The sequence below is a fragment of the Haematobia irritans genome, chromosome 2 (genome assembly GCF_050003625.1).
Source record: "Haematobia irritans isolate KBUSLIRL chromosome 2, ASM5000362v1, whole genome shotgun sequence".
In the NCBI taxonomy this organism is placed as follows: Eukaryota; Metazoa; Arthropoda; class Insecta; order Diptera; family Muscidae; genus Haematobia; species Haematobia irritans.
In genome coordinates, this window is record NC_134398.1 from 179,259,446 (window position 1) to 179,403,624 (window position 144,179).

The window sequence follows — 144,179 nt, forward strand, 5'->3', positions numbered from 1 at the left end:
CAAACTTCGCGTTCGAAATTTAAATACATGAACTCTTTGGCCTCACGACAATATTTTTTTCAGTGTAAATAATACGTAAAATATAGAAAAAAATCCTCTTGAATTTGGCACAAGGACTAATTTTTCGTCCGTCTAAAAACTTGGACATGAAAACAATTTCTTCGACTAACTATAAATAAATATGATTTGCTCTTTAACGAGAAAAATATTGACTTATGACTGGGTTGTTCTTTAAATTAAATTCTTTCCCAACAACACATATCCTTCGTTTAATGCGAACACCAACATCATTAAAATTAAGGAGAAATCAGTTGCTTTTAGTCTATACTGTTCAAAATGAGAACACTTGATATTCTTTAAAATAAACCCTCTCTACGAGATGATAAAATATTTATTTTAAGCCTTTTGGAGTCAGTCATTGAACCAAAATCATCAATACGATATCGACGACGTAGAAACTGTGTTAACAAGGTACTCGAATGTAAGCAAACAACAACAACAAGAAAAAATGCGCTTTAACATATCGAAGAATTTTAAAGAGCTCTTTCTCTTTGTCCCATACAAAAAGCAATTCGTATGGGTGTCTGTTTGTGCGGGTATGTGTTTGGTTGTATGCGCTTCCGTTTTGAACGAAATACATGTCGCAATTTCATTCGATGGAATGTATATTGGTCTCGTTATTCACATGGAGTCGAAGGACACTTACATTCTCAACACACATCCCCCCATACGCATACTTTCAATCGCTTTCGATTTTATGAATGTGTCAGAATGTTACCAAAGGAATCGAAACCATTACATGTGTAGACACACACACGCGCGAGCGTACAGACATACATTATCACACATGTGTGCTTGTTGTTTATTCTTTGGATATTTAACTCCAATGGGGGTAATTCCAATGTCATTCATGCCATATTTATTTTAGTTTGCTCTAAGGGTTGCATAGCTTTTGGAGGTCATGGGGTGATAAAAACAATAATAATGCGATATTTCCAATAAATCAAGTGCTTAACTAAACATAATTTCGACATGGCCATTGTGAGTTTGAGTTAGCCTCCCCAGCAAACCCTTGTCATACTCTCGTATATGCCAGATTTATATAGGCAACGATATCATGCCTTCTTTGGTATAGTATGTATTTCAGAGTAGAGAACAGTGGGCGAAGAAATAGACAAAAGATGAAATGTATCTTCCAATATTCAAAATACAGAGAAAAAAAAATGTCCATCATTAAAATGATTTAGGATATTACTGCACAACAACTTTATGAGAAGTATGTGTCAAAAATTAATTTATAAAAGAAACGATCACTTACCTTGCAAATAAATTCAATGTAAACTAAACATAAACAAGTATATACGGCCGTAAGTTCGGCCAGGCCGAATATTATGTACCCTACACCATGGATTGCGTAGAAACTTCTACGAAAGACTGTCATCCACAATCGAATTATTTGGGTTGTGGTATCTTAAAACTTCTTAACATCGTTTTCTAAATTATGAGTTAGTCCATACGGTATAACAGGTTGGCTGATAAGTCCCCGGTCTGACACATAGATGGCGTCGCTAGTATTAAATGCATATTATTTTTATATAGTACCAACCTTCAAATGATTCGTGTCAAAATTTGACGTCTGTAAGTCAATTAGTTTGTGAGATACACTGAAAAAAATATTGCCGTGAGATCAAAGATTTCATGTCTTTAAAATACGAATACAAATTTTGCTTATCATAGAAGACGCATTTCTCTGAAATAAAGTTATTTTCCTTGTCCAAAAGTTGATAAACTTTTCAATGAAGTCGTATTGCCCTTATAATTAAGTGATCTGACCTAAAAATGGGTACCTTAACATGAAAGAAAAAATTTATAGGCTAAGGTCAACTTGACTTTAATAATTCAGAAAAATTCTTTCAATTTAATGAAATTGTCTTTAAATTTGTTGTCTTTTTGCATCTTGACTACAAAGCAAACAAGTATAAACGGTCGTAAGTTCGGCCAGGCCGAATCTTATGTACCCTCCACCATGGATTGTGTAGAAACTTCTACGAAAGACTGTTATACACAATCGAATTACTTGGGTTATGGTATCTTAAATCGTTTTCTAAATTGTGAGTAAGTCCACACGTGGGATATATTAGACAAAAAGGTATGCAAGTCTACAAATAATTACGAATCGTATGGACTTTTGCACGGTACGTAGGGAGCCAGAATTGAAATATGGGGGTCGCTTATATGGGGGCTATATACAATTATGAACTTGATATGGACCAATTTTTGTGTGATTGGGGATCGATTTATCTGAGGGCTATATATAACTATAGACCGATATGGACCTATTTAGGCATGATTGTTAAGGGCCATATACTAGCACAATGTACCAAATTTCAACTGACTCGGAGGAAATTTACTCCTCCAAGAGGATCCAAAACAAAATCTCGGGATCGGTTTATATGGGGGATATATATGATTATGGACTGATATGGACCACTTGTGGCATGGTTGTTGGATACCATATACTAACATCACGTACCAAATTTCAACCAGATCGGATGAATTTTGCTTCTCCACAAGGCACCGGAGGTCAAATCTGGGGATCGGTTTATATGGGGGCTATATATAATTATGGACTGATATGAACCAATTCATGCATGGTTGTTGGATACCATATACTAACATCACGTACCAAATTTCAACCGAATCCGATGAATTTTGCTCTTCCAAGGGGCTCCGGAGGTCGAATCTGGGGATCGGTTTATATGGGGGCTATACATAATTATCGACCGATTTCGACCAATGTTTGCATGGGTGTTTGAGGCCATATATTAACACCACGTACCAAATATCATCTGAATCAGATGAATTTTGGTCTTCCAAGAGGCTCCGGAGGTCAAATCTGGCGATCGGTTTATGTGGAGCTATATATAATTATGCACCGATGTGCATAATTTTTGCATGGTCATTAGAGACCATATACTAACACAATATACCAAATTTCAGCCGGATCGGATGAAATTTGCTTCTCTTAGAGGCTCCGAAAGCCAAATCGGGGGATCGGTTTATATGGGGGCTATATATAATTATGGACCGATGTGGACCAATTTTTGCATGGTTGTTAGAGACCATATACTAACACCATGTACCAAATTTCAGCCGGATCGGATGAAATTTGCTTCTCTTAGAGGCTTAGCAAGCAAAATCGGGGGATCGGTTTATATGGGGGCTATATATAATTATTGACCGATGTAGACCAATTTTTGCATAGTTGTTAGAGACCATATGCTAACACCATGTACCAAATTTCAGCCGGATCGGATGAAATTTTCTTCTCTTACAGGCTCCGCATGCCAAATCTGAGGATCGGTTTATATGGTGGCTATATATAATTATGGACCGATGTAGACCAATTTGTGCATGGTTGTTAGAGACCATATACTAACACAATATACCAAATTTCAGCCGGATCGGATGAAATTTGCTTCTCTTAGAGGCTCCGAAAGCCAAATCGGGGGATCGGTTTATATGGGGGCTATATATAATTATGGACCGATATGAACCAATTTTTGCATGGTTGTTAGATACCATATACCAACACCATGTACCAAATTTCAGCCGGATGGGATGAAATTTGCTTCTTTTAGAGGGTCTGCAAGCCAAATTTGGGGTCCGTTTATATGGGGGCTATACGTAAAAGTGGACCGATATGGCCCATTTGCAATACCATCCGACCTACATCAATAACAACTGCTTGTGCCAAGTTTCAAGTCGATAGCTTGTTTCGTTCGGAAGTTAGCGTGAATTCAACAGACGGACGGACGGACGGACGGACGGACATGCTCAGATCGACTCAGAATTTCACCACGACCCAGAATATATATACATTATGGGGTGTTAAAGCAATATTTCGATGTGTTACAAACGGAATGACAAAGTTAATATACCCCCCATCCTATGGTGGAGGGTATAAAAATCGTTCAAATATAGGACATGTTTTTTAAAACTTTATTTTAAAGAAGTTTTTTATTTCAAACATAGCATAATTTCTATTGGAAGTCGAGTCTTAATTTGGAAAATAAAGTAGCCGTTAACTCGTTTTTAAAGGACTTTTATAGCATATGAAGAAAAACAAGTATATACGGCCGCAAGTTCGGCCAGGCCGAATCTTATGTACCCACCACCATGGATTGCGTAGAAACTTCTACGAAAGACTATCATCCACAATCGAATTACTTGGGTTGTGGTATCTTAAAACTTCTTAACATCGTTTTCGAAATTGTGATTTAGTCCATACATGGTATATATTAGACAAAAAAGTTATGTATAGTTAAGTCTACAAATAATTACGAATCGATATGGACTTTTTGTACGTAGAGAGCCAGAATTGAAATATGGGGGTCGCTTATATGGGAACTATATACAATTATGATCTTGATATGGACCAATTTTTGTGTGATTGGGGATCGATTTATCTGAGGGCCATATATAACTATAGACCGATATGGACCTAGTTAGGCATGGTTGTTAACGACCATATATTAGCACAATGTACCAAATTTCAACTCACTCGGATGAAATTTGCTCCTCCAAGAGGTTCCAAAACCAAATCTCGGGATCGGTTTATATGGGGCTATGTACGATTATGGACTGATATGGACCACTTTTGGCATGGTTGTTAAATATCATATACTACCACCACGTACCAAATTTCAAGCAGATCGGATGAATTTTGCTTCTCCAAAGGCACCGAAGGTCAAATCTGGGGATCGGTTTATATGGGAGCTATATATAATTATGGACTGATAGGAACCAATTCCTGCATGGTTGGTGGATACCATATACTAACATCACGTACCAAATTCCAACCGAATGGGAAGAATTTTGCTCTTCCAAGGGGCTCTGGAGGTCAAATCTGGGGATCGGTTTATATGGGGCCTATATATAATTATGGACCGATATCGACCAATTTTTGCATGGGAGTTTGAGGCCATATATTAACACCACGTACCAAATTTCGACTGAATCAGATGAATTTTGGTCTTCCAAGAGGTTCCGGAGATCAAATCTGGTGATCGGTTTATATGGGGGCTATATATAATTATGAACCGATGTGGGCCAATTTTTGCATGGTTGTTAGAGACCATATACTAACATCACGTACCAAATCTCAGCCGTATCGGATGACATTTGCTTCCCTTAGAGGCCTCGCAAGCCAAATCGGGGGATCGGTTTATATGGGGGCTATATATAATTATGGACCGATGTGGACCAATTTTTGCATGGTTGTTAGAGACCATATACTAACACCATGTACCAAATTTCAGCCGGATCGGATGAAATTTGCTTCTCTTAGAGTCCTCGCAAGCCAAATCGGAGGATCGGTTTATGTGGGGGCTATATATAATTATGGACCGATGTCGACCAATTTTTGCATGGTTGTTAAAGACCATATACTAACACCATGTACCAAATTTCAGCCGGATCGGATGAAATTTGCTTCTCTTAGAGGCCTCGCAAACCAAATCGGGGGATCGGTTTATATGGGGGCTATATATAATTACGGACCGATGTGGACCAATTTTTGCATGGTTGTTGGAGACCATATACTGACACCATGTACCAAATTTCAGCCGGATCGGATGAAATTTTCTTCTCTTAGGGGCCTCGCAAGCCAAATCGGGGGATCGTTTTATATGGGGGCTATATATAATTATGGACCGATGTGGACCAATTTTTGCATGGTTGTTAGAGACCAAATACCAACACCATGTACCAAATTTCAGCCGGATCGGATGAAACTTGCTTCTCTTAGAGGCCTCGCAAGCCAAATTTTGGGGTCCGTTTATATGGGGGCTATATGTAAAAGTGGACCGATATGGCCCATTTGCAATACCATCCGACCTACATCAATAACAACTACTTGTGCCAAGTTTCAAGGCGATAGCTTGTTTCGTTCGGAAGTTAGCGTGATTTCAACAGACGGACGGACGGACGGACGGACATGCTCAGATCGACTCAGAATTTCACCACGACCCAGAATATATATACTTTATGGGGTCTTAGAGCAATATTTCGATGTGTTACAAACGGAATGACAAAGTTAATATACCCCCCATCCTATGGTGGTGGGTATAAAAAGCTGAGAAAGCGAAAAATTAAAATTTGCTTCCTAGAAGCAAGTACACAAAACCTAAATTTAAAAGAGAATTGTGTCTTAAAAGTATCCTTACTTGTATTCACCGCTTCTTTGGCTCGGAATCAATACCAATTTTGTTAAAGTAAAGACAAAATCTTTGGAACCGAGTATGCTTTTTTTTTCAGTGTAGAGCGTCTTTTGTGAAACAACTTTTGTTATTGTGAAAAAATGGAAAAAAAGGAATTTCGTGTTTTGATAAAATACTGTTTTCTGATGGGAACAAATACGGTGGAAGCAAAAACTTGGCTTGATAATGTGTTTCCGGACTCTGCCCCAGGTAAATCAACAATAATTGATTGTTATGCAAAATTCAAGCGTGGTGAAATGAGCACGGAGGACAGTGAACGCAGTGGACGCCCGAAAGAGGTTGTTACCGACGAAAACATCAAAAAAATCCACAAAATGATTTTGAATGACCGTAAAATGAACTTGATCGAGATAGCAGAGGCCTTAAAGATATCAGAGGAACGTGTTGGTCATATCATTCATCAATATTTAGATATGCGGAAGCTCTGTGCAAAATGGGTGCTGCGCGAGCTCACATTTGACCAAAAACAACAACGTGTTGATGATTCTGAGCGGTGTTTGCAGCTGTTAACTCGTAATACACCCGAGTTTTTCCGTCGATATGTGACAATGGATGAAACATGGCTCCATCACTACACTTCTGAGTCCAATCGACGGTCGGCTGAGTGGACAGTGACTGGTGAACTGTCTCCGAAGCGTGGAAAGACTCAAAAGTCCGCTGGCAAAGTACTGGCCTCTGTTTTTTTGGGATGCGCATGGAATAATTTTTATCGATTATCTTAAGAAGGGAAAAACCATCAACAGTGACTATTACATGACATTATTGGAGCGTTTGATGGTCGAAATCGCGGAAAAACGGCCCCATATGAAGAAGAACAAGTATATACGGCCGTAAGTTCGGCCAGGCCGAAGCTTATGTACCCTCCATCATGGATTGCGTAGAAACTTCATCTAAACACTGCCATTCACAATCGAATTACTTAAGTTGCGGTAACGCTTGCCGAGGGCAAGGTATCTTAAAACCTCCTAACACCATCTTCTAAATTGTAAGTAAGTCCATACGTGGTATATATTAAATCAAAAAAGATCGATCCAATACGTATATAATTCAGTTTGACAAAGTAGACATAAAATTTTGACAAAATTTTCTACAGAAATAAAATTTTAACAAAATTTTCTATAGAAATGAACCGATATGGACCAATTTTTGTGTGATTGGACCAATTTTGGTATGGTTATTAGCGACCATATACTAACACCACGTGCTGGATTGGATGAATTGTGCTCCTCCAAGAGGCTCCGGAGGTCAAATCTGGAGAATATTTTATATATATAATTATGGACCGATATGGACCAATTCTAGCACGGTTGTTAAAGATCATATACTAACACCATGTTCCAAATTACAACCGGATTGGATGAAATTTGCTTCCCTTAGAGGCTCGCAAGCCAAATCTGGGGATCGGTTTATATGGGGGCTATATATAATTATGAACCGATGTGGACCAATTTTTGCATGGTTGTTAGAGACCACATACCAATATCATGTACCAAATTTCAGCCGGATCGGATGCAATTTGCTTCTCTTTGAGGCTCCGCAAGCCAAATCTGGGGATCGGTTTATATGGGGGCTATATATAATTATGGACCGATGTGGACCAATTTTTGCATGGTTGTTAGAGACCATATACCAACATCATGTACCAAATTTCAGCCGGATTGGATGAAATTTGCTTCTATTTTAGGCTCCGCAAGCCAAATCTGGGGATCGGTTTATATGGGGGCTATATATAATTATGGACCGATGTGGACCAATTTTTGCATGGTTGTTAGAGACCATATACTAACACCATGTACCAAATTTCAGCCGGATCGGATGAAATATGCTTTTGTTAGAGGCTCCACAAGCCAAATCTGAGGGTCCCTTTATATGGGGGCTATACGTAAAAGTGGACCGATATGGCCCATTTTCAATACCATCCGACCTAAATCGATAACAACTACTTGTGCCAAGTTTCAAGTCGATAGCTTGTTTCGTTCGGAAGTTAGCGTGATTTCAACAGACGGACGGACATGCTTAGATCAACTCAGAATTTCACCACGACCCAGAATATATATACTTTATGGGGTCTTAGAGCAATATTTCGATGTGTTACAAACGGAATGACAAAGTTAATATACCCCCATCCTATGATGGAGGGTATAAAAAAGTGTGGTTCCACCAAGACAACGCACCGTGCCACAAGTCATTGAGAACGATTGCAAAAATTCATGAATTGGGCTTCGAATTGCTTCCCCACCCACTGTATTCTCCAGATCTCAGACCTCAAAAGGTATGAAGAGGTAAGTCTACAAATAATTACGAATCGATATGGACTTTTGCACGGTACGTAGAGAGCCAGAATTGAAATATGGGGTCGCTTATATGGGGGCTATATACAATTATGAACTTGATATGGACCAATTTTTGTGTGATTGGGGATCGATTTATCTGAGGGCTATATATAACAATAGACCGATATGGACCTAGCTAGGCATGGTTGTTAACGGCCATATACTAGCACAATGTACCAAATTTCAACTGACTCGGATGAAATTTGCTCCTCCAAGAGCAAATCTTGGGATCGGTATATATGGAGGCTATATATGATTATGGACTGATATGGACCACTTTTGGCATGGTGGTCAACCAGATCGGATGAATTGTGCTTCTCCAAAAGGCAATGGAGATTAAATCTAGGTATCGGTTTATTTGGGAGCTATATATAATTATGGACTGATATGAACCAATTCCTGCATGGTTGTTGGATACCATATACTAATATCACGTACCAAATTTCAACCGAATCGGATGGATTTTGCTCTTCCAAGAGGCTCCGGAGGTCAAATCTGGGGCTTGGTTTATATGGGGGCTATATATAATTATGGACCGATTTCGACTAATTTTTGCATGGGTGTTTGAGGCCATATATTAACACCACGTTCCAAATTTCAACTGAATCAGATGAATTTGGGTCTTCCAAGAACCTCCGGAGGTTAAATCTGGTGATCGGTTTATATGGGTTTATATATAATTATGGACCGATGTGGACCAATTTTTGCATGGCCATTATAGACCATATACTTACACCATGTACCAAATTTCAGACGGATCGGATGAAATTTGCTCCTCTTAGAGGCTCCGCAAGCCAAATCGGGGGATCGGTTTATATGGGGGGGGGGGGGGTGGTCAATATATAATTATAGACCAATGTGGACAAATTTTTGCACGGTTGTTAGAGATCATATGTTGACACCATGTACCAAATTTCAGCCGGATCGGATGAAATTTTGCTTCTCTTAGAGGCTCCGCAACCCAAAACGGGGGATCGGTTAATATGCGGGCTATGTATAATTATGGACCGATGTGGACCAATTTTTGCATGGTTGTTAGGGACCATATACATATACTAACACCATGCACAACATTTCACCCGGATCAGATGAAATTTGCTTCGCTTAGAGGATCGGCAAGCCAAATTTGGGGGTCCGTTTGTATGGGGGCTAAACGTAAAAGTGGACCGATATGGCCCATTTGCAATACCATCCGACCTACATCAATAACAACTACTTGTGCCAAGTTTCAAGTCGATAGCTTGTTTCGTTCGGAAGTTAGCGTGATTTCAACAGACGGACGGACGGACGGACGGACATGCTCAGATCGACTCAGAATTTCACCACGACCCAGAATATATATACTTTATGGGGTCTTAGAGCAATATTTCTATGTGTTACAAACGGCATGACAAAGTTAATATACCCCCATCCTATGGTGGAGCGTATAAAAAAAATATTTTAATAATTCTTCTCAAATTTTTAGGTTTACTAAGTCAATACGGTGGTTCTTTTTGGTTCTTTTCCGAAAGTGGTGCAAAATTGACGCTGAAGCCATGAATATGACATGGGCTTGTCATAGGACGAATATCCACCATTTCAATAGACGTTGCACTGAATTTGCTTCACTTCTTAAGGTGTGATCCGAATTCAGTGTTTCGGAAGAACTAAAAAATTTATGGTATTTTGCCAAATATTATTAATTTTATAATTTTTTATGATTTTTAATGCATTCTAACGCTTATCTGAAACGTTTGAACGCAAATATTTTCAAAAAATCGCAATTTTTCTAGAATGGATTTAGCATTTTTTTCGAAAAAAATTAATAATTTGTACCATTTTATTAATTCCTACTCTGCTTTTAACCTAATTGAAACGAAAGCAGTTAAAATTACTCATTAAAATTGAATAAAAGAACTTCCTGTGGAGATCATTTTGAGAAGTGCTTTAAAAGCTGTGCCTTTGGAAAAACTTCCAATTTTTTTGCTGGAATATAGTAGTAGCCAGCCCTACTATCTATTTTACTCACTTGTTATTATTTAATGTCCATAAATTATATAAACATTTATTTTTGTACTGTTGTTTCAATAATTCAAATAGTTTATTTTCACCCCATTGTTTATCCTTTCGAAAATATATATGTATTGAAAATATATTGAATGCCGCCAATATATACTCGTATATTGAATATCACAGATATATTGACTATTTGGTGAACAACGACTATGAGCTCTGGAAATAAATCTTTTTTAATAATCATTACTTCTATTATGGCGCAAAACACTTTAAATCTTCAAGACCAGATTTTTTTTTCTATTGCCCTCTTCGATCCCATTTTTCAAAACTGAAGCAAATGTCCATTAACTTAAGGATATCTTATCAACATGCCTTGCTTTTGCTATAATTGATTTCAATTTCCTTTTCATTTAGCTCCAAAAGTTTTTGTCACTAAAGATAAGGAAGTTAATTGCAAAGTGCTGCACTAACCCCTTGTCTTGTTTTAGACGTTTAACAAGAGTTTGACATTTTTAAAATTTTTTAAAAATCTTATGGTTGAGATTTAAGAAATATGTTGTTTTCAAAGTTGGTTGGATAATATATAAAATCTAAGTGGGCTTGACTTTCTTTTCTAAAGAGTTAATAAGAAGGAAGATCAAGGGCTATTCGAATTTTTATTTTCATAGGAAGTTTAATGAAATGAATCATTGAAAATTTTTAAGAATTCTTAACATGCTAAAATGTTGTTAACTGGGGAAAATTTTAAAGGCTTTGTCATTGCGGGGTCTGTTACCCAAAACAAATCGCATTATACAAACATAAGAATTTCATTCTCCTTAAAGATAAAATTTCCATGAAATTTTATCCAATGACAAAATTCGTATTAAATTTTCTCTACAGGCAAAAATTATATGAAATTTTCCCTAAAGACCGAATTGCTATAAAATGTTCTATAAAAACAAAATTTCTATGAAATTTTCTTTAAAGGCAAAATTTGTATGAGAATTTCTCTAAAGGGAAAATTTCTATGACATTTTCTCTAAAGACAAAACTTCTATCAAAAACTTCATAAAAAGACAAATTTTTTAACTAATTTCCTCTAAAGGCTAAATTTCTACGAAATTTCCTCTAAAGACAAAATTTCTACGAAATTTCCTCTAAAGGTAAAATTTCTACGAAATTTCCTCTAAACACAAATTAAATTTTCTACAAAGACAAAATTTCTTTGAAATTTTCCCTAAACGCAAAATTTCTATAAAGTTTTCATTTTTAAATTTCTATGAAATTTTTCTAAAGAAAAAAATGTTTATGAAATGCTCTTCAAAGACAACAAGTATATACGGCCGTAAGTTCGGCCAGGCCGAAGCTTATGTACCCTCCACCATGGATTGCGTAGAAACTTCTACTGAAGACTGTCATCCACAATCGAATTACTTGGGTTGCGGTAACACTTGCCGATGGCAAGGTATCTTAAAACTTCCTAACACCGTCTTCTAAATTGCAAGGTAGTCCATACGTAGTATATATTAAACTAAAAAAGGCCGATTAAATACGTATATAATTAAGTTTGACAAAATTTTGTATAGAAATAAAATTTTGATAAAAGTTTCTATAGAAATAAAATTTTGACAACATTTTCTATACAAGTAAGATTTGGACAAAATTTTCTATAGAAATAAAGTTTTGACATTTCCTATAGAACAAAAATTTTCTATAGAAATAAAATTTTGATAAAAGTTTCTATAGAAATAAAATTTTGACAAAATAAAATTTTAACAACATTTTCTATAGAAATAAAATTTGGACAAAATTTTCTATAGAAATAAAATTTTAACAAAATTTTCTATAGAAATAAAATTTTGTCAAAATTTTCTATAGAAATAAAATTTTGTCAAAATTTTCTATAGAAATAAAATTTTGTCAAAATTTTCTATAGAATTAATATTTTGACAAAAACTTCTATAGAAATAAAATTTTGACAAAATTTTCTATAGAAATAAAATTTTGACAAAATTTTCTAAAGAAATAAAATTTTGACAAAATTTTCTATAGAAATAACATTTTAACAAAATTTTCAATAGAATTAAAATTTTGACAAGATTTTATTTCTATAGAAAATGTTGTCAAATTTTAATTCTATTCTATATAGAATTAAAATTTGACAAGATTTTCTATAGAATTAAAATTTGACAACATTTTCTATAGAAATAAAATCTTGCCAAAATGTTCTATAGAAATAAAATTTGACAAAATTTTCTATAGAAATAACATTTTGAAAAAATTTTCTATAGAAATAAAATTTTGGTAGATTATTTTTGGCTCGAGTGGTAACCATGATTATGAACCGATATGGACCAATTTTTGTGTGATTGGGGATCGGCCATATATAACCAAATTTGGCATGATTATTAGCGCCCACATACTAACACCACGTTGCAAATTTCAACTGAATCGGATGAATTTTGCTCCTGCAAAAGGCTTGGGAGTTCAAATCTGGGGATCGGTTTATATGGGGGCTATATATAATCATGGACCGATATGGACCAATTTTTGTATGGTTGTTAGAAACCATATACTACGACCATGTACCAAATTTCAGCCGGATCGGATGGAATTTGCCTCTCTTAGAGGGTTCGCAAACCAAATCTGGGGATTGTTTTATATGGGGGCTATATATAATTATGCACCGATTTGGACCAATTTTGGCATGGTTGTTAGAGACCATATACTAACACCACGTACCAAATTTCAACCGGATCGGATGAATTTTGTTCCTCTAAGAGGGTCCGGAGGCCAAATCTGGGGATCGGTTTATATGGGGGCTATATATAATTATGGACCGATATGGACCAATTTTTGCATGGTTATTAGAGTTCATGTACTTACACCATGTACCAAATTTCAGCCAGATCGGATGAAATATGCTACTCTTATAGGCTCCGCAAACCAAATCTGGGGGGACCGTTTATATGGGGGCTATACGTAAAAGTGGTCCGATATGGCCCATTTGCAATACCATCTGACCTACATCAATAACAACTACTTGTGGAAATTTGAAGTCTATAGCTTGTTTCGTTCGGAAGTTAGCGTGATTTCAACAGACGGACGGACATGCTTAGATCGATTCAGAATTTGACCACGACCAAGAATATATACATATATACTTTATGGGGTCTTAGAGCAATATTTCGATGTGTTACAAACGGAATGACAAAGACTTTTTATACCCTCCACCATAGTCCAAACAGTTACAATTACTCATTAAAATTGAATAAAAGAACTTCCTGTGTAGTGAAAAATAAAGAACATTTTTGGAAGATCATTTTGAGAAGTGCTTTAACCCTTTCACTACCGAAATAAACCTAATGATAACAACTTTTATTTTTCTTCTGTTTTTTCTTGTACTAACAGCATATAGAACAAAAATTGTCATTTTGAAAACCTACCTCAATTACTTCAAGAGCTATATGAGCTTGTTCTGAAACTCATTATTGCTCTACTTTATATATCTATCAACATATGGCCCATGGGGGCTCAGTTTGATTAAATAAATAAATATAAATATAAAACTTGATTCTTGAATTGTGACCAAATGGCCTTACGAAACGCTATTTGGCCTATAGTATCTTTCAAAGTGAGAGGAAAAATACAAAAAAGAACCCGCAAAAGTATCATCTATAGTTTTTGTATAAATGTCCTTTTACTAGAAACATGCAGTACAAAAATTGTCTCAAATTTTCTATAAAAACAAAATTTCTATGAAATTTTCTTTAAAGGCAAAATTTGTATGAGAATTTCTCTAAAGGGAAAATTTCTATGACATTTTCTCTAAAGACAAAACTTCTATCAAAAACTTCATAAAAAGACAAATTTTTTAACTAATTTCCTCTAAAGGCTAAATTTCTACGAAATTTCCTCTAAAGACAAAATTTCTATGAAATTTCCTCTAAAGGTAAAATTTCTACGAAATTTCCTCTAAACACAAATTAAATTTTCTACAAAGACAAAATTTCTTTGAAATTTTCCCTAAACGCAAAATTTCTATAAAGTTTTCATTTTTAAATTTCTATGAAATTTTTCTAAAGAAAAAAATGTTTATGAAATGCTCTTCAAAGACAACAAGTATATACGGCCGTAAGTTCGGCCAGGCCGAAGCTTATGTACCCTCCACCATGGATTGCGTAGAAACTTCTACTGAAGACTGTCATCCACAATCGAATTACTTGGGTTGCGGTAACACTTGCCGATGGCAAGGTATCTTAAAACTTCCTAACACCGTCTTCTAAATTGCAAGGTAGTCCATACGTAGTATATATTAAACTAAAAAAGGCCGATTAAATACGTATATAATTAAGTTTGACAAAATTTTGTATAGAAATAAAATTTTGATAAAAGTTTCTATAGAAATAAAATTTTGACAACATTTTCTATACAAGTAAGATTTGGACAAAATTTTCTATAGAAATAAAGTTTTGACATTTCCTATAGAACAAAAATTTTCTATAGAAATAAAATTTTGATAAAAGTTTCTATAGAAATAAAATTTTGACAAAATAAAATTTTAACAACATTTTCTATAGAAATAAAATTTGGACAAAATTTTCTATAGAAATAAAATTTTAACAAAATTTTCTATAGAAATAAAATTTTGTCAAAATTTTCTATAGAAATAAAATTTTGTCAAAATTTTCTATAGAATTAATATTTTGACAAAAACTTCTATAGAAATAAAATTTTGACAAAATTTTCTATAGAAATAAAATTTTGACAAAATTTTCTAAAGAAATAAAATTTTGACAAAATTTTCTATAGAAATAACATTTTAACAAAATTTTCAATAGAATTAAAATTTTGACAAGATTTTATTTCTATAGAAAATGTTGTCAAATTTTAATTCTATTCTATATAGAATTAAAATTTGACAAGATTTTCTATAGAATTAAAATTTGACAACATTTTCTATAGAAATAAAATCTTGCCAAAATGTTCTATAGAAATAAAATTTGACAAAATTTTCTATAGAAATAACATTTTGAAAAAATTTTCTATAGAAATAAAATTTTGGTAGATTATTTTTGGCTCGAGTGGTAACCATGATTATGAACCGATATGGACCAATTTTTGTGTGATTGGGGATCGGCCATATATAACCAAATTTGGCATGATTATTAGCGCCCACATACTAACACCACGTTGCAAATTTCAACTGAATCGGATGAATTTTGCTCCTGCAAAAGGCTTGGGAGTTCAAATCTGGGGATCGGTTTATATGGGGGCTATATATAATCATGGACCGATATGGACCAATTTTTGTATGGTTGTTAGAAACCATATACTACGACCATGTACCAAATTTCAGCCGGATCGGATGGAATTTGCCTCTCTTAGAGGGTTCGCAAACCAAATCTGGGGATTGTTTTATATGGGGGCTATATATAATTATGCACCGATTTGGACCAATTTTGGCATGGTTGTTAGAGACCATATACTAACACCACGTACCAAATTTCAACCGGATCGGATGAATTTTGTTCCTCTAAGAGGGTCCGGAGGCCAAATCTGGGGATCGGTTTATATGGGGGCTATATATAATTATGGACCGATATGGACCAATTTTTGCATGGTTATTAGAGTTCATGTACTTACACCATGTACCAAATTTCAGCCAGATCGGATGAAATATGCTACTCTTATAGGCTCCGCAAACCAAATCTGGGGGGACCGTTTATATGGGGGCTATACGTAAAAGTGGTCCGATATGGCCCATTTGCAATACCATCTGACCTACATCAATAACAACTACTTGTGGAAATTTGAAGTCTATAGCTTGTTTCGTTCGGAAGTTAGCGTGATTTCAACAGACGGACGGACATGCTTAGATCGATTCAGAATTTGACCACGACCAAGAATATATACATATATACTTTATGGGGTCTTAGAGCAATATTTCGATGTGTTACAAACGGAATGACAAAGACTTTTTATACCCTCCACCATAGGATGGGGGGTATCCTATGGTGGAGGGTATAAAAAGTCTATGAAATTTTCCCTAACGACAAAATTTCTATGAAATTTTCCCTAAAGGAGGAGTTCTATCACCTCTTCTTTGGAATGTTGCTATAAACGACCTTCTGGATTCCCTAGAAAAAGAAAGGATACAAGTGGTGGCATACGCAAATGATGTGGCGCTAGCAGTCAGGGGAATATTCCCATCAACAGTTAGAGATATTATACAGAGATCCCTCCGGATGACTGAGAAATGGGCGAAAGATAATGGTCTTGGGGTAAATCCTGCAAAGACAGAAATAGTCATGTACTGCAAAGATCGCAAAACTCCCACGGTTAGGCCCATTTCCTTAGGGGGTATTGAAATTCCCTTTAGGGAGTGTGCAAAATACCTTGGCGTTATTTTGGACAGGAAGCTGAACTTTAAGCTTAATATTGAAGAAAGGGCAAGGAAAGCAACGGTAGCTTTATACTCGTGCAAAAAGGCAATAGGGAAAAAGTGGGGACTAAAACCAAAAAATATACATTGGCTATACACGGCAGTGGTTAGACCAATAATGCTATATGGTGTTGTAGTCTGGTGGCCGGCACTTCACCAGCCGACAAGTTTAGACAAAGTTCAGCGTATGGCGTGCTTGTGTATCTCGGGTGCATTCAGCAAGACAGGAACAAACTCCCTTAATGTCATACTGCATCTATTGCCTTTAGACATTTTGGCCAGCTGCAACAACGGCTGTGCGGTTGCGCGAGCTATCGCTGTGGTCGGAAAAAAGTTACGGTCACAGTTCGGTCCTCAAAATAATGCCAGATGTGCCTAACGTAGTGGATTACACTTCGGCGAGTCCACTTTTCGACAAAAAGTTTGAGACTCTAATTCCCAACAGTGAGGCGTGGTGTACACGGACCCCGGGGAATAAAAGATATATAGATTTCTACACTGATGGCTCCATATTGGATGGCCAAGTGGGTTTCGGAGTATATTCTAAAGATCTGGAACTTCGAATAGCGAAAAGATTACCTGATCACTGTAGTGTTTTTCAGGCTGAAATATTAGCAATAAGAGAAGTGGTGAATTGGCTGAGAAGTAATGCTCCAAGCAATATTGGCATTAATATATACTCAGACAGTCAACCTGCAATAAAATCCTTGGACTCTGTGTTCCTCAACTCGAAAACGGCCATCGACTGCCGCAAATCTCTCAATGAGATGGCTGAGCAGCACAATATTCACCTAATATGGGTGCCTGGCCACAGGAACATACCGGGGAACTGCGAAGCAGATGAGCTAGCAAGGCTAGGAACTACCCTACATATTCCAGGGGAACTAGAATCTGTTGGTGTGCCTCTGGCTACCTGGAAGCTCTTACTGCGTGAGAAGGCTGTCATGATGGCAAATGTTCGATGGGAGAATTGTAAGGGTTGTAACGACGCCAAGCAAATATGGCCCCATTTAAACTTAAACCGCACACTAGATATGCTAGTGTTCTCGAGACGCCAGATATCACTCCTGATATCTGCTATAACGGGTCGCTGCCTGATAGGCGATTTTGCAAAAACTATTGGTGGGAAGTATAATGACTATTGTATGAGCTGTCATGATGCGGAGGAAAAGGAATCAATAAAACACCTCTTGTGTGAGTGTCCTGCATTTTGTGTAAGGCGTAAGCAAATTTTAGGGGCATATAGCTTCAGATTACTAGCGGACCTGGAAAACGTTAACTTAAGCAGTCTGCTAATGTTTTTGGAACAATCTGGTTGGTTCAACAGAAGAAAATAATCGAGAAGGTTCAACGGTTAAAACTAGAAGTGCCCATATGTAATAGGTACTTTTAGTTAATGTGGTATCACAATGGACTGAATAGTCTAAGTGAGCCTGAATCTTAATCGGGCTGCCACTTTAACCTAACCTTCCCTAAAGGCTAAAATGTTGTTAACTGGCGAAAAGTTTTAAAGGCTTTGTCATTGAGAGGTCTGTTACTCAAAGCAAAAAAATCGCATTATTAAAAAAACAAGTACATACGGCCGTAAGTTCGGCCAGGCCGAATCTTATGTACCCTCCACCATGGATTGCGTAGAAACTTCTACGAAAGACTGTCATCCACAAATTTCAACTCACATGGTTGTTAAATATCATTTACTACCACCACGTACCAAATTTCAACCAGATCGGATGAATTTTGCTTCTCCAAAAGGCACCGGAGGTCAAATCTGGGGATCTGTTTATATGGGAGCTATATATTATTATGGACTGATAGGAACCAATTCCTGCATGGTTGTTGGATACCCTATATCACGTACCAAATTTCAACCGAATGGGAAGAATTTTGCTCTTCCTAGGTGCTCCGGAGGTCAAATCTGGGGATCGGTATATATGGGGCCTATATATAATTATGGACCGATATGGATCTATTTTTGCATGGTTGTTAGAGACCATATACTAACACCATGTACCAAATTTCAGGCGGATCGGATGAAATTTGCTTCTCTTAGAGGCTCCGCAAGCCAAATTTGGGGGTCCGTTTATATGGGGGCTATATATAATTATGGACTGATGTGAACAAATTTTTGCATGGTTGTTACATACCATATACTAACACCATGTACCAAATTTCAGCCGGATCGGATGAAAATTGTTTCTCTTGCTTCTCTTAGAGGCCTCGCAAGCCAAATTTGGGGGTCCGTTTATATGGGGGCTATACGTAAAAGTGGTCCGATATGGCCCATGTGCAATACCATCCGACCTACATCAATAACAACTACTTGTGGCAAGTTTGAAGTCTATAGCTTGTTTCGTTCGGAAGTTAGCGTGATTTCAACAGACGGGCGGACGGACGGACATGCTTAGATCGATTCAGAATTTGACCACGACCCAGAATATATACATATATGGGGTCTTAGAGCAATATTTCGATGTGTTACAAACGGAATGACAAAGACTTTTTATACCCTCCACCATAGGATGGGGGGTATTCTATGGTGGGGGGTATAAAAAGTCTATGAAATTTTCCCTAACGACAAAATTTCTATGAAATTTTCCCTAAAGGCTAAAATGTTGTTAACTGGCGAAAAGTTTTAAAGCCTTTGTCATTGAGAGGTCTGTTACTCAAAGCAAAAAAATCGCATTATTAAAAAAATAAGAATTGCAATACTAAATTGTTTAGGTAGACCTTCCGCTTACTCTTTAAATTCCTTACAATTTACCGCAATTTTATTTGAATTTAAAGTAAAATGAATTCTACACCCTGCCACAAAACCGCTGGCATTTTGTTTTGTGGTATCAAAATTGTTGCTGTTGCCGATGGCTGGTTGCTCTAATACTGGTAGTTTTTTATTTTTTTTTTTTATTTAGGTATTTTGGATTGGTAATGGTTCTCCCTTAGCCTTGGAAATGCAACAATTTCTGACATCATTAATCTTTTGCGCCATTGCACAAAAGTCAAAAAACAATACACAATGACTTTCGACATTACCCAAACTTACCGGCGAAGAAATTCTCTTTGGGAGGCAAAAGACTCTTAGGGAATGGCCAAAGGTTGTTGTACAATATTCTGAAGAACCCATTCAACCATCCGCAACCAAAACTCTCTGAAACTTCAACATAAATTAATGACGATCGTTAAAGAGGAAAAGTACAAGAAATTTAAATTAAAACCGCTAGAATGTGAGGCAAACAATGAGGAAACGGAAATGGTTGTAAGAGGCATAAACAGGCAATAGCACTGTATCGTTGCTAAACGAGTTCTCTGGTGCTTCTTCTTCTTTTTTTGTTTTTGTTCAAGTTCTTCATAAAATTCACTTCACTTGTTTGTGGTTGATGATGTTAGTAATGCCTCTGGAGGATGCCTGACAAGAGTTTGGTTGTTGTAGCATCCTCTACTAGATAGTAGGGTTACAAAATCGACTTTTCGACTAAAAGACATTTTGAAAAAAAAGAAACAAATCGAGTTTTTGGTATCTTGAAATACGACTAATCGATATTAGATATTTTGAAAATCAAATAATCATATATTGTTTAATTAACTTTTAATGCAAAACTCACTAAGATTTATTTTTAAATTACAAAAAAAAGAAAACTCGAATAGTCGACTTGTGCAATTTTAAAATAGGCAAAAATTCGACTTTTCGACAAAGTCGACTTTTTGATTTTGACTACAATCTCTACTGAATACTTAAATTGTTGTGGTAGTTTTACGCCCAAAAGTGGATTTTGTTTCATAAACAATTAAGTTGAATTACTTTGGAAATTTGTACAAAACTACTTAGGAAATGCAACTTATCAACTGCAACTAAGACTTGCAATTGTTTACAGAAACTTTTATTTGGTACATTTTGAAATTCTCTACTCTTTACTTAAATTGCATTTGATTTAGGGAAAAAATAATTTAAAGCCCTTAGGTCTTGCAAAACAAAATATTTGATAAACAAATCAGAGTCATAGTTGTGAAGCAGTCAAAAATTCTAGCACTTCGGATCGAAATTCATAATGAAAATTTCTCCAAAGGAAAAAAATTCTATGAAATATTCTCCAACTACAAAAAAAACTTTGACATTTTCTCTAAAGAAAACATGTCTATTAACCGCTTCTACAACATGTTCTCTAAATGAAACAATTATATGAAATTCTGCAAAATTTTCTATGAAACTTTCTCCAAGGACAACATTTGATTAAAATTTTCTCTAAAAGAAAACTTGTAAGAAATTTTCTCTAAAGACAAATTTTCCATGTAATTTTCTCAAACGACAATATTTCTTATGGAACTTTCTTCAAGGACAACATTTCTTTAAATTTTCTATAAAGACAAAATTTGTAGGAAAATTTCTATAAAATTTTCTATAAAGACAAAAATTGTATGAAGTTTTCAATAAAGACAAAAATTTCTATAAAATTTTTTATAAAGACAAAATTCATATCAAATTTTCTATAAAGAAGACAATATTCGTATGAAATTTTATTTAGTGACAAAATTTTCTATGAAATTTTCTCTAAAAGTGAGTATTAAGTTCGAGTTTAGCCGCTAAAATCGCTAAAGTGAAAACTAAATCAGTAAGAACAAGTAAGTAAAGTAGAAAGTCGGGCGGGGCCGACTATATCATACCCTAAACCACCATTACAGAATTAGTAATCATAAGCATTTGTGGGGTAACATATAGGTCTGGGAGATAAACCGCAGTTGCATATTTAAGAAAATTAAGGGGTACATGTCTATGGGTGCTTTGTGTCAATCTGACTATAGCTCATAGTCAATGTTGCCAGGGAAAATGTTCGGTTTACCCTACAAGGAAAAAAAAGTTCCCTACACGCAGAGAAGGAATATGATCACCTCAAACATGTTTCAAGAGCAAAATGTTATTTTTGTATGGTGACCATGTAACATGTTTGTCACTAAAATGTTATTTTCTCGTCAAATATAACCTGCTTGCCGAGATCAGATACATGATTTCCGAGAAAATAACATGGTTGCGAAAACCATGTTACATGGTCACCACCCAAAAATAACATTTTGCTCTTAAAACATGTTTGTGGTGATCATATTCCTTCTCTGGGTGTACTTTCCTATACATTCCCAAACAATTTTCCCTACTATATTTTTCGTTAAATTTAAAAAAATTTTACAAAACAAAAATGGTTCTAAGTACTTTATTATCTTAAAACATGAATATGCAACGTATATAACTTAGAATATAAATTTGTATTACAACTACGGTTGCCACAGTTGGTAGAATTCTACCCAAATTAGTAATCGTTTTTGTTAAATCTCTATAAAAATACAATTTTGGAAAAAGTTTCTATAAACAACTTTCTGTAAGAAATTTTTCTATAGAAATAAAATTTTGACAATAAATTCTATAGAAATAAAATTTTGAGAAAAAATTCCACAGAAATAAAATTTTAGAAAATTTTTTATAGAAATAATATTTTGAAAAAAATTTCCATAGAAATACAATTTTGACAAAATGTTCTATAGAAATAAAATGTTGACAAAATTTTCTACAGGACTAAAGTTTACCACACATTGTTAATGATCAAGCCTTGCCGGCTTCTAATTTCCTCCTCTAGAGCCACCAAAATGTAAAAATTATTACAAATTGTGTTGAGTGAAAATGTCCTACATTGTGACCCTACGTCCCTACAAGACGCTAAATATTAGAAAAACCCTACACTGAAAAAACAGTGAACCCTTTTCCATTGCAAAATGAACTAAACTGTTGTAATATTGACCATGATTTAGCCCTTAAGATTTTTTTCAACTTGTCTAGTTTATAATTCATTTGAACTCGCTGTTTGGACATTTTGACTTATCCTTTTTTTATTCATCGTAGGCAATTTTTTCACACATCTTGCTGGAAAAAATGGAAGCAATAATGAAAATTGTTAAAAATTAACACCATGTAATGAAATATAATTGTTTAATTCTTCATTTTAGCTTGTAACTTACCATATTTAGGGGCATTTTATCAAATGGAGTAAGGAATTCAACTTTTCTTTGGAAAACGTATCTCATAAAATGTGTACCTGAAACAATTAGAGAAATAATGAAGTATTCTATATAAACTCATAAAACTGTGTTGTTATCGATGTGAAGGAAAAATGAATATTCTAGTTGAAAGAAAGACAAAGTTTTAATATAAAACTTACCAATTCTCTATTAAATTGTACGCTGAGGGGAAATATAAAAAGTTGTCCAAATTTATTTGGGTTACTCTAAAATTAAATATTTATTTTTTACATTAATTAAAATTATTAAATAGGTTTCCAAAAAATCTAATGAAAAAAATAATAATATGCATAAAAATATTATGGTTAACCCTAGACAGTCATCATTCGTCAAAACGAAGACACGTAATTAAATTTTCGATTTAAAATGTATTTTAGTCTATTGGAAAATTTAAGTTATACTAATTCGACCGTTTTATGAATTTTTGTTTTATACTAATTAAAACCAAATTGAATAAGGAAATAAATTCAAGTTTGGTTCACTTTTTCGCTCAAGATGAAAATTATAGCGTCTTGAAATGAGCCGTAGTCAAAATGACGAAGGATGACGTTAATGCACAAAAAATAAGGATGACTGTACAGGGTTAAAAGAAAGTTAAAGAATCCTTACCAATTCACTATTAAATTACAAGCAAAGGAGTACTAACAAGTATATACGGCCGTAAGTTCGGCCAGGCCGAATCTTATGTACCCTCCACCATGGATTTCGTAGGAACTTCTACTAAAGGCTGTCATCCACAATCGAATTACTTGGGTTGCGATAACACTTGCCGATGGCAAGGTATCGTAAAACTTTTTAACACTGTCTTCTAAATTGTAAGTTAGTCCATAAGGGGTATATATTAAACAAAAAAAAAAGGCCGATTAAATACGTATATAATTCAGTTTGACAAAATTTTCTATAGAAATAAAATTTTGACAAAATTTTCTATAGAAATAAAAACTTGACAAAATTTTCTATAGAAATAAAATGTTGACAAAATTTTCTATGGAAGTAAAATGTTGACAAAATTTTCTATAGCAATAAAATTTTGACAAAATTTTCTATAGAAATAAAATGTTGACAAAATTTTCTATAGAAATAAAATGTTGACAAAATGTTCTATAGAAATAAACTTTTTACAAAACTTTCTATAGAAATGAAATTTTGACAAAACTTTCTATAGTAATAAAATTTGACAATTTTTACATGGCTGTTAGAGGCCATATACTAACGAAATGTACCAAATTTCAACCGCATCGGATGACTTTTGCTCCTCCAAGAGGCTCCGGAGGTCAAATCTGGGGATCGGTTTATATGGGAGCTATATATAATTATGGACCGATATGGACCAATTTTTACATGGTTGTTGGAGACCATATACTAACACCACGTACTAAATTTCAATTGGATCGGATGAATTTTGCTCATCCAAGAGGCTCCAGAGTTCAAATCTGGGGATCGGTTTATATGGGAGCTATATATAATTATGGACCGATATGGACCAATTTTTGCATGCTTGTTAGAGACCGTATACTAACATCAGGTACCCAATTTCAAAGGGATCGGATGAATTTTGCCCCTCCAAGAGGCTCCGGAGGTCAAATCTGGGGATCGGTTTATATGGGAGCTATATATAATTATGGACCGATATGGACCAGTTTTTGCATGGTTATTAGAGACCATATACTAACACCACGTACCAAATTTCAATCGGGTAGGATGAAGTTTGCTCCTCCAAGAGGCTCCGGAGGTCAAATCTGGGGTTCGGTTTATATGGGAGCTATATATATTTATGGACCGATATGGACCAGTTTTTGCATGGTTGTTAGAGACCGTATACTAACATCAGGTACCAAATTTCAACCGGATCGGATGAATTTTGCCCCTCCAAGAGGCTCCGGAGGTCAAATCTGGGGATCGGTTTATATGGGGGCTATATATAATTATGGACCGATATGGACCAATTTTTGCATGGTTGTTAGAGACCGTATACTTAGACCACGTACCAAATTTCAACCGGATCGGATGAATTTTGCTGCTCCGGAAGGCTCCGCAAGCCAAATTTGGGGATCGGTTTATATGGGGGCTATACGTAAACGTGGGCCGATATGGCCCATTTTCAATACCATCCGACCTACATCAATAACAACTACTTGTGCCAAGTTTCAAGTCGATAGCTAGTTTCGTTCGGAAGTTAGCGTGATTTCCACAGACGGACGGACAGCCGGACAGACGGACAGAGGGACAGACGGACATGCTTAGATCGACTCAGAATTTCACCACGACCCAGAATATATATACTTTATGGGGTCTTAGAGCAATATTTCGATGTGTTACAAACGGAATGACAAAGTTAATATACCCCCATCCTATGGTGGAGGGTATAAAAATTGTTCCAAATTTTAAGGGGTTATTCTGAAATTAAATATTTGTTTTTTACATTAAAAATATTACATTGGTTTCCAAAAAATTTGATTAAAGAAATACTAAAATAAGGTATTAAAAACCTGTAATTTTGATGATAAAAAGGTCATAAAAACGTAAATATTCTAGTTGAAAGAAAGCCAAGTTTTAAAAGAAAACTTACCAATTCTCTATTTTTTAAATTTGTTTGAATCCATCTGGAGTTGCTCTGAAATTAAATATTGCTTTTACAACAAAGAAAAACATTAAACTGGTTTCCAAAAAAAAAAATTAATTAACAAATAATAATATACATAAAAAATATTATTTTTAAAAGAAAGTCATATTAAAAAAATACTTACCAATTTATGAATAAACTATACGTTGAGATATAACAACAATTTTTCAAATTCATCTGGAATTGAATATTAATTTTTTACATTGAATAATAAAAATTTCAATACACTTTCAATTTCAACATATTTTCCTAAATATTCTTAATAACTGTTTTATAAACTACCGATAAAATATTAATATCTTTCATTTAAAAGGTTCAATAAACAAACACAAATATATGTCTCAAAAGTTCAAAATATTCCATGCCTTTATATTCCCTTTTCCCTTGTTCCATACATGCTTAAAAGATGCAACAGCCCACGCCAACGCCAACTATACAACTGAAGCATGCCAAACAAAACCAAGCAAAGCCAAAACATTCCTACAACAACAAAAACACATGTGCCTTTATTGAAAACAACACCTCATCCAGCCAAATAAACCATCCGCGAATAACATACACACACACAAACCACTAAATGAACAAAAATAAAAACAACCCCACGCTCATGTATACACAACAAAACTCAAGTAACATCATCATTAATCACATTCCACTATGCCGATAAAGATCTCTGTACTATACATTAGTTCATCGCATCTGCTGACAAATTTACTCCAAGAATAATATTCGTAAAGGCACACCAGTTTCTGAACGAAGAAAAGTTTAACTTAAAATTTGCAAAAACTTCATGAAATGTTATCTACCATTTTTGACGAAAATGTCTATAAATTTAATTACATGTGAACTAAAAATATTTCATTGGGTAATTTTTTACCAACAATTATTAACTATTGGAATTGTGAGTAAGAAATTGCTATCCACTTTCAAGTTCATTTTTCGTAAAAAAATATTTTCTCATACAAAAAAATCTTATAGTAAATTGCACTTATTATTTAGAAAATACTTTACATTTCACAAGTAGTTTTATAGCATGACAAACGAATTTTTAACTACCAGTTAAGAAATTTTTTAAGGAAATTTCCATCGTATTTTGTAGGCCATGAACTAAACGATTACTACTTAGAATTTGTAAAATTTCCTTTCGAGTAGTTAATTTTCGTTGAAGATACGAAAAATGAACTAAAATTCTGGAAAATTCTTGTAATAAATTATTGTAAAAATCTTCTTAAATTTACGAGACAATTTTTTTTCTGTGTACATATAGGGAATTTCCCCTACTTCTAGCAAAACTGGCTGTGTTGATATTGCGCCTACGGAGCTAGTATGCCACTAATATTGAGCCCATTATTAAAAAAGAGAAAATCGTTAAATTAGTGTGGGTAATAAATACAAATTTGTAAAAATCGAGCAATATTCTTAAGTAAGAGCTACAAGTACGTATAAGAACGATCGGCTAGTACATCAAAATTTGAAATGTGAGTAACATTGGTTAACAAATAAGAGTACTATGGTCAAATTTGGGAAAATCGAGCGATGCATATATATGGAAGCTATATCTAAATCTGAACCAATTTGCATAATATTTTGCTGGTTTGATTAATACCACAAAAGGTTACCTTGTGCAAGATTTGAGTAAGATCAGTTAAGAAATGAGGCCTGTATGGTCAAACATAAGGTTATTAGGGCCGAATTTTTCAAAATCGGGTGATACATATATGGGAGCTATATCTAAATCTGAACCGATTTCGATGATTTTTTGCTCATATAGTTAGTGCTATAGAAGACTACATTTAGCCAAATTTTAGTAAGATCGGTTGATAAATAAGGGTTTTATGGCCAAATTTAGAAAAATCGAGCGATACATATATATGAGAGCTATATCTAAATCTGAACCGATTTGGATGAAATTTTGCAGACTTGAAGGGCGATGGAAAAGACTACCTTTTGCCAAATTTGGTGACGATCCGTTTGAAAAAAAGCGCAACGTGACCCCATTTGTCGAAATCGGGCGATACACATATATGGGAGCTATATTTAAATTTGATCCGATTTCTTCCAAATTCATTAGCGTTCGTCCTTGTGCCCAAAAAACTCCTTGTACCAAATTTCATCAAAATCGGTTAATAATTGCGACCGGAATCCTGTGAACAACAAATACATGGACAGACGGACGGACGGACACCAAGCGCTAGATCGACTCAGGAGGTGATTCTGAGTCGATCGGTATATATTTTATGGGGTCTAAAATCAATATTTCTGGTAGGCACATTTTTTGGCCGATCAAACTTATTATACCCTGACCACTATGTGGTTTAGGGTATAAAAATGCATGAAATTATACGTATTTGTTGCAAATTTTATTATAACTTGATGGGGAAAAGCCCAAAGCAAATTTTCGCAAAGTTTGTATTCCTTTAACTGGATTATTAAAGAAAAGTAATCGTGAAAAAATTACGTTTTTAGCGGCTAAACTCGAACTTAATTCCCACCTTAAAGACAAAATTTCTATGAAATTTTATTTAATGACAACATTTTCTATGAAATTTTTTCCAAAGACAAAATTTATATGAAATTGTCTCTAAAGAAAAAAATTGATATAAACTTTTCTCTAAAGATAAAATGTCTATGAAATTTTATCTAATGACAAAATTTATTTGATATGTTTTCTAAAGACAAAATTTCTATGAAATTTTCCCTTAAGACAAAATGTATATGAATTTTATCCAATGACAAACTTTCTATGAAATTTTCTCTAAAGACAATATTTTATGAAATTCTCCATAAAGACACAATTACTATGAAATTTCCTCTAACGGCAAAATTTGTATGAAATTTTCTCGAAAGACAAAATTTCTATGAAATTCTGTGAAATTTCCTCAAAGCAAGAAATTTCTATGAAATTTCCTCAATGGAAGAAATTTCTATGAAATTTTCTCATAGACCTAATGATAAAAACTTTTATTTTTCTTCTGTTTTTACTTGTACTAACAGCATGTACAACAAAAATTTCAATTTCAACCAGATCGGATGAATTTTGCTTCTCCAAAAGGCACCGGAGGTCAAATCTGGGAATCGGTTTATATGGGGGCTATATATAATTATGGACTGATATGAACCAATTCCTGCATGATTGTTCGATACCATATACTAACATCAAGTACCAAATTTCAACCGAATCGGATGAATTTTGCTCTTCCAAGTGGCTCCGGAGGTCAAATCTGGGATCGGTTTATATATGGGCTATATATAATTATGGACCGATTTCGACCAATTTTTGCATGGATGTTTGACGCCATATATTAACACCATGTACCAAATTTCAGCCGGATCGGATGAAATTTGCTTCTCATAGAGGCTCCGCAAGCCAAATTGGGGATCGGTTTATAATGGGGGCTATATATAATTATGGACCGATATGGACCAATGTTTGCATGGTTGTTAGAGATCATATGCGGACACCATGTACCAAATTTCAGCTGGATTGGATGAAATTTGAAATTTGGACCGACATGCTCAGATCGACTCAGAATTTCACCACGACCCTGAATATATATACTTTATTATGTCATTGAGCTTAACATGGAATCGGGCAGCACTCAGTGATAAGAGAGAAGTTCACCACTGTGGTATCACAATGGACTGAATAGTCTAAGTGAGCCTAATACATCGGGCTGCCACATAACCTAACCTAACCTATATATACTTTATGGGATCTTAGAGCAATATTTCGATGTGTTACAAACGGAATAACAAAGTTAGTATACCCCCATCCTATGGTGGAGGGTATAAAAAGAACCCGTAAAAGTATCAGCTATAGTTTTTCTATAAAAGTCAATTTACTAGAAACATACAGTACAAAAATTGTCTCAAATTTTCGTATTTTTCGTTTATTGTTAAAGAAGTTTATAAAAATGTATTTTAGACCTCACCAATATGGACAATATTAATAGCTTATTTAGATTAAAGCCTCCACTTTAAAATAACATCGATAAATAAATCGAAACTAAGTGGGAAAATAGATTTTGGTGTCTTTTTTGAATGTCCTTCTAAGTGGACATCGGTAGTGAAAGGGTTAAAGACCAAATTGCTATAAAAGTTAAAAAAAAATATATGAAGTTTTCACTAAAATCAAAATTTCTATGAAATTTTGTATAACTAAACAAGTAAGGAAAGTCTAAAGTCGGGCGGGACCGACTATATTATACCCTGCACCACTTTGTAGATCTAAATTTTCGATACCATATCACATCCGTCAAATGTGTTGGGTGCTATATATAAAGGTTTGTCCCAAATACATACGTTTAAATATCACTCGAGTTGGACAGAATTTGATAGACTTCTACAAAATCTATAGACTCAAAATTTAAGTCGGCTAATGCACTAGGGTGGAACACAATGTTAGTAAAAAAATATGGGAAACATTTAAATCTGGAGCAATTTTAAGAAAACTTCGCAAAAGTTTATTTATGATTTATCGCTCGATATATATGCATTAGAAGTTTAGGAAAATTAGAGTCATTTTTACAACTTTCCGACTAAGCAGTGGCGATTTTACAAGGAAAATGTTGGTATTTTGACCATTTTTGTCGAAATCAGAAAAACATATATATGGGAGCTATATGTAAATCTGAACCGATTTCAACCAAATTTGGCACGCATAGCTACAATGCTAATTCTACTCCCTGTACAAAATGCCAACTAAATCGGAGTTAAAAATTGGCTTCTGTGGTCATTTGAGTGTAAATCGGGCGAAAGCTATATATGGGAGCTATATCTAAATCTGACCCGATTTCAACCAAATTTGGCACGCATAGCTACAATGCTAATTCTACTCCCTGTGCAAAATTTCAACTAAATCGGAGCAAAATATTGGCCTCTGTGGACAAAGGAGTGTAAATCGGGCGAAAGCTATATATGGGAGCTATATCTAACTCTGAACCGATTTGGCTGATATTTTGCAAGATTTCCGAGACTCATAAAATATTCGGATGTACGGAATTTGAGGATATACACGCCAATTATGACCAGATCGGTGAAAAATATATATGGCAGCTATATCTAAATCTGAACCGATTTTTTCCAAAATCAATAGGGATCGTCTTTGAGCCGAAACAGGACCCTATACCAAATTTTAGGACAATCGGACTAAAACTACGAGCTGTACTTTGCACACAAAAATGCATCAACAGACAGACAGACAGACGGACAGACAGACAGACAGACAGACAGACAGACGGACAGACAGACAGACGGACATCGCTAAATCGACTCAGAATTTAATTCTAAGACGATCGGTATACTAAACGATGGGTCTCAGACTTTTCCTTCTTGGCGTTACATACAAATGCACAAACTTATTATACCCTGTACCACAGTAGTGGTGAAGGGTATAAAAAATTATATTAAATTTTCTCTAAAGACAAAATTTCTATGAAATTTTCTCTAAATACCAAATTGCTATGAAATTTTCTCCAAATACAAAGTTTTTATGAAAATTTCTTAAAAGGGAACATTTCTATGACATTTTCTCTAACGACAAACTTTTTATGAAATTTTCTTTTAACACAACATTTCTATGAAATTTCCTATAAAGGCAACATTTCTACGAAATTTCCTCTAAACACAAATGAAATTTTCTATAAAGACAAAATTTTTATGAAATTTTCTCTAAACGCAAAATTTTTATAAAGTTTTTACTAAAAACAAATTTTTATGAAATTTATCTAAAGAAAAAATTTCTATGAGATTTTTCTAAAGAAAAAAATGTTTATGAAATATTTTTCAAAGACAAAAAGTCTACGAAATTTTCTTAACCGACAAAAGGGAACATTTCTATAACATTTTTTCTAAAGACAAACTTTTTATGAAATTTTCTTTTAAGACAACATTTTTATCAAATTTCCTGTAAAGGCAAAATTTCTACGAAATTTCCTGTAAAGGCAAAATTTCTACGAAATCTCCTCTAAACTGAAATGAAATTTTCTATAAAGACAAAATTTTTATGAAATTTTCTCCAAAGGTCAAATTTCTATGAAATTTTCCTAAAGAAACAATTTCTATGACATTTTCTTCAAAAACAAAATTTCTATGAAATTTTATTTAAATGCAAATTTTCTATGAAATTTTCTCTAAACACAAAATTTCTATGAAATTTTCTCTAGAAACAATTTTTTTATGAAATTTTCTCTAGAAACAAATTTTTTATGAAATTTTCTCTAGAGACTTTCTAAGAAAATATTCTTAGAACAAAATTTTGTCTTTAGAGAAAATTTCATAGAAATTTTTTCTTTAGAGAAAATTTCATAGAATTTTTTTCTTTAGAGAAAATTTCACAAAAATTTTGTCTTTGGAGAAAATTTTATAGAAATTTTGTCTTTAGATAAAATTTCATAGAAATTTTGACTTTAGAGAAAATTTCATAGAAATAAAAACAAGATTTCGTTTTTAGAGAAAATTTCTATGAAAGACAAAATTTTTATAAAATTTTCTCTAGAAACACAATTTCTATAAAATTTTTCTAAAGACAGAATTTCTATGAAATTTTCTCTAGAAACAAAATTTTGAAGAAATTTTCTGTAGAAACAAAACTTTTATGAAATTTTCTCTAACGACAGAATTTCTATGAAAACTTCTTTAGACACAAAAATTCTTTAAAGACAAAATTTTGTCTTTAGAATAAATTTCATAGAAATTTTTTCTTTAGAGACACTTTCATAAAAATTTTGTCTTTGGAAAAAATTTCGTAGAAATTTCGTTTTTAGAGAAAATTTCAATAAATGACAACATTTTTATGAAATTTCCTGTATAGGCAAAATTTCCGTAAAATTTTATCTAAAGACAAAGTTTTTATAAAATTGTCTCTAAAGTAAATTTTTTATGAAATTTTCTCAAAATTTTAAAGGAGTCTTCTTTAAAGACAAAATTTTTAAGAAACTTTCTCTACAGGCAAAATTTCTAGGAAATTTTCCCTACAGACCAAATTGCTATAAAATGTTCTCTAAAAACAAAATTTCTAAGAAATTTTCTTTAAAGACAACATTTTTATAAAATTTTCTTTAGAAACATAATTTCTATGAAATTTTCTCTAGAAAAAAATGGTTAGGAAATGTTCTCTACAAACAAAGATTTTATGAAATTTTCTCAAAAAAAAAAATATTATAGAAATTTCTTCTTTAGAGAAAATTTCATAGAAATTTTGTCTTTGGAGAAAATTTCATAGAATTTTTTTCTTTAGAAAAAATTTCATTGAAATAAAAACAGAATTTCATTTCTATGAAATTTTCTCTAAAGACTAGAAATTTTCTCTAGAAAATTTTGTTATGAAATTTTTCTCTAAAAACAGAATTCCTGTGAAAACTTGTTTAGAGACAAAAATTCTTTAAAGACAAAATTTTGTCTTTATTGAAAATTTCATAGAAATCTTGTCTTTAGAGAAATTTTCATAGAATTTTTCTTTACAGAAAATTTCCTAAAAATTTTGTGTTTGGAGAAAATTTCATAGAAATTTTTATTTTGGAGAAAATTTAATAGAAATCTTGTTTTTAAAGACAGAATTGATATGAAAACTTGTTTAGAGACAAAAATTCTTTAAAGCCAAATTTGGTCTTTAGAGAAAATTTCATAGAAAATTTGCCTTTAGAGAAAATTTCATAGAAATTTTTTCTTTATAGAACATTTCATAGAAATTTTTATTTTGGAGAAAATTTAATAGAAATTTTGTTTTTAGAGAAAATTTCGATAAAAAACAAAATTTATATGAAACTTTCTCGACAGGCAAAATTTCAGTGAAATTTTCTCGAAAGGTAAAATTTCTATGAAATTTCCTCAAAATTTTAAGAAGTCTTCTTAAAAGACAAAATTTTTAAGAAATTTTCTCAAAGACAAAATTTCTATGAAATTTCCTCTAAAAATAATTTTTTAAACATTTTCTCAATAATTATAATATTTCAAAAGACAAAATTTCTATAAAATTTAACGCTGGCGAAAACGGAATGTATAAAACGGTTTTGACTTTTTCGGCCATCAGCAACAACAAGATGACAGAAAATGTGACACTTAGAGAAAGTTGGAGGACTATTAAAATAATAGAAAGTATCACGGTGCCATCAATAAACACTGCTTAGCTCCAAATGGCAGGATCTGTGTTATATAGAATATAGCGGAATAAGGCCAAACATAAAGGTAACTGTAGTGGGGATACGTGTGGAGATGCAGGGCGAATAAGGGGTGATACGGTCAAAATTTGGCCAATATAAACTTGACGTATTTCTTTCAATTTTGCATTTAAAAAACCTGAACACCCCTCATTTTGAAGGTGTGTGTGTGTAGAAAGTTGCTCCTATTTTGATTTTGGAATTCACTCTTCAGTTGTCAAAATGCCGTCCAAGCAAGAAGAGCATCGTATCAAAATTTTGCTCGCGCATCGCGAAAATCCGAGCTACTCGCACGCAAAGCTGGCAAAATCGCTAAAAGTTGCCAAATCAACCGTTACAAATGTAATTGAAGTGTTTGGGGAACGTTTGTCGACAGCCAGGAAGTCTGGATCGGGGGAAAATCGAAAAAGCGCGATCCCGGAGGCTGTACACGACGATGCTGACGAAGTTTGATCGCGTGGTAATGGACGACGAAACCTACTACAAAGCCGACTACAAGCAGCTTCCGGGACAGGAGATTTATACGGCAAAAGGAAGGGGAAAGGTAGCAGATATTTTCAAGCACATAAAACTGTCAAAGTTCGCAAAGAAATATCTGGTTTGGCAAGCCATCTGTACCTGTGGCTTGAAAAGCAGCATTTTCATAGAAAGAGTGTTTGAATAAACGTCTGCTGCCTTTCCTAAAGAAACACGGTTGTTCCGTACTGTTTTCGCAGGATTTGGCATCTTGCCATTACGGTAAAAAGGCCATGGAGTGGTACGCCGCCAACAACGTGCAGGTTGTTCCCAAGGACAAGAACCCTCCAACACGCCAGAGCTCCGCCCTATTGAGAAATACTGGGCTATTATCAAGCGGAACCTAAAGAAGACAAAAAAAAAACTGCTAAGGACGAGCAGCAGTTCAAGGCAAATTGGCTTTCTGCGGCGAAGAAGGTGGACAAGGTGGCTGTACAAAATCTGATGGCAGGTGTCAAGCGTGAGGTCCGGCAATTCGGATTTGGAAAAGCGAAAGCCTAACTGAATATTTTTCCTGAATTTTATACTAATTGAACTTGAACAAGTATATACGGCCGTAAGTCCGGCCAGGCCGAAGCTTATGTACCCTCCATCATGGATTGCGTAGAAACTTCTTCTAAACACTGCCATCCACAATCGAATTACTTAAGCTGCGGTAACGCTTGCCGATGGCAAGGTATCTTAAAACCTCCTAACAATATCTTCTAAATTGTATGTAAGTCCATACGTGGTATATATTAAATCAAACAAGTATATACGGCCGTAAGTTCGGCCAGGCCGAATCTTATGTACCCTCCACCATGGATTGCGTAGGAACTTCTACTAAAGGCTGTCATCCACAATCGAATTACTTGGGTTGCGATAACACTTGCCGATGGCAAGGTATCGTAAAACTTTTTAACACTGTCTTCTAAATTGTAAGTTAGCCCATACGGGGTATATATTAAACAAAAAAAGGCCGATTAAATACGTATATAATATAGTTTGACAAAATTTTCTATAGAAATGAAAACTTGACAAAATTTTCTATAGAAATAAAATTTGGACAAAATTTTCTATAGAAATAAAAACTTGACAAAATTTTCTATAGAAATAAAATGTTGACTAAATTTTCTATGGAAGTAAAATGTTGACAAAATTTTGTATAGAAATAAAATGTTGACAAAATTTTCTACAGAAATAAATTTTTTACAAAATTTTCTACAGAAATAAATTTTTTACAAAATTTTCTATAAAAATAAAATTTTGACAAAACTTTCTATGGAAATAAAATTTTGACAAACATTTCTATAGAAATAAACGTTTGACAAAACTTTCTATAGAAATGAAATTTTGACACAACTTTCTATAGTAATAAAATTTGACAAAATTTTCTATGGAAATAAAGTTTTGGTAGTGTTCAAAGTTTCTTTGAACCCGTTTTGAAACACTGTGCGTAGCGGCACAAATAATTTTTAATCGTCGTGTCCTTTTGTTTTTCTATTTGTTTACCTGGAAAGTTGCCCTTTGATCGATGCTTGTAGTTTTGTCGCTAAGCTTTGCATCGGCTACTAAGCATCACTCAAGAGGGCAACGAACCAGTCTTGAACCGACCATCAACTCGCGTGCGCGCTGCCGATCTCCCCCCGTGATAAACAAGTGTAGTGAAACATTCGTTATTGAAAAAATAAAACAAACTTTGAAACATATAAACATTGAAGTGAACATTTAAAAATAAAGAACATTTACAGGTAACCTATTAGTGAAGACGATTAATACACAGTGATACATAAAGACACATCAACACCATAACAACCCATTCCCCACTCATAAACCCAAAAAGAAAAGTGCCGGCCACTAACAACAATCATCATCAACAAAAAATCATCAGAACAAAATCACAACACAAAAATACATTAATATGCCTTAATACTATATTGCACAAAAATTCCATGTAATTGCACATAATATTTTCACTTAAAACTATATTGCACAATTCCCTATTGTCAAATGAATTTAAATTGAAACAACCCTTAATTACACCCTTTCCAAAAGTTGAACTAAAATTGAATTTCTTTTGTAAATAATTTCTAAATCTAATTGTAAACCTTAAAATCTAATTTAAAACTTAAATCTAATAATAAATAATGAATTTAGATTAAAATTACACCATAAACCAATTGTAAATAAATATTCCTGAATTTTAAAATTTAAAACTAAAATTTCTTCACGTGTAATTATTTCGGAAGGCAAAATTAGTTTTACTTTCCAGCTCTTCTTCAGTTCAACCCCGAACATTTTGGTCCATTGCGAACCGGATTTGTGTTTTTTAAATTATTAAAAACAATAAAATTGATTAAAAAATAATATAAAATTTTTTCTCCAAGTGTATTGTGATTTTGTTCTAAGTGTACAAGTTAAAAAACCCAGTGACCCATTAGTGCGTTTTATCAAGTGAAGAAAAAACTGTAGTAGTATATTACAAAATATAAAAGTATTAAGTGATTATAACCCAGTGTAATATTAATGTCAAATACCCTAGTGTAATACAACAACAAAAAAAACCAAATAGTCAAATAATATTCAAATTGCCCATGCCCTTCAAATGTAAGTAACTCTATGCAAAACAAAATAAACAACAACAACAACATACATTGACCACACAGCTGGTGATACATTGACTGACCAACAAGCGGACAGCCAAAAAATAGTCAAACACACACACGTACATACAAACATATAAAGCATAGAGAGAAGGCAAATAAAGGGTAATGACATTAATAATACACTGTAAAAATAAAAGGTTATGACATTTAAGTAAAATGTTTGAAAAATAGTAAAAAATTGTGGACAATAATAATTTTGAAGTGTTTTTTCGAAAAATTGTGTACTTTTTGAAAAATTAGTGAATTTCTAAAAAAAAAAGTGTTTTTTCGAAATCAAAAAATTTAATGACCCAACATACAAAAGTGTTTTTTCGTAATTTTTTGATCAATTAATCAAAGAAAAACTGATTTACACTGGAAAAAATAATGAAAAAGTGATTTCCTTTATTTTTTGCCATAAGTAAAATTTTTATTTGTGATATTTTAAAAAATCAGTTTTTTGCAAAATTGGTCAAAAAATTACATACAAGTGACCCATACAAAATTAACCCAAGTTTTTTGTGCATTTTCATTAAAATCAATTCTCGGTTCGGTCGTGTAAAATAAAACAACAAAAAAAATTGAACATTGAACTTTGCACATTTTTGGTGAATTTGGACAAAACCGTAACAACGGTTTAAAAAAAAAAAAAAAAAAAAAAAAACTACATTTTGTCCAACATTAAAACCTACAGTTTTTCACGACACAATCAGTCCCTAGCGACACAACACAATCTTCAACAGCACTACAAAGCGACACAACAACAAAAACAACACAGCGGCAGAAAGCAGACGCCATTTTTATACATCCAATTACACACATACATACAAATTTACAAAGCTTCAAAGTGAGTACCTATTTTTTGATTTTTTTGTGGATTTTTGGTATAGTTTTTGCTGAGCTCATAGTTGAGAGCTTGTTGTTGCAAAGACTCTGTATAACCCGAAAAAAAAAACAACTCCGAATTTGTGATATGCTCATGACACAGAACTTTGGACACATATTTTATTACGTAATTTGAGAAAAAAATTGGAAAACGAATCATTTTGGAAAAAAAAAGCGGCTACACTAAAAGAAATTTTTTCCTCAATTCTTGTTGGAAAAAATTACAAACATTTTTAAATTTTATTTTTGCTCAAAAAATTTAATTTATTTTGTTTTCTTAAATCATAAAAAACATCAAATTGGAAAATTCATAAAAATTTTGGATTTTTTTTGTTCATCAAATCGATTTTTGATTTTTTTTGGATTTTGGAAATATTTAATTGGGAATTTATCATTTTATTTCCCGTACACCGTAAAAAAAAGAGACCCTGGAAAAAATTTACCATTGAATCAATCGGCAACAATTGAAACTTTTTTTGAAGAAAACAATTTATTTTATATTTATATTTTTTATCAACCTTTATTTCAAAGCCAATCTATCTATTCGACCCTCTGACCCACAAAAAGGTAGGAGATAGTTGGTTTTTGAAATTTTTTGACACATTTTTTTTAACAAATTTTTTTCAGCTTTTTTTTAATTTCGTTTATTTGTATTGCAAAATTGCTAAAATCCATATATTTTTGAGCATCGTGCTTTAACAAAATATTGCTTTTCTGTTTTTTGATTTTTTGTGTGTTTGGGTGTTTGGGAAATTTTTCGTAAAATTTTTTTCGAGATTTTTTTTGGAAATTTTTTGGAACATTTGTTGTAAACGTAAATTTGTGGGATTTTTTTTGTTGTTTTTACGTAATTTTGGCCCAATTTGTCTACTGACCCAATTTTTTTTGTTAAATTTGACTCGTTTTTTAATTTTTCTTGATTAGTAAATATTTTCGACACTACAAATTTTGTCCCGTTTGAAAGGATATCTTGATTTTGAAATAGTTTATTGTAGAAAATTCGTGTTTTTTCTGAATAAAACTAGTTTTTTGATTCTTTCGCGAGTTATAATATATTTTAATTTTTGACCGGTGCAAAAAAGTTTAAAATACATTATGGATAGAATTTTGAAAGAAAAATTTGCCAATTGTTTGAATGATCTCGTGGATGTTGAAAGCGTTTTATCTGTTAAGGCGGCCACCGAAGATTTACACGCGTTGGAAGCGGCTCGAGTAGAGCTAAATACGTTATGGGACCAAGTTAGGCGGGCTTATATAAACTGTCGAGATAGGGTTCCAGTTGAGGGAGAGACTCCAATAGATAAGGATAAGCTTCGCGGTCATTATAAAAACGGTATGGACGTCTATAAGACAGGTTTAAGTACGATTAACTCACAGATCTCGGCGCGGCAGGAACGGGAGAATCAGGAAAAATTAGCTAGGGAATCATTAATGACACAAAATATGGCAGTAGACCCAAATTCGACCCCAAATTTACGATTACCACCATGCGACACCGACATTTTTAAGGGCGGGTATAGCGAATGGCCTACATTCAGAGATTTATTTGCTGCAATTTACATAAATAACCCAAGATTGAGTAAAGTCGAGAAGTTATTCCATTTGACCCAAAAAACTTCGGGAGAAGCGCGGGAAATCATTACAAATGTACCCCTAACTAATGAGGGTTTCGATATAGCTTGGAGAAATTTAGAAAATAGATACGAAAATAAACGGATGCAAGTTAACGAACAGCTTAGGATTCTCTTTAATTTGCCTACAGTATCAGTTGAAAACGCGTCAACGATACAAAAATTACAACGCACGATTAACACTTGTACACAAACTTTGGAAACTTTACTAGTAGACACGGGAGAATGGGACCCAATATTAGTATACCTTGTTTCAACAAAATTACCTCGTACATTCTTGGAAGAATTTGAGAACAGTTTAGAGGATTGTTCGACACTTCCAAGTTGGCAGAAATTAGACGATTTTCTGTCACACAAGTTTAAAACATTGGAATCGGTGGGGAATATTAAAATTCAAAATTCGAAACATAATCAATCAAGATCGGATAATGATAGAAGGGGGAATCGTGTTAATAGTTTTCATACAAATGTCACTCAGAAACGTAATCCTTCGGGTTCAAGACTCAATAATAATAACAATTCACAAGCCAACCATAATTCGAAAAATATTAATAATCCTAGTCGCAAACAAAGTGAAAGCGTTTGTCCAATTTGTCGGACAAATCATTTGTTGCGAAACTGTCCCAAATTTTTGGAAAAGTCACCCAATGACAGAATACAAATAACGAAACAAAATCATCTTTGCTACAATTGTTTATTGGCCGATCATGGAGTTCGGGAATGCAAAAGTCGTTATAGTTGTAGGGAATGTAATCAGCGACACCACAGTCTGTTACATAAGGGCAATGTTGGCTCTGCCCCTACAAACACAACACATACACGAGACGCAGCACAATCTAGTGCAAGTGCTGTTGCTCTCAACACTTTAATTCATCGAGTACGAGACGGAGCACAACCTAGCACAAGTGCTGCCGCTCTCAACACTTTTGTTAATCAGGTTCAAGGTGGAGCACAATCTAGTGCAAGTGCTGCCACTTGTTCCACTCTAGTTCAATCATCGATTTCATCTAGTATACAGTCCACTTCTACTAACGAAAGGCCTAGTATAACGACTCTCACGTTGCAAGAAGATAGACCCACTCCACGACCCGAAACTACACTTTTGTTTACCGCAATCGTTCAAATCGAATCAAAGGGACAGAGATATGACGCCAGGGCAATCATTGATCCTGGGTCACAATCGACATTTATTTCTGAAAGAATCAAAAACAGATTACAACTTCCTACAGTCAGGAATTTAGTTCACGTCACAGGTTTGAGTGACACAGTTGCTGAGACATCTACAAAGGCTTGTGTTTTTAATCTTTGTTCACGCATAGACCCTACTTTTGAATTAGAGGTTTGGGCACCCGTGTTAAAGACTCTTCCGTCTAATTTACCAACGCATACTCTTGATCGAACATTGTTTGATGAGTTCCGGCATCTTAGATTAGCCGATCCGCAGTTCTTTGATAGTCGACCCGTTGATATGCTCATCGGACTTGATATAGGACCGTTCATATACACTCATGATGTTCCTATGAAATCTTTTGGCTCAATATTGGCACAAGACACTGTATTTGGATGGATAGTTGGCGGACCCATTCAACAAAATATTGAGACAACTAGGAAAATTGCTCTTCACAGTGCCTCATCTTTGGAAAAAATAATCACACGTTTTTGGGAGGTGGAAGAAACCCCAAAAAAGATTTTGAGGTCAGCTGAAGATATTTATTGTGAAACAAATTACACGTCTACGACGAAACGTAATGAAGCGGGAAGATACATAGTGACTCTACCATTCAAAAGTTGCGCAGAAATTGGTGCATCTCGAAACATCGCACTTGCACAATTTCACAGAATGGAGAAGAAATTGGCCAGGACCCCTGATATAAAGGCGGAATACGACGCTGCTATTAGGGAATATCTTCAATTGGGACACATGCGAAAAGTTGATCCACAAAATATTTACAAGACCCCTCATTACTATTTACCGCACCACGCAGTTATTAAACCAGATAGAACGACCACCAAACTTAGAGTGGTATTTAATGCATCAAGCCCTACTTCAAATAAAAAGAGTCTTAATGATATTTTACATACAGGGCCTATTCTTCAACAGGATTTGGTGTTACAAATTTTAAAATGGCGTTTTTTCAAATATGTTTTCAACGCCGATGTTACAAAAATGTATCGGCAGATATTAATAGACCCAAATCAAGCTTCGTTTCAAAGAATACTTTTCCGATTCTCCGAAAATGGCCCAGTGGAAGATTTTGAATTGTTAACCGTCACTTTTGGCGTAAATTGCGCACCGTTTTTGGCAATAAGAACCCTGCTTCAATTAGCTGAAGATGTACAAGACTCATACCCTTTGGGCTCAAAAATAATCAAAGAAAATTTATACGTTGATGATGTATTAGCGGGGGGACACACGATTGAAGACACCATCGCCGCTAGAAAACAATTAACATCTGTTTTAGACTCTGCTGGTTTCGAGTTGAGGAAATGGACCTCTAACGACCCACGTCTATTAAATGATCTACATCCTGATTTATTGTTGCCTGTCAATTGGTTAGATCTTTCTGAAGGATCGTCAACCAAGACCCTTGGCATTCGGTGGAATGTAGCGACCGATGCTTTCTCATTTAAAGCGCCAAATGTTGAAGAAAGAGAACTTTTCACTAAACGCGAAGTTTTATCGACAATTGCTAAATTTTTCGACCCTTGCGGCTGGCTTGCTCCGATCATTATAGTTGCCAAATTAGTGATGCAGCAAGTCTGGTTAGATAAAATAGGGTGGGATGACACATTAAGACCCGTAACCACTATGAATTGGAGAAATTTTGTGAAAAATAGCCCGATTATTAATACTATATCTGTACCAAGATGGATTCGATTTTCACCCTCAAGCGCGGTCGAAATACACGGTTTCTGTGACGCGTCGGAAAGCGCGTACGCTGCTACGCTTTATATTCGAGTAGAAATCGGAAACCAAGTAGACACTTTTCTTTTAGCAGCCAAAACTCGTGTGGCTCCAATAAAGAAAATTTCTCTACCGAGATTAGAGTTATGCGGAGCGGTTATGTTATCAAAGTTAGTAAATGCAATCATTCCAAATCTACAAATAGCGCAATTTACGACACATTTCTGGACTGACTCCACCATAGTTTTAGCGTGGCTTCGTAAACCACCGTGTTCTTGGAGCACTTTTGTTGGAAATCGGGTTTCCGAAATTTTAGAAAGCGTCGGTAATGAAAACTGGAATCACGTGGACTCTGAATCGAACCCAGCCGATATCGCGAGTCGTGGTTGTTCACCAGATGAGTTAAAAGAACATCATTTGTGGTGGACGGGGCCGGAATGGTTGAAATTGCCCAGAGATCGGTGGCCCAAAACTCAACTCAACGCAGATACGAATCTTGAAGCTAAACAAGTTAAAGTTTTCGCGACAACTGTTTTCGAAGACCCTTTGACCCGTTTCTCATCTTTATCACGCGCTTATCGAGTGCTATCGTATGTAATGCGTTTTTGGCGGAATACAGGTTCAAATCGGTCTCGAATTGCGTCGGAGGACATATCCTCATCTGAACTCAATGATATAAAAACTCGTCTAATCATCATTACTCAAAAACATTATTTTGCTGAAGAATATTTAGCTTTGACTCAAAAGAAGCGACTCTCGCCAAGCAGTAGTATTTTATCGTTTAACCCATTTATCGACTCAAAAGGAGTGCTTAGATCAAACGGTCGTTTAGTTCAATCTCAGGCTCTTACATATAGCGAACGCCATCCTATCTTAATTCCATACGACTCTCGGTTTGCTCTTTTATTTGTAGAATTTGTTCATAAGGTCACAATGCACGGTGGCAATCAACTAATGGTTCGTGTCATTCGATCGGAATTTTGGATTTTTCGTGTGAAACAATTAGTAAAAAAGGTTATTCACAATTGTCGGATATGTTCTATACATCGACACCGGACCCAAACTCAAATTATGGCATCCCTGCCACCAGAACGCACTATGTTATCTAGACCCTTTCAAAATACGGGCGTAGATTTTGCTGGACCCTTTGGGATAAAAAGTTTGACTGCTCGAGCTTGTCTTATTACAAAGGGTTATGTCTGTATATTTGTTTGTTTTTCGACTCGCGCAATCCACTTAGAAGCTACTAGTGATTTGTCGACCCAATCCTTCATAGCTGCTTTAGATCGCTTTATAGGCAGAAGAGGGTGTCCAGAAAAAATATTCTCGGATAATGGGAAAAACTTTATAGGTGCCGCGGAACTTATTAAAAAAGATAGGATCGCATTTATGAAATCAATTCAAGACACTACTATTCAAAGACACGCGCATCAAAATTTAGAATGGAAATTTATTCCTCCAGGGGCTCCCCATATGGGAGGTCTGTGGGAGGCGGGTGTTAAATCGTTCAAGACCCACCTTCGTAAAACAATGCCAAAAATGAATTTTACGTTTGAAGAATTATCAACTAGTTTAGCCCGCATAGAGGCTTGTCTTAATTCACGTCCGATTAGTCCAACTAGTGATGACCTTTCAGACTTAGAGCCTTTGACCCCAGGACATTTTCTGATAGGTTCTCCATTGTTGACCCCGGCAGAACCCGATATTTCTGGTGGGGATGTGACATTAATAAATCGGTGGACACGATTAAAAGTTATTTCTCAGAATTTTTGTCAAAGATGGAAATCGGAATATTTGAATGAATTACACCGTAGATACAAATGGAAATACCCACAACAAAACCTTGCCATAAATGATTTAGTTATTATAAAAGATGATCACTTACCTTCAAATGAATGGAAACTAGGGAGGGTTGTCAAAACCTACGAAGGCGCTGACAAAAATATTCGAGTAGTAGACATTAAAACCGCTAGCGGTATGCTCAGCCGACCCATAACGAAGATAGTAAAACTATTTGCGGACTGACTAGCATATCACAAATTCATCAAAAAACACGGTACTCACAAAACTTTTGTTACAGAAATGGCCGGAGTATTACCAGTTCGCGACCCATCACCAAATGGACCCTCTCGCCCCAATCGCCGACACCGACCTGCGCACTGGCAGTATGCATGTGGGCTGTGCCAAGACGACCACCCAATCAGGTCATGTGCCTTCTTCCGCCGCCAGACCCCATATCAGCGGTATGAAACAGTAGAGAGGCGCAGCTACTGCCGTAACTGCCTGGCGCGCAGTCATTTGGCTCCGGACTGCCCAGTCCTCACCGCGTGTCGGGAATGCAACCTCCGTCACCATACGATGTTGCATGGGGCTCCTCAGCTGCGAGAAACCTTTGGACGTTATACGCCACCACCGGTAGAGTTGCCATACCACCGATCTTCGGTTTTTATTCCTACAGCCCAGGTGGATATGATGGCTGAGGAGTCTGAGGACTGGGCCAGTGTAAGAGTGCTTTTATGCCAAGCTGCCACACACACACGAGTTGCTGCATCGACCGTTAACCGGCTCCGAATCCCAACAAGGGAAAAGGATGGTCGTACGTTCGCCACAATCCGACTTAGGGCACGACGCTATGGAAGTCGCCTGGTGTATAAGCTCAGAGCTTTGGTGACCCGCGACCTACCCAGACGCCCATACTCCGACCCCATCCTTGAGGACCCTGCTGCAAATATGGAGGCTCATGAGTTGGCCGATATCGATCCTAGAGGCAATGAGTCCATCGACGTCGAAGTGAGCGCAAGTGCTTATGCCTACTTGCGGCGAGATGGCGTCGTACAGACGGGCCTTGGAAGAGTTTTTGCCCAACTCACCGATTGGGGCTATGTTTTCGTGGGACCAGTCAGTAGTCCAACCGAGGTCAGCAACCAGTAAGGTAAGGTAAACTACACTCTTTCGCGGGGGGCAGAATGTTCAAAGTTTCTTTGAACCCGTTTTGAAACACTGTGCGTAGCGGCACAAATAATTTTTAATCGTCGTGTCCTTTTGTTTTTCTATTTGTTTACCTGGAAAGTTGCCCTTTGATCGATGCTTGTAGTTTTGTCGCTAAGCTTTGCATCGGCTACTAAGCATCACTCAAGAGGGCAACGAACCAGTCTTGAACCGACCATCAACTCGCGTGCGCGCTGCCGATCTCCCCCCGTGATAAACAAGTGTAGTGAAACATTCGTTATTGAAAAAATAAAACAAACTTTGAAACATATAAACATTGAAGTGAACATTTAAAAATAAAGAACATTTACAGGTAACCTATTAGTGAAGACGATTAATACACAGTGATACATAAAGACACATCAACACCATAACAACCCATTCCCCACTCATAAACCCAAAAAGAAAAGTGCCGGCCACTAACAACAATCATCATCAACAAAAAATCATCAGAACAAAATCACAACACAAAAATACATTAATATGCCTTAATACTATATTGCACAAAAATTCCATGTAATTGCACATAATATTTTCACTTAAAACTATATTGCACAATTCCCTATTGTCAAATGAATTTAAATTGAAACAACCCTTAATTACACCCTTTCCAAAAGTTGAACTAAAATTGAATTTCTTTTGTAAATAATTTCTAAATCTAATTGTAAACCTTAAAATCTAATTTAAAACTTAAATCTAATAATAAATAATGAATTTAGATTAAAATTACACCATAAACCAATTGTAAATAAATATTCCTGAATTTTAAAATTTAAAACTAAAATTTCTTCACGTGTAATTATTTCGGAAGGCAAAATTAGTTTTACTTTCCAGCTCTTCTTCAGTTCAACCCCGAACAGGTAGATTATTTTTGGCGATATGGACCAATTTTTGTGTAATAAGTCATCGCCTATATATAACTAAAGACCGATATTGACCAATTTTTACATGGCTGTTAGAGGCCATATATTGACAAAATGTACCAAATTTCAACCGCATCGGATGACTTTTGCTATATATAATTATGGACCGATATGGACCAATTTTTGCATGGTTGTTAGATACCATATACTAACACCATGTACCAAATTTCAACTGGAGCGGATGAATTTCGCTCCTCCAAGAGGCTCCTGAGGTCAAATCTGGGGATCGGTTTATATTGGAGCTATATATAATTATGAACCGATATGGACCAATTTTTGCATGGTTGTTAGAGACTATATACTAACACCACGTACTAAATTTCAATTGGATCGGATGAATTTTGCTCCTCCAAGAGGCTCCGGAGTTCAAATCTGGGGATCGGTTTATATGGGAGCTATATATAATTATGAACCGATATGGACCAATTTTTGCATGGTTGTTAGAGGCCGTATACTAATATCAGGTACCAAATTTCAACAGGATCGGATGAATTTTGCCCCTCCAAGAGGCTCCGGAGGTCAAATCTGGGGATCGGTTTATATGGGGGCTATATATAATTATGGACCGATATGGACCAATTTTTGCATGGTTGTTAGAGACCGTATACTAACATCAGGTACCACATTTCAACCGGATCGGATGAATTTTTCCCCTCCAAGAGGCTCCGGAGGTCAAATCTGGGGATCGGTTTATATGGGGGCTATATATACTTATGGACCGACATGGATTTTTGCATGGGTGTTAGAGACCGTATACTAAGACCACGTACTAAATTTCAACCGGATCGGATGAATTTTGCTCCTCCAAGAGGCTCCGGAGGTCAAATCTGGGGATCGGTTTATATGGGAGCTATATATAATTATGGACCGATATGGACAAATTTTTCCATGGTTGTTAGAGGCCGTATACTAACATCAGGTACCAAATTTCAACCGGATCGGATGAATTTTGCTGCTCCGGGAGGCTCCCCAAGCCAAATTTGGGGATCGGTTTATATGGGGGCTATACGTAAACGTGGTCCGATATGGCCGATTTTCAATACCATCTGACCTACATTAATAACAACTACTTGTGCCAAGTTTCAAGTCGATAGCTTGTTTCGTTCGGAAGTTAGCGTGATTTCCACAGACGGACGGACAGCCGGACAGACGGACAGACGGACGGACGGACGGACATGCTTAGATCGACTCAGAATTTCACCACGACCCAGAATATATATATATACTTTATGGGGTCTTAGAGCAATATTTCGATGTGTTACAAACGGAATGACAAAGTTAATATACCCCCATCCTATGGTGGAGGGTATAAAAAGATCGATCCAATACGTATATAATTCAGTTTGACAAAGTAGACATAAAATTTTGACAAAATTTTCTACAGAAATAAAATTTTAACAAAATTTTCGATAGAAATAAAATTTTCTCAAAATTTCCTATAGAAATAAAAATTTTGACAAAATTTTTAATAGAAAGAAAATTTTGACAAAAATTTCTACAGAAATAAAACTTTAACAAAATTTTCTATAGAAATAAACTTTTGACAAAATTTTCTATAGAAATAAAATCTTGGTAGATTATTTTTGGCTCGAGTGGTTATGAACCGAATAAAATTTGAACAAAATTTTCTATAGAAATAAAATTTTGACAAAATTTTCTATAGAAATAAAATTTTGACTACGATGAAAATTTTATTATGAACCGAATAAAATTTTAACAAAATTTTCTCTAGAAATAAAATTTTGACAAAATTTCATATAGAAATAAAATTTTGACAAAAGTTTCTATAGAAATAAAATTTTGGTAGATTATTTTTGGCTCTAGTGACAACCATGATTATGAACCGATATGGACCAATTTTTGTGTGATTGGACCAATTTTGGTATGGTTGTTAGCGACCATATACTAACACCTCGTTCCTAATTTGACCCGGATCGGATGAATTTTGCTCCTCCAAGAGGCTCCGCAACCCAAATCTGGGGATCGGTTTATATGGGCGCTATATATAATTATGGACCGATGTGGACCAATTTTTGCACGGTTGTTAGAGACCATATACCAACATCATGTACCAAATTTCAGCCGGATCGGATGAAATTTGCTTCTCTTTGAGGCTCCGCAAGCCAAATCTGGGGATCGGTTTATATGGGGGCTATATATAATTATGGACCGATGTGAACCAATTTTTGCATGATTGTTAGAGACCATATACCAACATCATGTACCAAATTTCAGCCGGATCGGATGAAATTTTCTTCTCTTTGAGGCTCCGCAAGCCAAATCTGGGGATCGGTTTATATGGGGGCTATATATAATTATGGACCGATGTTGACCAATTTTTGCATGGTTGTTAGAGACCATATACCAACACCATGTACCAAATTTCAGGCGGATCGGATGAAATTTGCTTCTCTTTTAGGCTCCGCAAGCCAAATCTGGGGATCGGTTTATATGGGGGCTATATATAATTATGGACCGATGTGGACCAATTTTTGCATGGGTGTTAGAGACCATATACAAACATCATATACCAAATTTCAGCCGGATCGGATGAAATATGCTTCTGTTAGAGGCTCCACAAGCCAAATCTGAGGGTCCCTTTATATGGGGGCTATACGTAAAAGTGGACCGATATGGCCTATTTTCAATACCATCCGACCTACATCAATAACAACTACTTGTGCCAAGTTTCAAGTCGATAGCTTGTTTCGTTCGGAAGTTAGCGTGATTTCAACAGACGGACGGACAGACGGACGAACATGCTCAGATCGACTCAGAATTTCACCACGACCCAGAATATATATACTTTATGGGGTCTTAAAGCAATATTTCGATGTGTTACAAACGGAATGACAAAGTTAATATACCCCAATCCTATGATGGAGGGTATAAAAAGAAATTTAATTTGATTTTTTAAATAAACGATTTCACCGATTTACACGCGTTTTCCCTTGATCAAATTTTGACCTATCATCCTTTAACGTGGGTTTGAGCTGGATGAATGTATATGTATATATAACGACGATAATCTGGAGGGCTGTGATAATCGTTACAAATGAGGAATGTGGTAATACCGAAAATGCAGTCCAGCCAACCATTTTACAGTCTACAGGACATTGCCCAAATAAATTTGTCGAGCATACTTTTCCTTTGTTGCTAAAGTAACACTAGTAGTTTCGTCAACGCATGGTTTTAAAATGAAATCTAAACAACAATAATAAAATATAAATTTGTATATAATTTTGTACAGTTTTAAAATTTGAAAAAAAAAATTTATGTGAAGCTGCGAGGTAATTATCTTGGCATCTTACCAAACTCATGAGCATACCTGTTTAAATGAGTTTATTTACAAATAAGCCTGTGCTCTTCTTTTCCCTCCACGAACACTCATTCATTTGGCTACTACTCTCCTTTTGAACTTTTGAATAATTGAATGGTGTTAAATGCTCCATAATCAAGGCGATGGTTAAACTTTCTTATGCATATCCTTCAATTAGTCCCAGAGGTAAAATTTACACAAAACTGTAAAAGAGCATGCGTTTTCACGCAATAGTTTTCTATTCAATTCTTAAAAGTTGTTGTTGTCGTTGTTGTTTTGTCGTCCCTGTAAATACAAATAAAAAATTCTTTTGTTATAAAAATGGTATTTTGTTAACTCTGCAAACAAAAGATGCAAGGTGGAAAAGCACTGGAGTGAAAAAAATATAATAAATAAATTTAATATTCCAATTGAAATTTCCATTCCTGTTTAGTTCAGTACTCATGCACATTCAGGAATAAAATTTAATTGTAATTAACGCCCACGCACATTCACGAAATTTAGTGTGAATTTCATTTACATCACGTGACCTGAAACTATCGTTACTCACAAAATTTTTCGTCGCGCAAAGGTGAGTCGCTCTGACTACAACAGAGTAAGTATGCGAGTGTGTGCGCGAGCATGCATAACCAATCAAATGTCGTGTGTGAGAGTGAGTCAATAATCTGTTCATGAGTAACAAATTTCGTTAAAATACGCTCATGAGCATAATCGCGTGCACGATTTGAATTCGCTTACAATTTTAGCTGCACCTATAGTGTTAAAATTTAAAAAAAATCTGGATTTGAAAATGGCTACCACATTTTTCTCTTTGGCTAACCTTTTAGCTCTTATTCGCATTTTCGTACTCTCAAACAGTAAGTGTCAAACTTAACATAGGACCCAACCGTGAGTCACTGTAATTTTCGTAAGTTAGGTGAATTTTCGTGAGTAAGAAGATTTTTCTTGAGACACGAGAATGCATGTGAATTCCCAGAGTTGTCGAGAGTCACGACATTTCTGCGTATTATAGGCCTCTGATGATCAAGAGCAGCGTTTTCAGCATGGTTTCACCAAAAATACAAAAAAAAAAAACTAAAAGAAACAAGTATATACGGCCGTAAGTTCGGTCAGGCCGAATCTTATGTACCCTCCATCATGAACTGTTATCCACTGTCAATTACTTGGGTTGTGGTAACACTTGCCGATGACAAGGTATCTTAAAACTTCTTAACACTGTCTTCTAAATTGTAAGTTAGTCCATACGGGTTATATATTAAACAAAACAAGTATATACGGCCGTAGGTTCGGCCAGGCCGAATCTTATGTACCCTCCACCACGGATTGCGTAGAAACTTCTACGAAAGACTGTCATCCACAATCGAATTACTTGGGTTGTGGTATCTTAAAACTTCTTAACATCGTTTTCTAAATTGTGAGTTAGTCCATACGAGGTATATATTAGACAAACAATTTATGTATAGGTAAGTCTACAAATAATTACAATTCGACATGGAAATTGAAATATGGGGGTCGCTTTTATGAGGGCTATATAGAATTATGAACTTGATATGGACCAATTTTTGTGTGATTGGGGATCGATTTATCTGTGGGCTATATATAACTATAGACCGATATGGACCAAGTTAGGCATGGTTTTTAACGGCCATATACTAGCACAATTTACCAAATTTCAACTGATTCGGATGAAATTTGCTCCTCCAAGTGGCTCCAAAACCAAATCTCGGGATCGGTTTATATGGGGGCAATATATGATTATGGACTGATATGGACCACTTTTGGCATGGTTGTTAAATATCATATACTAACATCACGTACCAAATTTCAATCAAATCGGTTGAATTTTGCTCTTCAACGAGGCTCCGGAGGTCAAATCTGGGAATCGGCTTATATGGGGGCTATATATAATTATGGACCGATGTGGACCAATTTTTGCATGATTGTTAGAGACCATATACTAACAGCATGTACCAAATTTCAACCGGATCGGAAGAAATTTGCTTCTCTTAGAGGCTCCGCATGCCAAATCTGGGGATCGGTTTATATGGGCGCTATATATAATTATGGACCGATGTGGACCAATTTTTGCATGGTCATTAGAGACCACATGCCAACACCATGTACAAAATTTCAGCCGGATCGGATGAAATTTGCTTCTCTTAGAGGATCGGCAATCTAAATTTGGGGGTCCGTTTATATGGGGTCTATATATAATTATCGACCGATGTGGAACAATTTTTGCATGGTTGTTAGCGACCATATACTAACACCATGTACAAAATTTCTGCCGGATCGGATGAAATTTGCTTCTCTTAGACGATCGGCAATCCAAATTTGGGGGTCCGTTTGTAAGGGGGCTATACGTAAAAGTGGACCGATATGGCCCACTTGCAATACCATCCGACCTACATCAATAACAACTACTTGTGCCAAGTTTCAAGTCGATAGCTTGTTTCGTTCGGAAGTTAGCGTGATTTTAACAGACGGACGGACGGACATGCTTAGATCGACTCAGAATTTCACCACGACCCAGAATATATATACTTTATGGGGTCTAACAGAAATATTTCGATGTATTACAAACGGAATGACAAAGTTAATATACCCCCATTCTATGGTGGAGGGTATAAAAAGGCCGATTAAATACGAATATAATTCAGTTTGACAAAATTTTCTATAGTAATAAAATCTTGACAAAATTGTCTATAGAAATAAAATTTTGGTAGATTATTTTTGGCGATATGGACCAATTTTTGTGTGATTGGCGATCGGCTATATATAACTATAGACCGATATGGACCAATTTTTGCATGGCTGTTAGCTGCCATATACTAGCGCAATGTACCAAATTTCAATCGAATGGGATGAATTTTGCTCCTCTAAGAGGCTCCGAAGGTCATATCTGGGGATCGATTTATATGGGGGCTATATACAATTATGAACCGATATGGACCAATTTTCGCATGTTTGTTAGAGACCATATACTAACACCACGTACTAAGTTTCAACCGGATCGGATGAATTTGCTCCTCCAAGAGGCTCTGCACGTCAAATCTTGGGATCGGTTTATATGGGGGCTATATGGACCAACCGATATGGACCAATTTTTGCATGGTTGTTAGAGATTATATACTAACACAATGGACCAAATTTAAACCAGATCGGATGAAGTATGCTTCTCTGAGAGGCTCCGCAAGTCAAATCTGGGGGGTCCGTTTATATGGGCGCTATACATAAAAGTGGTCCGATATGGTCCATTTATAATACCATCCGACCTACATCAATAACAACTACTTTTGCCAAGTTTCAAGTCGATAGCTTGTTTCGTTCGGAAGTTAGCGTTATTTCAACAGACGGACGGACAGACGGACATGCTTAGATCGACTCAGAATTTCACCCATTCGACCCAGAATATATATAATTTATGGGATCTTAGAGCAATATTTCGATGTGTTACAAACGGAATAACAAAGTTAATATACCCCCATCCTATGGTGGAGGGAATAAAAATAAAATATTGTTATATCAAAAGTACTCGCCGTGATTATTGTTCATGTTTGGATTGATTTCGAAATATTTGGAAAACCTTATTCTAAAGCAAGGCGTTGATAAAAAGCAGTATTTTATTTTATTTATTTATTTTTTTGTTTTTCAATAGAAACATGTTCAACAAAAAATACTAAAAACCGCACAAAAAATCTGATTTAATCACGAAATTAATTGATCCAATTAATATTTTAATCGAAATATCTTCAATCACGAAATGATTGTATTAATCACAGTTCTAATTGGGAACACGTAAGTAAAGTAGAAGTCTGGCGGGGCCGACTATGTCATACCCTAAACCACCCCTACTGAATTAGTGAACATAAGCATTTGTGGGGTATTATTGAAAGAGTTTTTGGAAATAAACCATATTTCCATATTTAAGAACATTCATGGGTATATGGTTATGGGAGTTTTATCACAATCTGAACAGAAATTACTGATAATAGTGAGGCTACTATTGTCAAACTTAACCATATTAGGGTAAATTTTTAAAAATCGGGTAACAATATATGTGGGTCCTATATTTACATGTGAAGAGTTTTCCATGATTTTTTGCACATATTGTTAGTACATTAGACTAAGCCAAGTTTGAGTAAGATTGGTTAAAAAAATATAAGCAAATTTGGCAAAATCGGGCAATAATGTATATAAGAGCTACATATAAATCTGGATCTAATCTACTCTAATTTTTATCCGATTTCTTCCAAATTCAATAGCGTTCGTTCTTGTGCCCCAAAAACACCCTGTACAAAATTTCATCAAAATCGGTTATTACTTGCGACCGGAATACTGTGAACAACAAATACATGGACAAACGGACGGACAGATACCAAGACTAGATCGACTAAGGAGGTGATTCTGAGTCGATCGGCATATATTTTATGGGGTCTAAAATCAATATTTAGGCACATTTTTTAGCAGATCAAAGTTATAATACCTGACCACTATGTGGTTTAGGGTATTATAAAAAATTTTTTGATTTTTTAGTAAAAAAAAAATATTGATTTGATTTGAAAATGTCAATTAATTTTTTTAAATTCAATTTTAAAATTTTAAAATTTTAATTGATGTTGATTGCAAAACTCATTTAATTTTTTGAATTAAATACGTAACTATTTTCAATTACTTTTTGTCTGACTTTGTGTTGTTAGTTTGATTAAAATTTTTTTTTTTTGTTTTTAAAAATTAAAAAAAAAATCCATCACTTTGTGTCTTTGTCTTTCGAATTTGATTAAAAAGTTTATTGTATCAATTAATTTATTAATTAAAAATTCAAAGATTTTCAAGCACTGACTTAAGTAACTTAAAACTTATATCTGATTAAAATGTTAATTGTATCAATAGTAATTGAAAAAATTTCCAACCTCAATTAAGTTTTCAAATGAAATATTTTGTTTTTATAGTTTTTTTCTCTTCTAAACAGGCCACGAAATGAATTGTTTATTTTGCTTTATTTCATTTCATTTCAATAGAAAAACCGCTAGAACTTTCAAAAATCATATCTAGAGAAAAAGCCAAATATTGGCGACGCTGATCGGGAGTATGCGTGAATGAAAATGTTCCTGAGTGTGAGCCTTTTAAAGATTTTCGCGTGTGAGTGTGCTGGAGTACGGATTTCCATTTAGTGAGTGTGCGTGCGTGAGTCTTACCAACAATATCGTGCGCGAGTGAACATTTTCCGTCGTGAATATGCCCAATATTTCACTTTAATTGGACTATGTGACGTATACGTTATGTGCTCCTATTTTTGATATCACATATACGCTCCCATGGCCCTTTTAGTAATAACGTATCGAATTCCTCTATAGACAATTTGTCTAAATTTCTTCTATTTTTTTGTGAATGGAAATAGCAACACTCGATAAGTAAGGCAATATTTTATATACAAAACATTAATAATATTTGAATCTTTTGCTATTTTGTGTGACATTAAAATTCCATTGGGAGACATTTGATTTTGTTTTCCATGGGGTAAATTTACGTTCATATAACAAAACATTTTCCTACATATTATATCGCTTTTCCGAAGGGAGGAATCTTTCAGATAACTAACCCCTTTTGCAGATGTTTAATGGTTACGTTTTACCTTAAATGACTTCAATATTTTATGAGAAACAAAAAAACAAAACAAAACACAAAGAAAGGTATGGCAGACCACAATATTCATTGCTTTCAAATGTGTAAGTTTTTATGGAGGATTTTTTTTCTTTTCTTCCGCTTCTGTGGTTTCTTTCGATATTCGCTAACAGTCTTAAAATGTTGACATTGGCAATCTGAGATTTAATACGCAAACATTTACAGAACAGATATGGAATGATTTTGTAGGAAACCGTTGAGGGGATATAAAGACAGACGTTGTAGGTAGAACTTTTGGAAACCCCGAAATGAATGTGAGGGTAGAATTGAATAGATATTGATATCCTTGGTCTTGGAAATGTTATATTAAAATCTCCCCTCCAGTTACATTCATATATCAAATACAAGTACATGCCAATATCATCCTCGGGGTCTACATAGTAAATACATTTTTAATCACATTGGAGCTTAAGAATGAGCTATATCTGTCTGTCCTATGGATTGTTATGAGAATAAAAAAAAATTGATTTTTTTAAAATTAAAACAAGTGTATACGGCCGTAAGTTCGGCCAGGCCGAAGCTTATGTACCCTCCACCATGGATTGCGTAGAAACTTCTACTGAAGACTGTCATCCACAATCGAATTACTTGGGTTGCGGTAACACTTGCCGATGGCAAGGTATATTAAAACTTCCTAATACCGTAATATATATCACGTAGTCCATACGTGGTATATACTAAACTTAAAAAGGCCGATTAAATACGTATATAATTAAGTTTGACAACATTTTCTATAGAAATTTTGACAACATTTTCTGTAGAAGTAAAATTTGGACAAAATTTTTTATAGAAACACGATTTTAACAAAATTTTCTATAGAAATAAAATTTTGACAAAATTTTCTACAGAAATAAAATTTTGACAAAATTTTCAAAAGATTTAAAATTTTGACACCATTTTCTATAGAAATAAAATTTTGCCAAAATTTTCTATAGAAATAAAATTTGACTAAATTTTCTATAGGAATAAAATTTTGACAAAATTTTCTATAGAAATAAAATTTTGCTAGATTATTTTTGGCTCGAGTGGCAACCTTGAATATGAACCGATATGGACCAATTTTTGTGTGATTGGGGATCGGCTATATATAACTTAAGACCGTTATGGACCAATTTTGGCATGGATATAAGCGGCCTTATACTAACACCACGTTGCAAATTTCAACCGGATCGGATGAATTTTGCTCCTCCAAGAGGCTCCGGAGATCAAATCTGGGGAACGGTTTATATGAGGGCTATATATAATTATGGACCGATATGAACCAATTCTTGCGTGTTTGTTAGAGACCACATTCTAACACCATGTTCCAAATTTCAACCGTATCGGATGAATTTTACTCCTCCAAGAGGCTCCGGAGGACAAATCTAGGAATCGATTTATATGGGGGCTATATATAATTATGGACCGATATGGACCAATTTTTGCATGGTCATTAGAGAACATATACTAACACCATGTACCAAATTTCAGCCAGATCGGATGAAATTTGCTTCTCTTAGAGGCTCCACAACCCAAATCGGGGGATCGGTTTATATGGGGGCTATATATAATTATGGACCGATGTGGACCAATTTTTGCATGGTTGTTAGAGACCATATACTAACACCATGTACCAAATTTCAGCCAGATCGGATGAAATTTGGTTCTCTTAGAGGCTCCGCAAGCCAAATCGGGGGATCGGTTTATATGGGGGCTATATGTAATTATGGACCGATATGGACCAATTTTTGTACGATTGTTAGAGACTATATACTAACACCATGTACCAAATCTCAGCCGGATCGGATGAAATTTGCTTCTCTTAGAGCAATCGCAAGCCACGTGAAAGTGGACCGATATGGCCCATTTGCAATACCATCCGACCTACATCAATAACAACTACTTGTGCCAAGTTTCAAGTCGATAGCTTGTTTCGTTCGGAAGTTAGCGTGATTTCAACAGACGGACGGACGGACATGCTCAGATCGACTCAGAATTTCACCACGACCCAGAATATATATACTTTATAGGGTCTTAGAGCAATATTTCGATGTGTTACAAACGAAATGACAAAGTTAATATACCCTCATCCTATGGTGGAGGGTATAAAAAGAAACAAGTATATACGGCCGTAAGTTCGGCCAGGCCAAAGCTTATGTAACCTCCATCATGGATTGCGTAGAAACTTCATCTAAACACTGCCATCCACAATCGAATTACTTAAGTTGCGCTTGCCGATGGCACGGTATCTTAAAACCTCCTAACACCATCTTCTAAATTGTATGTAAGTCCATACGTGGTATATAATAAATCAAAAAAGATCGATCCAATACGTATATAATTCAGTTTGACAAAGTAGACATAAAATTTTGACAAAATTTTCTACAGAAATAAAATTTTAACAAAGTTTTCTATAGAAATAAAATTTTGACAAAATTTTCTATAGAAATAAAAATTTTGACAAAATTTTCTATAGAAATACCATTTTGACAAAAATTTCTACAGATATAAAATTTTAACAAAATTTTTTTTAGAAATAAACTTTTGACAAAATTTCCTATAGAAATAAAATCTTGGTAGATTATTATTGGCTCGAGTGGCAACCATGATTATGAACCGAATAAAATTTGAACAAAATTTTCTATAGAAATAAAATTTTGACAAAATTTTCTATAGAAATCAATTTTTGACAATGATGAAAATTTTATTATGAAACGAATAAAATTTTAACAAAATTTTCTCTATAAATAAAATTTTGACAAAATTTTCTATAGAAATAAAATTTTGACAAAATTTTCTATAGAAATAAAATTTTGGTAGATTATTTTTGGCTCTCTGGTTGCCACAACCATGATTATTAACCGAGATGGACCAATTTTTGTGCGATTGAACCAATTTTGGTATGGTTATTAGCGACCATATACTAACACCACGTGCCTAATTTGAACCGGATCGGATGAATTTTGCTCCTCCAAGAGGCTCCGGAGGTCAAATCTGGAGAATGTTTTATATGGGGGCTATATATAATTATGGACCGATATGGACCAATTCTGGCACGGTTGTTAAAGATCATATACTAACACCATGTTCCAAATTACAACCGGATTGGATGAAATTTGCTTCTCTTGGAGACTTCGAAAGCCAAATCCGGGGATCGGTTTATATGGGGGCTATATATAATTATGAACCGATGTGGACCAATTTGTGCATGGTTGTTAGAGACCATATACCAACATCATGTACCAAATTTCAGCCGGATCGGATGAAATTTGCTTCTCTTTGAGGCTCCGCAAGCCAAATCTGGGGATCGGTTTATATGGGGGCTATATATAATTATGGACCGATGTGGACCAATTTTTGTATGATTGTTAGAGACCATATACCAACACCATGTACCAAATTTCAGCCGGATCGGATGAAATATGCTTCTTTTAGAGGCTCCACAAGCCAAATCTGGGGATCGGTTTATATGGGGGCTATATATAATTAAGGACCGATATGTACCAGTTTTTGCATGGTTGTTGAAGACCATATACCAACATCATGTACCAAATTTCAGCCAGATCGGATGAAATATGCTTCTCTTAGAGGCTCCACAAGCCAAATCTGAGGGTCCCTTTATATGGGGGCTATACGTAAAAGTGGACCGATATGGCCCATTTTCAATACCATCCGACCTACATCGATAACAACTACTTGTGCTAAGTTTCAAGTCGATAGCTTGTTTCGTTCGGAAGTTAGCGTGATTTCAACAGACGGACGGACGGACGGACATGCTCAGATCGACTCAGAATTTCACCACGACCCAGAATATATATACTTTATAGGGTCTTAGAGCAATATTTCGATGTGTTACAAACGAAATGACAAAATTAATATACCCCCATCCTATGGTAGAGGGTATAAAAAGAAAAAACAATCTCTTTGGAACATATGAGATTAGGAAAAGTCCTTTAAAAATCGAATATCTATTCGAGTGCTATATTTATTTCGACCAATCCGGCTTGAAGTTGTTCGCTGGAAATCTTAAGACATTTAATTTGTTAGCCCGCGAAAACGACGCACATTGCTTCAAATACGACAAAAAATTTACTCAGATTTTTATACCCTTCACCCCTACAGTGTTACAGCGTATAATAAGTTTGTGCATTTGTATGTAACGCCCCGAAGCAGTAGTCATAGAACCATCTTTTAGTATGCCGATCAGCTTAGAATTAAATTCTGAGTCGATTTAGCGATGTCCGTGTGTCTGTACGTATGTCTGTCTGTTGATGTATTTTTGTGTACAAAGTCCAGCTCGCAGTTTAAGTGTGATCGCCCTCAAATTTGGCATAGGATCTTTTTTCGGCTAAAAGACGATCCCTATTGATTTTGGAAAAAACGGTTTAGATTTAGATACAGCTGCTATATATATTTATAAGAGATCTGGTCATAAATGACATATTTATCAACCGATCTGCTTCCAATTTCGTATAATCGAATATTTTGTTAGCCACGTAAATTTTGCAGAATATCAATGAAATCAGTTCAGATTCAGATATAGCTCTCATATATAGCTTTCACCCGATTTACACTCCTATGGCCCTAGAGGCCAATGTTTGTTCAGATTTAAGTGAAATTTTGCACATGGAGTAGAATTAACATTACAAATATGCACACCGAATTTGATTGAAATCGGTTTAGATTTAGGTATAGCTCCCATATATAGCTTTCGCACGATTTACACTCCTATGGCCCCACAGGCCAAAGATTTACTCGGAGCTACGTAAAATTGTGCACAGGGAGTAGAACTAGCATTATAAAAATGCATACCTACGAGGGCGGTTCGAAAATTTCTTAGCCTATCAATGAAAGAGAATAGTTAGTTTTTAAAAAATATTTTTATACCCTCCACCATAGGATTGGGGGTATATTAACTTTGTCATTCCGTATGTAACACATCGAAATATTGCTCTAAGACCCCATAAAGTATATATATTCTGGGTCGTGGTGAAATTCTGAGTCGATCTGAGCATGTCCGTCCGTCTGTTGAAATCACGCTAACTTCCGAACGAAACAAGCTATCGACTTGAAACTTGGCACAAGTAATGTAGGTCGGATGGTATTGCAAATGGGCCATATCGGTCCACCTTTACCATATAAACGGACCCCCAAATTTGGCTTGTGAGGCCTCTAAGGGAAGCAAATTTCATCCGATCCGGTTGAAATTTGGTACATGGTGTTAGTATATGGTCTCTAACAACCACGCAAAAATTGGTCCACATCGGTCTATAATTATATATAGCCCACATATAAACCGATCCCCCAATTTGGCTTGCGAGGCCTCTAAGAGAAGCAAATTTCATCCGATCCGGATGAAATTTGGTACATGGTGTTAGTATATAGTCTCTAACAACAATACAAAAATTGGTCCACATCGGTCCAAAATAATATATAGCCCCCATATAAACTGATCACCAGATTTGACCTCCGGAGCCTCTTGGAAGACCAAAATTCATCTGATTCAGTTGAAATTTGATACGTGGTGTTAATATATGGCATCAAACTCCCATGCAAAAATTGGTCGAAATTGGTCCATAATTATATATAGGCCCCATATAAACCGATCCACAGATTTGACCTTCAGAGCCCCTTGGAAAAGCAAAATTCTTCCCATTCGGTTGAAATTTGGTACGTGATGTTAGTATAGGGTATCCAACAACCATGCAGGAATTGGTTCCTATCAGCCCATAATTATATATAGCTCCCATATAAACCGATCCCCAGATTTGACCTTCGGTGCCTTTTGGAGAAGCAAAATTCATCCGATCTGGTTGAAATTTGGTACGTGGTGATCGTATATGATATTTAACAACCATGCCAAAAGTGGTCCATATCAGTCCATAATCATATATAGCCCCATATAAACCGATCCCAAGATTTGGTTTTGGAGCCTCTTGGAGGAGCAAGTTTCATCTGAGTGAGTTGAAATTTGGTACATTTTGCTAGTGTATGGTCGTTAACAACATGGCTAACTAGGTCCATATCGGTCTATAGTTATATATATCCCTCAGATAAATCGATTTCCAATCACACAAAAATTGGTCCCCCACATTTCAATTCTGGCTCTCTACGTACCGTGCAAAAAGTCCATATAGATTCGTAATTATTTGTAGACTTAACTATATATAACTTTTTTGTCTAATATATACCACGTATGGACTAACTCACAATTTAGAAAACGATGTTAAGAAGTTTTAAGATACCACAACCCAAAAATTCGTAGAAGTTTCTACGCAATCCATGGTGGAGGGTACTTAAGATTCGGCCTGGCCGAACTTACGGCCGTATATACTTGTCATTTTTATTACCACCACCATAGATGGGTGACGGCGGTAAAATAAGTTTATCATTCCGTTTGTAACACATCGAAATATCGATTTTCCACTATAATGTATATATATTCTTGATCAGGGAAAAATTCTAAGACGATATAAGCATGTCCATCTGTCTGTCTGTTGTAATCACGCTACAGCCTTCAATAATGGCGCTATCATCCTGAGATTTGGCACAGATTTGTCTTTTGTTTGCAGGCAGGTCATGTTTGAAGATGGGCTATATCGTTCCAAGTTTTGATATAGTCGCCATATAAACCGACCTCCCGATTTGGGGTCTTGGGCTTATAAAAACCGTAGTTTTTATCCAATTAACCTGAAATTGGAAATCTAGAGGTATTTTAGGACCATCAAAAAGTATACCGAAAATGGTGCCTATCGGTCCATGTTTTGCTATATCCCCCATATGAACCGATTTCCCCATTTTGCTTCTTTGGCGTCTAGAAAGTGTATTTTCTCTCCGATTTGCCCGAAATCGGAAATCTAGAGGTATTCCAGCATCTTAAAGAGGTGTGCCGAAAATGGGGTGTATCGGTCCATGTTTTGATAAAGCTCCTATATAGACCGATCTCCCGAATTTGAATTTAGAGGTACTCTAGGACCCTAAAGACGTGTGCCGAAAATCGTGAGTACCGGTCCATGTTTTTATATAGCCACCATATAGACCGATCTCCCGATTTTACTTCTTGGTCTTCTAGAATCCGTAATTTTTACCCAATTTGCCTCAAATAGGAAATCTAGAGGTATTCTAGGACCTTAAAGAGGTGTGCCGAAAATGGTCCATAGGTCCATGTTTTCATATAGCCCCCATATAGACCGATCTCTCGATTTTACTTCTTGGGTTTTTGGAATCCGTAGTTTTTATTCGATTTACCTGAAATTGGAAATCTAGAGGTATACTAGGAAAATAAAGAGATGTGCCGAAAATGGTGATTATCGAACTATGTTTCGATATAGCCCCTATATAGACCGATCCGTAGTTTTTATCCAAATTGCCTGAAATTGGAAATCTAGAGATATTCTAGGACCATAAAGAGGTGTGCCGAATATATTGAGTATGGGTACAGTTTTCTGAGAGTTCAATTAAAATTGTATAAATGTATGGCAAATTTTTATCAGAATCGGGTCAGAACTAGACAAAGTCCCCATATATATATTCTTCTGATTTTAGAAAGCAAATATGGCCAAACTACCCACATTTTCCTTGTAAAGTCGTTACTGTTAAGTCGAAAACTCGCAAAAATTATTCAAATTTACCTATACTCTTATTCGTAGGTATCGACCGATAAATAATAAATGCACATTTGCAAAATCTTATGCAATTTACATATTTCCAATATTTTTACTAATATTGTGGTCCATTTCGGTCATTAACCAATTTAAGTTTAAAGTCTAGAGAGTTTGTGAAAGTTTAAAAAATTGTGTCCAAATCGGTTGCCTGTATTCACAAAAACATGCAAAACACATTTTAAGATACTTAAGTGTCGATATATATTTTTTATAAATGTGCATAATTTCTCACCTTGAAAACAAACATTATTCATGCAAATCGTTAATAAAAATGTCATCGCAATTTATGTAGAAATTCTCAAATTTGTGTTATTCTATGTAATTCGATATCACTTCAACAATCTCACTTTAAATGTCAATTTTAATATATTATATGCTCTTGACCATTTGCAAACCCTTAGCAGCAAAAGGGCGAATATTTTAAAATCACTACAGAGACAGTGACATAAAAAAAAACTAAAATAAAAAATCCATTGCCAATATAGTAAAATTGCTTCAAAAAGAAATTACTCACAGAAAAAAAGCTACCAATATGTGCTCGATTGTAATAGCATCACCTGAAATGGTTTTGAAAGAAATCGATTAAGATTTAGATATAGCAACCATATATATCTTTCGACCGATATGCACAGAGGCCATATTTTTACTTCGATCAAAATGAAATTTTGCCTAGAGAGTAGAATTACAATTCTAACTGTGTATGCCAAAATTAATTGAAATCGGTTCAGATTTAGAAGTAGCTTCCATATATAGCTTTCACCCGATTTATATACATATGGCCCCAAGAGTCAACAGTTTTACTCCAACTTACTCCACCGAGAATATAATTACCATTCTAGCCATGCATGTCCATTTTTATTGAAATCGGTATGCACTTATATGGCCCCCTCATATGCACTTATATGGCCCCTGAGGTTAAAATTTTACTTCGATTTACTTAAAATTTTGCATAGAGGGTAGAATTGCTATTTTAACTGTATATACCAAATCGGTTCTGATTTTGACAAAATATAATTTTTATAGAAAATTTCGTAAAATTTGTTTCTATTGAAAATTTTGTAAAATTTTTTTCTATTGAAAATTTTGCCGAAATTTTATTTGTATAGAAAATTTTGTCAAAATTTTATTTGTATAGAAAATTTTGTCAACATTTTATTTCAAAAGTTTATTTCTACAGACAATTATATCGAAATTTTATTTCTATAGAAATTTTTGCAAAAATTTTATTTCTATAAAATATTTTGCCAGAGTTTTATTTCTTTAGACAATTTTGTCAACATTTTATTTCCATAGAAAATGTCAAATTGTATTTACATAGAAATTTTTACAAACATTTTATTTCTATCGAAAATTTTGTCAAAATTTTATTTCTATTAAAAATTTTGTCAAAATTTTATTTCTACGGAAAGTTTTATCAAAATTTTATAAATATAGAAAAATTTGTCAAAATTTTATTTTATAGAAAATTTTGTAAAAATTGTATTTCTTTAGAAAATGTTGTCAACATTTAATTTTTATAGAAAATTTTGTCCAAATTGTACGTTTATAGAAAATTTTGTCAAAATTTTATGTCTATAGAAAATTTTGTCAAAGTTTTATTTCTATAAAAAATTTTAGTTTAATTGAAAATTTTGTCAAAATTTTATTTTTATAGAAAATAAAAAATTATTTTTATAGAATAAAAAAAATTATTTTTAAAGAAAATTTTGTCAAAATTTAACTTCTAGAAATAAAATTTTGTCAAAATTTTATTTCTACAGAAAGTTTTATAAAAATTTTATAAATATAGAAAATTTTGTCAAAATTTTGTAAAAATTGTATTTCTTTAGAAAATGTTGTCAACATTTAATTTTTATAGAAAATTTTGTCCAAATTGTACGTTTATAGAAAATTTTGTCAAAATTTTATTTCTATAGAAAATGTTGTCAAAATTTTATTCCTATAGAAAATTTTGTCAAAATTGTACGTTTATAGAAAATTTTGTCAAAATTTTATGTCTATAGAAAATTTTGTCAAAGTTTTATTTCTATAAAAAATTTTAGTTTAATTGAAAATTTTGTCAAAATTTTATTTTTATAGGAATTTTTGTCAAAATTTTATTTCTATAGAAAATTTTGTCAAAATTCTATTTCTTTAGAAAATTTTGTCAAAATTTTATTTCTTTCGAAAATTTTGTCAAACTTTTTTCTTTAGAAAATTTTCACAACATTTTATTTCTATAGAAAATTTGTTTAAAATTTTACGTTTATAGAAAATTTTGTCAAAATTTTATTTCTATAGAAAATTTTTTCAAAATTTTATTTTTTAAAAAATTTTGTCAAAATTTTATTTCTATAGAAACTTTTATGAAAATTTTAAAAAAAATTCTAGTTCTTTAGAAAATTTTGTCAAAATTTTATTTCTATAGAAAATTTTGTCAAAATTTTATTTTTTTAGAAAATTTTGTCAAAATTTTATTTCTTTAGAAAATTTTGTCAAAATTTTATTTCTATAGAAAATTTTGTCAAAATTTTATTACTATCGAAAATTTTATCAGAATTTTACGTCTATAGAAAATCTTGTCAAAACTTTATTTGTATAGAGAATATTGTCAAAATTTTATTTCTGTACAAAAATTTGTCAAAATTTTATTTCTATAGAAAATTTTTTCAAAATTTTGTCAAAATTTTATTTCTATAGAAACTTTTATGAATTTTCTAAAGAACTAGAATTTTGTCAAAATTTTATTTCTATAGAATATTTTGTCAAAATTCTATTTCTTTAGAAAGTTTTGTCAACATTTTATTTCTTTAGAAAATTTTGTCAAACTTTTATTTCTTTAGAAAATTTTCCCAAAATTTTATTTCTATAGAAAATTTTGTTACAATTTTACGTCTATAGAAAATCTTGTCAAAACTTTATTTGTATAGAAAATTTTGTCAAAATTTTATTTCTGTAAAAAATTTTGTCAAAATTTTATTTCTATAGAAAATTTTGTCAAAATTTTATTTCTATAGAAAATTTTGTCAAAATTTTATTTCTATAGAAACTTTTGTCAAAATTTTATTTCTATAGAAACTTTTGTCACAATTTTATTTCTATAGAAACTTTTATGAAAATTTTGACAAAATTCTAGTTCTTTAGAAAATTTTGTCAAAATTTTATTTCTATAGAATATTTTGTCAAAATTCTATTTCTTTAGAAAATTTTGTCAAAATTTTATTTCTTTAGAAAATTTTGTCAAACTTTTATTTCTTTAGAAAATTTTCCCAAAATTTTATTTCTATAGAAAATTTTATTACAATTTTACGTTTATAGAAAATCTTGTCAAAACTTTATTTGTATAGAAAATCTTGTCAAAACTTTATTTGTATAGAAAATTTTGTCAAAATTTTATTTCTGTAAAAAATTTTATCAAAATTTTATTTCTATAGAAAATTTTGTCAAAATTTTATTTCTATAGAAACTTTTGTCAAAATTTTATTTCTATAGAAACTTTTGTCACAATTTTATTTCTATAGAAACTTTTATGAAAATTTTGACAAAATTCTAGTTCTTTAGAAAATTTTATCAAAATTTTATTTCTATAGAAAATTTTGTCAAAAATTTATTTTTTTAGAAAATTTTGTAAAATTTTTATTTCTTTAGACAATTTTGTCAAACTTTTATTTCTTTAGAAAATTTTCCCAAAATTTTATTTCTATAGAAAATTTTGTTACAATTTTACGTCTATAGAAAATCTTGTCAAAACTTTATTTCTGTAAAAAATTTTGTCAAAATTTTATTTCTATAGAAAATTTTGTCAAAATTTTATTTCTTTAGAAAATTTTGTCAAAATTTTATTTCTTTAGAAAATTTTGTCAAAATTTTATTTCTATAGAAAATTTTGTCAAAATTTTATTTCTATAGAAAATTTTGTCAAAATTGTACGTGTGTAGAAAATTTTGTCAAAATTTCATACCTATAGAAAATTTTGTCAAAATTTTATTTGTATATAAAATTTTTGTTAAATTGAAAATTTTGTTTAAATTTTATTTTTATAGAAAATTTGTTCAAAATTTGTCTATTGGATTTTGTCAAAATTTTAAATTTTTTTATTGAAAATGTTTCTATAGAACATTTTGACAAAATGTAACTTCTATAAATTTTTTTCAAAATTTTATTTCTAAAAAAATTTTTGTCAAAATTTAATTTCTATAGAAAATTTTGTCAAAAATTTATTCCTATAGAAAATTTTGTCAAAATTTTATTTCCATAGAAAATTTTGTCAAAATTTTATTTCTATAGAAACTTTTGTCAAAATTTTATTTCTATAGAAACTTTTATGAAAATTTTGACAAAATTCTAGTTCTTTAGAAAATGTTGTCAAAATTTTTTGTCTATAGAAAATTTTGTCAAAATTTTATTTCTATAGAAAATGTTGTCAAAATTTTATTACTATCGAAAATTTTATCAGAATTTTACGTCTATAGAAAATTTTGCTTTCCCACCTTTCTCCGATGAATTTCATGCCAGAGTACAATACCCGAGTACAATAATAGACCTTCTTTATGAGGTCTGCGGTATTCTCCATCCAGTTCACTTTGGAGTTCAATAGAACTCCCAAGTATTTTGCGGATTTCGAGGAACAAGACAATACGACAAAGGGTTTTCGAAGGAAATTTTTATATTTGATCCATCGTGTTGGGTATTTAGGATTCGGTTTAGATTTAGACACAGCCGTCAAATATCGGAACATAAAACTTTATGTATAGTTCATACACATTTGAGGGATTTGAGATGGTATCGAAAATGTAGACCTACAAAGTGGTGCAGTGTATGATATAGTCGGCCCCGCTCGACCTCATAATTTCCTTATTTGTTTTTATTAACATACCAGCAAAAAAAATAGGAAGTTCTTCCAAAGGTACAACTTTAAAAGCACTTCCAGAAGATGAACTTCCATTGATGTTCTTTATTCTAACTACCCAGGAAGTTCTTTTAATTCAATTTTTTATATCTTGGTTTTTTAATACTTTTAATGGGTAATTTTAACTTTTTATACCCTGCTCCACACTGTGGAACAGGGTATTATAAGTTAGTACATATGTTTGCAACACCCAGAAGGAGACGAGATAGACACATGGTGTCTTTGGCGAAAATGCTCAGGGTGGGCTCCTGAGTCGATGTCCGTCTGTCCGTCTGTCCGTGAACACATTTTTGTAATCAAAGTCGAGGTCGCCGTTTTAGTCCAATCGACTTCCAATTCGGCAAAAGTATGTGTTTCGGCTCAGAATAGATCCCTATTGATTTTGGAAGAAATCGGTTCAGATTTAGATATAGCTCCCATATATATATTTCGCCCGATATGGACTTATATGGCCCCAGAAGCCAGAGTTTTACCCTAATTTGCTTAAAATTTTGCACAAGAAGAACAATTAGCACTATAGTCAAGTGTGCTAAATTTTATTGAAATCGGTTCAGATTTAGATATAGCTCCAATATATATCTTTCGCCCTATATGGACTAATACGGACCCAGAAGCCAGAGTTTTACTCCAATTTGGTTGAAATTTTGCACAGGGAGTTGAGTTAGCATTGTAGCTATGCGTGCCAAATTTGGTTGAAATCGGTTCAGATTTAGATATAGCTCCAATATATAGCTTTCGCCCGATTTACACCCATATGACCACAGAGGCCAATTTTTTGATCCGATTTAGTTGAAATTTTGCACAGGGAGTAGATTTAGCATTGTAGCTATGCGTGCCAAATTTGGTTGAAATCGGTTCAAATTTAGATATAGCTCCAATATATAGCTTTCGCCCGATTTACACTCATATGACCACAGAGGCCAATGTTTTGCTCCGATTTAGTTGAAATTTTGCACAGGGAGTAGAATTAGCATTGTAGCTATGCGTGCCAAATTTGGTTGAAATCGGTTCAGATTTAGATATAGCTCCCATATATAGCTTTCGCCCGATTTACACTCATATGACCACAGAGGCCAATTTTTAACTCCGATTTAGTTGAAATTTTGCACAGGGAGTAGAATTAGCATTGTTGCTATGCGTGCCGAATTTGGTTGAAATCGGTTCAGATTTAGATATAGCTCCCATATATATGATTTTCTGATTTCGACAAAAATGGTCAAAATACCAACATTTTCCTTGTAAAATCGCCACTGCTTAGTCGAAAAGTTGTAAAAATTACTCTAATTTTCCTAAACTTCTAATACCTATATATCGAGCGATAAATCATAAATAAACTTTTTAAAAGTTTCCTTAAAATTGCTTCAGACTTAAACGTTTCCCATATTTTTTTACTAACATTGTGTTCCACCCTAGTGCATTAGCCAACTTAAATTTTGAGTCTATAGATTTTGTAGAAGTCTATCAAATTCTGTCCAGATCGAGTGATATTTAAATGTATGTATGTATTTTGGACAAACCTTTATATATAGCCCCCAACACATTTGACGGATGTGATATGGTGTCGAAAATTTAGATCTACAAAGTGGTGCAGGGTATAATATAGTCGGCCCCGCCCGACTTTCGACTTTCCTTACTTGTTTAGTTTCAATTACGTTAAAAACAGAGTAAGAATTTAGAATCATGTAAATTTTGTCGAAAAACATGCTAAATCCAATCTGAAAAAAGTGTGAATTTTTTAAAATATTTGAGGTCAAACGTTTCCGACAAGCGTTAGAATCCATTAAAAATAATAAAAAAATTAAAAAATTATTTATTTGACGAAATATCACAGAAACACCAAAACATTGAAGTCGGATCACACCTAAAGAAGTGATGCAAATTCAGTGCAACGGCTGTTGAAATGGAGGACTTCTATCCTATGACAAGCCCATGTTAAATTCATTGCTTCTGCGTCAGTTTTGCACCACTTCCGGCTCCAAAAAGAACATTTTCATTACTTTTTTGGCGACGCATTTTTTGCTGGGATTTGAAGGATTTGATATGGTATCAAAAATGTATATCGACAAAGTGGTGCAAGGTATATTATAGTCGGCCCAGCCCGAATTTATTGTTCGAAAGTAAAAAATGACAGAAGTAACTTTAAGTTTTAGAATTATTTGGCACGAATTATGATCTTCCAATAGCCGTTGAATAAGACGGCAAAATTTAATACTCATTTCCCACGCGACTAAATGGGTACGACGGGCAAACCAACGAATGTAAATTTATCATCTGAGAAAATCCAAAAATTTGTATGGAACTATGGTGTACCCACTGTACAATGCAAATATAAAAATATATATGCAAATACTCGAACTATTTGTAGATACTAAGAAATCGTAGGAGGTTACTTTGAACATGACATTGATAACCTCATGGATTTACTATAATCATTTGAATGTTCAGTGGACAGTTTCCTTGGCAAAAAATGCCAGAGTAATCCATTACTCCCTCAGATATATTTCTCTTCACAATATATCAATTGAAGTTTTTGTTTTTGCCAAACCTTAAGAGCTCTTTGCTACTTTTGAGAAAAACACAGACAGAAAGGAAAAAAACTAACCATCATGTTTTTCTTCTGTACAATAACTGGGGGCAAAAAATAATTATAATGGAAATTGAGCTTTCCCAGTGGGTCGATATCCCCCATTATTTTTTGCTATACTTGCTGTTCATTGTTTTTGCCTTTTTGTTCATAAGCAGATCAGACCAGGACACAATGAAAAATATTGAACAGATTTATTTGGTTTATCTTCTCTTCGTTATTATGGCAAATTCAGATGCACAGAGGGCTTAAGTTTCTATCTCTCTCTCTCTCTCGCCCCCTCTATCTCTCGTACATTGAGAAAGAGATGCAAAATGCATTTATCTGGAAATTAAACTGTTTGAAATTTAATTCCAAATAATCGCCCCTCTTCATGTTCAAAGCAAATAATTTTTACAATGCAAGGATTCACAGAGGCAATTAAAGGCAAAATATGGAAACGATTTGTAGTGGGGATTAAATTATGAAAATATGATGCAGTGATGAGATTCCAATGTGTGAAGGATTATATTTTCAATTAAGCATTGAATTGCAGTATTGACATAGAAAAACACTTAATACTGAGAGTATGTTTGGTTTGCAATAAAATATGCTGGAAGAATTAATCTTTGCCATCTGTTGAATTGAGTAAGGGCCATTTTAAAAAACAATTTATATATACAAGCTTAAAACAGCTGGCATATATATTAATTGCATTTAAATTCATTTCCATGAAAGGTAGAATTTCTTAATATCGTAAATATTAAATACCGTTGAAACAATCCTTTAAAAATTTCAATTTTTATACTCTAGACTCAATTGATTTAAATCCAGTGTAGGTGGTAAAATTTACCGCCATGCCAACTTTTCATTTCCCAAAAATTCTTTCTGTTCCTTGGTCAATTAGCAATCATCACTAAACAAAATATTTACTTTAGCTAACTGGTCAACATTTTTGCCTCGTTATTTGTTTTCAATTCTATGTAAAACTCGTAAAAAACCACTCAAAATAAACTAAACCTGTTTACATTCTCTAAGCAAGCAATGCACAAAAATATTGCGAATAGTTTTAAATTTCCACAAGACTGATTCGGGTTGAGTTCATTGAAATTCATAAAAAAAATAAATAACAATTTGCAAAACATCAAAGCATAAATATTTGAAAACGTTTTATTAGTTTTTACACACCAAAAATATGATGGTGATGGACGGGGGTATAATAAGTTTGCTTTTCCGTTTGTAACACCGAGCACCGAATTACCGATTTCTGACAATATAGAGAATGTAAGTTATTGATCAGGCACTAATAGAAAAAATTTCGTTATATTAACGAAATGTGTCATTGGCTCAATTTTAATGAAATTTTCTTTGTGTGGGGAAATCAAATCTGGAGGCGTTTTGTATGTCAATATGTTAGAACATATTATGTTCGGGACATTACATTTTTATAGCCTAACTAACTTTAACATTCCTTGTATTATAACACATCAAAATATTGGTCTCAGATCCCATAAAGTATAGATATTCTGGGTCGTGGTGAAATTCTGATTCGATCACGCGATGTCCATCCATCCGTCTGACTGGCAGGCCGTCCGTCTGTGGAAATTACTCTAACTTCCAAACGAAACAAGATATCGACTTGGACCTTGGTATAGATCGCGTCGCTAGTATTAAATGCATATTATTTTTATATAGTACCATCCTTCAAATGATTCGTGTCAAAATTTGACGTCTGTAAGTCAATTAGCTTGTGAGATAGAGCGTCTTTTGTGAAGCAACTTTTGTTATCGTGAAAAAAATCGAAAAAAAGGAATTTCGTGTTTTGATAAACTACTGTTTTCTGAAGGGAAAAAATACGGTGGAAGCAAAAACTTGGCTTGATAATGAGTTTCCAGCCTCTGCCCCAGGGAAATCAACAATAATTGATTGGTATGCAAAATTCAAGCGTGGTGAAATGAGTACGGAGGACGGTGAACGCAGTGGACGCCCGAAAGAGGTGGTTACCGACGAAAGCATCAAAAAAAACCACAAAATGATTTTGAATGACCGTAAAATGAAGTTGATCGAGATAGCAAAGGCCTTAAAGATATCAAGGGAATGTGTTGGTCATATCATTCATAAATATTTGGATATGCGGAAGCTCTGTGCAACATGGGTGCCGCGCGAGCTCACATTTGACCAAAAACAACAACGTGTTGATGATGCTGAGCGGCGTTTGCAGCTGTTAACTCGTAATACACCTGAGTTTTTCCGTCGATATGTGACAATGGATGAAACATGGCTCCATCACTACACTCCTGAGTCTAATCGACAGTCGGCTGAGTGGACAGCGACCGGTGAACCGTCTCCGAAGCGTGGAAAGACTCAAAAGTCCGCTGGCAAAGTAATGACCTCTGTTTTTTTGGATGCGCATGGAATAATTTTTATTGATTATCTTGAGAAGGGAAAAACCATCAACAGTGACTATTATATGGCATTATTGGAGCGTTTGAAGGTCGAAATCGCGGCAAAACGGCCCCTTATGAAGAAGAAACAAGTAAGGAAAGTCTAAAGTCGGGCGTGGCCGACTATATTATACCCTGCACCACTTTGTAGATCTAAATTTTCGATACCATATCACATCCGTCAAATGTGTTGGGGGCTATATATAAAGATTTGTCCCAAATACATACATTTACGTATCACTCGATCTGGGCAGAATTTGATAGACTTCTACAAAATCTATAGACTCAAAATGTAAGTCGGCTAATGCACTAGTGTGGAACACAATGTTGGTAAAAAAATATGGGAAACATTTAAATCTGAAGAAATTTTAAGGAAACTTCGCAAAAGTTTATTTATGATTTATCGCTCGATATATATGTATTTATGTATTTAGGAAAATTAGAGTCATTTTTACTTTTCGACTAAGCAGTGGCGATTTTACAAGGAAAATGTTCGTATTTTGACAATTTTTGTCGAAATCAGAAAAACATATATATGGGAGCTATATCTAAATCTGAACCGATTTCAATCAAATTTGGCACACATAACTACATTACTAATTGTACTCCTAGTGCAAAATTTCAACCAAATTCGGCCAAAAATCTGGCTTCTGGGGCCATATAGGCCCATATCGGGCGAATGATATATATGGGAGCTATATCTAAATCTGAACCGATTTCAACGAAATTTGGCACACATATCTACAATGCTAATTCTACTCCCTGTGCAAAATTTCAACTAAATCGGAGTTAAAAATTGGCCTCTGTGGTCATATGAGTGTAAATCGGGCGATAGCTATATATGGGAGATATATCCAAATCTGAACCGATTTCAAACAAATTCGGCACGCACAGTAACAATGCTAATTCTACTCCCTATACAAAATTTCAACTAAATCGGAGCAAAAAATTGGCCTCTGTGGGCAAATGAGTGTAAATCGGGCGAAAGCTATATATGGGAGCTATATCTAAATCTGAACCGATTTGGCTGATATTTTTCCAGTTTTTCGAGACTCATAAAATATTCGGATGTACGGAATTTGAGGAAGATCGTTTGATATACACGCCAATTATGACCAGATCGGTGAAAAATATATATGGCAGCTATATCTAAATCTGAACCGATTTAGATATAGGGATCGTCTTTGAGCCGAAACAGGACCCTACACCAAATTTTAGGACAATCGGACTAAAACTGCGAGATGTACTTTGCACACAAAAATACATCAACAGACAGACAGACGGACAGACAGACAGACAGACAGACGGACATCGCTAAATCGACTCAGAATTTAATTCTAAGCCGATTCGTATACTAAAAGGTTGGTCTATGATTACTCCCTCTTGGCGTTACATACAAATGCACAAACTTATTATACCCTGTACCACAGTAGTGGTGAAGGGTATAAAAAGTGTTGTTCTACCAAGACAACGCATCGTGCCACAAGTCATTGAGAACGATGGCAAAAATTCATGAATTGGGCTTCGAATTGCTTCCCCACCCTCCGTATTCTCCAGATCTGGCCCCCAGCGACTTTTTCTTGTTCTCAGACCTCAAAGGCCTATTTTGAGGCAAAACCGAAGGAGTACTACCAAAATAGTATCAAAAAATTGGAAGGTCGTTATAATCGTTGTATCGCTCTTGAAGGGAAATATGTTGAATAATAAAAACTAATTTTGACAAAAAAAATGTGTTTTTCTTTGTTAGACCGGGGACTTATCAGCCAACCTGTTATTTCATGTTTATCTTAATGGATAAAGGAAGGATTGGAGTGCCACTCCCTATACAATTATCAATATTTATTTCTATAGAAAATTTTGCCAAAATTTTATTTCTAACGAAAATTTTGTCAAAATTTTATTTCTAGAGAAAATTTTGTCAAAATTTTATTTCTAGAGAAAATTTTGTCAAGATCTTATTTCAATAGAAAATTTTGTCAAAAATTTATTTCTATAGAAAATTTTTTATTCTGCCTTTTTTTGTTGAATTATACCTTGTGTGGACTAACTTACAATTGAGAAGACGGCGTTAAGAAGTTAAGAAGACCGCAACTCAAGTAATTCTATTGTGGATGACAGTCTTTAGTACAAGTTTCTATGCAATCCATGGTGGAGGGTATATAAGATTCGGCCTGGCCGGAATTACGGCCATATATACTTGTTTTTTTTTTTTTTTTATATAAATCCAGAATCTGTTGTAGGCTCCATATGAAGCAAATTGAAATTTAATATTAAGAAGCGCTCTAAGACAATCAGTTCAGCCTTGAGAGAAGAATATGTTTCATAGTGTAGGGTACATACGATTTGTCTTGGCGGAACTTTTGGCAGTATATACTTATTTATTTTTATTGTGAAATAGCTGGCGGAGTATGTTTTCAAACAAGCTCTCTGTACTTTCCAAGTATTCCAGTTGTCATTGATAAAATTGAACAATTTTTTTTGTATACCAGCAATATAGAGTGAATTTTATTTTAATAAACACCATGTTTTCATATATAAAATTATATCAATGGATAGAATATTTGGTATTAATCGTGTTGTAGATACGTAGGGGCACTATGTATGGACTTTTTCACTCAATACAATTTTAACATTTTGGTGGCTCTAGTGGAGGAAATTAGAAGCCGGTAAGGTTTGATCTTTAACAATGTGTGGTAACCACGGTTACCACTCGTGACAAACAAAATCTACGAAAATTTTAAGAAAATCTTACCACAAATCTACCAAACCAATATATCTATAGAAAATTTGGTCAAAATTTTATTTGTATAGATTTTTTTTTTAATTTTATCTCTATAGAAAATTTTGTCAAAATTTTATTTCTGTAGAAAATTTTATCAAAGTCTTATTTCTATAGAAAATTTTGACAAAATTTTATTTCTATAGAAAATTTGGTTAAAATTATCTTTCTATAGAAAATTTGATTTCTATAGAAAATTTTGTAAAAATTGTATTTCTATAGAAAATTTGACAAAATTGTACTTCTATAAAAAATTTTGTCAACATTTTATTTCTATAGAAAATTTGGTTAAAATTATATTTCTATAGAAAATTTTGCCAACATTTTATTTCTATAGAAAATTTTCCAAAATTTTATTTCTATTGAAAAATTGGTTAAAATTATATTTCCATAGAAAATTTTGCCAAAATTTTATTTCTATAGAAAATTTTGTCAAAATTTTATTTCTATAGAAAATTTTGCCAAAATTTTATTTCTATAGAAAATTTTGCCAACATTTTATTTATATAGAAAATTTTGTCAAAATTTTATTTCTATAGAAAATTTTGTCAAAATTTTATTTCTTTACAAAATTTTATCAAAATTTTATTTCTATAAAAATTTATCGAAATTTTATTTCTATAGAAAATTTTTTCAAACTGAATCATATACATATTTGTTCATATATAATTCATGGGGAACATTAAACATTTTTGCCTGAAAAAGAGTTATTTTCTCGCCAAACATAGAATCAGATACATAATTTCCGACGAAATAACATGTTTGCGACAAACATGTTACATGTTTCCCAGCCAAAAATAACATTGTGCTCTTGAAAAGTGATAATATTCCTTCTCTGGGTGTGCTATCACGTACCCAAGTTTATCCGATCGGTAGAAAAATGCGGCCCAATGACGTTATATTCGTTGGTAACGTCATATGACCTACATCAATACCAACTACTGGATCAAAATCGCAAGACGATATCTTGTGTCGTTCGGAAGTTGGCATAATTTCAACAGAAGGACGACGGCACATTGCTAGATTGACACAGAATTCCACCATGACCCAGAATTTGTACTTCATATTGTTGATAGGGGCTGATACTATATGTTAGTGTAGCGTACAATAAAAATAAATCTCGGTGACAATTTTAACTACCTACACGGACACAGATCACGGTAGCCACTCGTGCCATAAACAATCTACCGTAATTTTAAGGAAATGTTACCAAAAATCTACCGAATTTAAAAAATCTTATTTTAAAGTATTCACCATGGATTGCATTGAAACTTGTACTAAAGACTGTCATCCCCAATCGAATTAATTGGGTTGCGGTAACACTTGCCGATGGCAAGGTATCTTAAAACTTTTTAGCACCGTCTTCTCAATTGTAAGTTAGTCCATACGGGGTATATATTAAACAAAAATAAGGCCGATTAAATACGTATATATTTCATTTTGACAAAATTTCTATAGAAATTAAATTTTGACAAAATTTTCTATAGAAATAAGATTTTGACACAATTTTCTATAAAAAAAAATTTTTTTGACAAAGTTTTCTATAGAAATAAAATTTTGACATAATTTTCTATAGAAATAAAATTTTGACAAAATTTTCTATAGAAATAAAATCTTCACAAAATTTTGTATAGAAATAAAATTTTGACAAAATTTTCTATAGAAATAAAATTTTGACACAATTTTCTATAGAAATAAAATTTTGACAAAATTTTCTATAGGAGTAAAATTTTGACAGAATTTTATATAGAAATAAAATTTTGACAAAATTTTATATATAAAATTTTGACAAAATTTTGTATAGTAATAAAATTTTGACAAAATTTTCTATAGAAATAAAATATTGACAAAATTTTCTATAGAAATAAAATTATGACAAAATTTTGAATAGTAATCAAATCATGACAAAATTTTCTATAGTAATAAAATTTTGATAATATTTTCTACATAAATAAAATTTTGACAAAATTTTCTATAGAAATAAAATTTTGGTAGATTATTTTTGGGGATCGGCTATATAAAACTAGCGGTCATATACTAGCGCAATGTACCAAATTTCACCACGTATCAAATTTCAACCGAATCGGATGAATTTTGCTCATCCATGAGGCTCCGGAGGTCACATCTGGGGATCGGTTTATATGGTGGCTATATATCCATAATTATGGACCGATGTGGACCAATTTGTGCACGGTTGTTAGAGACATATACTAACACCATGTACCAAATTTCAGCCAGATCGGATGAAATTTGATTCTCTTAGAGGCTCCGCAAGCCAAATCGAGGGATCGGTTTATATGGTGGCTATATATAATTATAAACCGATGTGGACCAATTTTTGCATGGTTCTTAGGGACCATATACTAACACCATTTACCAAATTTCAGTCGGATCGGATGAAATTTGCTTTTCTTAGAGGCTCCGCAAGCCAAATCTGGGGATCGGTTTATATGGGTGTTACATATAATTTTGGACCGATATGGACCAATTTTTGCATGGTTGTTAGAGACCATATACCAACACCACGTACCAAATTTCAGCCGGATCGGATGAGATTTGCTTCTCTTTGAGGCTCCGCAAACCAAATCTGGGGATCGGTTCATATGGGGGCTATATATAATTATCGACCGATGTGGACCAATTTTTGTACGGTTGTTAGAGACCAAATATTTACAGCATGTACCAAATTTCAAGCAGATCGGATGAATTTTTCTCCTCTAAGAGGCTCCGCAAGCCAAATATGAGCGTCGGTTAATATGGGGGCTATACGTAAAAGTGGTCCGATATGGCCCATTTGCAATACCATCCGACCTACATCAATAACAACTACTTGTGCCTAGTTTCAAGTCGATAGCTTGTTTCGTTCGGATGTTAGCGTGATTTCACAGACGGACGGACGGACATGCTTATTTCGACTCAGAATTTCACCACGACCCAGAATATATATCTTAGAGCAATATTTCGATGTGATACAAACGGAATGACAAAGTTTATATCCTATGGTGGAGGGTATAATAATAATGTATACAACATTTTCGCAAAATTTAAGTTTTATATGAAATTTTGTCAAAATTTCATTTCTGTAGAAAAATTTGTCAAAATTTAATTTCTATAGAAAACTTTGTCAAAATTTCATTTCTGTAGAAAATTTGGAAAATTTTCATTTGATTGAAATTTTGCAAAATTTTTATTTCAATAGGAAATTTTGTCAAAATTCCATTTCTATAGAAAATTTTGTCAAAATTGTATTCCTATAGAAAATTTTGTCAAAATTTTATTTCTTTAGAATATTTTTCATTTATATAGCAAATTTTATATAAAAAAAAATTACCTTTAGAAATGAAATTTTGACAAAATTTAATCCTATGATGACAGGATATAAAAAATGGCAACCAAAAAATCCAATGCATCACACTGCTACACATCGAATTGAAAATGTATATGCAAAAACGGAACCGGAAACTCGTTATGACAACACGTATACTATAACATTCAAAGTTCATGTGTGTTAATTTAACCCCACACATTAACCGAGTCCAATGGGGCTACGTGTGCATGAAAATTCCTACTGATTTTTAAAATTTTCAATTCAGATCAATGCGAAGTGATGAAACACAAATATGCCACACTTTGTAATTATTGCCAACATTACCGAAATGTCAAAAAAACAATTGTTTGCTTTTGCATAATCTAAGCTAGTATGGCTATTGCAAATTGGGAAAGACAGAAAAAAATTATTACTGATGCATTGACATGGCACAGTTATCATGAGTTTTTCGCAAAAGTCAAAAGTCATGGCAAACTGTATTATAATGGCTCAGAGATGTGTCTGTGCTGACATTTCAATTGGCCAATTGGTGTATGGTCATTCTAGTGCAACAATTCTATTGCCCAATTTTAGTTGGACAACAAAATTCATCAATGTGTCATTCAATTTGCCACGAAAAATTAATTGATGGTCCTATGGAAATGCAAGGTGTTAAGTGAAGTGTCTGGTTAGACAGTTATTTGAGTGTAGCATTTCCCTTTGAGGTCTAACTCTAATTATGTAAAATTTTGTGTTGGTATGAACCAACAAGTTGATGTAGACACAATTGATTGCCAATTAGACAAATGGTCCATGTTTTGTCCATGGACATGGGATGATGGGCATGAGATGAAAAGTAGTTTGAAACATTTTTGGAAGATAAATAAATGACGTTCACCCAATTGATTTAAATGGATTGTGCTTTTCCCATTAGGAAGGAACTGGTAGAATGGAAATGAGTCCTAAAATCTAAATGAAATAGGTCCAAAAATGTGAGGAGAACAAGTAAGTAAAGTAGAAAGTCGGGCGCGTCCGACTATATGATAAGCATTTGTCGAGTATCTTTCCTGGGAGATTAGCCGCATATCCATATTTAAAAACATTAAGGAGTACATGTTTGTGGGAGGTTTATCTCAATTTGAACAGAAATGCCTTAAATATATTAGAAGCTATACTTGATTGTGCACCTACTGAGTTAGTATGCCACTAATACTGAGCCCATGCATATATATGCGAGCTATAACGAAATTTAATCCGATTTGTATACCCCCACAATAGGATGGGGGGTATATTAACTTTGTCATTCGGTTTGTAACACATCGAAATATTGCTCTAAGACCCCATAAAGTATATATATTCTGGGTCGTAGTGAAATTCTGAGTCGATCTGAGCATGTCCGTCCGTCTGTTGAAATCACGCTAACTTCCGAACGAAACAAGCTATCGACTTGAAACTTGGCACAAGTAGTTGTTATTGATGTAGGTCGGATGGTATTGCAAATGGGCCATATAGGTCCACTTTTACGTATAGCCCCCATATAAACGGACCCCCAAATTTGCCTTGCGAGGCCTCTAAGAGAAGCAAATTTCATCCGATCCGGCTGAAATTTGGTACATGGTGTTAGTATATGGTCTCTAACAACCACGCAAAAATTGGTCCACATCGGTCCATAATTATATATAGCCCCCCGGGAGCCACCGTGGTGCAATGGTTAGCATGCCCGCCTTGCATACACAAGGTCGCGGGTTCGATTCCCGCTACGACCGAACACTAAAAAGTTTTTCAGCGCCGTTCGGACTCGGCTATAAAAAGCAGGTCCCTTGTCATTGAGCTTAACATGGAATCGGGCAGCACTCAGTGATAAGAGAGAAGTTCACCACTGTGGTATCACAATTGACTGAATAGTCTAAGTGAGCCTGATACATCGGGCTGCTACATAACCTAACATAACCTATATATAGCCCCCATATAAACCGATCCCCCCATTTGGCTTACGGAGCCTCTATTTAAGAGAAACAAATTTCATCCGATTCGGCTGAAATTTGGTACATGATGTTAGTATATGGTATCTAATGACCATGCAAAAATTGGTCCACATCGGTCCATAATTATATATAGCCTCCATATAAACCGATCCCCAGATTTGATCCCTGGAGCCCCTTAGAAGAGCAAAATTCTTCCCATTCAGTTGAAATTTGGTACGTGATGTTAGTATATGGTATCCAACAGCCATACAAGAATTGGTTCCTATCAGTCCATAATTATATATAGCTCCAATATAAACCGATCCCCAGATTTGACCTCCGGATGAATTTTCCTTTTGGAGAAGCAAAATTCATCCGATCTGGTTGAAATTTGGTACGTGGTGGTAGTATATGATATTTAACAACCATACCAAAAGTGGTCCATATCGGTCCATAATCATATATAGCCCCCATATAAACCGATCCCGAGATTTGGTTTTGGAGCCTTTTGGAGGAGCAAATTTCATACGAGTGACTTGAGATTTGGTACACTGTGCTAGTATATGGCCGTTAACAACCATGCCTATCTAGGTCCATATCGGTCTATAGTTATATATAGCCCTCAGATAAATCGATCCCCAATCACACAAAAATTGGTCCATATCAAGTTCATAATTGTATAGAGCCCCCATATAAGCGACCCCCATATTTCAATTCTGGCTCTCTACGTATAGACTTAACTATACATAACTTTTTTGTCTTATATATACCACGTATGGACTAACTCACAATTTAGAAAACGATGTTAAGAATTTTTAAGATACCACAATCCAAGTATTTCGATTGTGGATGACAGTCTTTCGTAGAAGTTTCTACGCAATCCATGGTCGAGGGTACATAAGATTCGGCCTGGCAGAAATTACGGCCGTATATACATGTTTCAATTCAATTTCAATAGTTTCGTGCTTGTGCCATGAAAACACCGTGTATCAAATTGTATCAAAATCATTTAATAAATACGACCGGAATCCTGCGAACAGCAAAATGATGGACGGACGGACACCAATGGCAAGATCGACTCAGGAGGTGATTCTGAGTCGATCGATATATATTTTATGAGGTCTAAAATCAATATTTCTGGTAGGCACATTTTTTGCAGATCAAATATAATATTCTGTCTTATTTTCACTTTCGATTTAAAAGTGTGAAAAAGAACCCTAATTGATAGGGAAACTGAAGTTTTAAGAACAAAATTAATTTGCATAAGTGAGTACGAATCTTTTAATAATAGCGTAATGCCACTTTAGACTCTGTCCATAGGAGAAAGACAGATGCGATGCTACAACAAAAGTGTGTATAGTTCAAACTATTGTCAATTCCTAGAATGCGAAAACAGGCCCCACTTGAAAATGAACAATAATCCCAAAAAATAAATAAGGGTTTATTTCATTTGAAATATTTGTGTTTATTATACCCTCCATCATAGGGTGGGGGGTATATTAACATTGTTATTCCGTTTGTAACACGTCGAAATATTGCTCTAAGACCCCATAAAGTATATATATTCTGGGTCGTGGTGAAATTCTGAGTCGACCTAAGCATGTCCGTCCGTCCGTCTGTTGAAATCACGCAATCTTCCGAACGAAAAAATCTATCGACTTGAAACTTGGCACAAGTAGTTTTTATTGATGTAGGTCGGATGGTATTGCAAATGGGCCATATCGGTCCACTTTTACGTATAGCCCCCATATACACCGACGCTCTGATTTGCCTTGCGGAGCCTCTTGGAGGAGCAAAATTCATCCGATTCGGCGGAAATTTGGTACATGGTGTTAGTATGTGGTCACTTACAACCATGGAAAAATTGTTCCACATCGGTCGATAAATATATGTAGCCTCCATATAAACCGATCCCCAGATTTGACCTCCGGAGCTTCGTGAATGAGCAAAATTCATCCGATTCGGTTGAAATTTTGTATACGGTGCTAGTATATGGTGTCTAACAACTGTGCAAAAATTGGTCGACATCGGTTCATAATTATATACAGCCCCCATATAAACCGATCACCCGATTTGGCTTAGGGAGTCTCTAAGCGAAGCAAATTTCATCCGATCCGGTGGAAATTTGGTACATGGTGTTAGTATATGGTCTCTAACAACCATGGAAAAAATTGGTCCACATCGGTCGATAAATATATGCAGCCCCCATATAAACCGATCCCCAGATTTGACCTCCGGAGCTTCGTGAATGAGCAAAATTCATCCCATTCGGTTGAAATTTTGTACACGGTGTTAGAATAGTGTGTCTAACAACTATGCAAAAATTGGTCCACATCGGTCCATAATTATATATAGCCCCATTATAAACTGATCCCCAGATTTGACCTCCGGAGCTTCGTGAATAAGCAAAATTCATCTGATTGGGTTGAAATTTGGTACGTGGTTTTAGTATATGGTATCTAACAACCATACAGGAATTGGTCAATATCGGTCCATAATTATATATAGCCCCCATATAAACCGATCCCTAGATATGAACTCCGGAGCCCCTTGGAAAAGCAAAATTCACCCGATCCGGTTGAAATTTATTACGTGGTGTTAGTATATGGTCTCTAACAACCATTCAGAAATTGGTCTATACCGGTCTTAATTATATATAACCCCCATTTAAACCGATCCCCAGATTTTACCTCCAGAGCTCTTGGAGGAGGAAAATTCATCCGCTCCGGTTGAAATTTGATACGTGGTGAAATTTGGTACATTGCGCTAGTATATGTCCGCTAACAACCATGCCAGAATTGGTCCATATAGGTCTATAGTTATATATATAGGCGATCCCCAAAAAGAATCGACCAAATTTTTATTTCTATAGAAAATGTTGTCAAAATTTTATTACTATAGAACATTTTGTCAAGATTTTATTTTATAGAAGAATTTGAATTATATACGTATTTAATCGGCTTTTTATTGTTTAATATATATCCCGAATGACTAACTTACAATTGAGAAGACGGTGTTAAAGTGTTTTAAGATACCTTGCCATCGGCAAGTGTTACCGCAACCCAAGTAATTCGATCGTGGATGACAGTCTTTAGTACAAGTTTCTATGCAATCCATGGTGGAGGGTACATAAGGCCTGGCCGAACTTACGGTCGTATATACTTGTTTTTATAATGCAACGGCCGCCGAATATAAAATGAAGTTACTCCAAAAAAAAAACATAGCAATTGGATGTTGTTGTTGTACCCTGCGCCACACTGTGGAATAGCGTATTAAAAGTTAGTGCATATGTTTACAACAACCAGAAGGAGATGAGATAGACCTATGGTGTCTTTGGAAATATGGCTCAGTTCAGATTCTAAATCGATCTAGCTATGTCCCTCTGCCTGTGTACACATTTTTGTAATCAATCTTTAGGTCGCAATTTTAGTCCAATCTACTTCAAATTTTGACACAAGTAACATATGTGTTTTGGGTCAGAATAGAACCCTTTTTATTTTGGAAGAAACCGGTTCAGACTTAGATACAGCTCCCATATATATCTTTCGCCCGATATCTGCTAATATGGCCCCAGAAGTCAGAATTTTAGCCTGATTTTCTTCAAAGTTTGTACAAAGAGTGCAATTGATAGTGTCGTAAAGTGTGAGTGTGCCAAATTTAATTGAAATCGGTTCAGATTTATATATAGCTCCCATATATATCTTTCCCGCTATTTGAACTCATATGACCACAGAGGTCATATTTATTATTTATTTATTTAGATTTCGAGCAAAATATAAATGAATCACACTATCACGTTTGAATTCCATCACGAATAACTTTATTTCTATCAAAATGTTTTTGTTAGCTTGTAAACAATAAACTGAACTTTCACTGGAATAAATCTATAGAAGGCATTATTGCGGCGTGAATATAATATTCGAGAAACAGAGAAAACGAAAAAAAAGCCACAGTTGTTTCTCAATATCAATTAGGAATCATAAAGATAATTGCGTCTTAGATGTACTGTTATTGGAATCACCCTCTTTGTTGAATCATTACCCAGCAAAAAAAGAGCTTCCAAAAAAGTAGTTTGGGTCCCCAATCTGTGATCCGGAAGTAGTGCAAACTTGGATCATCTCCAATGAATTTTACACCGGCTTGTCATAGGACGGAGGTACTCTCTTTTTGGATCCTTTGCATTGCTTTAGAAGCTGTGCCCTGGAAGTTAATTTGAATGAAGAAATTTGAAAAGCGAATAAAAATTTTTTTTTTTCAACCAATTTCACTTTTTTTCAACCATATGTTTTATTACACTATTATTTTCCTATTATCTAATTTTTACAATTTGCAAAACTTTTTCGCTCCGACCAGGGGTTGAACCTGGGTTTGCTGGCACCATAACAGAACGCCTTAGCACACTCAGCCACAAACGCCATTGATTATAAAGCGTCGAAAGGTCAATTCAAATGTTTGTGATATGATCGTAAAACGACAACAAAAATCAACAAAAAAAATTAAAAATTCTCGTAATTTGCAAAATCTTCTCAAAAGAACTTCCATGGAAGCGAAAAAGTCAAACGGCACAGGTTCAAATCCCAGCGGGATGAAATTTTTGTTTTTATTATTATTTTTTTACTTTTTTTATTAAATTTATATTTTTATACCCTGTATCATAGGATGGGGGTATATTAATTTTGTCACTCCGTTTGTAACACATCGAAATATTGCTCTAAGACCCCATAAAGTATATATATTCTGGGTCGTGGTGAAATTCTGAGTCGATCTAAGCATGTCCGTCCGTCCGTCCGTCCGTCCGTCTGTTGAAATCACGCTAACTTCCGAACGAAACAAGCTATCGACTTGAAACTTGGCACAAGTAGTTGTTATCGATGTAGGTCGGATGGTATTGAAAATGGGTCATATCGTTCCACTTTTACGTATAGCCCCCATATAAAGGGACCCTCAGATTTGGATTGTGGAGCCTCTAACAGAAGCATATTTCATCCGTTCCGGCTGAAATTTGGTACATGGTGTTTGTATATGGTCTCTAACAACCATGCAAAAATTGGTCTACATCGGTCCATAATTATATATAGCCCCCATATAAACCGGTCCCCAGATTTGGTTTTCGGAGCCTAAAAGAGAAGCAAATTTCATCCGATCCGGCTGAAATTTGGTACATGATGTTGGTATATGGTCTCTAACAACCATGCAAAAATTGGTCCATATCGGTCCTTAATTATATATAGCCCCCATATAAACCGATCCCCAGATTTGGCTTGTGGAGCCTCTAAGAGAAGCATATTTCATCCGATCCGGCTGAAATTTGGTACATGGTGTTGGTATATGGTCTCTATCAGTCATGTAAAAATTGGTCCACATCGGTCCATAATTATATATAACCCCCATATAAACCGATCCCCAGATTTGGCTTGCGGAGCCTCAAAGAGAAGCAAATTTCATTCGATCCGGCTGAAATTTGGTACATGATGTTGGTATATGGTCTCTAACTACCATACAAAAATTGGTCCACATCGGTTCATAATTATATATAGCCCCCATATAAACCGATCCCCAGATTTGGCTTGTGAAGTCTCAAAGAGAAGAAAATTTCATCCGATCCGGCTGAAATTTGGTACATAATGTTGGTATATGGTCTCTAACAACCATGCAAAAATTGGTCCACATCGGTTCATAATTATATATAGCCCCCATATAAACCGATCCCCAGATTTGGCTTGCGAAGTCTCCAAGAGAAGCAAATTTCATCCAAGCCGGTTGTAATTTGGAACATGATGTTGGTATATGGTCTCTAACTACCATACAAAAATTGGTCCACATCGGTTCATAATTATATATAGCCCCCATATAAACCGATCCCCAGATTTGGCTTGCGAAGTCTCAAAGAGAAGAAAATTTTATCCGATCCGGCTGAAATTTGGTACATGTTGTTAGTATATGATCTTTAACAACCGTGCCAGAATTGGTCCATATCGGTGCATACTTATATATAGCCCCCATATAAAACGTTCTCCAGATTTGACCTCCGGAGCCTCTTGGAGGAGCAAAATTCATCCGATCCGGTTCAAATTAAGAACGTGGTGTTAGTATATGGTCGCTAACAACCATACCAAAATTGGTCTAATCACACAAAAATTGGTCCATATCGGTTCATAATCATGGTTGCCACTAGAGCCAAAAATAATCTACAAAAATTTTATTTCTATAGAAAATTTTTTCAACATTTTATTTCTATAGAAAATTTTGTCAAAATTTTATTTCTATAGAAAATTTTATCAAAATTTTATTTCTATAGAAAATTTTGTTCAAATTTTATTCGGTTCGTAATCATGGTTGCCACTCGAGCCACAAATAATCTACCAAGATTTTATTTCTATAGAAAATTTTGTCAAAAGTTTATTTCTATAGAAAATTGTGTTAAAATTTTTTTCTGTAGAAAGTTTTGTCAAAATTTTCTTTCTATAGAATATTTTGTCAAAATTTTTATTTCTATAGAAAATTTTGTGAAAATTTTATTTCTATAGAAACTTTTGTTAAAATTTTATTTCTGTAGAAAATGTTGTCTAAATTGTATGTCTACTTTGTCAAACTGAATCATATACGTATTGGATCGATCTTTTTTGATTTAATAAATACCACGTATGGACTTACATACAATTTAGAAGATGGTGTTAGGAGGTTTTAAGATACCTTGCCATCGGCAAGCGTTACCGCAACTTAAGTAATTCGATTGTGGATGGCAGTGTTTAGAAGAAGTTTCTACGCAATCCATGATGGAGGGTACATAAGCTTCGGCCTGGCCGAACTTACGGCCGTATATACTTGTTTTTTTCTTATTTTTTATTCGTTTTCTATTTTTTTTTGTAAAATTTAATTGTCCAAAGTTTGCACTTAAAATAGCCTGATTGCGTTCTTTCTAATACTTGTCCACAAGGACTGCATCGGAAGTAGAAACAAATCATTGGGGAATCCCAAGATGCGCTTTAGAAGAAATGTTTGTGCACTTGTCCACAAGGACTGCATCGGAAGTAGAAACAAATCATTGGGGAATCCCAAGATGCGCTTTAGAAGAAATGTTTGTGCACTTGTCCAAAAGGACTGCATCGGAAGTTGAAGAAACTCGATGGGGGATTCTGGGATGGGCTTTAAAAGAAATGTTTGTGGAACAACTGCCAATTTTTTTTTTGCTGGGTAGTGAAATGGGAAAATCTTTGGAACCGGGTAAGCCTATTTCAGTGAATATATCGAATATTACCGGATATTACCGGAAGGTCCACTCAATCTATCTGTACACAGTTCCACTTTGATTTATCATTATTTTAATATGTTAATTCTGGGAATTAGTTAGTCTGTTTTCAACTACTTGTTGCCAGACGAAGGTTTTTTTTTTAAATATGCGTCATTAAAAAAAGTTTTTCCCACTTGGCTTCAGTTAGTCCCTAACCGTCAGGGATCTGGGCATAGTTTTTTTTTATATTTCTTTCCCCACTTGGCTTTAGTTAGTCCCTTAGCCGTCAGAGATCTGGCTATAGTTTTTTTATATTTTTTGCTCTTCCAACCTTATCACATCCATCCCATAGGCCAATTTCTCATAAAACTAACATGGTGCTATGTTACCACATTTTAAATGGCTCTATGTTAACCAACCTGAGTAACGTCAGCTCATTCATTTCTGGCATTAAATCTCCAAGTAGAATACGATTTTTTTTGTCTCATTTCCAGTATGTGGTCATGATTATCAGTTGGGAAGGCAATTTTTGCTTAATCGGTTCGTGTGTCACATTTTATCGGAATGGAAGGAATCGCAATCATCACATAGCCAACAAACAAATGACCTCATCATCAAAACCTCAAACCAAATATCCGACCAACCATAATCATCATCATAGCCGTTGTCGTTGTCGTCGTCACCTCAGCCATTTCCAGCATAATCACCATCATTATTATCGTTATTAAAATCATTATTTAAAAATTTTGCACCAAGGCCACAGTCATAACCACCAACCACTTAGTTATCTATCCGCTGCGGATGTACCATCATCAAATGAAATAATCGCACAAATTATAGTTAACATACGTGGACAACGACTGTAGTTTCCCTAAAGGACATTGCAGAAAAGAAAATGTTACAACAAATCAGTCTAAAGTAGGGCTGTGGAGTCGAGCCAATTTTGCTCGACTCCGACTCCAGCATTTTTCATCAGCTCGACTCCGACTCCGGAGTCGACTCCGGGTAATATAACTAAATCTCATTTTAATACCATTAATTTGTAGTTCTATTGTGGGGTTACCGTAAGTGGATCGATATAAAGTATCATATTTATTTATGTGTGCAAAAAAGGTCTTCATTTCACATTAAATGCCAATTGAACTCTATATTTCAAATTTAGGGCAATGTTTAATATATAAAATAATGATATAAAATACCCATCATAATATGAAAAGATACCAACAGTATATGTTATGTATTTGTGGACCAAAATTATTGATACTATCTCAAATCCTTTAAATTTGTTACGAGCTATATAAAGGTTTATATTCCCATATGCATGAATTAGAATCTGAATCGATTTAGGCAAAATTTTATATACTTCTACAAAATCTATGTACTTAAAATTTAAAACTAACGTTATGGGACGTAACACAATTTTAACAAAAAATAAAAATGCAAGGAAAGTCTAAAGTCGGGCGGGCCGATTATAATATACTCTGCACAACTTTGTATTTAGATATACATTTTGATAAAATCTCAAATCAAACTTCTACAAAATCTCGGGCAATATTTGGGAAATATTTATAATTGTTTAGACAATTTCGCAAAAATGCATTTATGATTCATTCATTGAAAAATTTGAAAATTTGAGTCATTTCTATAAGTTTTCGACTTAGCAGTGAGTATCATACAATACAGTGAGTATGCATACAATTTTGGAAAAAATGTTTGTCTAGTAAATAAATTTTTGCAAAATTTTATATAGAAATAAAATTTTGCAATATTTTCTACAGAAACAAAATGTTGACTAAATTTTCTATAGAAATAAAATTGAGGCAAAATTTTCAATAGAAATCAAATTTTGACCAAATATATAGAAATAAAATTTTGAAAAAAAAATTTTTTAGAAATAAAATTTGGCTAAATTTTTATAGAAATAAAAGTTTGACAAAATTATCAATAGAAATACAATTTAAAAAAAAAATTGTGTAGCAAACAATTTTTGCAAAATTTTCTATAGAAATAAAATTTTGCAAAATATTCTACATAAACAAAATTTTGACTAAATTTTCTATAGAAATAAAATTTTGGCTAAATTTTATATAGAAAAAAATATTTCTATAGTAATAAAATTTTGAATACATTTTTGTAACAGTGAGTATCAGTGAGCATCAGTAAGAAAAAAAATTTGAGAAAATTTGCTATAAAAATAAAATTTGACAATTTTTTCTTATAGAAATAAAATTTTGAAAAAATTATCAATAAATATACAATTTTAGAAAAATTTTTGTGTAGTAAATAAAATTCTGCAAAATATTCTACAGAAACAAAATTTTGAATAAATTTTCTATAGAAATAAAATTTTGACCAAATTTTCTAATAAAAAAATCTATTACTATAAAATTTTGGCAAAATTTTATTTCTATAGAAATAAAATTTTGAAAAAATTATCAATAAATATACAATTTTAGAAAAATTTTTGTGTAGTAAATAAAATTCTGCAAAATATTCTACAGAAACAAAATTTTGAATAAATTTTCTATAGAAATAAAATTTTGACCAAATTTTCTAATAAAAAAATCTATTACTATAAAATTTTGGCAAAATTTTCTATAGATATAAAATTTTGACAAAATTTTCTATAGAAAAAAATATTTCTATAGTAATAAAATTTTGAATAAATTTTTTATAGAAATAAAATGTTGACAAAATTTGCTATAGAAATAAAATTTTTATAGAAATAACTTTGTTTTTTTATATGAAATTTTTATATGAAATAACTTTTTATAGAAATAACATTTTGACAAAATTTTCTATAAAAAAACAACTTTGAAAAAATTTTCTGTCAATATTCCACATATGTATATGGCCTTAAAATAAAATTAAAAAAATAATTTCGATTTTTCGAAATATTTCAAATAAATTGATATTGGCATTAAAATGGATCGATCCAGCCCATCTGCTAGTCTAACATTCTAGGAAACATAAAAAGATAACCGTAATTGGAAGTTGATTTTCATTTACAATCATGCTGGACATTGATCGAATGAATAACACAACGGAAACTAATTTGCGTAAAAACTTGCTTAGTTACAAAAAATGTGAAGTGAAAAATTTGGTTTAGCCGGAGTCGGAGTCGAACAAAATTTTTACGACTCCGACTCCAGCAAATTCTTCAGTCTCCGGCTCCAAGACTCCGACTCCGGTTCCACAGCCCTGGTCTAAAGTCTAGGATCTGGAAAAATGTTTAATTGTTGTTCTTGGTATACTTAAGCTCGTATACCTAACCCCATTTAGTTTAAGTTCAAAATCCATTGTTGCTATGGTTCCAAAACGTTGTATTAAAGTTGGTGTATATTAAGCCACAGCGGATTTCCCTGAAATCGGGACTAGGAATCGTAATGAGAATCAAAATGTCGACTCTTCGATTTTTTCAAAATTCGAAAATGATGGACAAATGATGGACCCCACCCAGAGAAGGAATATGATCACCTCAAACATGTTTGAAGGGCAAAATGTTATTTTTGGGTGGTGACCATGTAACATGGTTTTCGCAACCATGTTATTTTCTCGGAAATCATGTATCTTATTTCGGCAAGCAGGTTATATTTGACCAGAAAATAAAATTTTAGTGACAAACATGGTCACCATACAAAAATAACATTTTGCCCTTGAAACATGTTTGAGGTGATCATATTCCTTCTCTGCGTGTATTGAGTCCATTATTAAAAAAGAGGAAATCGCTCAATTAATGTGAATAATAAATCCAAATTCTTAAAAATTGGGCAATAGTATTATGTAAGAGTTACATGTAAGTCTAAATACGATCGTATAATACAAATTTGAATCTTGAGTAGCATTGGTTAATAAATAAGAGTATTATGACCAAAATCGAAATATTTGGCAAAATCGAGCGATGTATATATATATGGGAGCTATATCTAAATCTGAACCGGTTATGCTGATATTTTCTAGGTTTGGTTGAAACCACAGAAGGTTACCTTGTGCTAAATTTGATTACGATTGGTTAATAGATATAGGAGCTATATCTAAATCTGAACCGATTTGGATGGTATTTTGTAGGTTTGGGTGATATTACAGGAGCTTACTGTGTGCTGAATTTGAGTAAGATCGGTTAATAAATGAGGCTACTATTGTCAAAAATAAGGTTATTAGGGACAAGTTTTTGAAAATAGGGCGCTGCATATATATATGGGAGCTATATCTAAATCTGAACCGATTTAGATGATATTTTGCAGGTTTGGTAAATACCACAGAAGGTTACTGTGTGCTAAATTTGAGTATGATCGGTTAATAAATAAGGCTAGTATGACCAAATTTTCAAAAATCAAACGATATATTATATATGGGAGCTATATTTAAATCTGAACCGATTTCCATGATTTTTTGCACATATAGTTAGCACTATCGAATATTAGAGTACGCCAACTTTTAGTAAAATCGATTGATAAATAAGGGATTTGTGGCCAAATTTGAGAAAATCCGGCAATACATATATATGGGAGCTATATCTAAATCTGAACCGATTTCGATTAAATTTTGCACATTTAAAGGATGATAAATTAAATTACTTTGTGGCAAATTTGACGCTGATCGGTTAGTAAATGAGCACAACCTGACCCTATTTATCGAAATCGGGCGATACATATATATGGGAGCTATATCTAAATTTGATCCGATTTTTTCCAAATTCAATAGGGTTCGTGCCAAACAAATGCTATATACGAAATTTCATCAAAATCGCTTAATAATTGCAACCGCAATCCTGCGAACAATAGATCAGGGTTCACCTGTCATAAACTGTGACTTTTGCGACATACATTTGCGAGGGTATAATACGTATGTCCCAAAATACGTAAACCTACTTTAGAAACCCTAATTTGGAATAGAAGAAATTCTGAACATTTTTATACCCCCCAGCATAGGATGGGGGTATATTAACTTTGTCATTTCGTTTGTAACACATCGAAATATTGCTCTAAGACCCCATAAAGTATATATATTCTGGGGTCGTGGTGAAATTCAGAGTCGATCTGAGCATGTCCGTCCGTCCGTCTGTTGAAATCACGCTAACTTCCGAACGAAACAAGCTATCGACTTGAAACTTGGCACAAGTTGTTGTTATTGATGTAGGTCAGATGGTATTGCAAATGGGTCATATCGGTCCACTTTTACGTATAGCCCCCATATAAACGGACCCTAAGTTGTGGCTTGTGGAGCCACAAAGAGAAGCAAATTTCATCCGATCCGGCTGAAATTTGGTACACGGTCTCGAACAACCATTCAGAAATTGGTCCACATCGGTCCATAATTATATATAGCCCCCGTATAAACCGATCCCCAGATTTGGCTTGCTTAGCCTCAAAGAGAAGCAAATTTCATCCGATCCCGATGAAATGTGGTACATGGTGTTGATATATAGTCTCTAACAACTATGCTAAAATTGGTCCACATCGGTCCATAATTATATACAGCCCCCATATAAACCGATCCCCAGATTTGGCTTGCGGAGGTTCAAGGAGAAAAAAATTTCATCCGATCCGGCTGAAATTTGGTACATGATGTTGGTATATGGTCTCTAACATCCATGCAAAAATTGGTCCACATCGGTTCATAATTATATATAGCCCCCATATAAACCGATCCCCAGATTTGGCTTGCGGAGCCACTAAGAGAAGCAAATTTCATCCGATCCGGTTGAAATTTGGAACATAGTGTTAGTATATGGTCTCTAACAACCGTGCCAGAATTGGTCACTGTTGGTCCATAATTATATATAGCCCCCATATAAACCTTCTCCAGATTTGACCTCCGGAGCCTCTTAGAGAAGCAACATACCAAAATTGGTCCATATGGGTCTATAGTTATATATAGCCAATCCCCAATCACACACAAATTGGTCCATATCGGTTCATAATCATGGTTGCCACTCGAGCCAAAAATAATATACCAAAATTTTATTTCTATAGAAAAATTTGTTAAACTTGTATTTCTATGGAAAATTTTGTTAAAATTTGATTTCTATAGAAAATTTTGTCAAAATTTTATTTCTATGGAAAATTTTGTTTGAATTTTATTTCTATAGAAAATTTTGTTAATTTAATATATACTACGTATGGACTTACTTACAATTTAGAAGGCGGTGTTAGGAAGTTTTAAGATACGTTGCCATCGGCAAGCGTTACCGCAACCCAATTAATCCGATTGTGGATGGCAGTGTTTAGAAGAAGTTTCTACGCAATCCATAGTGGAGGGTTCATAAGCTTCGACCTGGCCGAACTTGCGGCCGTATATACTTGTTTAATTTAGTTTGACAGCATTCGCTGTGATTTTCTGCAGAAATTTGTAAAAGTTTTCCCACGGTCAAGCCTATTTTCTTAGGTGGTATCGAAATTATCATTGGTGAGTGTGCAAAATACCTTGGAGTTATATTGGACAGGAGACTGAATTTAAAGCTAATAAAGGACGAGAAAAGTCACGGTTACCCTGTACTCGTACAAAAGGCAATAGGGAAAATGTGGGGACCAAAACCGTAAATTTTTAACATTCCTAAGAATTGAAACTTCTTCGCACATACCATCGTCTTGGATATCATCGAATTCGCTGCCTAGCTGGCGCGACTAAAGTATTTTGAGTTTGCGACTTTTGTTACTTTTTCTACATTTACGATGGGTATGTGACGTTTACGACGTTTACAACTTTGCGAAAGTCGCAAACCTAAAAAAGTTTGATACAGACTAGGGATCTATAGTACAAACCAATATTCGATTTTTCGACTTTTCGATTATTAACTTTTAATCAAAAATCGATTTTCGATTATTTTTACCAATCAAAATTCGAATATTCGATTTTTCATAATCGAATTTCATAGAAATAATGATTCTACAAAATATTCGATTTTATGAAATCCATCTGTCTTTTTGTGAGTGTTATCAACAATAGTTGGTAAGAAATGCCAAAAATTAGTGTTCCAGTCAAACTTGTTTGTTATTAATTTGTTTAATATATTTTTAAAATGTTCAAGGAAATTGAAAACACAAAATATTCATTTTCACCAATTTGATATTTTATTTAATCAATTTGTTCTTAGTGGTAATAGAATTCTATAAATAAAAATTAAGAAATGTGTGCTCGTTTCCTTACAACTGGGTACATTTCAATTTAATTGAAACCAATGAATAAAACATTTAAATCGATTTTTGATAGTCAAAATTAAAAAATAGTTCAAAATTTAAAATCGAATAGTCAAAATTAAAAATTAGTTGAAAATTTAAAATCGACTTTGCGATAATAATCGATTTCGACTTTTTTAGATTTTCATGCCAAAATTCGAATAATCGATAAATCGATTCTCGATTTATAGATCCCTAATGCAGACCATCTCTGCAATATATACATGGACAGACGGACGGACACCAAGGGATAGATCGACTCAGTAGGTGTTTCTGAGTCCATCGGTATATATTTTATGAGGTCTAAAAATGAAATTGCTGGCAGGCTCATTTTTGTGGCAGATCAAAGTTATTATACTCTGACCACTGTCTGGTTTAAAGTATAAAAGTCGACTTTTGATGTCCTAAAATAAAAGTCGAAAACCGAAACTTTTTGTCTAAAAAATCTAAAATTCGAAGTCAACTATTTGTAATTTTCAAAATCAACTAATCGATCTTTGAGATTTTTAAAAATCGACTTTTTTTGATGTAAATTTATCTTAAACTAGAAAGTCGAGTTTTAGCATGACTTTGACTTTTCAAAATTTTTAAAAAGTCAAAAATCAGATGTGTCGAGTTTTAGCCTGACTTTGATGTATATTCGACCTTATATTAACCGATATTCCTAATTTACACATATGAAAATATCTATTAATTAATTTAAGAAATTAAAAGTATTTATTTTTTGTTATTTTATTTGATTTGATTTTTTTACCACATTTCATTGAGTAGGGTATACATTTACATTTAACAACCATCACAGGGTTAAATTTCAACCACTTAATTACAAAAATTACAGTTTTTACTGACTTCACAAAATTTGGGTATTTCCTTCCCTCCATGCAACTTTTGGGCATAAGGCTGCGATGAGAATTGCTCAACATTTTTTTTTTTTTGTAGATTTTGCATGTAAAGTGCTTCATTTATTTGAATGGACTCTCTGGGGGTCATAGATGATAGTTTATGGTTACATGTGGTCCATGTCTGATGACACTTTATGTGTCTGTCCGTCTATCTGTCTGTTTGTCTATCCATTCGAATGTAAGGATTCTCAACTCTTGAGTTATAATATTTTTTTTTTTTCATTCCAATTTTAATTGCAAAATGTGTTTCATTGTTGTTTGTTAGGAGAACGGCAATGTTTCTGGGTATATTTGGGAGAGAGAACTGAGTTGATGTTGAAAAATATATTTGGTGTTGATTTTAATGGGCCATAAAAATCCTGGAATGAAAAATATTATCCCGACAAATGATAACATATTATGGCTTAAAATCCAAATTTAATAACAAGGCAATAAATCTCTGTGAAATTTCACTACCCAAGTATTTTATAATTGTCAAAGCAAATTTTAGGGGAGTTGATAATAAAAGAGTATCTGTAATGGAAATCTTGCAACAATTAACCAAAAATTTATTTCAACAAAATTAAAGCATTAGGGACATATAAACATTTTAGAGTGTAAGAAATCTAAATTCTCGAAGCTAACAATAAACAAGTATATACGGACTTAAATTCAGACAGGGCCAAATCTTACTTTGGAACAATTATATTTGAAAATATATTGAATTCCGTGTGGATTTAATGACAGATACTCTGACAAACAAACATATAAACCAAAACATGGACATAGGAAATAGGGAGATTGATCTATATAGGGGCTATACCAAAACATGGACCGATGGAATCAAAATACTCAAGGTTTAAAATGGGGAAATCGATCTTTAGGGGGAAAATACCAAAACATGGACCGATACACACCATCTTCGGCACACTTATGTGTGGACCTAAAATACCTCTAGATTTCCAATTTAAAAACGGATAAAAATTGCGTTGTCCAGAAGTCCACGAAAACAAATCAGGAGATCGGGTTATATACACGCAAAGAAAAATGTTGGCAACTAAATGTACGTTTTTGTCAAATAAAGTTTCTTTATATCGCACAGCGGTTCCAAATCGTTGGAATAATTCCGCAACTTTTGAACGGATAAAGGTATCAACATAATTTCTTTAAATCTTTGTGTATTTGGGGAGGTGTTTTCCTTTTCCTGACCTAATTTTAGCAATTATGAACCGATTGCGATGAGTTTTTCTATGCTGGATTTAACTTGAAAACCTCTTCGAAAAAGGTCGCATGCGTGTGCGAATATCTATGTTATATATATAAAATTCAATGTTTGTTTGCTTGTATGTTCCGAGTTGGCTGCAAAACGGCTGAACAGATTTACTTCAAACTTTCAGAGATTGTAGGGGGTGTTCATGTGGTGAAAATAGGGTACCTCATTTTTTGACACCTGGTCGCGGAGGGGGAGCTCCCCTTTGTCGGACTTTTTGCTTGAAATTTTCATTGAAGGTTGGGATTGGCATCTGGACAAAGATCCGCTACTTTATATTTCGATATTTGGTGGCGGAGGGGGACCGTCCCTTTGTTCGACTTTTTTTTAAAGTACAGTGAAAAAACTAAAATTCTCTAAATTATCTGAGACTTACAGAGAACATGCGGTGAGGTTATGGAATTAATATGGGGTACCTGATGATTTCATATGTGGACGGGGAGGGGGACCTCCCCCTTGCCCTACTTTTTGAAACTTGGAACACAATTATGCGATTTGCTTGAAATTTTCATTGAATGTTGGGGTTTGCATCTAGACAAAAATCCGCTACATTATTTTTCGATATTTGGTCGGGGAGGGGTACCACCCCTTTGCCCGACTTTTTTTTAAAGTACAGTGAAAACAAAACTAAACTCCCCCGACTGAAATTTTACGGAAAAAATGAGTGAGGTTATGAAATTTATATGAGGTTCCTGATTTTTTAATAAAAATAAAAGGGCATAGGGAGATATCCGCTTCTCTTAAATACATACAGAGAAACAATTAAACTTTACCGAGTTACTTGAAATTTACAGAGGACTTGGGAGAGGTTACGACATTAATAGTTGATAGCTGATTTTGTGATATTTGGACGGAGGAGACGCCGCTCCTTTAGGCTTATAATTTGCTTGAAATTTTCTGGGACGTTTACAAAAGATACGCTTCATCACTTTTCGATATTTGGTCGGGGAGGAGGTCCTCCTCTAAAACTGCAAAAAAAAATTCTTAAGTTTTCTTGAAATTTACAAAGGCAGTGGAGGAAGGTTATGAACGAAGAGGCAACCTTCCTTGCACCACACTTGAAGAAAAGTTTCAAGAATTTTCAGGGAAGGTTAGGGGTGCTATTCACTACGGTGTTTGTCAATATTGTATCGGGGAAAGTGACGTCCCTTTAAAACAATAGAGCAAAATTTAAACATCTCCGATCTACTTGAAATTTACAGGGAACGTGGGAGGAGATGATTAAATTTATACATGATTTTTAAAGTAGTATATGATTTTTCGATATATGGTTTGGGAAGGGGAAAATTGAAATAAACTTTGTCGATATACTTAAGAAGTTAAATCGGTCTATATCGATGCCTTACCAAACGGACTGGTAAAAATAAATGCGATACAGATTTTTGAGGGTCTAAAATTCCAGTATATTTACATTTTTGTGCAAATCGGATAAAAACTACGGTTTCTAGAAGCCCAAGGAATTAAATCTGGAGATCGGTCTATGTGAAGGCTATACTAAAACATGGACCGATACTCACCATTTGGCACACCTCTTAATGGCCCTCAAATACCTTTAGACTTCAAATGTCATGCACATTGGATAAAAACTACGGTTTCTATAAGCCCAAGAAGTAAAATCGGGAGATCAGTCTATATAGGGGATATCTCAAAACATGGACCGATACGGACCATTTTCGACACTTCTCTTTATGGTCCTAAAATACCTCTAGATTTTTAATTTCCTGCAAATTTGATAAAAACTACGGATTCTAGAAGCCCCAGAAATAAAGTCGGGAGATAGGTCTATATGGGGGCTATACCAAAACATGGACCGATAGGCACCATTTGTGACACACCTATTTGCGATCTTCAAATACCTCTAGATTTTCAAATTCAAGCAAATCGGCTGGAAAATATAGTCCCTAGAAGCCCAAGAAATAAAATCGGGAGATCGGTCTATATGAGGGTTATACCAAAAAATGAACCGATACACCTCAATTTTAGCACACCTCTTTATGGTCCTAAAATACCTATAGATTTCCAGTTTCACGTATAGATTTCCAATATGGCGGCTATACCAAAACATGGACCGATACGGCCCATTTTCGACACACCTCTTTATGGTCCCAAAATACATCCAGATATCCAATTTCAGGCAAATCGAATACAGTAAATACAGTTGCTAGAAGCCCAAGAAGCAAACTCGGGAGATCGGTCTATATGAGGGCTATACCACAACATGGACCGATGGGCACCATTTTCGGCACACCTTTTATGGTTCTCAAGTACCTCTAGATTTCCAATTTCAGGCAAATTGGATAAAAACTACGGTGTTTATAAGCCCAACACCCCAAATTGGGAAGTCGGTTTATAAGGGGGCTATATCAAAAACTGTACCGATACTCAATATATTCGGCACACGTCTTTATGGTCCTAGAATACCTCTAGATTTCCAATTTTCTGGCAAATTGGATAAAAACTACAGTTTTTATAAGCCCAAGACCCCAAATCGGTGGTCGGCTTTTATGGGGGACTATATCAAAACTTGGACCCATATAGCCCATCTTCGAACTTGACCTGCCTGCAAACAAAAAACGTATCTGTGCCAAATTTCAAGACGATAGTTCCATTATTGAAGGCTGTAGCGTGATTACAACAGACAGACAGACGGACATGCTTATATCGTCTTAGAATTTCTCCCTGAATTCAAGAATATATATACTTTATATAGTCGGAAATCGATATTTCTATATGTTACACACGGAATGACAAACTTATTATACCCCTGTCACCATTCTATGGTGGTGGGTATAAAATAGCGTCTTCTATGCTCAGCAAAATTTGCATTCGTATTTTTAAGACATGAAATCTTTGACCTCACGACAATAATTTTTTCAGTGTAGATAACGCCAAGAAGTCTGAGACCTATCGTTTAGTATACCGATCGCCTTAGAATTAAATTCTTAGTCGATTGAGCGATGTCTATCTGTCTGGATGTCCTTCCATCTGTCTGTATATGTAATTTTGTGTGCATAGTACAGCTAGCAGTTTAAGTTCGATCGTCCTCAAATTTGGCACAGAGTCTCACTTTTGCTCAAAGACAATCGCTATTGATTTTGAGCTTTTTAGACCCTTTTTTAATGGAAGTTTCTTCCAATTGACTCGATAGTTTCCAGAGAGAATATATTTACTATACTATTAAAGTGTGTCATCTCGATTTAATTGGTTCAGATTTAGATAAAGCCACCATATATTTTTCCGGTTCTTCCGGATTAACAAATATGATTTCCCATATCCTAGTCATATCACACACACACACTATAATGCCAGAATTTCCACAGAACGGCCGAGTTTTAAATAAAGCTTTGTGGAAATATCGAATTGGCCAAATAATATACCACAACCCACAATTGGCCACATATCTTGGCGAGATCTAACCAATATCCTTGTAAAATTGCCACAGCTAAGTAGCAAAATTGTAAAAATTACTCAGATTGTCCTTTATCTCGAATACGTATGTATCGCCCGAGAAATCACAAATGCTCGTTTGTACAATTGTATTAAAATTGCCCTAGCTTTATATTTCTCATATTTTTTACTAACATTGTGTTTATCCCGGGTCGTTGGCCGATTTAATAATTAATTCTGAGGGTTTCAAAACTTCTCTAAGTGGTTTCACTGCAATGTGGAACGCCGTTCGGACTCGGCTATAAAAAGGAGGTCCCTTGTCATTGAGCTTAACATGGAATCGAGCAGCACTCAGTGATAAGAGAGAAGTTCACCAATGTGGTATCACAATGGACTGATTGGTCTAAGTGAGCCTGATACATCGGGCTGCCACCTAACCTAACCTAACCTTACTTGTTTCTTCTAGAATGCGTCGAATTTTGTAGAAAGTGCAGTGATGAAAAGAAAACAAGAATTTGCCCTAAAAGATCCGCCCTTGTAAGTTCAAAATACTGACCCCACATTGTTAAAAGTTTGCAAAAAATAAATTGCAGGCCCCATATTGAAGGTATTTACAAGTTCTGTCCAATCCAAAAATTATCGAAACTAATTCATTATTGAGGTTCATAATTGATTTGACAGCTAAAAAAATTTCATAACCTCGATGTGATCAATCTCGGACCTACAAACTTGAGGAGAGAAAAACACCTCAGTTTTCACACAATAATATCGTTAGCCGTTCAAAAGCGATTTGCAACTACTGTGCGCCGTTGTTTTGGTGTAGGCCGCCTTAACAGTCGATAGTCTATCCCCGCTCATATTCATCGACCATGGTATAAAAATAAACGCCGATTATTATCAGGAAAATTTTCTAAAGATAGCATTGAAGCAATGGGCAGATAAGTAAAATTTTCGTTCGAAGATCATTGACATCCAGTCCTGTTGGAATGTCCATGGTCTTAGCACGCGTCTGTTAAGATGGAAATGGGCCAAAATACTGCAGAGCAACTTTTGTATAGTCTGTTATGGGAGCCACCGTGGTGCAATGGTTAGCATGTCCGCCTTGCATACACAAGGTCGTGGGTTCGATTCCTGCTTCAGCGGTGGATTATCCCATCTCAGTAATGCTGGTGACATTTCTGAGGGTTTCAAAGCTTCTCTAAGTGGTTTCACTGCAATGTTGAACGCCGTTCGAACTCGGCTATAAAAAAAGAGGTCCCTTGTCATTGAGCTTAACGTGGAATCAGTGATAAGAGAGAAGTTCACCACTGTGGTATCACAATGAACTGAATAATCTAAGTGAGCCTGATACTTCGGGTTGCCAACTAACCTAACCTACAGTCTGTGATGGCTTTGTGTGCCATTTGAAGGCTTTAATTCGTGCCCTGTGTACATTTCGAGTTAAACTCGTTGTCATAATAAGCTTGAATGACTTTAACGTGTTGCACGATGGTTCTACAATTGAGAAAATTTCTTTCGATTTTCTTTATGCTTTTGAAGAGAAATGTAAAATTGCCTCTAGAACCCAAATACAGATGGTACGAATAGATTCAGGATCTTATATAGCCTACATTTATGAGTTCCATACCTTACCCTTACCTTATTATGGATAAAAGGATTTTTATCTTTACAAGAAATAGCCGTTAAGCTCCCATTAATCTATAGCATAATTAATTTTGTTCCGCTTTGATTGGACACACTCACATTAGCATATATTTAATTTCATTTACGTGTAGTAGGGATGTGTTCGCTTTTTATTTCGTTTTTCAACGTAAAGACATGCAACTCAAAAGAAACCAAAACAAGACTTTTAATGACTTTTCTTAACTCGTTGTTAACAGTATTTTCATAATTCGTGATTAAATTATATCTTATTTTGTACAACGTTTTTTTTTCTTTTTTTAACTTCTATATTGTGCAACTGTCTCAATTTTAGTGCTTATCTTCAGCAGTCTACATGGCTCCAAACATTATCAGCCGTAAGGAATGGATTCTCGCCCTCTAAAAAGAAGATATTATTTTATCAACACCTACACGCATAACATGCAAGCACATATCCTCCAAACAGACATGAATTCAGACATTTAAAAAATCCAAAATGGTTAGTCTCTCTCGAAAGTTACTTTGGTGTGTCTGACTTACTGTGGCTCTGAAAAATTTGTCCTTTCGCCTGTATGATGATTTCTTGGAATTCTCAATGGATTATCCGTTCATATGTAGAATGAGACAAACGAATGAATTCATGGGTGCGACATACAACCATTTTTGGGGTGTAAATGTATATTCATCCTTCTTTACCCCCCCCACCGCACATCGAGTAGGTGGGTGGGCTATGTTGCAGCAAATATTGCAAATCTTATTCTGTTTCCTGTTTGAATTTTTAAACCAGGAACGTGCTAAGCAAACAAGTACAAGTTCTGGTAGAAAACCAGTCAGTCGCATAGCCCGCCAGGCGTCTTAGTAACCACAACCGAAGGCACAATGGGATGAGCAAAATGTTATCTTCATAAATTAATTAATTTCCGAAAAATAAAGACTTTATCAAATAAAACTAAATGAGGGAATATGTGGCACTATGAGGTTATCATTAATGATTTTATCTAAATTTTACATTGATTCCTATCAAATAAATAAAATTTCTTTCCAAGTTATGAACTCTTATCTAAGATATAAAAATAAGTCGAGTTTTCCTTCCTAACGCTTTAACTCCAGAACGCATGAACTGATTTCCACGGTTTTGCATTCCTTGGATAGGTCTCGGGCTCCGCAAGGCTTATAATAGAGAAAATTCAAGAAAAGTTTCAACGGAAAAGCGTGAAAATCTTATTATCGTATTAGAAAAATTTATAATTTGAATCCATTGCAGTTGCTTATGTTATAAAAAAAATTTTATTTTTTCAGATGAAAAATGTTCAGAGAACGTGATTACCATAATCATGTGGTGAAAATAGGGTACCTCATTTTTTGATATGTGGTGGGAGAGGGGGACATCCCCTTTGTCCGACTTTTTCAAATATGGGCCAAAGTTCTCCGATTTGGGTGAAATTTCCATGGAAGGTTAGGGGTGATATCTAGACAAATACCCGCTACTTAATTTTTCGATATTTGGTCGCGGAGGTGGACCACCCCTTTATACGATTTTTATACCCTAAACCACATAGTGGTCAGGGTATAATAAGTTTGATCGGCCAAAAAATGTGCCTACCAGAAATATTGATTTTAGACCCCATAAAATATATACCGATCGACTCAGAATCACCTCCTGAGTCGATCTAGCGCTTGGTGTCCGTTGGTCCGTCCGTCTGTCCATGTATTTGTTGTTCACAGGATTCCGGTCGCAATTATTAACCGATTTTGATGAAATTTGGTACAGGGAGTTTTTTGGACACAAGGACGAACGCTATTGAATTTGGAAGAAATCGGATCACATTTAGATATAGCTCCCATATATATGTATCGCCCGATTTCGACAAATGGGGTCACGTTGCGCGTTTTTTCAAACGGATCGTCACCAAATTTAGCAAAAGGTAATCTTTTACATCGCCCTTCAAGTCTGCAAAATTTCATCCAAATCGGTTCAGATTTAGATATAGCTCTCATATATATGTATCGCCCGATTTCCCCAAATTTGGCCACAAAACCTTTATTTATCAACCGATCTTACTCAAAGTTGGCTAAATGTAATCTTCTATAGCACTAACTATATGTGGAAAAAATCATCGAAATCGGTTCAGATTTAGCTATAGCTCCCATATGTATGTACCGCCCGATTTTTCTAAATTTGGCCATAAAACCCTTATTTATCAACCGATCTTACCCAAATTTGGCTAAATGTAGTCTTCTATAGCACTAACTATATGTGCAAAAAATCATCGAAATCGGTTCAGATTTAGATATAGCTCCCATATATATGTATAGCCCGATTATCCCAAATTTGGCCATAGAACCCTTATTTATTAACCGATCTTACTAAAAGTTGGCTAGATCTAGTCCTCTATAGTACTAACTATATGTGCACAATTTCATCGAAATCGGTTCAGATGTAGATATAGCTCCCATATATGTATCACCCGATTTTGAAAAATTCGCCCCTAATAACCTTATTTCTAACTGATCTTACTCAAATCTTACACAAGGTAACTTTTTGTGGTATTAATCAAACCCGCAAAATATTATGCAAATTGGTTCAGATTTAGATATAGCTTCCATATATATGCATCACTCGATTTTCCCAAATTTGGCCATAGTACTCCTATTTATTAACCAATGTTACTCAAATTTCAGATTTTGATGTACTAGCCGATCGTACTTATACGTACTTGTAGCTCTTACATAAGAATATTGCTCGATTTTGACAAATTTGTATTTATTACCCACACTAATTTAACGATTTTCTCTTTTTTAATAATGAACTCAATATTAGTGCCATACTAACTCTTTTGGTGCAAAATAAACTTTAGCTCCTAATATTAGACATTTCTGCTCAGATTGTGACAAGACACCCATAAACATGTACCCCCCTTTATGTTCACCAAAACCTATACCAATTATACCCCACAAATGCTTATGTTTACTAATTCAGTAGGGTTGGTTTAGGGTATAATATAGTCGGCCCCGCCCGACTTTCTACTTTACTCACTTGTTTTAAAGTGCAGTTAAAAAAAACAAAATTTCTCTGATTTACTTGAGATTTAACATACAGAGAATACGCCGTGAAGTTATGAATTTATTATGGAGTACCTGATTGTTTAATATTTGGACGGGAAGGGGGACCTCCGCCTTGTCTGAATTTTTGAAAATTGGAACAAAATTATCCCTGCTGTTTAAAAATTGGGCTTAAAATTTGCTTGGAATTTTCCATGGACATCTTCACAATATACGCTATATCATTTTTCGATATTGGGACGGGGAGGGAGAACTCCTCTAAAACTGAAAAAAAAAAAACAAGTATATACGGCCGTAAGTTCGGCCAGCCCAAATCCTATGTATGGATTACGTAGAAAATTCTACGAAAGACTGTCATCCACAGTCGCATTACTTGGGTTGTGGTATCTTTTAACTTCTTAACGTCGTTTTCTAAATTGTGAGTTAGTCCATACGTGGTATATATCAGATAAAAAAGTTATGTATAGGTAAGTCTACAAATAGTTACGACTCGATATGGACTTTTTGCACGATACGTAGAGAGCCAGAAGTGAAATATGGGGGTCGCTTAAATGGGGGCTATATACAATTATAAACTTGATATGGACCAATTTTTGTGTGATTGGGGATCGATTTATCTGTGGGCTATATGTAACTATAGACCTATATGGATCTAGTTAGGCATGGTTGTTAACGGCCATATACTAGCACAATGTACCAAATTTCAACTGACTCGGATGAAATTTGCTCATCCAAGAGGCTCCAAAACCAAATCTCGGGATCAGTTTATATGGGGGCTATATATGAATTTGGACAGATATGGACCAAGTTTGGCATGGTTGTTAAATATCATATACTTCCACCATGTACCAAGTTTCAACCAGATCGGATGAATTTTGCTTCTCCAAATGGCACCGGAGGTCAAATCTGGGGATCGGTTTATATGGGAGCTATATATAATTATGGACTGATATGAACCAATTCCTGCATGGTTGTTGGATACCATATACTAACATCACGTACCAAATTTAAACCGGATCGAATGAATTTTGCTCCTCTAAGAGGCTCCGGAGGTAAAATCTGGGGATCGGCTTATATGGGGGCTACATATATTCTTATGGGACGATGTGGACCAATTTTTGCATAGTCATTAGAGAACATATACCAACACCATGTACCAAATTTCAGCTGGATCGGATGAAATTTGCTTCTCTTAGAGGCTCCGCAAGCCAAATCGGGGGATCGGTTTATATGGGGGCAATATATAATTATGGACCGATGTGGACCAATTTTTGCATGGTTGTAAGAGACCATATACTAACACCATGTACCAAATTTCAGCCGGATCGGGTGAAATTTCGTTCTCTTAGAGGCTCCGCAAGCCAAATAGGGGGATCGGTTTATATGGGGGCTATATATAATTATGGACCGATGTGAACCAATTTTTGCATGTTTGTTAGAGACCATATACTAACACCATGTACCAAATTTCAGCCGGATCGGAAGAAATTTGCTTCTCTTAGAGCAATCGCAAGCCAAATTTGGTGGTCCGTTTATATGGGGCTATACGTAAAAGTGAACCGATATGGCCCATTTGCAATACCATCCGCCCTGCATCAATAACAACTACTTGTGCTAAGTTTCAAGTCGATAGCTTGTTTCGTTCGGAAGTTAGCGTAATTTCAATAGACGGACGGACATGCTCAGATCGACTCAGAATTTCACCACGACCCAGAATATATATACTTTATGGGGTCTTAGAGCAATATTTCGATGTGTTACAAACGGAATGACAAAGTTAATATACCCCCCATCCTATGGTGGAGGGTATAACTAGAATTCTCAAGTTTACTTGAAATTTACAAAGGCCGTAGGGGAAGGTTATGAAATCAATATGGTGTACTTGATTATTGAGTATTTGGACGGGAACCTTCTCCTTGCCGCACACTACGAAAATTGAAGGTAAGTTTACAGATTTTCTTGGAATTTGCAGAGAAAGTGACGTCCCTTTACAAAAAATAGAGCAAAATCTAACCTTGTCGGATTTACTTGAAATTGGGAGAAAATTTATACAGGGTACATGATTTTTCGATATCTGGTTGGGAAAGGGTAATTCTGAAGTTGGGTAGTTTGTGAAATGAATATAGGGTACGTGAATATACGATATTTGGTCGGGAAGGAGCGAAGGAGGGGGGTTCCCTTTTGACCGATGTTTTGAAAATAGAAAGTAGAGTACATAATTTTATGATTTTTCCACAGGCTTCTAACAGACTATTTAAGTAGAAAACTTAAATTTACATGAAGTTGACAGGCAACGTTGACATTTTTCGGTATATGTTTGGGAAAAGCATGTTCTCCGTGTCCAATACTTTAACAAATGTTAATATGATCAATTTTTAAGTACTTTTACTTTTTCCGATTTATTGGACGGTATGTTGAGGAGAAGTATACCTTCCCTCGACAAATCACGCTTGAAATTCAGAGGAAATGTAGAAGATTGTCTAACGATTTGAATACAGAACAATTAAAAAACAACAAGTATATACGGCCGTAAGTTCGGCCAGGCCGAAGCTTATGTACCCTCCATCATGGATTGCGTAGAAACTTCTTCTAAACACTGACATCCACAATCGAATTACTTAAGTTGCGGTAACGCTTGCTGATGGCAAGGTACCATAAAACCTCGTAACACCATCTTCTAAATTGTATGTCCATACGTGGTATATATTAAATCAAAAAAGATCGATCCAATACGTATATAATTCAGTTTGACAAAGTAGACATAAAATTTTGACACAATTTTCTACAGAAAGAAAATATTAAAAAATTTTCTATGGGAATAAAATTTTCACAAAATTTTCTATAGAAATAAAAATTTTGACAAAATTTTCTATAGAAAGAAAATTTTGACAAAGAAATAAGATTTTAACAAAATTTTCTATAGAATAAAACTTTTGACAAAATTTTCTATAGAAATAAAATCTTGGTCGATTAATTTTGGCTCGAGTGGCAACTATGATTATGAACCGTATAAAATTTGAACAAAATTTTCTATAGAAATAAAATTTTGACAAAATTTTCTATAGAAATAAAATTTTGACAATGATGAAAATTTTATTATGAACCGAAAAAAATTTTAACTAAATTTTCTCTAGAAATAAAATTTTGACAACATTTTCTATAGAAATAAAATTTTGATAGATTATTTTTGGCTCTAGTGGCAATCATGATTATGAACCGATATGGATTGGACCAATTTTGATATGGTTGTTAGCGACCATATACTAACACCACGTTCCTACTTTGAACCGGATCGGATGAATTTTACTCCTCCAAGAGGCTCCGGAGGTCAAATCTGGAGAACGTTTTATATGGGGGCTATATATAATTATGGGCCGACATGGACCATGTTCCAAATTACAACCGGATTGGATGAAATTCGCTTCTCTTGGAGACTTCGCAAGCCAAATCTGGGGATCGGTTTATATGGGGGCTATATATAATTATGAACCGATATGGACCAATTTTTGCACGGTTGTTAGAGACCATATACCAATATCACGTACCAAATTTCAGGCGGATCGGATAAAACTTACTTCTCTTTGAGGCTCCGCAACCCAAATCTGGGGATCGGTTTATATGGGCGCTATATATAATTATGGACCGATGTGGACCAATTTTTGCACGGTTGTTAGAGACCATATACCAATACCATGTACCAAATTTCAGCCGGATCGGATGCAATTTGCTTCTCTTTGAGGCTTCGCAAGCCAAATCTGGAGATCGGTTTATATGGGGTCTATATATAATTATGGACCGATGTGGACCAATTTTTGCATGGTTGTTAGAGACCATATACCAACATCATGTACCAAATTTCAGCCGGATTGGATGAAATTTGCTTCTCTTTGAGGCTTCGCAAGCCAAATCTGGAGATCGGTTTATATGGGGTCTATATATAATTATGGACCGATGTGGTCCAATTTTTGCATGGTTGTTAGAGACCATATACCAACATCATGTACCAAATTTCAGCCGGATTGGATGAAATTTGCTTCTCTTTGAGGCTCCGCAAGCCAAAATCTGGGGATCGGTTTATATGGGGGCTATATATAATTATTGACCGGTGGGAACCAATTTTTGCATGGTTGTTAGAGACCATATACCAACACCATGTACCAAATGTCAGCCGGATCGGATGAAATATGCTTCTCTTAGAGGCTCCACTAGCCAAATCTGGGGATCGGTTTATATGGGGGCTATATATAATTAAGGACCGATATGGACCAATTTTTGTATGGTTGTTAGAGACCATATACCAACATCATGTCCAAATTTCAGACGGATCGGATGAAATTTTCTTCTCTTTGAGGCTCCGCAAGCCAAATCTGGGGATCGGTTTATATGGGGGCTATATATAATTATTGACCGATGGGAACCAATTTTTGCATGGTTGTTAGAGACCATATACCAACACCATGTACCAAATTTCAGCCGGATCGGATGAAATTTGCTTCTCTTTTAGGCTCCGCAAGCCAAATCTGGGGATCGGTTTATATGGGGGCTATATATAATTATGGACCGATGTGGACCAATTTTTGCATGGTTGTTAGAGACCATATACCAACACCATATACCAAATTTCAGCCTGATCGGATGAAATATGCTTCTATTAGAGGCTCCACAAGCCAAATCTGAGGGTCCCTTTATATGGAGGCTATACGTAAAAGTGGACCGATATGGCCCATTTGCAATACCATCCGACCTACATCAATAACAACTACTTGTGCCAAGTTTCAAGTCGATAGCTTGTTTCGTTCGGAAGTTAGCGTGATTTCAACAGACGGACGGACGGACGGACATGCTTATGGGGTCTTAGAGCAATATTTCGATGTGTTACAAACGGAATGACAAAGTTAATATACCCCCATCCTATGATGGAGGGTATAAAAAATTGGTTGAAAGGGAACACCCCCTACCCGACGTTTGTTAAGACGGTCCGTTTTACATCTGCATAATCGCCCTATTTCTGTATATAAACGAAAAAAACAAGTAGTCCGATTTTTGTGAAATATACGGGACACCTGTGTGGAAACCATGGAGTGATTAATCAGTACTTCAGTTTTTGTGCCAGACTTCCCCTGACCGTTTTCTTTAAAAAGAGTTCAAATCTTTTTCGAATTTGTTTTTAGATCGAAGGATATGGTTAATGAAAGTTAACGAAAATATGCTTCGGGGGCGCAGCGAAGCGGGCCGGGTTACGCTAGTGTACATACCAAAATCAGCTTACACAGATTAACATAAATTTCATTGCAGAGTAAAATAGGTCTAATACGCTATCCCCACTGAGAGTTTTGAATCTATAAATCCTTTGCGAAAATGTTGAACCAACAGTTCTTTCACTGATATCTTGGAAACTACCGTGGTGCAAGGGCTTAGCATGTCCATCTGGTATACAAATAATCCTGGGTTGAATCTCAGTTTTGACCGGACACCAAAAAGGTTTGTTTTCTCGCCTCTCAGTAATATTGGTGACACTTCTGAATGTTTCAAAGTGGTTTCACCGTAAATTGAACACACAGGTTTAAAAGGAGGTCACGGGAGGATAATAGAGAAGTTCACTTCTATGGTATCACAATGGAATGCCCAGTCTATATGTGTTTGAAATAACGGACTGCCACTATACCTGACCTATTATAACCTTCATTGAGATACTTTGGCTCAAGGCACTTCCGCTAATATCTTCAGGTCTGAAGCCCGTCACTGCGAACTTCTGGCCTACATTTGCCCTACTGAGACCTACAAGCCTACAGTTACTTCACTCAAATCTCTATATATCTTCAGATCTCCGGTATCCTAGCTAAGATCTTCGAGTCTGCAAATCCCTATGAGCATACAGTTCGCAATTATACCTCTGAACCTTCTGACTTACAGTTCACCCTCTGAGGCCTTAGGCCTATTATTCCTTCACTGCAGACTTCAGGTCCATTAAGATCCATTACGAAAATCATGAGTCTGCTTTTCAGTCACTGAGATCTTTTGAGACCTCCAGTACTCTCACTGAGATCTGCGTGTCTGGAGTTCCTTACTAATATCTGCAAGTCTATAGTTCCCTCACTTAAACCTTCGGTCTAAATCTTCCCCATTGAGATCTGCAAGCCTACAGTTCCAATACTGAGATCTTTTATCTACAGTTCTCTCAATGAGATCTTCGGTCCCAATGATACCTCTCAGCCTTGGGACCTACTGTTCTACCTCTGAGGCTTTAAAGCCTATTAATTTTTCACTGCAGCCTTCAGGTCTACGATTTCGTCATTAAGATTCATCAAGAAAATCTTGAGTCTGCATTTCAGTCACTGATATCTTTGGAGACCACCAGTACTCTCACTGATATCTGTGGGTCTGGAGTTACTCACTAATATCTGCAAGTCTATAGTTCCCTCACTGAAACCTTCGGGCTAAAGCTTCCCCATTGAGATCTGCAAGCCTACAGTTCCAATACTGAGATCTTTTATCTACAGTTCTCTCAATGAGATCTTCGGTTCCAATGATACCTCTGAGCCTTGGGACCTACTGTTCTACCTCTGAGGCTTTAGGGCCTATTAATTTTTCAATGCAGCCTTCAGGTCTACGATTTCGCCATTAAGATTCATCAAGAAAATCTTGAGTCTGCATTTCAGTCACTGATATCTTTGGGACCACCAGTACTCTCACTGATATCTGTGGGTCTGGAGTTACTCACTAATATCTGCAAGTCTATAGTTCCCTCACTGAAACCTTCGGGCTAAAGCTTCCCCCATTGAGATCTGCAAGCGTACAGTTCCCTCACAGAAGTCTGCAGGGTCTACAGTTCCAATACTGAGATCTTTTATCTACAGTTCTCTCATTGAGATCTTTGATCCAACAGCTTCCAAACTGAAAACTTGGAGCCTACAGTTCTCCCACTGAAGCCATCGGGCCTACTATTTCCTCACTGAAGACTTCAGGTATACGGTTTCCCCATTAAAATTAATAGTTTTGAAATGATAGATCCTCTACCTACATTACTCTCACTAAGATCTGCAAGCCAACAGTTCCCTCACTGAGACCTTCGGGCCTTAAGTTTCCTCAATGAGACTTTCAAACCTATTGTTTTCTTAGACTAATATTTGATCGAAAATTGATTGAGATCTTCACTCTACAGTATGCTCACTGAGATCATTGTGCCTAAAATTCCCACAGTATTCGGGAATATAGTTCCCATTAAGACCTTTGAGCTTACGACTTCCAAACTGAAAACTTAGCGCCTACAGTTCTCTCACTGAGGACTTCGGGCCTACTATTTCCTCATTTAAGCCTTCAGGTCTACGATTTCCACGTTAAGATTTTCGAGCCTACAAGTTCCAACTGAGACTGGCCTGCAGTTCCCACTGAGACTTTTGAGCCAACAGTTTCCAAATTGAACCCTTGGCGCCTACTTCGGGTCTGGAGACCCATCACTAAGATCCGCAAGCCAACAGTTCTTTCAATGAGACCCTCGGGTCTTAAGTTTCCTCACTGAGACCTGTAAACCTATAGTTTTCCTATAGTAAGATTTTCGATCTACAGATCTCATTGAAATCTTCACTCTACAGTATGCTCACTGAGATCGTTGTGCCTAAAATTCCCACAGTATTCGGACATACAGTTCCCATTAAGACCTTTGAGCCTACGGCTGCCAAACTGAAAACTTAGCGCCAACAGTTCTCTCACTGAGGGCTTCGGGTCTATCGCTTCGGTTCCTCATTTAAGTGTTCAGGTCTACGGTTTCCCCGTTAAGATCTTCGAGCCTACAAATCCATTACGAAAATCTTGAGTCTATACCTACAGTTCCTTCACTGGGATCAATAGGTGTACAATGCTCTCACTGAGATTTTAGAGTCTGGAGTTCCCACTGAGACAGCCATCATACTGAAACGTTCGGGCCTACTATTCCTTCATTTAAATCTTTAGGTTTGCAGTTTCCCATACTGAGATCTTCGAGTCCCTTATGGAAATCTTGTCTCCACGGTTCAGTCACTTATATCTTTTGGTCAAGGAACTCTCACTGAGATCATCACGTGTGGGGTTCTCTCACTGAGAAGTCTTAAATTTCCATACTGAGATTTTGCATTCACAGTTCCATCACTGAGATCTTCTGTGTGCAACATTCTCACTGAAAACTTCGAACCTAACATTCCCGTAGTATTCGGGCCTACTGTTCTCCCTGATACCTTTGAACCTACCGTCGGGCCTACAGTTTCCCAAACTGACACTTGCGTTGCTGCAGTACATCCCCTGAAATATTCAGGTGTAAAATTCTCATACTAAGATCTTGGATCTACAGTTCCCTCAATGAGATCTTCTGTCTACAGTATTCGATGTCTTGACAACTTCCCCAAACCCAATTTTAGGTAGATTCGTTTTTAACTTTAAGGACCCGGTCATGATTCTCATAGCTCTCCTATCTGGCTTCCTACTCCCAATTGTTAGTTTCCAACGCTTCTTTTTCTTCGGGTTACAAGATGATGTATACCCATCATTTACCTATTCTACGCGAGTCATATAACAACCTTTTGCTTTTTCCTGAACCTAGTCTTTGTAAGATTTTGCAGACTGCAAAAACATAATGAAAAAATCCTTGTCTTTAATAATGAGTGTCAGTATCCCCACTGTGCATAAGGAGGTTCCAAGAAACTCTTCAGTAAGTTAAGAAACATTTCACACTTCAGTGATTGTTTTTTGAAGAGTAAAATTGTTTATCAAACTTTTGGTTTATGAATCTACTTGCCTTTTTCCTTTTCTTGTTTTCAGCTTGTTTTTTTTTTTCTTCTTACATTTAGTTCTTTCTTCATTTGGCTTGATAGGGATCTCTTTCATCTTTGTACAATCTCTTGTAGATGGAAGAAAATTGTTTTTTGGTATATTTCTCTTCCTTTGGTTGAGTATGTGTATTGGCAAATTCAAAATTGAGCTTTATTTTTATATCCTGCATGAATAGCTCATTGCAAAGCTGATAGTCTTGAAAACGGAAAGTTCGGATAACGTTGCCATCGTTGATTGATATGTTGAAGACACGTTCACATAAAATGAAATATGCAAAGTTCATGGAGAATGATGATGAGTTTATTTCCTTAAACTGAGGTAAAAACTCTGTAATTGAATAGAAAATAAAAAGTTTTTCTGTGTTCTTTTGGTCTTACTAAACTGAAGAATGAACAAGAGGTCATAATTGAATATTTAGGAATACGGAAATATTAGAAATACGGAAAACAAATAATTTCTGAATTGAAAAATATGATGAATTTAAGCTCGGCCAGACTGATTCAAAGAATTTGAGTCAGAGGCTTTTGGCAGTCTCAATCTGTCAAAACAGCATTACTTCTATAATTTAGAGAAAACTACAGCTGAATCGCATAGATTACTCTCCAAAATATATCTGAAATTCGCTCCTTCGATTTCAACTTGTAAGTTCGTGCGTTTCACAAATGGTGATTATGATGTGATGATTCTGATGTGGAAGACAAAGAACGTAGAGGATAGGCGAATTCGAGACATTATTCGATGAGGACTCGTGTCAAACACAAGAATGAAATTCTTTGGTAGAACTTCGAACGCTACCTATGATGGACGGTACATAAGAGTATGTACCGTCCATCATAAGGTTTATATTTGTTTTTAATTTATTTGCCTGTCTGCTGTTAAAAATATACGGGTCTTGTATATGGGGTAATGCTCAGGCTTGGCCCCTGAGTCGATCTAGCCATATCAGTCTGTCTGTTAACACATTTTTGTGATTAAAGTCTAGGTGCCAGCTTTAGTCCAATCGACTTCCTTTCATATATATCTTTCGCCCGCTATGCAGTTATGCACAAAAAAATTGGTCCATACATCATTTGATATGACCTCCATACTCCAGTGAAACTTATCTTGAATTTTATTATTGGATATTTTCCACAACACCAAAATCATTGGTCCAACGCCCATATGGACGTTAGATGGGAGATTGGTATCCATTGCGAAGAGTCCATTGCTGGAAGGTAGTCAAATTCCATTTAACGCAATCATCAAAATGTTATTATAATGACGATCCAGAATAACAAGAGACCGAAAAAAATTTCATCGTCAAAAAAACAACGTTAATGAAATACACAATCATAATTTGCATAAAAATGAATTTTTCGTCGCCATCACTCATGTTCACGGCAATTTTTAGACATTTCAGCAGCTGCCAGTCAAAACAGTAGTAGACTGGCGACACGGATACAAGGTCGACATGGGGTAAATACGCATAGGTGGTTGAGTGATGTTGTCCTACCGATGGCTACATCCTTGATGTATTCATTCATTAATCTTTCACTACCATCTATTTGAACATAATATTCATATTGTTTCGTTATTTCCTCCTGTCCTGTTTAATACATCGTTGTCATTGTCATCATCATCAACAGCCTCATCAGGGATATTTGAGACCATATCCACTTTAGTGTTTTACTTTAATACGAAACCAGAAAGATAGTCCTCGGAATATAAGTTATATGTGTAATGTTCTAAGAAAGTAGTAGAGAAAGTAGAGATTTTTATACCCTCCGTTAGTAAGACTTCGAAATATTACTCGAAGACCCCATAAAGTATATATATATTCTGGGTCATGGTGAAATTCTGAGTCGAACTAAGCATGATCGTCCGTCCGTCTGTTGAAATCACGCTAACTTCCGAACGCAAAAAGCTATCGTCTTGAAACTTGGCGTAAGTAGTTGGTCCATATTGGATCACATATAAACCGACCGACAGATTTGGCTTGCGGAGCCTCTTACACACGCAAATTTCATCCGATCCGATTGAAATTTGGTAGGAGGTGTTTGCATATGGTCTCTAACAACCATGCCAAAATTGGTCCATATCGGTCCATAATTATATATAGATCCCATATAAACCGATCCCCACATTTGAACTCCGGAGCCTCAACCTCCTATCTGGTTGAAATTTGGTACGTGGTGTTAGTATATGGTCTCTAACAACCATGCAAAAATTGCTCTATACCCGTTCACAATTCTATATAGCCCCCATATACACCGATCCCCAGATTTGAACTCCAGAGCCTCTTAGAGGAGCAAATTTCATCCTATCTGGTTAAAATTTGGTATGTGGTGTTAGTATATGGTCTTTGATAAGCATGCCAAAATTTGTCCATATCGGTCCGTAATCATATATAGCCCCCATATAAACCGATCCCCAGATTTGTTTTTGGAGCCTCTTGGAGGAGCAAATTTCAGTTGATTCAGTTGAAATTTGGCCATATCGGTCTATAGTTATAACGAGTAAGGAAAGTCTAAAGTCGGGCGGGGCCGACTATATTATACCCTGCACCACTTTGTAGATCTAAATTTTCGATACCATATCACATCCGTCAAATGTGTTGGGTCCAATATATAAAGGTTTGTCCCAAATACATACATTTAAATATCACTCGATTTGGACAGAATTTGATGGACTTTTACAAAATCTATAGACTACAATTTTTGTAAAAAATATGGGAAACATTTAAATCTGAAGCAATTTTAAGGAAACTTCGCAAAAGTTTATTTATGATTTATCGCTCGATATATATGTATTATAAGTTTAGGAAAATTGGAGTCATTTTTACAACTTTTCGACTAAGCAGTGGCGATTTAACAAGAAAAATGTTGGTATTTTGACCATTTTTGTCGAAATCAAAAAAACAAATATATGGGAGCTATATCTAAATCTGAACCGATTTCAATCAAATTTGACACACATGACTATATTACTAATTGTACTCCTAGTGCAAAATTTCAACCAAATTGGGCCAAAACTCTGGCTTCTGGGACCATATAAGTCCATATCGGGCGAAAAATATATATGGAAGCTATATCTAAATCTGAACTGATTTCAATCAAATTTGGCACACATGACTATACTACCAATTGTACTCCTTGTGCAAAATTTCAAGCTAATCGGGATAAAACTCTGGCTTTTAGGACCATATTAGTCCATATCGGGCGAAAGATATATATGGGAGCTATATCTAAATCTGAACCGATTTCAATTAAATTTTGCGCACTTGACTATACTACTAATTGTACACCTAGTGCAAAATTTCAACCAAATTCGCCCAAAAATCTAGCTTCTGGGGCCATATAAGTCCATATCGGGCGAAATATATATATGGGAGCTATATCTAAATCTGAACCGATTTCAATCAAATTTTGCACACTTGACTATACGGCTAAGTGTTACGTTTGTACAAAATTTCAAGCAAATCGGTATAAAACTCTGGCTGCTGGGTCCATATTAGTGCATATCGGGCGAAAGATATATATGGGAGCTATATCTAAATCTGAACCGATTTCTTCCAAAATCAATAGGGTTCTATTCTGACCCAAATTAGGAACATGTGCCAAATTTGAAGGCGATTGGACTTAAATTGCGACCTAGACTTTGATCACAAAAATGTGTTCACAGACAGACGGACGGACAGACGGACATGGTTATATCGACTCAGGGACCCACCCTGAGCATTATTGCCAAAGACACCATGTGTCTATCTCGTCTCCTTCTGGGTGTTACAAACATAAGCACTAACTTATAATACCCTGTTCCACAGTGTGGCGCAGGGTATAAAAATGGACCTATATCGGTTCATAATTGTATAAATCGCCCATATAAAGTGACCCCCAATTCTGGCTAGGTACGTCTGTCATAACGTTAAAGCTTTAAATAATGGCGCTATCGTCCTAAAGTTGGCACAGACCCGATTTTTGTGTGCATGAAGGTTAAATTCCAAGATGGATTATATCGGTCCCCATAAGCCGACCCTCCCGATTTGGTTTTGAGTGTCGAGACACCGCTTTTTTTCTTCTGTATGTTCTTCTGTATGCGAAAAGGCAATGAATTTAACATGTGCTTCTCATAGGACGGATGTCCACCATTCCAACAGTTGTTGCAATGAATTTGCATCACTTCTTAAGGTGTGTTCCGAAATCAGTGTATTGAATGTAAATTAAAAATGTTTGTGAAATTTTGCCAAATAAATAATTTTTATAATTTTTAATGCATTCTATTATTCGCCTGAAAGATTTGATCTCAAATATTTCTAGAACGGATTGAGCATTTTTTCGACAAAATGTAAATAATTAATAAAATGGTACACACTTTAATAATTCCTACTCTGTTTTTATCCTATTTGAAACAAAAAAAGCTCAAATTGCCCATTAAAAATATGGAAGAAGCAGGTTATAAAAAATCGAATTAAAACATGTAGGCCGTAAGTTCGGCCAGGCCGAATCTTATGTACCCTCCACCATGGATTGCGTAGAAACTTCTACGAATGACTGTCATCCACAATCGAATTATTTAGGTTGTGGTATCTTAAAACTTCTTAACATCGTTTACTAAATTGTGAGTTAGTCCATACGCGGTATATATTAGACAAAAAAGGTATGTATAGGTAAGTCTACAAATAATTACGAATCGATATGGGCGTCGCTTATATGGGGGCTATATACAATTATGAACTTGATATGGACCAATTTTTGTGTGATTGGGGATCGATTTATCTGAGGGCTATATATAATTACAAACCGATATGCATCTACCTAGGCATGGTTCTTAACGGCCATATACTAGCACAATGTACCAAATTTCAAATTTCAAATGCCGGGATCGGTTTAAATGGGGGCTATATATGATTATGGACTGATATGGACCACTTTTGGCATGGTTGTTAAATATCATATGCTACCACCACGTACCAAATTTCAACCAGATCGGATGAATTTTGCTTCAATCGAATCGGATAAATTTGGGTCTTCCAAGAGGCTCCGGAGGTCAAATCTGGTGATCAGTTTATATGGGGGCTATATATAATTATGGACCGATGTGGACCAATTTTTGCATGGTCATTAGAGACCATATACTAACACCATGTACCAAATTTCAGCCGGATCGGATGAAATTTGCTTCTCTTAGAGGCTCTGCAAGCCAAATCGGGGGATCGGTTTATATGGGGGCTATATATAGTTATTGACCGATGTGGACCAATTTTTGCTTAGTTGTTTGAGACCATATACTCACACCATGTACCAAATTTCAACCATATCGGATGAAATTTGCTTCTCTTAGAGGCTCCGCAAGCCAAATCGGGGGATCGGTTTATATGGGGGCTATATATAATTATGGACCGATGTGGACCAATTTTTACATGGTCATTAGAGACCATATACTAACACCATGTATCAAATTTCAGCCGGATCGGATAAAATTTGCTTCTCTTAGAGGATTCGCAAGCCAAATTTGGGGATCCGTTTATATGGGGACTATACGTAAAAGTGGACCGATATGGCCCATTTGCAATACCATCCGATCTACGTCAATAACAACTATTTATGCCAAATTTTAAGCCGGTAGCTTCTTTCATTCGGAAGTTAGCGTGATTTCAACAGACGGACGGACGGACATGCTCAGATCGACTCAGAATTTCACCACGACCCAAAATATATATACTTTATGGGGTCTTACAGCAATATTTCGATGTGTTACAAACGGAATGACAAAGTTAATATACCCCCATCCTATGGTGGAGGGTATAAAAATTCCTGTGTAGTTAAAACGATGAACATCTTTGGGAGAACATTTTTGGATGTGGTCCTAAAGTCGTGCCTTAAGAAGAACTTCCAAATATCTTTTCTCCTCCAAGGTCAAATAATTGTGGACCTATATGGAACAATTTTTGCATTGTTAGTAGAAAGCGTATGCTGACATCACATACTAGATTTCAATCGGATGGGATGACATTTGATTCGCCTCGTCCAAGAAGTAACATAAAATCTGAGGATCGGTTTATATGGTGGTTATATATAACAAACGGAATGACAAAGTTAGTATCCCCCCGGAGGGTATAAAAATACTCGTGTCGAATTTGGCTTTTATTGGTCATTGTCTTGGTAAAAGCCCAGTATCGACCAATAACCCTTTAGTAGAAGTTTCTACGCAATCCATGGTGGAGGGTACATAAGACCGAACCTTATTGTTTTTAATAAAATTTAATTAAATCAAATTGGCTTTTGGTAAATTTTTATACCCTCCATCATAGGATGGGGGTATATTAACTTTGTCATTCCGTTTGTAACACATCGAAATATTGCTTTAAGACCCCATAAAGTATATATATTCTGCGTCGTGGTGAAATTCTGAGTCGATCTTAGCATGTCCGTCCGTCCGTCCGTCCGTCCGTCCGTCTGTTGAAATCACGCTAACTTCCGAACGAAACAAGCTATCGACTTGAAACTTGGCACAAGTAGTTGCTATCGATGTAGGTCGGATGGTATTGAAAATCGGTCATATCGGTCCACTTTTACGTATAGCCCCCATATAAAGGGACCCTCAGATTTGGCTTGTGGAGCCTCTAACAGAAGCAAATTTCATCCGATCCGGCTGAAATTTGGTACATGGTGTTAGTATATGGCCTCTAACAACCATGCAAAAATTGGTCCACATCGGTCCATAATTATATATAGCCCCCATATAAACCGATCCCCAGATTTGGCTTGCGGAGCCTAAAAGAGAAGCAAATTTCATCCGATCCGGCTGAAATTTGGTACATGGTGTTGGTATATGGTCTCTAACAACCATGCAAAAATTGGTCCACATCGGTTTATAATTATATATAGCCCCCATATAAACCGATCCCCAGATTTGGCTTGCGGAGCCTCAAAGGGAAGAAAATTTCATCCGATCCGGCTGAAATTTGGTACATGATGTAGGTATATGGTCTCTAACAACCATGCAAAAATTGGTCCATATCGGTCCATAATTATATATAGCCCCCATATAAACCGATCCCCAGATTTGGCTTGTGGAGCCTCTAAGAGAAGCATCTTTCATCCGATCCGGCTGAAATTTGGTACTTGGTGTTGGTATATGGTCTCTAACAACCATGCAAAAATGGGTCCACATCGGTCCATAATTATACATAGCTCCCATATAAACCGATCCCCAGATTTGGCTTGCGGAGCCTAAAAGAGAAGCAAATTTCATCTGATCCGGCTGAAATTTGGTACATGGTGTTGGTATATGGTCTCTAACAACCATGCAAAAATTGGTCCACATCGGTCGATAATTATATATAGCCCCCATATAAACCGATCCCCAGATTTGGCTTGCGGAGCCTCAAATGGAAGGAAATTGCATCCGATCCGGCTGAAATTTGGTACATGATGTTGCTATATGGTCTCTAACAACCATGCAAAAATTGGTCCATATCGGTCCATAATTATATATAGCCCCCATATAAACCGATCCCCAGATTTGGCTTGTGGAGCCTCTAAGAGAAGCATATTTCATCCGATCCGGCTGAAATTTGGTACATGGTGTTGGTATATGGTCTCTAACAACCGTGCTAAAATTGGTCCACATCGGTTCATAATTATATATAGCCCCCATATAAACCGATCCACAGATTTGGCTGGCAAAGTCTCCAAGAGAAGCAAATTTCATCCAATCCGGTTGTAATTTGGAACATGATGTTAGTATATGATCTTTAACAACCGTGCCAGAATTGGTCCATATCGGTCCATAATTATATATAGCCCCCATATAAAACGTTCTCCAGATTTGACCTCCGTAGCCTCTTGGAGAAGCAAAATTCTTCCGATCCGGTTCAAATTAGGAACGTGGTGTTAGTATGTGGTCGCTAAGAACCATACCAAAATTGGTCCAATCACACAAAAATTGTTCCATATCGGTTCATAATCATGGTTGCCACTAGAGCCAAAAATAATCTACCAAAATTTTATTTCTATAGAAACTTTTGTCAAAATTTTATTTCTATATGAAATTTTGTCAAAATTTTATTTCTAGAGAAAATTTTGTTAAAATTTTATTCCTTTCATAATAAAATTTTCATCATTGTCAAAATTTTATTTATATAGAAAATTTTGTCAAAAATTTTATTTCTATAAAAAATTTTGTTCAAATTTCATTCGGTTCATAATCATGGTTGCCACTCGAGCCAAAAATAATGTACCAAGATTTTATTTCTATAGAAAATTTTGTCAAAAGTTTATTTCTATAGAAAATTTTGTTAAAATTTTATTTCTGTAGAAATTTTTGTCAAAATTTTCTTTCTATAGAAAATTTTGTCAAAATTTTTATTTATATAGAAAATTTTGTGAAAATTTTATTTCTATAGAAAATTTTGTTAAAATTTTATTTCTGTAGAAAATTTTGTCAAAATTTTATGTCTTCTTTGTCAAACTGAATTATATACGTATTGGATCGATCTTTTTTGATTTAATATATATCACGTATGGACTTACATACAATTTAGAAGATGGTGTTAGGAGGTTTTAAGATACCTTGCCATCGGCAAGCGTTACCGCAACTTAAGTAATTCGATTGTGGATGACAGTGTTTAGAAGAAGTTTCTACGCAATCCATGATGGAGGGTACATAAGCTTCGGCCTGGCCGAACTTACGGCCGTATATACTTGTTTTTAAATCGGTTTTTTTATTGTTTTAAATGAAATCTGAAATATTTTAAAATTGCATATATGGAGAGATAATACGAAATCAATGCAGTGAATACTTAAAACGAAGAATTGCACGCTAAAACAAGCCCATTTAAAATTCATTATCTGATTTTGCACCATTAAACAATATTGATGTTTGCTGGATTGTTATTCATCATATGTTCGGCTCCACCGGATTTTAGGCCCTTCTTTTTATATATTTTTCTTTTATTTATAGTCAACACATTTTGTTAGGCTTACCTGTCTATCACCTCTGTATACAATTTTATCTCTCTTCCAAGTGACATCATTTAAATGAAATATTTCCTCCTCCTACTAAAATGTTTGGTTCACTCTCAAAAATAGGATTTTAACATTTTTAAATTTATATTTGTGGACACATAGTAGATAACGGATATAGTCACCATTCCTTAGTGATGGTATTTTACCCATAGAAGTTTTTGTATACATCCTAATTAACATAAATTTAATATTATGATCCTTTGTAGGAATTTTATTATATTTACTCTGGCATTTGTTTATGTTTTTTATTTTTTTTTATTTCATGGTCATCATAAAGTAATTTTTATTTTCATATACAATTTCTATTTTTGAATCGATGCCAAAATTTTTGGGTTATACCAACTGGCATTTCTGTTTATCTTCAATTTACATATCTCTCATTAGTATTCTCCTCACTTTGTGGTGTGCGTTTAATAAAACGCAATTTCTATATGGCAGCCTCAAGGGGTTAGGTTTAGAATTTATTATGGGGTTTAAAGTTCGTTGTCCTTTTTCAAATTTTATTAACATTTGTTTCCATTGTCATTAGAGAGGTCTCTGTTGTAGTATTGAAGTGAAGTGAAGCTTTGGCCTGAAACAAAAATATTTGTTCATTTTTTTTCGCATTTTTGTTTCTGGACAAAAGTTACAGAAAACAATCTCCAACAAACTCAATTAAAAGTAATTAAAAGTTGTCCTGATTGAATGTTGGACAATATCAGTTACGGAAGACCAACAGGATATACTGACATGTGGTTGAATAGTAAAGGGACTTACATGATAAACACAAGCTAACAAGTGTGTGGTTGAAGGTTCGAATAGACTGAAGTTTGTATTCGCTCCATTAGGGGGGAAGACTTCAAATAATGTTTAAAGGCCAGTGAAAAATATTTCATTTAGTGGTTATTTCTAGTTTGCAACATATACCAGTGTGAACTTGGTAATGCATAGTGGCAGTTATCCTCCATATAACATCAAACTAAATGTTTTTAAATTCCCTCCTTTAGTTCGTAATTTAATTAAAGCATAAATTCATTTACCCTATTTTGTTATAACTATGCCAATCATTTTCATAGACTATGTTTTTTTTCTGAACCCATGAGAATTGAATTAACATTGTTCCTGGATTCCAGCATAAATATTTAAAATGTTTTTTTATGTTTTTTTTTTTTTTGTTTTTTGTTATTACTTGATTCATCCATACCAGTGACCACTGTAGTTGGTATATAAACTGATATTTTACTGTATATTTAATGGAACCGAGAACATTTGTACCTTTCAACCATAATATATGAAAGTTAAGTAATTGAATTGAACACCATTTAATTGGAGTTATTGATGTGCGAAAAAATTCTCTCAGAAACCATGTCTGTCATTCTAGTTGTCGATGGTTGATTGTGTGGTATTTTGATATTAAATGAAAGTATTTTTATGTTAAGCGAATTGAAATGTCTTTGAAGCAGAAAAAGTAAATATTGACGGCCGAAAGTCAAGGCTAGACTGAAACTTATGTACCTTTCACCATGAATTGCATCCAAAGTTCTACTACAGACTGTACTCGACATTCACACACTTTAAAAGCACTTCCAAAAATGTCCTCCCAAAGATGTTCGTTATTTTAACTGAACAAGAAGTTCATTTGAGTTAACTTTTTATACCCTCCACCATAGAATGGGGGTATATTAACTTTGTCATTCCGTTTGTAACACATCGAAATATTGCTCTAAGACCCCATAAAATATATATATTCTGGGTCGTGGTGAAATTCTGAGTCGATCTAAGCATGTCCGTCCGTCCGTCCGTCTGTTGAAATCACGCTAACTTCCGAACGAAACAAGCTATCGACTTGAAACTTGGCACAAGTAGTTGTTATTGATGTAGGTCGAATGGTATTGCATATGGGCCATATCGGTCCACTTTTACGTATAGCCCCCATATAAACGGACCCCCAAATTTGGCTTGCGATTACTCTAAGAGAAGCAAATTTAATCCGATCCGGCTGAAAGTTGGTACATGGTGTTAGTATATGGTATCTAACAACCATGCAGAAATAGGTTCATATCGGTCCATAATTACATATAGCCCCCATATAAACCGATCCCCCGATTTGGCTTGCGATTACTCTAAGAGAAGCAAATTTAATCCGATCCGGCTGAAAGTTGGTACATGGTGTTAGTATATGGTCTCTAATGACCATGCAAAAATTGGTCCCCATCGGCCCATAATTATATATAGCCCCCATATAAACCGATCCCCAGATTTGACCTCTGGAGCCTCTTAGAGGAGCAAAAGTCATCCGATCCGATTGAAATTTTGTACGTGGTGTTAGTATATTGTCTCTACAACCATGCCAAAATTGGTCCATATCGGTCCATAATTATATATAGCCCCCATATAAGCCGATCCCCAGATTTGACCTCCGTAGCCTCTTAGAGGAGCAAAATTCATCCGATCCGGTTGAAATTTGGTACGTGGTGTTAGTATATGATTAGAATTGGTCCATTTCGGTACATAATTATATATAGCCCCAATATAAATCGATCCCCAGATTTGTCCTCCGGAGCCCCTTGGAGGAGCAAAATTCATCCGATCCGGTTGAAATTTGGAACATGGTATTAGAATGTGGTCTCTAAGAAACACGCAGGAATTGGTCCATATGGGTCGATAATTATATATAGCCCCCATATAAACGGTTCCCCAGATTTGATCTCCGGAGCCTCTTGGAGGAGCAAAATTCATCCGATCTGGTTGAAATTTGCAACGTGGTGTTAGTATAAGGCCGCTAATAACCATGTCAAAATCGGTCCGTATCGGTCTATAGTTATACATAGCCGATCCCCAATTACACAAAAATTGGTCCATATCGGTTCATAATCATGGTTGCCACTCAAGCCAAAAATAATCTATCAACATTTTATTTTTATAGAAAACATTGTCAAAATGTTATTTCTAAAGAAAATTTTGTCAAAATTTTATTTCCATAGAAAATTTTGTCCAAATTTTATTTGTATAGAAAATTTTTTCCAAATTTTATTTCTATAGAAAATTTTTCCAAATTTTATTTCTATAGAAAATTTTTCCAAATTTTACTTCTATAGAAAATGTTGTCAAAATTTTATTTTGTCAAAATTTTATTTCTATAGAAACTTTAAACTTAATTATATACGTATTTAATCGGCCTTATTAGTTTAATATATAGCACGTATGGACTATGTGGTATATATTACGGTGTTAGGAAGTTTTAAGATACCTTGCCATCGGCAAGTGTTACCGCAACCCAAGTAATTCGATTGTGGATGACAGTCTTCAGTAGAAGTTTCTACGTAATCCATGGTGGAGGGTACATAAGCTTCCGCCTGGCCGAACTTACGGCCGTATATACTTGTTTCTAACTCGCTTTTTCATATTTTTAAATAATTTTTTTTTTTTGTTTCACATGGGCTAAAAACAGTTTAAGAATTAATAAAATGGTACAAATTATTTAAATTTTGCAGAAAAAAATGCTAAATCCTTTCTAGAAAAATTGCGAATTTTTGAAAATATTTGATGTCAAACGTTCCAGACAAGCGTTATAATGCATTTAAAATAACAAGAAAAAATTTTAAAAATTGTTTATTTGTCAAAATATCACAAAATTTCTTAATTCACATACAAAACACTGAATTCGCTTCACACCTTAGGAAGTCATGCAAATTCAGTGCAACGGCTGTTGAAATGGTGGACATCCGTCCTATGACAAGCCCATGTTAAATTCATCGCTTCTGCGTCAATTTGGCACCCGGAACACTCCAACATTTTTACTACTTTTTGGCGACGCTTTTTTTATACCCTCCATCATAGGATGGGGGTATATTAACTTTGTCATTCCGTTTGTAACACATCGAAATATTGCTCTAAGACCCCATAAAGTATATATATTCTGGGTCGTGGTGAAATTCTGAGTCGATCTAAGCATGTCCGTCCGTCCGTCCGTCTGTTGAAATCACGCTAACTTCCGAACGAAACAAGCTATCGACTTGAAACTTGGCACAAGTCGTTGTTATCGATGTAGGTCGGATGGTATTGAAATGGGCCATATCGGTCCACTTTTACGTATAGCCCCCATATAAAGGGACCCTCAGATTTGGCTTGCGGAGCCTCAAAGAGAAGAAAATTTCATCCGATCCGGCTGAAATTTGGTACATGACGTTGGTATATGGTCTCTAACAACCATACAAAAATTGGTCAACATCGGTCCATAATTATATATAGCCCCCATATAAACCGATCCCCAGATTTGGCTTGTGGAGCCTCTAAGAGAAGCATATTTCATCCGATCCGGCTGAAATTTGGTACATAGTGTTGGTATATGGTCTCTAACAACCATGCAAAAATTGGTCCACATCGGTAAATAATTATATATAGCCCCCATATAAACCGATCCCCAGATTTGGCTTGCGGAGCCTCAAAGAGAAGCAAATTTCATCCGATCCGGCTGAAATTTGGAACATGGTGTTGGTATATGGTCTCTAACAACCATGCAAAAATTGGTCCACATCGGTCCATAATTATATATAGACCCCATATAAACCGATCTCCAGATTTGGCTTGCGAAGCCTCAAAGAGAAGCAAATTTCTTCCAATCCGGTTGTAATTTGGAACATGGTGTTAGTATGTGATCTTTAACAAGCGTGCCAGAATTGGTCCATATCGGTCCATAATTATATATAGCCCCCATATAAAACCTTCTCCAGATTTGACCTCCGGAACCTCTTGGAGGAGCAAAATTCATCCGATCCGGTTCAAATTAGGAACGTGGTGTTAGTATATGGTTGCTAACAACCATACCAAAATTGGTCCAATCACACAAAAATTGTTCGGTTCATAATAAAATTTTCATCATTGTCAAAATTTTATTTCTATAGAAAATTTTGTTCAAATTTTATTCGGTTCATAATCATGGTTGCCACTTGAGCCAAAAATAATCTACCAAGATTTTATATCTATAGAAAATTTTGTCAAATTTTATTTCTATAGAAAATTTTGTGAAAATTTTATTTCTGTAGAAAATTTTGTCAAAATTTTATGTCTACTTTGTCAAACTGAATTATATACGTATTGGATCGATCTTTTTTGATTTAATATATACCACGTATGGACTTACATACAATTTAGAAGATGGTGGTAGGAGGTTTTAAGATACCTTGCCATCGACAAGCGTTACCGCAACTTAAGTAATTCGATTGTGGATGGCAGTGTTTAGATGAAGTTTCTACGCAATCCATGATGGAGGGTACATAAGCTTCGGCCTGGCCGAACTTACGGCCTTATATACTTGTTCTGGGTTAGATTGCGGTAACAGTTGGTAAAAACATTTATTTCTATAGAAAATCTTTGCAAAATTTTATTTCCGTATAAAATTTTTGCAAAATTTTATTTATTTAATATAATTTTATTTCTATAGAAAATGTTTGCAAAATTTTATTTATATAGAAAATTTTTGCAAAATTTTATTTCCATAGAAAATTTTTGAAAATTGTTATTTCTATAGAAAATGTTTTCAAAATTTTATTTCTACAGAAAATGTTTGCAAAATTTTATTTCTATAGAAATTTTTGCATTTTTTTCTATAGAAAATTTTGAAAAATTTTTTTTTCTATAGAAAATGTTTGCAAAATTTTATTTTTATATATTTATTTCTATAGAAAATTTTTACAAATTTTTATTTCTGTAGTGTTTTTTTCCAAATTTTATTTCTATAGAAAATTTTGCAAATTTTTATTTCTATATAAAATTTTTGCAAATTTTTATTTCATTAGTGAATTTTTCCAAATTTTATTTCTATAGAAAATTTTGCAAATTTTTATTTCTGTAGTGAATTTTTCCATGTTTTATATATAGAAAGTTTTTGCAACATTTTATTTCTATAGTAAATTTTTCCAAATTTTATATCTATAGAAAACTTTTGCAAAATTTTATTTCTATAGTAAATTTTTCCAAATTTTATATGTATAGAAAATTTTTGCAAAATTTTATTTCTATAGGATATTTTTGCACAATTTTGCTTCTTTTGAAAATTTTTGCAAAATTATATTTCTATAGAAAATGTTTGTACAATTTTATTTCTATAGAAAATTTTTACAAAATTTTATTTCTATCAAAATTGTATTTCTACCAAATTGTAAGGGACTGGTTTTGTTGTGAAAGCGATGGCACTATTTTTCATTTCGTTGCGGCTTGAGCTCGCCGGCTGTGGGTTCGGTTCCGCTTTATATCCCTCAACAATTAGTTTAAGTGCCAGGTGGTAAGATTATGAGTATAATTATCTGGTTACATGAAACAGTTGACAGTCATAACAGAAACGGAGTTTAAAACATAATCGGACGGACACTCATCAGATAGAAAAGCAACTCTACTCAGTAGTTTGTTTTGGAAGTGCAACATATAAGAACCTGATGTAAATGGCCCTTGGGCAACCCACCCACTGTAAATTTTATTTCCATAGAAATTTTATTTCCATAGAAAATTTTTGCAAGCTGTTATTTCTATAGAAAATGTTTGCAAAATTTTATTTCTACAGAAAATTTTTGCAAAATGTTACTTCTATAGAATTTTTTTGCAAATTTTTTTTCTATAGAAAATTTTCGAAAAATTTTATTTCTATAGATGATTTTTGTAAAATTTTATTTCTACAGACAATTTTGGCAACATTTTTCCTATAGAAATTTTTGGCAAAATTTTTTGTCAACATTTCTATTGGAAATTTTTTCCAAATTTTATTTCTATAGAACATTTTTGCAAATTTTTATTTCTGTAGTGAATTTTTCCAAATTTTATTTCTATAGAAAATTTTTGCAAATTTTTATTTCTGTAGTGAATTTTTCCATATTTTACATATAGAACATTTTTGCAAAATTTTATTTCTATAGTAAATTTTTCCAAATTTTATATCTGTAGAAAACTTTTGCAATATTTTATTTCTATAGTAAATTTTTCCAAATTTTATATGTATAGAAAATTTTTGCAAAATTTTATTTTTATAGGATATTTTTGCACAATTTTGCTTCTTTTGAAAATTTTTGCAAAATTATATTTCTATAGAAAATGTTTGTACAATTTTATTTCTATAGAAAATTTTTACAAAATTTTTTCAAATTTTTCCAAATTTTATATGTAAGAAAATTTTTGCAAAATTTTATTTCTATAGGAAATTTTGCCATCATTTTATTTCTATAGGATATTTTTGCACAATTTTGATTCTTTAGAAAATTTTTGCAAAATTATATTTCTATAGAAAATTTTTACAAAATTTTATTTCTATCAAAAATTTTTGCAAAATTTTATTTCCATAGAAAATTTTAGCAAACTGTTATTTCTATAGAAAATGTTTGCAAAATTTTATTACTACAGAAAATTTTTCTTTTTCTATAGAAAATTTTCGAAAAATTTTATTTCTATAGATGATTTTTGTAAAATTTTATTTCTACAGGCAGTTTTGGCAACATTTTTTCTATAGAAGTTTTTGGCAAAATTTTTTGTCAACATTTCTATTGGAAATTTGTGCAAAATTTCATTTCTATAGAAAATTTTTGCAAAATTTTATTTCTATAGAAAAATTTGGAAAATTTTATTTTATAGAAAACGTTTGCAAATTTTTATTTCTATAGTAAATTTTTCTAAATTGAAATACCTCTTAAATAGGCAAACTATTTACTACTGTTCCTTTCTTTTTTCTAAATTTTATGTGGCAGGAGCTCCTCTTCCACCACCAGATGTCCATCTGATATCCTATGCGGACGACTGTTCCACAGTTACATCAGGTAGAGACATCAAAGAGCTTGAGGGTGGGATTTCTAAGGATTTCTTTGTCAACAGGAATCTGAAACATTCTACTCCTAAATCGACGGCAACCATTTTCATATCCTGGACCAAAGAAGTGAACCTGCTGCTTGTTATCCACATTCGTGGCCAGAGCAATAACCCCAAGGTTTTTTCCTCATGGAAAGCAAGATTGTTTCCCCAAGGTTTTTTCCTCATGGAAAGCATGAGGAAATGGTTTCTAAAAATGTTTGGAGTAGAAACAAGATACTGAAGGCATTAACTGGTAGGACTTGTTGAAAAGATTAAGAGACGACTCAAAAGGCCTATGAATCTATTGGTCGTCCCTTTATCGATTATGGACTGCCTGCTTTAGCGATAGCCAATGGAGAAAACTTCAAACGATGCAAAATAGTGTTTGCCGATTTCCACTGGATGTCACATCTGCAGCATGAGTCCAAAATGCTCTCGGTGAGGCAACACTGCAACCTTCTCACCAATCATATCCAGGAGGATATGGCATCTGGACGATTCAATTGCAGGAGAGGAATAGATTATATTGTCCACGTGATCGGCAATGACATTGATGAGGGAATATGAACGGCCTTGAGGCGCTATACTACGTATACTAACGTTGTTATTCCGTTTGTAACGCATCTAAATATTAGTTTTAGATACCATAAAGTATATTTATTCTGTGTCAAGGTGAAATTCTGAGTCGATCTCCCGATGTCCGTCCGCCCGGCTCTTTGTCTGTTCGTCCGTATACACCCAGAGAAGAAATATGATCACCTCAAACATGTTTTAAGAGCAAAATGTTATTTTTGGGTGGTGACCATGTAACATGGTTTTCTCAACCATGTTATTTTCTCGGAAATCATGTATCTGATTTCAGCAAGCAGGTTATATATGACGAGAAAATAACATTTTAATGACAAACATGTTACATGGTCACCATACAAAAATAACATTTTGCTCTTAAAACATGTTTAAGGTGACCATATTCCTTCTCTACGTGTACATACCAATCGATCCCTTGATTTGCTTGCGGAGCCTCTTGAAGTTGCAAATTTTATCCTATCAGGCAAATTTCATCCGATCCGGTGTTAGTCTATTACCTCTAATAACCATGCAAAAATTGGTGCACATCGGTGCATGATTATAAACCGACCCAAAAGCTTGACTTCTGGAGCCTCTTGGAGAAACAATTTTCTCTGATCCACTTGAAATGTGGCTCCCTTCATGGAATAATTTCCGTGATCCACGAAAATTTTTGGGACACGACAATTCTTGTAATTCACGAAATTTCTCGCGATTCACGCACATGTTCGTGACACGACAATTCGAATATTTCACTAAAATTCTCGTGGTTTATGACAAATTTCATGACATGGTGCAATTACTCATGAGTAAGGAAAATTTTCATAACACACGACGGAACAATTTGTAAAATACCAAAATCAAAATATAATTCACCAGTGAACCATCAAGTAAATGGACGCTGGTGAAAGCTTAAGCATGATCAGAACCGTAATCCAAATCGATGATCATGAGTTTAATCGTGAACGTGAGTTTCATCGTGAGCGTGAATTTTTGATTTAATCGTGAGCGTAATTTTTTTCGTGAAATCGAATTTAATCGTAAGTGTGAATTTAGTCATGAATGTTAATGTTTTGGTGAGCGTGATTTCGAAGAAATTGTACTCACGCATATGCACTAACTGAATTTGATTTTCACTCATGCTCCCGTACGACACGTTTCGGTTTAATCCCATTCACGCATGTTTACTAGATTTAATTTAAATGTCATTCACGACATACGTGATTCACGTGAGTCTCGAAAATTTCAAGGATGGTTTATTTGTAAAATGTTGGGGAATTTATCTTTCGGTTAAAAATGGCCTAATGTGAATAATATGACTTTAGAATTCGATTAAAAAAGGAATTTAAATAATTTTTTAACGTATATTTTCTTTGTAGGGAAAAGTGACACTTTTTGTGAACCACCCAGCAAAAAAAGAGCTTCCAAAAAAGTAGTTTGGATCCCCAATCTGTGATCCGGAAGTAGTGCAAACTTGGATCATCTCAAATGAATTTTACATGGGCTTGTCATAGGACGGAAGTACTCCCTTTTTGGATCCTTTGCATTGCTTTAGAAGTTGTGGCCTGGAAGTTAATTTGAATGAAGAAATTTAAAAAGCGAAAAAAAATTTTCAACCAATTTCACTTTTTTTCATCTATATGTTTTATACACAATTATTTTCCTATTATCTAATTTTTACAATTTGAAAAATTTGTTCGCTCCGACCAGGGGTTGAACCTGGGTTTGCTGGCACCATAACAGAACGCCTTAGCACACTCAGCCACAAACGCCATTGAACATAAAGCGTCGAAAGGTCAATTCAAATGTTTGTGATATGATCGTAATACGACACCAAGGTATAACATTCTAATTGCTTCTCGAGATGTTCTTTATCAGTATGAACGAAAAAATAATAAACGCAGGTTCAAATCTCACCAGCGGCAATTTTTTTATCAAATATTTTTCTAAAAAAATATTTTTTTATGTCATGCATGGTTTTTATTTTTTATTTTCGGCATATATTTTCGTATAAATATATTTTTTCCATTAAAAATCAACAAAAAAAATTAAAAATTCTCGTAATTTGCAAAACCTTCTCAAAAGAACTTCTATGGAAGCGAAAAAGTCAAACGGCACAGGTTCAAATCCCAGCGGGGATGAAATTTCTTTTGTTTTATTATTTTTATACTTTTTTTATTAATTTCTATTTTTTTAGTTTTTATACCCTCCACCATAGGATGGGGGTATATTAACTTTATCATTCCATTTGTAACACATTGAAATATTGCTCCCCAGACCCCATAAAGTATATATATTCTGGGTCGTGGTGAAATTCTGAGTCGATCTGAGCATGTCCTTCCGTCCGTCCGTCTGTTGAAATCACGCTAACTTCCGAACGAAACAAGCTATCGACTTGAAACTTGGCACAAGTAGTTCTTATTGATGTAGGTCAGACGGTATTGAAAATGGGCCATATCGGTCCACTTTTACGTATAGCCCCCATATAAACGGACCCCCAAATTTGGCTTGCGATTATCTAAGAGAAGCAAATTTCATCCGATTCGGCTGAAATTTGGTATATCGTGTTAGTATATTGTCTCTAACAACCATGCAAAAATTGGTCCATATCGGTCCACTTTTACGTATAGCCCCCATATAAACGGACCCCCAAATTTGGCTTGCGATTGCTCTAAGGGAAGCAAATTTCATCCGATCCGGCTGAAATTTGGTACATGGTGTTAGTATATGATCTCTAACAACCATGCAAAAATTGGTCCATATCGGTCCATAATTATATATAGCCCCCATATAAACCGTTCCCCAGATGTGATCTCCGGAGCCTCTTAGAGGAGTAAAATTCATCCGATCCGGTTGAAATTTGCAACGTGGTATTATAAGGCCGCTAATAACCATGCCAAAATTGGTCCATATCGGTCTATAGTTATATATAGGCGATCCCCAATCACACAAAAATTGGTCCTTATCGTTTCATAATCATGGTTTCCACTCGAGCGAAAAATAATCTACCAAAATTTTATTTTTATAGAAAACATTGTTCAAATTTTATTTCTATAGAAAATTTTGTCAAAATTTTATTTCCATAGAAAATTTTGTCAAAATTTTATTTCTATAGAAAATTTTGTCTGAATTTTATTTCTATAGAAAATTTTATCCAAATTTTATTTCTTTAGAACATTTTTCCAATTACTTCTATAGAAAATGTTGTCACAATTTTATTTCTATAGAAACTTTAAACTTAATTATATACGTATTTAATCGGCCTTGTTCAGTTTAATATATAGCACGTATGGACTATGTGGTATATATTACGGTGTTAAGAAGTTTTAAGATACCTTGCCATCGGCAAGTGTTATCGCAACCCAAGTAATTCGATTGTGGATGACAGTCTTCAGTAGAAGTTTCTACGCAATCCATGGTGGAGGGTACATAAGCTTCGGCCGGGCCGAACTTACGGCCGTATATACTTGTTTTTTATTAGCTTTCTATTTTTTTGTAAAATTTAATTGTACAAAATTTGCACTTAAAATAGCCTGATTGCTTTCGTTCTAATACTTGTCCACAAGGACTGCATCTGAAGTAGAAAAAAATCATTGGGGGATCCCAAGATGGGCTTCAGATGAAGTGTTTGTGCACTTGTCCAAAAGGACTGCATCGGAAGTGGAAAAAATTATTGGGGGATCCCACGATGCGCTTTAGAAGAAATGTTTGTGGACTTGTCCAAAAGGACTGCATCGGAAGTTGAAAAAACTCGATGGGGGATTCTGGGATGGGCTTTAAAAGAAATGTTTGTGGAACAACTTCCAATTTTTTTTTGCTGGACATTTTATTGAGAATAACATTTTTTGTGGTCGTGGTCTACCACCATGGCTTTAGCCAAAGTAGTATATTCCAATATAGGTTAGATTTTATCATTAACTATAACAAAATATCTCAACAAATACTAGCCATTGATAAATGTTCATCATTAGAAATGGTATTAAAACCCAGAAGCCTTTTGATTTTCTGCCAATGCGTTTGGAACTTCATTGTTTTTAGGTATTCACCTTAATTGTCCTTTTATGAAAACTATTTTCTCTCCTAATCCTAAACGGATGCTTTCACTTACTTAAATGGCACATACACATGCACACCAACACAACATTTAAGTTATCTCCAAGGAACACTTAAAACCATTTCATGTTGATACCCCAAGCACAAGCCTTCCAAGACAATGGTAGAAAACAGCAAACAAACCAAAAAAACGTTCTTTTGCTCTTCTTCGAACAATGGGACTAAATGCTGGGAACCCCGAAAGACAAAAAATCACTAATAGACCATAACCAAGGCAAAAGTTTGTCAACACCACATTTCATTCTGTTCGCACCATAAATAACCTGCTCTTTTGCCCAAATTGTCTGGGCCATTGTTACCCATCTGGTGCGTATTTGGATTGAATTTGAGGTTTTCGTTTTCTTTTCATTCTTGAAATTTACCAAAAATTTGAATTTTGCTGTACTCTGAGAAAAATGCGAGAAGGGTGATGTGGCAGCATTGCAAGGACAGGCGACATTCGTAGATAAGAACAATTCATTCTGTTCTGTCATTTCTTAGACAATGGAGGACCCAGGGAAGAGCTGTTCAAACAGAGTAAGAAAAATAAACAAAAAAAAAACTGAACTAATTGAATACCCAAATTAAAATGTTGTCCTTCTTTAGAATTGGATTCTTTTGTTTTCCCTTCGTCTCATTTCTATCACAACATTTACAAATTGGTTTATTTCTTCTATTGGGACGATTTAAAGTCGTGGCATAGAAAATTTGACAAATGGTTAGAGTACCAATACCAAAGGATCAGTCTTAATTATGATTCATAGATGTATAGAATTTGTGTATGATTGGTAGGGAAATATATATACCCGTTGAGTGATGGTGATAAAGCGAATATGTCCTCTATATTCTGATTGATTTATAGAAATTATAACCTAGAGACAATCTACTACTACACTTAAAGAAATTTGTTAGTAGGCACAGCAGATTACACTAAAACCTGGTATAGTTTTACTGCAATGAATTAAAAAAAAGCAAATTAGGAACTGTCGCAATCACGGTTGCCACTCGATCCAAAAATAATCTACGAAAATACGAAAACAATTTAACAATATAAACAAAAAATATTACTTTTAAGTTTTTAACTCTTTGGGCCACAGTTTTACAATTTTTATTTCATAAAAAAAAAAACAATTCTTTTTTTTTTTTGGTTTAATATAGGTTTGTTTATTATAAAATAAAAGAAAAAAATAAAGTTTTGCTTCAGGCTTTTGGAATATGGTTAGTGGTTGCAACAAAATAAAATCAAATAAACAAAAATTATTTTCGATTTTTTATATATATATGTTATCACAAAAAACAAGTACCAAATAAATAAGCACAACTGATCTCGTTGATTTATAAACACTTGATGCTGCTTTATTTCAATCACAACTGACAGGTTAAAAATCAAGGGATTTCCCCAATTTTAAGTAAATATAAAAACATAACCAGTGCACTCTAGCGACAAAGTCTCGCAACAAATGATTAACGGTGGCTTTAAAAATGTAAGAATTTAAAAAAAAAAATTGATTTGAGGTGGCACACAATCAGTTTTATACAAGCAAAAGCAGATGGTTAGTTAACTAACCACCAAACCTTAAAGAGTTAATCAAATTTCGGTGGTTATTATAAAAAAATGTTTTTTTTTTTCGAAATGAAAGAAATGTTTTATTATTTTATGTTAGAAAGTAATTTATTAATTCATAGTGTTAAAGTTTTAAATATTTTTAGCTTGTACCAACAAGTGGTAACTTCTACAAAAAGGGAGAAGTTAGCGATAACGGACATGGAGAGTACAGTCAATCCATGGTTTTAAGCTGAAATGTTTCGGCAAAGGCCGGCTATCATGAACCTTTTTCCGAAAGGTTCAAGTGTGGTTCACTTTGTTTTTGATTTCAGCTTAAAACCATGCATTGACTAAACTACAAGTATAGCTTAACCAACAGAGGAAAAGAATGTTTGTCAAATTTATTCGGGCAAAGCCCGGTTAAATGGACGCACGTTTCGTAATTACCACATTCCTCATCAGCATCCTCTACTTGCAGCAAATCTATCAACCAATTATCAGAAAAAATTCAGGCAGTTCACTTTGGGTTTAGGGAATTTAACAAACATTCTTTTCCTCTGTTGGTTAAGCTACACTTGAAGTTTAGTCAATGCATGGTTTTAAGCTGAAACCAAAAACAAAAAAATTAAAAAAATTTTGTCAATTTTTTTTCTATAGAAAAATTTTATTTCTGTAGAAAAGTTTGCCATTTTTTTATAGAAAAATTTTATTTCTATAGAAAATTTTGTAAAAATAATGTTTCGATAGAAAATTTTGTCCAAATTTTATTTCTATTGGAAATTTTGTCAAAATTTTATTTCTACAGAAAATTTTGTAAAAATTTTTTTTGTACAGAAACTTTTGTCAGAATTTTATTTCTATAAAAAATTTTGCCAAAATTTTATTTCTATAGAATATTTTGTCAAAATTATGTTCCTGTAGAAAATTTTGTCAAAATTTTATTTCTATAAAAAATTTTTTTTTTTTCTATAGAAAATTTTTTCACAATTTTATTTCTACAAATAATTTTGTCAAAATTTTATTTCTATAAATAATTTTATCAAAATTGTATTACATGTCTATGGAAAATTTTGTCAAAAATTCATTTCTATGGAAAATGTTGTCAAAAATTTATTTGCATTTCATGTCAAAATTTTATGTCTATGGAGAATTTTGTCAAAATTTTATGTCTATGGAAAATTTTGTCAAAATTTAATGTCTATGGAAAATTTTGTCAAAATTTTATATCTATGGAAAATTTTGTCAAAATTTTATTTCTATAAATAATTTTATCAAAACTGTATTTCATGTCTATGGAAAATTTAGTCAAAACTTTATTTCTATGGAAAATATTGTCAAAAATGTATTTCTATAGAAAACTTTACTAACATTTTATATCTATAGAAAATTTTGTAAAATTTTTATTTCAATAAAAAATTTTGCCAAATTTTATTTCTCTAGAAAATTGTATCAAAATTTTTTTCAATAAATAGTTTTATCAAAATTGTATTTCACATCTATGGGAAATTTTGCCAACATTTTATTTCTATAGAAAATTTTTTCCAAATTTTATTTCTATAGAAAATTTTGTCAAAATTTTATTTCTATAGAATATTTTGCCAAAATTATATTTCTATAGAAAATTTTGTCAAAATTTTATTTCCAAAAAAAATGTTATCAAAATTTTATTTCTTTAGAAAATTTTGTCAATTTTTTCTATAGAAACTTTTGTTAAAAAAAATCAAAATATTATTTCTATAAATAATTTTGTCAAAATTGCATTTCATGTCAATATTTTATGTGTATGGAAAATTTTGTCAAAATTTTATTTCTATAAATAATTTTATCAAAATTTTATTTCTATAAATAATTTTATCAAAATTGTATTTCATGTCTATGGAAAATTTTGTCAAAAATCTATTTCTATAGAAAACTTTACCAACATTTTATATCTATAGAAAATTTTGTCAACATTTTGTTTCTATAAAAAATTTTGCCAAATTTTATTTCTCTAGAAAATTATATAAAAATTTGTTTCTATAAATAGTTTTATCAAAATTGTATTTCATATCTATGGAAAATTTTGTCAACATTTTATTACTATAATTTTAATTTCTATAAAAAATTTTGTGAAAATTTTATTTCTATAGAAGATTTTGTCAACGTTTTATTTTCATAGAAAATATAATAAATTTATTTTATTTCAATAAATAATTTTATCAAAATTTTATTACTATAATTTTTATTTCTATAAAAATTTTATTTCTATAGAAAATGTTGCCATTTTTTTATAGAAAAATATTATTTCTATAGAAAATTGTATCAAATTTTATTTCTATAGAAAATTTTGTCAAAATTTTAGTTCTATAAATAATTTTGTCAAAATTGTATTTCATGTCAAAATATTATAGAAAATTTTGTCAAAATTTTATGTCTATTGAAAATTTTATCAAAATTGTATTTCTATGGAAAATTTTGCCAAAATTTTATTTCTATAAATAATTTTATCAAAATTGTATTTCATGTCTATGGAAAATTTTGTCAAAATTTTATTTCTATGGAAAATTTTGTCAAAAATTTATTTTTTATTCGTTTTGTTTTGTTATTGTTGGTTTTTGTTCTTTAATCATTGTTGTTGTTTTTTTGATTTCAGCTTAAAACCACACATTAACTAAACTACAAGTGTAGCTTAACCAACAGAGGAAAAGAATGTTTGTTTAATTTATTTGGGCAAAATCCTATAGACTGCAAGATGGTTGGATGGTTAAGCTACACTTGTAGTTTAGTCAATGTATGGTTTTAAGCTGAAATCAAAAAAACAACAACAATGATGAAAGAACAAAAACCAACAATAACAAAACAAACCGAATGAAAGAATGAAGAGGAAGCACGCTCATACTAAAACCCAGCAAACAATAGATGTTTGTAAAACCCAACCAACTTCACTCAAATCGATTATTTGATGGTGGCAAAGGAAAAGAGAGATGTTTGTACGAATTTATTTCGGCATAAGCCGGCTATCAATGTAAAGCCTTTTTTCGGAGGGTTGAAGTGTGGTTCATTGTTGGGTTTAATGAACTGCCTGAATTTATTCAGATAATTGGATGATAGTTTTGCTGCAAGTAGAGGATGCTGAGGAGGAATGTGGTAATTCCGAAACGTGCGTCCATCCAACCATCTTGCAGTCTATAGGGCTTTGCCCAAATAAATTTGACAAACATTATTTTCCTCTGTTGGTTAAGCTACACTTGTAGTTTAGTCAATGTATGGTTTTAAGCTGAAATAAAAAAACAACAACAACAAAAAAATTTATTTTTATAAAAAACTTTTTCAACATTTTATATCTATAGAAAATTTTGTCAAAATTTTATTTCTATAGAAAGTTCTGTCCAAATGTTATTTCTTTAGAAAACTTTGTCAACATTTTATTTCTATAGAAAATGTTGTCAACATTTTATTTGCATCAATAATTTTGTCAAAATTTTATTTGCATCAATAATTTTGTCAAAATTTTATTTCATAAACATTTTGTCAAAATTTTGATTTCTATAGAAAATTTTGTCACAAGTTTATTTGTATAGAAATTTTTTTAACATTTTATTTCAATAAAAAAATTTGTCAAAATTTTATTTCTATAAATAATTTTGTCAACATTTTATTTCTATTGAAAATTTTGTCAAAATTTTATTTCTATATAAAATTTTATTTCTATAGAAAATTTTATTTCTATGGAAAATTATGTCAGAAAATTATATCTATGGAGAATTTTTTCAAAATTTTATTTCTATAGAAAATTTCGCATTAGGTATAGGTTAGGTTAGCTGTAGCCCGTTATTTCGGGCGCACTTAGACTATTCAGTCCACTGTGATACCCAGTGGTGAACTTCTCTCTTATCACTGAGTGCTGCCCAATTTTATGTTAACCCAGCAAAAAAAGCGTCGCCACAAAAGTAATGAAAATGTTCTTTTTGGATCCGGAAGTGGTGCAAAATTTACGCAGAAGCGATGAATTTAACATGGGCTTGTCATAGGACGGAAGTCCTTCCGAATTCAATGTTTTGGATGTAAATTAAAAAATTCGGTGATATTTTGGTAAATAAAAAATTTTTATAATTTTTAATAGATTCTAACGCTTGTCTGAAACGTTTGACCTCAAATATTTTCAAAAATGCACAATTTTTTCAGATTGGATTTAGCATTTTTTCGACAAAATTTAAATAATGTTTACCATTTTATGAATTCTTAAACTGTTTTTAACCTATTTGAAACAAAAAAAGTTAAAATTACCCATTAAAAATATGAAAAAAAGCATGTTATAAAAAATTGAATGAAAAGAACTTCCTGTGTAGTTAATATAAAGAACATCATTGGGAGTACATCTTCTGGAAGTGCTTTTAAAGTTGTGCCTTTGGAAGAACTTCCAAATTTTTTTGCTGGGAGGCTCAATGACAAGGGATCTCTTCTTAAAAGCCGAATCCGAACGGCGTGCAATGAAATCACTATCTTGTCTCTGAATTTTCTTAAAGACCACAGGATTTGAGCTATCTTTCTTATTACGACATTTTGAATTAAATACCGTGCGTGTTATAAAGCAGATGGGAAGACGACATTAGTTTTCCCCCCAAAACAAAATATTGACCCTTACGTCCGACTATTTGGAGAAGCTTATGACCGCAATTGGGGAGGTTATAAATCCAGAACTAAAATTGGGCGATAAGGCAGGTCACAAGGACTAATATCATTTTGGGCGATATGTCCGTTGTGGGATTAACCTAATTGTTCTGAATAGTATATAAAACGATTCAGATTTATTTATATCCCCCTTCTGGTACGAAATTGTATATATTTCAACTGATTTGGCGAATTTTTATCCAAAATAACCCCAATTCACCATCTATATGTCCTTGTAAATTCACCAATATATAGATTTTTTCTACTTGTTGTTGTTTCAAATTTTAATTTGTTTTTAAAATCCTCAAAAAATCTACTTTCTATTAAATTATTTTACTTCTATAGCTTCATAAATCCATAATGCGTAATGCATTAAAATCCCAGCAAAATATTTAAGCCATTAACCTGCATTTACCTTAATCTTATCTTTTGGCCATTCATTAGAAATTCATATTCCATATTCCATTAGAAATGTCATAACCTGCACTTAGAGACATTAATTTTCAATTGTCCAACATTTCGACTTTCTCGTGCCCGATGAGAATGCTACCGCTACCACTTTGAAGCTGAAATCACTTAACTGGGTGGCAACACACAACCTCAAACGACATAAATCTTTCCATTACGATTTCACACTTTGGCCCACCACAACAACAACAACAACAATAGCAAACAGCAACAAGGATAAACGTAACCATGAACCAGCAATGAACACAGTATGAATGATTTTGTTCTGTTTACCGAAAAGTAATGACTTTGGCCATTAAAGACAAAGAAGTCATTTTAAATATTATTTCAGATTTTTATCGTAAAAACACCTTTTACATTTTTCATTGTGAATAAGTGTTTATATTTTTAATGTGGAAGGCACGTAGTACCTGAGAGTGAGCACGTGTGTGTGTGTGTGGGTGAGTGCATTCGAAAGAAACCGGTTACTTTAAATACACTTTGCATTTGCTTGTGTGCGAGAGAATCTAAGTGTAGTTGTTCATTAACCATGTTCTTACACAAAACTTGTGAAAATTAAAATTCGCTAGAAGCCGTGTATGCTATACCCTACAACAACTACAAATGACCATAATGGTATTCATATCGTGGTCATTGACTTTTGGCTTATACACGAAATTTAGTTCCGCTCTACATGAAAATATATCTGGATCTGAGTCAAGTTTCGGTAGTCCGACCGTCTTCTTAAGAAAATATTGCCGTAATGGGATACATGATAATATTTAGAATTTCAGGGGGATATTATTATATGTACTTCCGCAAGAAGATCTGAAAGAAAACGATTCTGAATGGAGAAGAGCCATTTTTGTCTGAGTTCTAGATGAATCTTAAATTTATCTTCGAAGCTTTTAACAGAATTGGATGAAATAACTCCAAATGATTTGAGACAACAACGGAAGTTTCTTTAAATGCATATAAATTCGAATTTATTTGCTCAACGAATTTATTTGAACATTGTGGGTTCATTTTAAATTATTTATTACATTATTTATTTAATAAACTTATTTATACATGTACCATCAACTAGAGGGTTTAATCTCAGTTTCAACCAATTTTTTTTCGACGGTGGATCGCCACCTCTAGAATCAATAATGGGCTACTGCTATAACTAACCTAAACATGGGAACCGCATCAAATCTTGGGGCGACATAAACCCTATTTAGCATAACTGTTACGTATCGGAAATAGAGGTGTGCGCGTGACACGAAATTGTCGTGACACGCGTGAATCGTGAACAAAATGTGAAGCAACTCTCGTGAATGTGCGTGAATGGGACTGAAACAAATATGTCGTGCGTGAGAAATAAAATCGTTTCGTGAACGTGCGTGAATAAAATTTCTGCAAAATCACGCTCACGAAAAAAATCAAGATTTCATTCTTAGTCGTACGTTAACTGAAATTAATTTAGCTGTCAAACTATATTCTATTCATGAATTTTGTTACCTTTGCTCATTCCCGGTTGGAAAATGTCGTGAGTCATGTGAATTGTCGTGAATCGTGCGTGAGCGTGCGTGAGTACTGGTTTTCAGTTCGTGAATGTGCGTTAGTGGGAGTGGATACCACACGCGCACACCTCTAATCGGAAATACCGCTAGATCCCAACAAAAAAAA

General features: G+C 34.2%; 1 protein-coding gene across 1 annotated transcript; it reads left to right on the forward strand.

The window, feature by feature from the left end:
• Window positions 1-20,202: 20,202 nt before the first annotated feature.
• On the forward strand, window positions 20,203-111,985 carry LOC142225174 (uncharacterized). The gene is made up of 5 exons (XM_075294953.1): window positions 20,203-20,289; window positions 39,071-41,153; window positions 41,202-44,408; window positions 44,514-45,360; window positions 111,859-111,985. The coding sequence occupies exons 1-5, from the start codon at window positions 20,203-20,205 to the stop codon at window positions 111,983-111,985; spliced, it is 6,351 nt and encodes a 2,116-aa protein (XP_075151068.1).
• The last annotated feature ends 32,194 nt before the right edge of the window (window positions 111,986-144,179 follow it).

What these genes read in the sequence shown, in the direction of transcription:
- LOC142225174 (XM_075294953.1), top strand. Translation starts at nt 20,203, where the DNA reads ATGACGATCGTTAAAGAGGAAAAGTACAAGAAATTTAAATTAAAACCG. An exon ending in ATGAGGAAACGGAAATGGTT is followed by an intron (nt 20,290 to 39,070) that starts GTAAGAGGCATA and finishes TTATCTGTTAAG; the next exon opens with GCGGCCACCGAAGATTTACA. An exon ending in CCAACCGAGGTCAGCAACCA is followed by an intron (nt 45,361 to 111,858) that starts GTAAGGTAAGGT and finishes TTTTCACTGCAG; the next exon opens with CCTTCAGGTCTACGATTTCG.